The following is a 141,598-nucleotide window of genomic DNA, read 5'->3' as shown; positions in this document are numbered from 1 at the left end:
CAAGCAATCCATTATCACTAAAAATAAAAATGTAGAGCAACACCAAAGTCATAAAAAAAATTGGGTCCATCCTAAAATTCAGGAATAACCTCACTGCCTCTCTTTCCAAGCGTGCTGTAAAGAATTGAAATTATGCAGTTCAGAGCATTTCTCTTACCTGAGCAGTATGTAGAAAAAGTACTGTCCTCCAAAAACAAAATGATGCCTGGATAATTGACAGCATTAGTGCAACCTCATGTAAATAGAAGATGAGAAGAAGGAGGCAGATATGAGAATTTTTCTCACTTTATCACTCTTCCTTGAGAACCTGGAGGAATAACACTCATGAAACCTTACAGATTCCAAGAGATCTAATGAGCACACACCTAAATCCATAAAAAGATGACATTTGCATTAGACTGTTTGGGGTTGTTTTGCTTTATTGTTTTGCTCTGTTCCGTAATTGCATCTCAAATACTGTAGAAGGCTAAACGTAAGAGCTGACACCTAACTCTAAATCTGAGGGAGGTTATGCTGCAGGAATGTGATAAGCATGAGTTAGTTGTGCTTCAGTGGTTCCAGGACATGCATATGGCAACAGCAACCGGTGAGAGATCTCGTAGCCAAGGGAACCTGGCTCACGGTAGATTCCATAGCAATTCCTCATGTAAAATGAAGAGCAAAAAGAACTGTATGAATTACTCATTTCAAAAGAGGAGAAGTAATCAGTGCCTTCAAGGCAGTAACGTCAAAATAATTATTTATTTACCAGGTGATGTGGAACATATTTCTTTAGAATTGTTTCAGAACAGCATTTGCTTAATTATGAACTAGGCAAGGGGGTGTAGAGCGAACAAAGGCAAAGCAGATGCTACAGGGAGGGGTGTTAAGGGGAAGGGGGGAGAAGGGGGGTGCAAACCAAGGAATGCAGCCTTATCTCTCTCACTCCAGGCACTCATGTGCTCATGTATTGGTTCAGGCTGTGACTTAGGAATTCCACTACAACCTGCAAGTCATGATAACTCAGCAATTGGGGTGGAGAATATGATAATAACTTCTTAGAATCAATTCTAATATCCCCTCCTATTCTAATTGTAATATCAGAATAATCTACACCTAGTTTCTTAGAATTGTAATATCCCCTCCTGTTCTTATTTTAATAGGAGAATAATCTCAATTGTAATATCCCCTTTTAATCTTACACACGTATAACTTGTCTCTATAGATATCTTCAAGCTGTTACTTTGTGGTGCGCAAACTAGGAGAGGTTATCCCCTTTGCACTTAGTGTGTGTGTGCAGTGATGTATAAAAATATATACCTGCCTTAGAAATACCTTGTGGTTATAAAGTTTGTTTTCCACAGGTCATGGGTAGTTTTAGATTACAATCTCAAATAGAGAACAAATTATCTGATCTGTATTGTGAAATGCTGAGGAAGTTCTTTTTTGTGAGAATAGTAAAATTGGCCCTTCTTGCTTTTTCGTTCTGGAAGAACAGAAGTCTTTCTTGTATTTACAGATAACATCAGTGATGCATTGGAATTGTACACATAAGCAAACATCAGTGGTAGCCCATAAATAGAATTCTGTGCAGTTGTCTTTAATGAATAATATGCAAAAACTGGGCATTACATGTAATTCTGCATATCCATTAAAAGCCTTCAGGAAATACAGGATGTGAAAACATTTTTTTTATTGTATAGTTTATAGAGGCTTTTTTTCCACAGACTAAAAGTGTGGACTCTGCAGGTTCAAATCTAGCCCTCAAACATTAATTGTTAGCAAGTCATTAACTGGTATGTCTATAGCCTGAAGCCTAATCAGGGTGCTAGAACAAACAGACTCTCTTGTGTGAATAACCAAGTTTGTGTTGTGTACATATCTCTGTCATCCTGCGGGCTCTCCACAAAACACAGCTTATGTTATTGTTAACAGTCTTGTTATTTTTAAAACTGTAATGGTTTTTAACTTACTTAATTCAAATATTTCTCAGACTTCATTTTAGCCTATGCTGAAATAGTTTATTATCCTGCCAGCACTCTTCAGCTTGTTAATTGGAATCCTCCGTAGTTACCTTACAGTCTGTTTTCTGTAAGGAAGAATGCCTAAGAATTTTATTGCTGAATCACTTCTTTTGCTGCTTGCTTAGTGTCTTGGGGCCCTTTTCCTCCTTTTCTTCTCTTGTACTGTTTCACCTTTTGTGTGAAGTTTAATTGGAAGAAAAAGTCCAAAATGCATTGAAATTTCATACTATTTGCATTTTTTTTCTTTTCTGTATCGTTTTACGTATGGGTTTGGGGAAGAAAAAGTCATTACTGAAACGTAATAGATTCACTATATTGAGGTGGTAATTCTTTTGTTTTTAAAATATGTTGAATGCCGCATATACACACATAAATGCACATAAGCATTACTTAAACTTACACAGGGACAGGAATACAGCATCCCAGGCTGATGAACACCTGTGAAATTGAGAAATTTCCAAAAACTTCCCTTGTTGTATCTCACTGCTTACTTGGGGTGTGCTCTCTACCATTAGATGGCAGCAGTGAGTAGCAGCTGCCCACGATCCCTTAATTACACCTTCATAGAGGCTTTTTTACTGTAGGCTACAGAAAAGTTAACCAGTGCAATTTACATGCACCTTAACATTAGGTGTGGAAAGCAGTGGAGCTCGTACGCAAGAAACAAGTTAAGCATTGTCAGTTAATCTGTATTTTCCACCTAAAAGTAAGTGAAGATGGACAAACAACAGAAAGCATCTAAGTACTGAAAAGCAGTTCCAGTGTTAATAGAAGTAAGAACAGCAACATTGATCAACACTTATATTTGGCCCTACACATTTTTCTGCTTTTCAGTTCTATGTCACATTTTTATGTATTAGTTCTTTCATGACAAATATAAATAGGCAAATATAAAAGCCTAAAAGGTGTGGTTGAAATAATATGTGAAAAAGTGCTGTTTAAATATATATGTGTGTGTGTGTGTGTGTGTGTATAATGACTTTAATTTTTGACAGTGAATTCTCACTGCTTTAGACTAGCTGCTATTACTGTGTCTTTTATTTATTTATTTATTAGTTACTTTGTGTGTTTTAAATATTTGCCCGTGTACATTTGAATTTAGTCTAATTACATGAGGTAAACAATTAGGTTATGTATGAGGATGTATGCAGTGTTTGTATATAGGCATCATATGCTTACAAAAGGGTAGAAATATCATGCATATAGGGAACTTTGCAGTGAAACACCAAAGGTTTTGTTTCAGTTCACCTGTGTGATAGTGCAAAACACTGAAATGAAGTTTCAGGCCTGTCACCAAGCTTGTCCATAAGTGCAAGCCTAGATGAACTGCCTGTAGGTTGTTTTTTTTTTTAATTTTCTTTCTTTTGCTCAATGAGAATGGTATGAAAAACTTTTCTTCCACACTACTTTTTGTGCCTGTCCAACTCTGTCCAGCATCTGCTTAAGACTTTTGTTTTCTGCTGTTTTCACTGTTAATGAGAATTAGTGTGGTTTCTGGTGTTGCTATTAATGTGAAGATTTGTTAATCATTTTTGTTCTCATAAAGTCTCCTTTCCTGTTACTTGAGACTTTAAATGTTATGATGACAATGTCATTTGTGAGTGAGAGTGTGTGGCAGAAGCCAGGAAGGATAAATTTAACAGGAAAAAAACCCAGTTTATTGAGAAAGCACTAAAGATACAGGATTAACAATGTCTTCTATTCTCTCCTTTCTACCACTTCATATGCATGTCCTATCAGGGGTACAATGTATTTTATAACATTTTCATCATCTTAGCATATAGCCCCTAGAATATGCGTAATGTGGCAGGAAAGGGTTGAAGGGTTGAGCAGTCAATACATGATGCAAATTTGAACTCCTGCAGTTACTCCTTCCTTGAAGTTCCTCTTTGGGTTTCAGAGTTTCTCGATTCCAGTACCTCAGGTCTTACTGTAGCTTCATGCACACACACACAAAAAACTTTCTCTATAGTTTTGTTCCCCCGCAGAAAGAATATTTTTGAAGCTTTCTTTATTTCATTTAACAAAACGATTTGCTGATTATGATATTGGGGTGACATTCTATTTTTCAGCCAGAGAAGCAGAAGAATCCAGATGAAGGGCAGAATTCAAGTGCAGTGATACTGGTTAGTGCATAAGGACCTCTGTGTTTGGGGGACATCACTGTCATCAGTTGCATCCCAGTAAATAAGAATTGCAGTAAATGGTGTTTCTAATCTAGAGATGCTAATAATTCCCGGAATTTAATATTTTAGTGAAGTCGTACAGCTACAAGTGACATTTAGGCACTGGGGAGCTGGAGTCTTATCACATGACATGGAGGACTTCCAGGTCAATAGAACAGACTAATTCAGTTGGAAGAGACCAACAGAATCATCGAGTCCAACTGCCAAGACAGCAATCCCAGTTATTTTTAAAAAATGTTCTTCCTTAAAGAGCACAGAAGACCCAAATCTGTCTTCACTGTAGCTGGCTTCCCACTGATTTGAGGACAGACTGAGTATCTGTAGGAAACAGTCTTTCATAGTGATTTTTTTATTGCTGTTTCATCCTGCTGTGGAATACAAAGATAAGTGCAAGCAGAAATACGCAAAGCGCATACAGGAAATTACTCAGGTAAATAACTCTACTGTTAAATGCATTTGCTAGATTACATCTCTGTTGGAATTCAGTTAGTCCTTGAAAAGTCTCTGATTTGTGTGGTCTTTGTAATACATTAACAGAAGGAGCTTCTTGTTGCTCACTTCATATGACCAGAGAATATCATTATTCAGCTTGGCAGAAAAGTGCTACTAAAGTTGAGAAGCAATATAACCTGACTTTTTTGTTGTTGTTTTTGCTTCACTTTGGGATTTTTGCCTGTGTAATAAGAAAGAAACAATTAAATTTGTAGTTTATATCCATGAAAATTAAAACAGAATATCCTCTTTTAAAACAAAATGAAAAAAAAATGTACTTTATGCCTCATATCCCTCACTACAAACATATATTGCAAAACCTCTGAGATATTTTGATTACTAAAGGAGGAATTCATCAGTAGGTCTCTAAAATTCAAAAGGTATTTCCAAACCATTAATTCAGTGGGTAGTGCATCATCAAATGTGTAAAATAACCTTGAATAAAATCAGTCTCTGATGGCAAAGTTCTGTGACTGCTATAAAGTATCATGCTAAATGTCTTAGGAAGATGTTTCCAGACAAATTACTCAGTTAAGAAGCACCCTTTCAAATTAATACTAATGATGGGAGGAGATTAACAAAATATACAAGGAAACAATAAATTTGAGGTGGCTTTCATCTCTCCATGCAAGTAGGACTGTAGTGTGTATTGTATCTTTACATTAAAATGTAGTGTGTTGCATCTTATTAAAACAAACCAACAAAAAATCTAGGATCTTCTTATTCTGAATTTGTTTAGTAATTTGAACATGTTTGGATCAGGAACGTGGGATGAAGAAAAAGATTCCAAACTTTGCTTTATATTTGCTAACATTTTTGATCGAAACATTGTGAATAAACCCACTGGTGGTCATTAAAATACACAACTAGAAGCTTCTCTTCTTTGTCTTCCTTTCATACATAATCTGTGTTTAAATTGAAAGTCATAAGAGGATAGATTCTAATAATTTATTCTGACTCTGAAGTAATTATATTCATATCAGTGTAGTTACTTGAAATTGCATCTAACAAAATGAGATTAAAGTCTGAATCTAGGTCCATACAGTTTTGTTTCATTTCACATTCAGGAAAGCTGAGATAGATGAGGAATTTTGTGCTTTCAGTCAATTGAACCTCCAAGAGTTCTTTATTATCACTACATATAACTACTGGTTTTCTTGGACAGCCTTAACCTCCTATTGATAAGCAAAGTAATCATGATGTACAGCATTGACAAGTCCAGATTGTTTCCAAATGCTGCACTGCTTATTTGTTCAGCCTGTAGATGAGGAGACTTTTCATGTTGCATAAGGCAGCCTATAGACAGTGCATGATGTAGCCCATCTATGAAAGCCAGCAACTCTAAGTTCTGAAGCTTTGCCTGATTATTTGTATCTGTAATCACTGTGATTAGACTACTTCTGTTGAGGTGAGAGAAAAGCAGCTTTGAGGGTTTCTGTTGATTTCACAGGTAGCTGTGAAACTAATTGAGGTTCTGAGATTTCATGTTCATTTCCCAATAAACTCCTTGTGAAATTTGTGCTTTGGAATTCAGAGCTTCCGTGTTGATTTTAAAATCTTGTCTGCTTTTCTAAAAGAGCAAACTATGATTCTTTTGGCTTTCAAATTAATACTTTCCATTCTCTGGCCTCTCATAATAATTTTCTCTACATAGACTTACGCTCTCATTGAAAAACTGGTATTTGACGGAAGCTTCAAATTTCTATCCAGACCACCACGCAGAAAATTTTAGTTTTGCATGAGGAAATAGTTTGTGTCTATAGTGCCCTAAAAGTGATCTGGTCATCTCCCTGTGTGACCTGCTGTAGAGAACCTGCTTTAGCAGAGGTTTGGACTCCAGATTCCAGAGGACCCTTCCAACATCTACAGTTCTGTGATTCTGTGGAAAAAAAATAACAACAGTGCTAGGAAAAAGCTGAATCTGATGGTTTCCTCTGGGCTAAGTTCAGTTGTAAGGTGCACAACTGAGGTACCTGAACACCAGCTCAGATGAGCATCAGATGACCCTCATCATTAATTATATTAGATTTTAAAAAAAATAAAAACAACTTATCTTAAAGTGGTAAAAATTGTAGAACTTGGTCCTCAGACACTGGTTCTGGCCATGACCTAGTAATTCCCGTACATCTCAGATTGAATGTGTTTCCCTTTATTTATGTGTTTATTAATTTCAACTATTTTATTTTTTTTCAAGTATTGAGGAAGTGGGCATAAAAGGATTATGTTCTTACGATGAGGAGAAACTAATTTATTTTTCTTCATTAAATTAAGGTATACCGTTATGTGGTGAAAATGATGCTGAAATAGATTTTTGTTACTTTTTATCTTCTGAAATTTTAAAACTTGCTAAGAAAATGTCTGTTTATCAAATTCATTTATGCAACCTTCAGACTTACTAAAACATTACACTTTTCTACTTCCCACATGCTTTCTATATTTGAAAAGAGCCTCTTTGGCAGTAAGTAGCTTTGACAGAGACAATTGAGAAAACAGTTTGCTTTCTTCCTACATAATTGATACTTTCTTTTACTCTCTAAACTTAGTTCTCACTTCAAGAAGGACCACCTCAATCATAAGAATGTTTTACTGATAACAGGGGTTTCATTTTATGATCATTTGTTTAAGACTGTTTTAGTCTAGGGTCATTACAGTCTAGAGTCTAGTCATTACAATCCCAACATCCAGTCAGTTTCAATAGTTCATTTTAATATGTTGTAATGACAATAGCAACGATGGAGATAAGTCTTAGAAGATGCTATTTTAATTCTGAAGGCTTTCACACAGTTGTTTTACTCTTCAGTTTTCGTAATTATTTTACTTAACATAGTCTTTGTTCTTCATTTTTACTTGGGTGCTGTCTTTGTAAACACTGAAGTATTGGATCTGTGAAGTGGACAGCAATGTGTGAAACACAGTGGCATGACTAATTACTACACAGGGTGGCACATAATGGAGGCATCTGCACAGGTTTGAGGATTTGCATCTTTTCTGTTTTGTGTTTCAAACGTGATTGCACTTTGTGAGAGGATTTGATATAGGATGCCTGTCTATTGCTGATTCTCTGTAGTAAACATTTTTCCAGCATGATTGCAGCTCCCAGAAAAGGTTTTTGTTTGCTTTCTATTGTTTTGTTTCTCAAAAAGATTGTGCAACTAATTCATATTGCTACATATGTAAGTGTAGACATTGGCATGTTAAGATTTACTTTTCTGTTCAGAAAGGACCATTGCTGTCAACAGGGACATAACATTATACATGGTGTAGATATTGTCTATGAAAATTATTTGAAAAAACTGTTTGAGAAAATATTTCTGCAAATATTGTAAGGTTTCCCATTTTTATCTTACCCATATTCAAGGTAAATCTTAGTGTGTTCTTCATAAGTTATTTAAGTGTGCTTAGAGCTGCATACTTCAGCATATGTCTTAAATTATTTTGTCCTGCTGAAGTAAATAGAAATGTTGTGGCTGAATTCAAATGGAGGAAGGAAGCCATTCACTGTGGGTTATAGAGTTTTATGCTTGATTTTGATATTTTTTGTTTGTTTTTTTAAAGATGGAAGGGGATAATAAGCAATTGTGATTATAGGAATCCTGTCATGGAATCTGATTTATGATTAGGTGGTATTTAGAAACAAGTTCTCCTGATAGTAGAAAATGATTGAAATATTCATTCAAGTATATGTACTGATCTTATTTGTGCTACCAGGAAATGTAATGAGCACTTATCATTTGTCTAACTTCACCTATCCCTCCTCTGAAAGCATGGATAGGACATATGGGCCTTTACAAAAGTTGAGGAGATTATAAAAAGACCAGGCCATAACAAGCTGGGGGCAGAGTGACTGTATCCACAAAAGGACATTTTTGTGCAGCTTATTTCTTTGGTTCACTTAGTGTCTATAATCCTGCACTAGGCTTTGTAGTTGAAGAGTCACCGCAGGCCAGCTTGCTGAACTGGGAGTCTTTACTTAAACAAAAAGAAATGTTGATAAAGAGACCATATATTAACCCTTCCCTTCTCAGCATGTTAAGCTCTAGAGTGCAAAGGACCCAATGTAATATATTGGAATTCACAGTTGGTTGCATTTTATGCAATAATTGCGTAATGTAAAATGAGCTGTCTGCTTCTTGGAGCAGCAGATGGAGTTCAGATATCTTCTCTGCTAGGCTATATTCCTTTTAAAAAGAGATGATTCTAATAAAATCTTACTTCCAGCAGGAGGATAGACAGTAATCCAAAGACAAAATGATATACAGTCATGTATAGAGATCATTCAGTTAAGACACCTTCATTTTAATTTTTTCAGGTTAAAGGGAACAGCAAATCTAAATTTTCTGTATCCAAGACACATGCATTAGCCAGTATGAACAGGGAGTGCTCAGTGGCTGTTTGTATTTGAGTATGTATAGTATGTGTTTGAAGTGCATCCATATGATTGGACATTGAATGAGTTAGGTGGGTGGGTATTTAATTAGATGCTTCTGGAATGGTGTAGCCATAAAATAGCCATCAGACTGTGATGCCTGCATCTATGAACATGGAATCAATTTGAGATGTGGCACAAAAATAGAAATTTAATCACAGAGGAAAACCTAAGATACTGCTGTAATTATATACATGTAAAGCATTGCTGGTGATTAGAGATTTACAGCCTTAGATATTGATGTCTTATTCTGCTTTAGTTTCCCCTCAGCATTTCAGTCTTTTTGTAGATCTGAGTCTAAGAAATAAAAATAATTGAATGAATGTTTGCAAGTTGGATTTTCAAAGTATGTCAGTTTTTGTTTGTTTGTTTGTTTTTTCTGTTGGCATGCTAAGAAATATTTTTTGAAGCAAAAAGGCTGTTCCTGATGCAATCCCCCTGTAACAAAGTAGAAGGTTAAGTTGTTAAGATATCATTAGGCCTTTCATGCTAGTTTATTGAAATGTTTATCTTAAAGGATAAACTAAACAGTCTTCATAAGAATATGCTGGATTCATACAAGCTTTTATGGAGCCAGATATTTGATAATTTGGCAGGTTTTTTCTGTAATTGCTAGGTGGTGAACACTTAAATTATTAACTGCAAGCTATTTAACCATGTTTCAGGTGTTCCAAAAGCTTGCTGAACCGCAACAATCACATTTAGTACTGTAAAATTAGCACAGTAAGCACACTCCTTCTGAACAATCATGTACAGCAACCCATGGAGAAAGCTCAACATGAACTGCATCTATAAGGCCAGGAAGTAAGTTGGGGCTAGCATTGCTTCCTTAAAGAATGTGCTGTTCCTTAAAAAATGCAAGAATCAAATTGTATCTGTGACTGAGTGTGGAAAGTGATTGTAATACCTGAACAGGCAGAAAGTGCCTGATATCGTCAGCACTCCAAACACTTCTAAAACTATGTTGGAGGCTACTTTGATCTTGCAGGAGGAGAGAACAATTGATATTTGATCTACTTTGTGCAGTCTGATTGTTTTCAACAAGAACTGAATAACTACTACTTTTGAATCCTTTGGGAATTGAGCCCTTATTGGTAACTCATCTTTAGTCATCTTCATTTAGCTGGGAGAAAAGTAGATAGAGATACTACCTAGTTTCATTCTGAATGGAGGAAATATAGGAAAGTAATCTAGAATTTCTGTAATCTAGAGCCTTCCTTAAAATAATGTAACAGAATAGTAGCTTGATTCAGAAGCACCACTTTTTTCCTGCCTGTCCTCCAGTCTTATTCTTCTGAAGACATCTGTAAAGAAGACAAAATTTACAAACTATTCACTCATTTATACCACTCTCTTGATTTTCTACTTCTAATAGGGAAGTTTTCTGATTCTAGTTTTCCTACAACTGCACTTACTGAATCCTCTTCTTAATGCTCTGCTCACAGAATGGTTGCCATTTATGCAAATATGAATATCCAGAATTATATCAGTAAACATTGAAGAACTCTGAGAAGGATGTAAATCATAATGCTTTAGGGCTTAAACTACATGAAACTTTTTTCTTGTGTCATAACTGTCTAACACACAGTTACTTCCAACATAATTGCCCTTAGCTGCAGGCTGGACAAGTAGATAAGTTACCAATCCCAAATATTTGCAGACCAGATGCTAGCAGTGTTTCTATTGTGATCTTGTGATCTTCTTCTGTTACTGAAAATAACCAGAACTCAAACTTAGCCTTAACAAAGCATGCACACCTAATTTTAAAGTATCATTGTCAAACATTTTGCTTTTTCAAGGAATCGTGTATTATTACTAAAGAGTCATAGAATTATAGAATCACAAGGTTGGAAAGAACCTGTAAGACCATCTAGTCCAACTGTCCTCCCATTACCATTGCTACAAGAAACCACTAAACCATATCTCGTAGCTCCTCATCCAGATGCCTCTTTAACACTGCCAGGGATGGCGACTCCACCACCTCCCTGGGCAGCTATTCCAGTGCCTGATCACTCTCTGAGAGAAATGAAATAGTTATTCATCTTTTCTAGGCATCAGCAAAGTTTTAAATCAGCATCATTAAACTCATGTTCTTCACTATACCATGGAATATAAGTTCCAATTTCTCTCTGGTTACTCTAAGAAAGGTAGAAGTCATGCAAGGTCAGACATTTCTATGAGATATTGTTCTGAGTCAGGATCTACACAGCTTTTGACCAGATCCATCCAAGGCCAGCTAACAGCAGTACTTGATACAATCAGTTCACAAATGTTAAATCTCTGCATGAGTCAGACTATAATTTGGGACCAGCCTTCTCTCTGTTTCATTATATGGTGGTTTCATGTAGTGTACCTCCCACTTTAAAGTCAATATAGCTCTTTTGAAAGGGAGTCCAGTGTAGTCCTTTTTAAAGCAAGTTTCCCATTAAATTTTAAGAGTTGCCTTTCTTTCAACCTTACTTTCACAGAAAGAAAGATCAGATTTTTTTTTATTTTTTTATTTTTTTATTTTTTTATTTTCTTAAAAGTAAGTGTTTCACATCTGGAGAAAAGTGAAACTTTTGAAGACCTAAAAGATACTATAAAATCTGCTCAGTTTGTAATTTTTTTTTAATTTTTTTTTTTTTATATTACACTAAATTCAAAATTGATAAGGAATAATAGCTCAAAAAGGCATGGAAGAATCTATTATAGACAGTGTTATCACACTTCATTTTCTATTAAACCTAACCCTTCTGTTTCATTTTTAATAAATTATATCTAAAATTATACTATATTTAATTATGCTCTTAAACTTCAAACTAATGAAAAGCTAATTCGTGATTGTATCAAATTAGCCATGAGGACTAAGATGCTATTTGGTAATTTGCAATGTATGTCCTACATCAAGTGCTGATAGATTTAGTATATGTGAATATGTATTCCACGCTAAATAAAATTAGGCACTCAAAATTTATAGTATGTGAACAATATATCTTTATAGATTATATGCAATAATTAAAATATTTGAATGCAGGAGCAAATGAAAAGATATGTAAACTTTAAAGAATTGGAACTAGTTTGGAGTTCTAGCTTGTCGCTTTTCTGCCATTGTTTTCTTCCACTTGTGATTTAGTTTTCTCTTTCTGTAGTATGAGGTTTTTGTCACAGAGTACCTTGATGTTACCAGAAGGACCACATCCTGCTAATTTATATATGTGTGACTTGAATAACTCAAGAAAAATCTGTATAAGTAAAATTAATTCTGTATTATAAGCATAAAATAATGTATCTGGATGAAGTCCTGAATTTGATTAGCTTTAAGTATGTTCAAAAGTCAATGTTTTTGAAGAGTGAAGAGAGCTAGGAGGTTTGTGGATTTTCTGTGTAAAGAATATCAAAGTTAGTCTGGAAGCAAATAGTTCACTTATTTCAATAAGCTGTTCTGTTAAAAGGCTGTGACTAAGTACTATCCAGTTTTCTTGATGAAAAATATTTTTGTAATTATTACATGGAGTCAGACTACATAAAAGGTTTAAAGGGATTCTTATAGAGTGTTAATAACTGATCTACCCCTGATTTTGTTTTTCACAAATATTTCTAGTTTGCCTATCTATTTCTTTTCTTGAATTTTATCACTTAGCACAACTGTAACAAGCGTGAGAGAGGAAAAGAATTGTGAACCTAGAATATGCTTACTGTATTTCAGAGTATTCTTAAAATAAGGTATTAGCAGGTATGTGTGTCCAGCCTACCTCTGAACCAGACCATCTGTCACTAAGAACCTATCAGACTGAAGGAGATCAGAAGTTAAGGAGGAAGGTTGAAGTAATTAAAGTCTCTTGAGCTGAACTGAAATATTCAGGCAGGTATCAAGGCTAATTCTACATCACATTGATGTATGCCAGAACAGCAGGATGAAGTTCTGAAAAATAGTCAGCACAGATTTGTCAAGAAAATCTAGTTTCAACCTTTGATGAGACGTTGGCAGAATGGGTAAACAGGGATAAGGAAGTGGGTTTTGATTTACAAAACCAATTGAAAATTCAGAGAAAAAGGTTGAATCTTCGCCTGCTTGGTCACGAGGACACATCACTGGTTCGTGGCCAGCCCGTACCGATGCATGCAGTTATTCCTCCCCAAGTGCAGGACTCTTTTTGCCTTTGTTGAATCTCATTAGGTTCCTCTCCACTCAACTAATTCATGATTCATCCATGGGTGGAGCTTAATACATTCAAATTGTTCTCTCATATAAAGAGCAACCCCTTCAGGTTATCCTGTCCTAAAAAGTATGTAGCCATTCTTGACAGCATTCTGGACATGAGAATGTCCCTTTGCATCTCTGAGAAGGGTGGAAGGGGATCCCATATAGCCATACACAGCTTTGAGGCCACTGGCAGCTAAGGAATATTTGTCACTGTTTTGGATGGCCTGGTTTATTCTTGAGCTTGTAGCAATATTGTGCGCACTGCTAGTTTAAACCCCGCCTCCCAAGCCCTTCAGTTTAAAGCTCACCTCACTAGGTTGTCCAGCCTGCTGCCAAAGATTGCCCTGCCTCTTCTAGACAGGTGGATCCCATCCCTCCCTAACAGGTTATAATCTTCATAGAATGTCTCAGTGTCATAAAAAAATGAAACTCACACACTGGCACCAGCCACGTAGTCAGCAATTGATATGCATTCTACATCTATTTCTGGCTTCCTCCTTTCCTCTTAAAAGGTAAAAAAAAAAAAAAAAAAAAAAAAAAAAAAAAGATACTCTAGGGAAAAAATAAGCATTGCTAATATGCATTAACTGGATTGTTGTATGTACTTTAGTGGAGGTATGTTATATATTTCTGTAGTGTAATAATATGTGCGTACATTAATAGTCAGAAGTAGAAGCCTTGGATGGAGTGTTCTATGTTTGAGCACTACTGTTGATGTTTCCTTAGTCCAGGAAATAAAAAATAAAATAAAATAAAAGTAGTAGGGAAATGTAGATGCAATAGCAGTCTTGCTGTATACTTAAAATAAACAGGTTGGTGGAGGGTGCCCTTTTCTTCAGAGACTAGAGACATTTTTAATGCCCCTTGGAGCTATGACTGGGAATAATAGAGAAAAAATAGGGGGAAAATGTCTGACTGCAGTATTAGTGAAGCATTGCCCAAGACTGTGATGTCCTTCATTTGAAATTATATTAGACAAACATCTTGGGGGTGGTCAAAATATAATTAATCCTGTCTCAGGGCATGAGTAAATCTTCTTGACAGCCCTTTGAGCTCTACATTTCAGTGATTTTATCACAAGTATTTAAAGACCTAACATGATTATATATTACTGTGTTTCTGAACCTTCCAATATGTTGACTAAAAATAGTTCTATATCCTTCTGCATTAGAATTTGTAAGCACAGTTTTCCTTGCCTGCAGCAATTTAGACCAAAGCATTCTTCACAAGCAGCAATATTAAACTACTCTGTGTAGCACAGAAAGATGCATTAAAACAAATACAGTGTATCATTGTCTGTGCACAAAATACATTGAAGAAAAAGGAAATGCCCTAGGCTAGACGTGCCTGCTTCAATCCCAGTCCATCCGAAAAAGACCGAAGAGGAGAAACTTGCTTCTTGCACATAACTGTATTTGAAATGTTTCTAAATGGAATCTTTATGCAGAATCTTTAGCAGAGCCATATAAAGGCTTTTCTAAGAGCAATCTTCTGAAAGTCACAGCACATTACAGAGATTTTAAAAAGTCACTGAACTTGAGTTTAGAGCCCTACAGTTTTCTTGAGGTCTTAAAATTCATGACTTCTTTTTGATGGAACTGAGAGGAGACATTTCTGTACTCAGCCCCCTTTTCAACAGCCTGAACTGTAACCCATGAATGTAACACTTCAATTAGATTTCAAAATATGATCTGAGCTGTCTGTTGGGCTACAGCCTGAGATAGATCAATATCTTAATTTAATAGCATAGCTTAGTAAGGAGAGAACCTCATATTATAGCAGACACAAAATCAATCAGTGGGGTGCATCTTATACAGGCACAAACAGAATAGAAACACTTCTAACACTGCTTTTTTTCATAGTGTTTGTCTCAGAAATGCTGAAACCAGACAGCATCCTTAAAATAGTCTCTGCAAAGCATTTTAATCAGCTTGTGAAACACAAAACAAATAACCTCCTACTGCAGAATAGTCATTTCCTGTAAAGTCTTTATTCACATGGAAGTGAAATGCAGCTCCTGGACATAATGCCAGCATCAAGCCTCTTTTAAGCTTAAAACCATTCAGAAAGCAGATAAGTAGAGCCAAAGGATACTTGTGGTGTTCTGCTACTACCCATTTGTTCAAGAGTGTGTGTTCATAGTGAGATGCTCATAAAAAATATATCTAAGTCCCATATACTGAACAAACAAGATACTCCTGTGCATCATTGATCTGTGCATTTATTTGACTCTGCTTTTATTACTGATGAACATTTCAGTATAAACAGTTTATACTTCTGTTATGTAATGTTTCTACTTAGCATTCACAATCACAGTGGAATTACTTTTTAAATAATTTTAATAATTTTAAAAAGTTTACTCATAGATTTCTCCTGCTTGCACTCTGAATTATGACAGCTGCTGTTCTGACTCAACAGTTCATGTAGCTTTAAGAAACGTATCTTTTGATTATTATTATTTTTCCTTCAATGATCACTCATGATTGGGGTTGGAACTAGATGATCTTTAAGGTTCCCTTCGAGCTAAGCCATTCTGTGATAGCTAAACAGCACTATCATTCCCTTTAGATATTTATGTTCCTACTGTAAGAAGAAGTTCAAACATCCTGGTATTCATCACTGAGTTCTCTTAGGAAATGCTGGTTAAAGGAACAGAATCACCCATGTAAATTGGATATTTGGGAAGATCGTATTGCACAAATCTATCAGGTATTAGAACTAATTATTGAAAATAATGCACAAACAGTTGAGTACTTCATGAAAATAAATGCATGTACAAGTTTCAGTATGTAAAGTAAAATACACTATAGTGAGTAGCTGGGGTATTTGACATTTAATAGAGCAACTGTAAACTGAGACTACTACAGTGAAATGAGAACAAGTAGACAAATCCAAAGAAGAGAGAACTCTTGTCTGGCTCTGTTTTTGCAGTTTGTGTGTGTGGTTTCCACAGAAAAGGCAAGCAATATTGTTATTCATCAATTGGAGTTTGGTTAATCAAAACCAAGTATCGTATAGTAGTAAAAACTCAAGTGGTGCTTAACAAGCATAAGAAAGTACACAAATCCTTCAGCATTTCCTTTATTGCATACTCCACATAGAAAATGTCAATGGCCACTTAGAGTGGAAATAAAGTTTGAAACATCCCAACAATGTTTAGTTTTCTTCTAACTGTAGATCAGTTTGTGGAGAAGTATGTTATTCTGGAATACAGAGAAGATTGTATCCTCTGGACAGAATGTCCATTAATTTGCCTCCAAATCTCTTCATTTTAACTCTAAGATACTATTTCAGGTTTATTTTAGATTTTTACAATTCTGTTTCCTAAAAGAAATTGTTACTACATTGTGCATGAAAAATAGTCCATGTGTGGTAAAAGGAAGAACAGTTGGTTAAAAAAAAAAAAAAGCAGATAAATTGTTTATCTATTTCTTTATACAATTTATTAACATTTGAATGAGCAATAGCTGGAAACACACATTTCATATACAACAAAAGTTTCTGGAGCTGGTTGTATTCAGAAATGGGAAAGACCATAGTAAGGAAAGCTTAGCCTTGATGGAAGAATGTCAGTTTAGAGGACAAGAGAGCAAAGGAACATATGTCTATGTGCCCTGATGTGTTGTGCACAGAAGCGGTAGGAAAGCTGATGTCATCGAGTGGCCACTCTTGTAATCTTCAAACAGTTGTACAACCAGGATAAAGAAAAGCGAGTGGCACTCTGCCATTGTGATGGAGGAACCAGAGAACCACAGGCTTGTAAGCTTCACCTCAATCCTGGGGAAAGTGGTGGAGCAGCTGAAGTATGCTTTATTTAACATACCATCTAATTTAGCTGAACTAATAGTAGGGACTCTGAGAACTTCTGGTAGATCAAATATTGTAGTACAAAAAATAGTGTTTTCTGTTTCTGAGAGACACATCAGTCTGTAGAGATCCCCCCCTTTATCACAGAGTGCCTTCAAAATATCAATAGGGTTATTTTGAATCTTGTTATTTCTGACTCTCTAGAATAGCATATTGACCTTTATCTTAGGTATACTGTGACATACTGCAGATCGGAAATAGAAAATATGTCTTTCTCTTGTTCTTTCCCTTTTTAGAAATGAGGCTAAATGAAATGCTTTTCTGTAATATATCTCTAGAGTCAGTAATGTGCGCCAGATAGATTTTTTTCTTTCTCCCCTCCAAAGCCTGTACAGAAGTAGCCACTGACAAGATGTAGTAGATGCAGTGTGGCTAGAAGCACATCTCCCCAGCTGTGCCTGGTGTTCATAAGCAGTTGAAGTGGAGGCACATGGTGGAGCATCCAGCATTACCTATCTCTTCTAAGTCTCTCCCAGGCCATGAGCTTGCTTTGGAGAAAGAACTGTCTGTGTTGTTACATTTGCTGTTTGTCAGTCTTGTTAGCTAAGCTAGTTAAATTATAGATAGCACAATTACACCTGACGAAAAAGAATTCTTTCATTGCAAATGCCTTATCATCTGCAAGCCATGTTAATGTAAAGCCATTCTCACTCCCGTATTTGGTTATGTCCATAGAGATATTTACCGTGGGATTTTTTCCTTGGTAGATTTCCAGTCTTCCAGTTCCATCACCATGGCAGGAGACATCCCCACTTTGGGAAAGAGTGTGTCTGAAAAGAAGTGGGATGGATTGCTTTTTGGAAGTGCTGTAGCCAGTTTAAAGTTGTAATTTATACCAGGCAGACATAGAATACCATAGTGTCGTGCCAAAACAATTTGAAAGGAAGCAAAGAAATACACATTTGAGATGGCCATCTGTCCTCATGTCTGTAACATCTTAGAGGGAGGTACTGGCATGTCTAAGGCCAGTAGCTGAGGTTTTGTTATTTTTCTCAGAGAATCGAGAAATAGTATCTGGCATCAACCTGTGATGATAGAGGTCCTTGCAGTATTTTTGGCTTGGTTATGTGACATATAAAGGGAAGAACTCCAGCTAAAGTTGGAGTCGTTGACTTAAATTTCCTGTTGAGTGTGTGTGTTTGTGGGGTGTCTGAAGGGGATGTGGCAGTGGATATATCCAGCTCTGAAATTGCTTTGTCAGAACTAGTTGCCTTCTCACTTGTTAAAAGAAGTAACACATCATTAACAGCTCAAAGAAGGCTGTTGACTTTCTGTTAATAATAAAATGGAAAGAAACTGCGACTGGCTTACTGCCTACTTCAGAGCTTTGGTGCTCGCTCAGCACACCAAGCACTTAAAAGAGGTGATTAAGAGTTTGATGGATGAGCCCCTCTATTCATTTCTAAAGAAAATTTTCTCTTACCTCATAAGTGGAATAGTTTGAATTACTCAAAAACAGATGAATGGATGAATTCTTTATTAAAAAATATAATGCTGGTAATTATAGCAGTAAGACAACTTTAAATGCTTTGTAATGTGGAGTGACATACAGTTCCAATGGCTGATTACTGGAATTCAAGAGTGAAAAAGCTGTTTCTACAAACTCCTTAAAAAAAAAAAAAAAAAAAAATAAAAAAAAAAAAAAAAAAAAAGTAGGTGTGACCAGGGGAATGAATGATGAATAATGAATATTCCACATGATGGAACATACTTGAACCTTAAACTTTTCTGGTATCAAAACTCCAGCAGGAGCACCTCATAAGTTTTATGGATTTCCAGAAGTCAGCAAGTAAGTAGTCTGATGACACTTGCCACAACAACAACAGTTACATGAACAGATAATTCATGTGGAGGTTCATTTTAATCAGAGATTCATGTGATAAAAAGCTTTCAGCTCCCGTAGAGTTCTGGAAATGTCCATACGCTCAGGAGCAGGAATGAGGTACAAAATGAAGCTGTATCTAAGGCTCCTTTTATTTTTTTCTCTGCTTCTATTTTAAACTGCAAATATCCATAATGCCAATGCTCCTCTATGGGAAGGCAATTTAATTGAGGTGGTATACTGAATAATAATAATAAAAAAGGATAAGTATTACATTCTTCAAATTCTCTAGCTGTTTGTTTAGTCACTACTGGTAAGAGTGCTAATTTCATAGCCCACTTAAGTACAAAGCATGCTTATGACTCTGATCACCAGAGTAGAGGATTAGGATACCATTTACATGCATCTAACAGATCCTGCTGTCCAGAGGCTCTACAGCCACAGAAACAGCTACCTAAAAGTCACAGTCAAAGGTTCTCCAGAGAACTAGAAGTTGAAAACTTCCCAAGCCCACCTTGCTGCAAATGGAATGGAAAGCAGATCTGCTATTTCCTGTGTAGTGCACTAGCCAGGAGATGACAAAGATGAACACATTTTATTCCTGTTTTCTTTCTGCCCTGAGCTCCAGTGCAATGAGTGTGTTGGTTTTGGTGGTAGCATAACTAGCAAACTAAGTTTGTTAGTCTAGAGTTGTGAATACTCACGTTTGGATTCAGCCCACAAGTATCTGGGAATGTGTACCTGGACAGTTTTTATTTCTGCTGACAAGGCCTAGTGGTGATCCCTGTGTCATCTGAAGAGGCTCCAGTAGGGTTTCTCTGATCAGTTTTCGAAGCCTGGTATTTTTAAGACACAAATTTTCTTTGATGTTTTGTTTATTCCTGTATTGACGAAGTAAATAGCCATTTGTTAGTAACCTTAGCAGCTGAATCAAACCTTTAGAGAGAATTTAATCCCAGTAACATTAATATGGGTACCTGGTTTTACTGAATGAAAGTATTCCCGTGTCCCCCATTGAACTCTGAATTTCTCTACTCTCTAATTTAGTGGGGGAAAATAAGTTACACATTTTTATAACGGAAAGCATGGAAAGAGGAAAGGAAACACCACATTTGAGTGTGAGAGCTTGTGTTGAGTGTTGGATTTTGCATATATGCCAAAAGATGGGGGGAGGGGGAGGGAAGAAAAAAAAGTGCAGATCACAGCAGTTGTTCTCAATGTATTGTTTGGCATGCAGCAAATCCAGTGAGCAAGGCCCTAAGCAGCAGACTTTGGAATCTATTACATTTGTTGCACAAAGTCGCTCTAAACCTATTTAATCTCTTTCATCTCTGTTTCTGATGTCCTCACCTTATGCACTGAGTAGATAAATGAAGAGGGAGATTAATAAGGCAGTGCTCTTAACTGATTCTTGAAAGGTCAGTTTTTGTGTTTTAGGAAGGGAAATGTTTTACTTTACATTATTCTTTCATTTCACCATCATCTATTTTCTTCCATATTCTCAGAATAACACTGAGTCCGAAATACTTCTTTTTATTTTTTTTTTTCTTTTTTTTTTCTTTTTACCTAACCAAAAATTAAGTGTTGATTATCAGTGCCATGTTCCCAGGGATTACCTTGCACAGAAACATGGTCCCTTTTCTCCAAGTAGAACATGAAAATGCTGGGAGCAGAAAAGTGTTGACGGACTGTGGCTTTTGTGTTTATTCAAACGCTTTCTTTGAACCAGGCATTTAATAGCAGATTGGTCTTTTTTCAAACTTTTTTGAGGGCACCAGGGGCACAGAATCTGTGGCAGAAATCCTGAATACAGCAGAAGGAGCAGCTTGTTTCACACACTTGTGCTGGCATTAGTAAATAGCTGTTGGCAGGGTGGCTGAGTGAGGAGCTCTGGACTGGGAAATAAATCAGCAGCCTTCTTTTTCTGTGTTGTGTTTTATTTTCTTTTTCTTAAAAGGCCAGCACTAAGGAGAAAAAGACAAGGAGTGCTGCAGATTTTCTCTGGAATTTTTTGAAGCATTCAGTATTGGTCTGTCACATTGAAGTTACTAAAATTCCCACCTGAAGTCAAAAGAGGAAGAGTCAATCTAATGTTTTATATTTTAAAAGATCCTACCAATGGAGAATAAATTTTCACCAAATAAACAAGACTTGACAACAGTCAAATTCCCTGTAGTAGAAGCGATTAGACTGATTAGACTCCCCTGTTAAGGTATGAACTGAATTTGCAAAATCATTATCGCATCGGTCTACACGTTCATAGTCACAGCAACATCTAAGGTGTGTTTGTACTTTTACCCTGGCATTGCCAAGATGTATCCCTGGCATGAATTTTTTCCCTCAGTACTTTTCACAATTCAGGGGTCAAATGTACAGGAAAGTAATGGTCTAAAAATATTAATGCAAATATAAGTAAAATTAACATAAAGCATAAGTGATATTGAAACAAAAATTCCAGAGAGAAATAAAAATAAAAACAAAATACTGAGTCCCTACCAGTACGTAAATATTGCTTAGGAAACCATTCAAGCCACTTGGTCTCATTTCTCTTTCTTAATTTGATTTTGCTGTGAAAGGCAGTATTTCATCAAGTTAATAATGGTAAAGTTACTGTAAAAGTACTTAAATAAAAAGATTAGAGATGCTTGGGTTTCTTCATCTGCTATCACTTGCTAATATGAAGAGTATGGAGTTCAGTGGGTAGATACTGTTCAGTTTATTAGTAATCCCCAGGTGCCTTTTCTTAGCACCTGACTTTGAAGATACATGCTTAAAAATGGAAAGATCTGGAAGAGGTCAGGAAGTATCTCTCTCAGGCTCTGTGGATATGTAGTTAGTTATATTTCTGAAAGACAGTATAATATCTAAAAACATGCCTATTTACTGTTTTATGGAAATCTTTCTCAATAAAGAGATATTAGTATTTTGGAAGTCTCTGACTGTAAGAAATGAAATGTTATCTGCCAAAAGAGTGTGGTTATTGTGCGGAAATCAGAGTGAACATTCAGACAAAACAATGAGATCAGAACTGGTATTCTCCTTATTTTATTGTTTGTGTGTTGTGGTCCCAGTGGTAGGCTCCACACAGAGCTTGGAGTTGAAAAATAGATCAACGTGCTGTTTCCAGGTACAATTGAATTCACAGCAGAGAGAAGTTATATGACCTCGGCAAGGTAGTCAGAACATAATATTTGCATTTCTTCCTTTCCGTTATGTTCATCTTTTCTTTTTTGTATCATAGAAGTATAAGGAGAGAGGAATGGGAAATACAAAGAGCAATGAAAGCTGAGAACTGTGAAAAGGAAACAGTGGAAAAGTAAGTTACTGTCACAGTAAAGATTCTATGAAGAGGGAGGGCAGAAAGCAGTATGTGTGTCATGCTGTGATGGCATTAAGAGTTTGAATGAGATGAAGTGATAGCGTCAGCTCTGCCAGCAAGTTCTGGGTGGAGTTACCCACTGTGATAGTCCTGAAGATCTGTAACAGCTCTGAAACCCTAGAAGCAGAGAATAAGAGAGAAGATGGAATTTTAGCAGCTGAGAAAATACAAAAAAGTGCTGGTCCAAATTATAAAGATCAATCTTTAGAAAATGCAGCTCTCTGGGAGCAAGGAATGTCTGCTAGATGATTCATTAACTCTCATGTGGCTTTGTTATTTTTGAGCCTTGTTTTAATTTACGGAGATACTGTTCTTGCTTATCAGGTGTAGCAGGGAGCCTGTTGGGAACTGTATCTCAAAGGAAATTTTCCTCCAGTAAGATGAAATTTGAATGCACGTGTGAGAACCAGCTGATCTCTGTTAATTCATTATGCTATTTTTACGAACAGTAATCTAATAAAATTGTCTTTTGGTGACCAACTTCTCTTTGCAGAATGCAACCAGAGTAATATTTTTACACGTAAGTTTCTTTTAATGAAAAAACTTCAAAAGCAATTTTTTCTTTCAATTCCCCTAATGAAAGAGAATCAGAGAGGTTAGCGATGCAGAGAATAGGAACAAATGATAAAGAAATTTATTTATTTCATTTCTCAAAATCCGCTAAAATGAATGAATGAAAAGTTTTAAGGTTAAAAGAAGCACCAAAGCCCTAGAAAGTTTTCTACATCAATAAGTGCTTTCTTTGAGCAGCCACAGTGCTGCTGTAGACCTGAGCACCATTTTCTGCATTTGGCATTTCTCAGATACGATGACTGTCACTGTACTGAAGATGCTGAGACATTATCTTTTCCTGCTCAGAGAAACCTGGGTGGTTCATGAATATTCTTTAGCTGGAATATAACAACCCACTGAGGCATGCAGTGTGGGGCTTAAGAGGTTGTGGTGGGTTTTTTTATTTTATGCACGCTGTTATGATTTTTCTCCTTCAGAGAAATGAAGTTATTCACTAATGTTTGCATTTCTGGTTGATAGCTGAAAATTCTACTGTGGAGGTTTGTAATCAAACAAAATGAATGTTCATAGAGAGAAAGGTGCTTAAGTTTAAAGCGATGGTAGCTTATATGCACTGTGCTGCCAAAGTTCAATCTTGGGAAAACAAATAAAACAAGACGGAAAAGTACAACCTGTGAGTAGACAGTCTTCTATTCAGCTTCAGTTGTGTCATTACTTCCTCTCAATCAAAAAGAAAAAAAAAAAGAAAAAGAAAAAGAAAAAAAAAAAAAAAAAAAGAAGGAAGCCAACACAAAGATATAAATATATGAACACAAACTTTGTAAGGCATCTAAACCCAAGTTGTCTGAGGTATTTTTTATACATGAATGCAATCAGTTAACCTAGTTAATTATTCCCTTTTTGCTGCCAGGAAAAATAAATTTGCAGCGTACAATAGGTCAAGGATCTGGTAGGGAACACAATGTGCAGTTCATAAATCTGAACAAACTGAACAGGGAGCAAAGACACAGCTGTAAAATACCATGGTGAATCCAGCTTTTCCTTGTAGATGACAATTCAACAAATTGTGACTTCTTTCAGAGGAGGTGCTATTAGATTAGGGTATTTTATTTCCAATATACTTTTACCTTTGCAGAACAAAATAGACTTTACTCAAAAAGTTGGCACACTTTTCTTGTTATCAGGCCACTAATCTAGTCTATTCAGTTGATATAATGACATTTAGTCACACGCATAAAATAAGCAGTTGTTATAAATGAAGTATACAGAAGTTAAGGCTGCTAAGTCAAACCTTCAGAAGTTGAAGTACAGAATTTGTTTTGAACTTCTGTGCTTAATTTGGCACTTCTGTGCATATAATTTAATCTCTTATTTATATCTTCTTACATCAAAATATACACATTATTTTCTTTTTAGTCCTTCTTTTAGACAATCTGCAAAGTAAACAGCTATGATTGAATGAGTGGCAATTCGATAATTATTTTAGTGCTCAGTGTCAGCTAACGCAGTTCTATTTACTATACAGCATCCTAATACCACACTGATTACAAATTTATTACTATTCTCATGGGCTTTTCATGGAGCTCATTATCGGAGCATCTGAGTGTTTCACAAATGTTAACAGGTTTATCTTCACAGCTCTTTCTGAGCAGTGTTTTTATTATAGACTCCTCTGAGAATTGCCTTGCCAGTCTTTAATTATTTCCACTGAATATTTGCAAATGGCAGCTCCAGACTTCCTAATCCTTCCAAGCTTGGACATATATTTGTTGGACATCAATAAGCATCTCCCTAATACCTGGGCATTCCCTTTGCCATTAATCTGGCAGTAATCAGTAATCCAGTCCATGCTTCAAAATTATGAAAGCTGGAAAGTTCGTCAGCTAAGAAATTATAATTTTGTTTGTTTGCTTTTAAATGTTAATTTTATATATTTTCTCTAGGTTTGTTCTTGGGAAAAGTTGGGCTGTTTTTTAAAAACTTTCTAAACCAGTTTTTCCAGTGGACTGCAGGCCAAGCTCTTTAAATCCTGCAGTGTTAAGCAATCGGTAATAGAATTTCAGAAAGCATGCCAGTGATAACCGACCACAAGTGATACTGCTTATAAACATCATGTGGCTCACTAACTTCAATTTGTTATACTCCGGTTGTTAAAATAAATCATAATATATTAATAAGACGCAAAGTATGTCAAAGCACTATTTATACATTATATATTAATTCTAATAAATATTTTTAAGCCAATTGCCCACTGCTAAATTAGAAATTTTAATTACTTGGAGAGTTTCTCCTAACTGTAGACAGGAGCCTATTCTGTTTCCACCAGCCTTCCCATGGCGCTCACTGGAAGTGCTGACATCCAGTCTCCAAAGGCTACTTGCTTTCTGTCTGCACTGCAAGTAGGTCATCTCCTCACAGCAAAAAGATAGGAGAAAGGTAAAAAAATAAATATAAAAAATAAAAAATAGGAGAGAAAAGTAGCAAAGAAATGAAAGTAGATCTCCTTGGATTCACAGAACTGACATATTCTATTAATGAGAAATTCACAAGCAGTTGTCTTGAAGAAACAGCTGTAACACCATCTTCCAAAAAGTTGCACACTCCACAGCATGAGTGAAATCTTTGCAAGAACAAAGGAGGAAATGAATAAAGCATTAAGGGCTAGGTTTCCATGCCAATGAATCCCTTCTTTTACTGTGTATAAAGCAGAGTAGAGAAGTTACTTTAAAATATAGGAATTACTAGTATTCTCCATGGATGAACAGCAAGGGCCAAATTTATTCCTCTCCCAAAGTCCTGGGTGAGTGGAAGGAAAACTGGCACAAAGTCTTCCCTGGTGCTACATTACCAGCTTTGGAGCACTGGAATAGAAATGCTTTCATTGCTCACCATGTTGCCCTCTACAAAGGTACTTGTTTAAATCCAGAATAGGGAATTTAACCCTTAGCATTGTCTAGGTGAAGTTTCATAAAGAACATCATTTGGAAAACCAGAAACACAAGGGCAGCACTATCTCTGAAGCTGTTCTTTGTGTATGTATGTCTCCTCCTATGTTTTTTGTCCAAAGGCTGATGCCTTTCCTGCAACTGTCTGTTAAAGAAACATCCCACATACCTCCACTGCATTCTCACCATTTCTCATTGCAATGTTCAGTGGGTGGAATATTGGGATCTTAATCAAATGACATATCAATACAGGAACTAGCCTTTCCAAAGATAGCTATTAGTGTAAATCCAATAGGGTTCATGTGAAATGCATTGCTCTAATGCTCAGTATGCCAAGTGGTTTGTCCTTTCTGTTAAAGTCTTGAAATGGCTTCTGTCTGGCTGAGCCCAGGTGAGTGCTGTGTTCCCAGGGCAAGTGGGGAGAATCTATTCCTTTCCTACAGCTTCTGGGAGTGAGGAGAGCAGGAAGGTTTGGTACTGGGAAGTATGAGCTGTTGTCTCCATTTTTCATCAGATCTGTAAAATCCACTTGAGGGAGGGATGCCAGGTTCAGAGCCAGTTTCCAGGGAGATAATGCTGAGTCCTCTGTGACAAGCTAATATATCATTGAGCAGAGATGGGAGAAGGCAAAAAGATGCTCTTCATGTCGGCATTCAGGCCGACTGATGCTACAAGGGTAAGTGCATGTGCTAGGTGGCAGGTTAAAGTAAGGATGAGGTGCTGAAGAGGAACACAGTGTGCTGATTGCCTACGTATGTGTCGGTTCATTTGCTCAGTCCCATGTCTCTACTCCCAGATTTCATTACAAGGATTTGACTGAGAAGGCTGCTAGAGAGGCAGCGGCAGGAATATTAAAGGGTCTTGGTGTCTTTTGTGCCTAAATCCCTCCTGTGTGATATGGAGCACAAACATAGCTGGGGCTCTCTGAGTGTGACTTACTAGCCTGGATGTAGATCTATCACTTGGATTCTCTGGATTTTGGACTCCTCTTAATGTGTCCTAAAAATAAATAGGTATAAAGTAGGTAGCAGTGACAGAAAATAGTTTAGAAAAAACTAAGATATATTTGAATGAATGTCTAAAAATACATAGGTATTTGGATGAAAGTAATTGTGTAATTATAGCATTCTAGACTAGTTTTGCAAAATGGTTATTTTTGCTTATAATGCAATTACAAAAACAATAGTAACTAGCTCACAGGCAGCTCCAAGACACTGTTAGTATAACAGAATAGTTGAGCTCTCATAGAGGGGGACCAGAAATATTTATGTGTGGGGTCTGGGAAGAAAATCCATACTTGTAAAGCTTCCTGGAGTACAGGGAAGTACAATGACCTCCTTAATGTCAATAAAATCTGATGTGCAGATGCTGTTGCTATTTTGGCATTCTGCTTATTGAGTTTTCATCAAGCTGTGACACTAAGATAGTTCTGTTAACCTGTACTTTTCCCAGCCTTTACTGTGAAGTTAGTGCAACACATTATTACTGCAGTGTTTATTCTTCTCTGATGTTTTTCCCCAACTTTATTACTAATCACAGTCAAGTGAAAGAGGAGAAACATTTCATGGTATAGAATAAAACTGTTCAAATTGATGTAAATTCTATAGATCTTGATCTGATGTTTTATTTTTTCTAAACATTACTGCATTCAAGCTTAAGAATTTTCCAGTTTTAATTGCTACACAATACATATTCTGTGTTGTTCTAATTCATGTATTTCCTGTTGACACTTAAATAATAGTTTTTACAAAGTAAGACTTTAAAATGACAAGTTAATTTAAAAATGCAGATGTTAACAAATACACTGAGATAATTTAGTTGAGATCTTGACAACTTCCTAATAAGCCACTGAGGTGCATCAATATCTAAATGTTCTCTATGAGATTGTGATCTTTCAGATTTTCCAATGTCTTGCTTCTGCTTGTGATGCCTTAATGCTTTCTACATAGAATGCTTTCTATTTTGAGGAATATGAAGTGAACAGCAGAGCTCTGAATCCCAGTGAACAGATGCTTACCCTGCCAGCGTAGTTCCAGGCAGAAGAGTATTTGAGAATATAGGTGGATGATGAGATGGAGAATATCAAGGACAAGGAAGGGACTTGGAGGAATAGCTTGTGCGAGGAAATTGCCAGGAATGGTTATGGATCTACTGAGATCTCTTCAAATCTTGAATCAATAAATGTCATTAGCATTTCATTCCCCAGAGAGAATTCTCAGACTATGCCAGAAATTCCAGCTGCTCCCAGCTAGCTGCCAACATGTCCAGCCTGACCCCTGACAGCTCTAATAGCACAGTGACAATTCACAATGCAACATCTGCATCCCACTGACATTTTGGAAGCAAAGTGAAGTTGCTTGTGCTGAATATCAAATTAAGGGTTATCACACAGAATATCCAGCAGCTGTTTCAGAAGGGAAGCTAAAGAAAGCATTTTAAATAAGACAGACAAATATATGTCCAACTGGGGGATATATATATATACGATTTTGCTCAATTTTTCAAACATTTCCCAAAGATGAACTGTGATATGTTGTAAGCTGCTGAGTCTGTTTTCATTGAAAACATTTTTTCTAGACAGGTCCCTCTCATTAGTTGAGAAAATAAACATCCAAATTATTTGCAACAATTCCTTTGTGTATATACTCTGCTTCTGCTATCAGTCACTTTCCTTCTCATTACCATGCCTTGCTTCAGAGTAAATTGTAACTTCTCCCAGTATCATCTGCACAGTGCTGTGAAGGCCCAGATTCTAACTGGCGCTTTCCAGAGCTAACACAGTTGCAAATGATTTGTAACTACCAAACAGCTGAACTACTTTGACTTGCTCTGGTTTTCAGGTCTCAGAGCTAAAACACACAACTTTGTATGGTATTACAATTATGATAAACCAGACTTTCAGTTTCATCACTGAAGTAGACTTCGTGTCACTTATGACAATTAACATTCTAATAGTAGTAGTGTTGCAAAATCAACTTTTTTGCCTAGCAATTTTAGAAAATAATTTTCTTTTTAGGTATATAGCAGTTTTCATTCTCTACATCTTGGAAATATTTACAAGCATGAATTATTAAACTTCACAGCGCTCAAGAAACAAGTATTAGTGGTTTTAATGGTCACTCTTGACTGTAGAAGGAAGCTGAAGTCCATGTATATTGTTTCATCATCACTCTCTTGCTTCATTTAGCTCCAACTCAGTGTACAATTGACTGGGTTTTTTATTTCCAGAGCCTTCAAAAAATACATGCACCACATTAGGTCTGTGATGTTTAAATATACTGATGGCCACGGTGATCTTCAGCTTTGAATTTCTCCCATGAGTTAACAGCTTCAGTATTTGATTTTATTTGAGATTTGCATTTGACAGAAAAAATATAATAGCCAATTATTCAGACTGGTCTTAGCAACATTTTTAGTGCAGCAATACTGCTAAACAGGCCCTAAGTGTATTCATCCTATGGAATATTTTCAGAATTTTAATATTGTTCCATTATCACTGAGTTGACTTAATAGTCCTTCCTAACATAAGTGTATACAACCAACGTTTTGAAAGTACTGTTCTCTATATTTCCCTGTACTGAGCATTTCCTGCTTTAAAAGCATTATATGAATAGTAGCAATTTATCTGAACTCCAGCCTTTATTTTTTTAGCAAAATAGCTCAATAACAGTTCAAATAGGTAAATGAGGAATAAAAAATGAGTTTTAATTTTCTTCATTTTTTTCTGAATTGTTACTCTAAAGCTGTTTCTCACTTTTGGCACCAAGGCAAAATGGAAGCATAAAGTTCTCTGCACTTCTGATTTCAGTTTTGTTCTGAAAAAAATAAATAGAAAGTCAAGTAGAAAATTAAGGAGGAGGTATTTTTTTAAATAGTCAGCATTTGCCTCCAAAAGACTTTCTATGAACAAACATGATTAATATACATTATTTCATCTCACAATATTCAGTGGAAGTAATCTTTATCCCCGTAGGTCCTATCTTAATGACTCACCTAAATTAAGCAAGGCTATCTCTTTCTAGCCTGAAAAGGTTGCTCCTAGTTCACATGCTCTGTACATTACTAGGAGCTGCAACATAAAAACCTCTCAATTTCCAGCTGAAGCTCCCATTCTACAGTCTTGCAGCCTGACTCTTATCTCTCATTAATTGGGCATAATTTACCTCTGCCACCATTACTGTTTTTTGTACAATTGTATAAAGTCTGGGAAAGCACTTTAAAGATTGTCCAATTCCAGCGCCCTCGCTTTGGGCAGGATTGCCTCCCGATGAGTCAGACACTAGATTAGGTTGCCCAGAGTCCCATCCAACGTGACCTTATCACCTCCAGGGGAGTTTTTGACCTATATTACTGCAGGCCTACAGGATTTCCATTTGTTTCATCATTTTTTCAAAATACTTAGAATCTTTGGAAAAAAATCCAGCTGTTAATCTGGTTATCTTCTATACTTGACACAGCATTTGCTTTTACTAGCTAAGAAAGAAATGTAGCACTTTCTTTTATATATATACATATATACATATGTATAACTGCGGCAAGAATTGTAGAGTTTGTTTACCAATATTTGAATCAGTTGAATTTTATCTCCCTCCTCTTGCAAACTCAATGTGTCACTGATAATCGTTTTGTCACTTTCTCGTCATTACAAATCAGCAATCATTGTTTGGATGTCTGTTCAGCATTCTGCTGATGACCACATCAGGTCATAATCTGATAAAGCACTCACTGTAATTTACAGGCTGACGTAAAGTGTTAGTTTGAGGTGTTAACCCTGAGTATTAACAGTACAACATGTATGAAGTACTAAGTTTTATAATTAAACCAAAATTCTTTTTTAATCACTGTCTTCTTTAAATCCCCTTATAGTTGTTTTTGGGGGGTGTTTTTTTCTCTCCTGTCTGAATTTAGTTGGATTATTCTGTGCTTTATTTTGTCTTTGTGATACTCTGCAAAATTAATTGTGTAAAATTAAATCCATCAAGGAGCATGTAGCTGATGTGCTAGAATTATTCTGAGTAAATAAAATTAGTTTCTGGAACACACGTTAGTTTTCTCAAGCATAGTAGTTCAGTTTTCCTACTCCAGACTATAGCAGGTCCCTGAACAGATTTTTATGAGACATAGAATTCATTGTTTCCTCCCAGGCTGCCAATTCCATGTTTGTGACTTCTGTAACTTTGGTCTTTTCTGTCAAGAGTTCAGGCTGTGTCCCAAAGGCTGCCAGGGACAAGTCATCGCATGAACCTAGCACTTCAGGGGAGCGTGCTGCTGCAGAAAAAGAGAAATAAAATCTATAATTTTACTGTGCAACAAAATGCCTTTTTGGGGGGTTTGTCCCCTAAGTCTTCAAGTCATTATGTAACTGTACCTGTCCAGCTGCTGGCTGACAGATCATGCCAAGATTATATGAGCGTCACCTATCTCTTATCTCAATTCTGAGGAGAAACATTGTTATCTATTATATAAAGACTTAGAAATAAGAGTGAAGTTACCAACATCTATTACTAAAAATTAAATGAGTCTTTTTTAAAAGCAAAGTCTTGCTATAGTTCTTGAGAAGTTAGAGAATGATCCAAATTAATAAATTAAAAAAATAAATAAATAAAAATTAAAATAAATAAATAAATAAAAATTTAAAAAGGCTATGAAAAGCTAAGAAATAGACTTTTAGAAACAGCATAGAATAAAAGTGAAATCTAATTTTACTGGAATTATGAGGTTGTGGTAGTCTTTGAAAACCTTACCTCTTTGTTTCTTTGTCGTGTTTCAGATATTTTCACAGTTTGGGTATAGGCCAATATATATTTTGAAGTCCTTTATGAAACATTTCTGAAGGTCATTTGAAAATGGACACCATTTAATTATTAGGACATGATAAAACACTCTTTTTGGCAGATGTTTTACTCTAGAAACTATTCAGCTTTGAATTTGAAAGTAGAACCTAAATGACGATGATGTTCTGAAGATTTGAGGGAGTTGTCTCTGGCTTCATTTTTACCTAGACTTACTAACTTGTTTTCTCACAGAGTCTTTTCAGGCATTTAATTGAATTATCCATCAGAAATCTTAAAAAGGGTTATTTCCCATCCTTTTCTTGCACATACTTTTCTTCTTCCACATAATAACCAGCTTCCTCTTCCAACTCAGTAATGCACCAGGCTACCTTACTGATATTGAACTGCATTTCTAGACCAGTGAGCACAGTGCAAGCAGTAAAGTGCTCACAGACTCCCTAGGCATGTGTGAAGAGTGTGAATACAACCTGGACAAATCAGATGTATGCAGTGTGTAATCACCTGCAGCCATTCAAGTTTCATGCTAGAGTTGTTATTTACATCCTGTGTACAGTTCTAACACAACCTCTGTAGGTTCCCATATATATGTATATGTATATATTTATATTCCCCTAAGGTTATATGCGTGTATGTGTGTAGATTTGTGTGTATATATACGTACATATCTGAAGGCTACTCCAAATGTTATGCCTGTTTTATTATGTTGGCCTGTAACAACAGAGAAAGATGTTGGTGGTGTAGCAGTACACACTGACATTCATCAATCCTTGCAGAACACAGCATGCAGAATTTGGTTCATCACTGGCAAAAATGCATAGCTGACTATGTTCAAAAATAGTGTTTTGTGGCTGAGAATTTATCAAATAGTATTATTGTACACTTCGAATCTGTTGTAGTTTCCATTGGAATAAATAGAAGACATTATTTTCAGACTGACCTATGTGTACTAATTACTAAGAGCAATTTGGATTGACTGTATGCCTACATGACATAAAGGCAATGCAGTCACCATCCCCAAGTTCAGCGGAAGCTCTCCTATTTGATCTTTCTCTCATTATGAAGCTGGACTATATGCCCAAGCTTCTGATATTCTGAAATCTTTTAGGGATATTTTAGGACAAAGCTTTCCTTCTCCACAATGAACCAGAGATTTCTGCATTTCACCGTGCCATTTGGATGAGTTTAAAAAGCATGTATATTTAATTATTTTCAGTTACTTGTTTTTCGATACTAATGTTCTAATTTTTTGCTTGCTTTTGATAGTAATTAATTAACTCAGCACTATTAAAAATCACTTTTTTGCTATCACTATCCAGAACTTTTAAAATCACTTTTTTTCTAATATTAGCAGTAATATAAACAAAATTGTAGTAACATTTTTGCTTACTGTCAAAATTTCAACACAGTTATGAATTGTGCTGATGTAAGGTGGATCAAAAAGCAGTTTAAATAGACAGTCCTTACACCAATGTGATTATATTTCATTAAATTTTCTAGTCTCACCAAGGGCCATAAATGTAAAGTCAGGCTGTAGTTCAAAGTTTTGTAATAAAAAACAAAATATTTTTATCATTATTCTTATTTCATTAAGTTTCCTTTTATAAAAAGAAGCACCTTCTGCTTAAATCTTTAAAAGTTTTGCTTTTCTCAAGCAGAGCTGTTTCCAAACCTATCATGTGGTAAACAGAGCTGTCTAACAGAGGGAAATCTCCATAGCAGCCGTGTACTGCACAGTCCCACATCTACTACCAGGTTACTTCCAGTTATGTTTTTATAATGTCTTCAATAAGCATTTAGATATTGTACTCAGGGACATGGTTTAGCAGGGAAATGTTGGTGGTAGGTGGACAGTTGGAGTGGATGATCTTGGTGGTCTTTTCCAACATTGGTGATTCAGTGATTCAATGATTTAAATCTGAGTCACACATTTTTTTCTGTGGAATGCCATGCAAAATTACAACTCTAAATGTTTAGATGAGGGTTTTGTTTTATAGAAGAGAATAATCTGGATAATTACGTGAATTGGTTTTTGTCCACTTTGCTCTCATGGATTTTTTCTGTCAGCAGTTTACACCAATGAAATTCTTTCACTGCCATACCAGAAATAAAGAAAGCTCAATACAACAGGGGCTTAAATATGCAACGTAGTAACAGTATAAGGTGATCTAGCAATTCTTTGTCACCTCTTACTTTTATAATTCCTTAGGAAAGAAGTCTTTTGAACTGAGCGTATTCATTCTGGCAAAATTACTACATAAGATTCTCATGGGACACTTGCATAACTGACCATTAAGAAGAAAACTGGCACAGTCAGGAAAACACAGTAGATACATTTTCTCTTCTCATTATTATCCTTTTCCCAAGTGTAGGACAATGTTATATAATAGCTGTTAGAATCTGCCTTGCGTTACAGTGCACTGATCAGTGACTGAAGATTTCACCAAGAGTAAAAGATTGCATTCAAATTAACTCATGCTGCAGATGATCTGAAAACTCTGCATGAACAAAAAACAGCTACAAATGGGCCCATCTGCAGTACAGATAAACTTCTTACAAATATCTCAGAATACAGAAAAAAATCATTCACAACTGTTGTTATGAAAGCAAAAGCTGAAAGGTTTAAAAGCAAGCTTGGGCTACAGCATTTCCTCCTGCTCAAAAATATCATCATGATTCTATACTGTGGTACTGCATTACGTATTTCAAAATTTTGCCTCTAAAAGTATTTTTAATGTTGAATTGAAGGTTAGTGGTACTGGTGTATCTCACAAGTAGCACAATTCTTCTCAGGGAATAAACCTTTAGAAAGCAATACGAAGGTTATGTTTATTTCCAGTGCAGACTCGTGGGTAGGATACTGTATTGGTGGTGTCAGTAGACAGGAACTTTGAACAAAGTCCTGACCACGCTTCTGTCACTGGAATTGGAAACATCTAAGGGTTTTACTAATTGTGTGTGACCTGAAAGCTCTCTGAAATCAGTGGAAGGATTTCTATTTATTACTGTAATCAGTGGCATGGGAGGTTCTTTGGCTGTTTTTCTGAAGCTCTGGGTGATCTGATCCTTCCTCCTCCCTCAGTTTCCTCGCAGGAATTGCTTTGTCCTGTGGATAATTGAGATCCTCTCCAGAAAGTCTCACTGGTGACAGTGACTTTGATAGGTCATTTAGAAAATAATTCAATATCAGCTTGAAAGACAGGTGAAATTATGTGTTCAAATGTATGCCACAAAGCAGTGCAACAAAAGAGACTGAAATATGGGCTGCTAATATGCCTCCCCTGTCCAAAAGACCATTTTGCGTCTCACTTTCTATTATTTTTTTTCTATACTTCTTTAATAGATTATTTTTATACTGGTGAAATAAGTTAGAGATCTGCCAACTCTTGTTGAACCCTGTATGTTCTCCAAAATGAGCTCTGAAATAATGCTTCAAACAAATTAAAGTCATAAAATCTTATTTTTAAGTATTTCATTATTTCATTTCCTATCCTGATGCCCTATAATTCTGCATATCACAGATTGTTAGATTTCAGTTGCAGGTATCAGTCATTCCCATAATAGACCGCAACTGAAATTGTTTTGATTTTTCTGTAGTTAGATGGATAAATGAAATAGGAATAAAAACAAGAATGAGATTGCAGGTCCAGAGCTTTTTTATAACAATTTTAAAAGTATTGCACCTAGATTATAGAGGACTCCTTAGCATGAAGGTTTCCTTTTTGCTTAAATTATAGGCTACAATGGGAAGCATCAATAGGCAATAATAAATACTAAGCTGGAAGTTGGTGTAGTCAAACTGTATTGATTTTTGGTGTTGTGGATTGCAGTCTGCATCTTTCTCTGTGTGATGCTGCCAGTAGTGATATAAGCTCTTTGATTTTTCTCTGCTAAAGCAGAGAGAGGCCATGACATCAAACATTTCCAAAACACAGAGAGTTCATGTTAGAAGGTCATGAATACTAAACTAACAAAAAACTGGCATTTTCAGTCCACTGTGGTCTTTCTTCCATCCTGTTTAGTGTTTAAAGAGCCTGGTTATTGCTCTAACAGCAGATTCTACATGGCATATGAAACTTAAAATAATATATGGCATGTGCAAATCAGCTCTGTTTCTCTGTGCTAATAGGAAAATGCATAGAAGCCCTTGATTTTCCATCTCTAGCAGCAGTAAGTTCATGTTCATGTTTGGAAAAATACGTGACCTCTGTATCCTTCCTGTATGCTGCTGCAAGACACTCCAGTTAGCTGCAGTGGGCTGTACTGCAGTCAGCAACTCGACAGTGGACTTGCATATGGCTGGCACAATGGCCAAAAGCTTTTTGGAAGCTCTTGCTAGGAAAATACTGGAGAATAATAAAGTTTTGTGTTTCAGGGAGTAGTAATCAAACTTTGTTATCCAAATATTATTGAATTTAGTGGCAAATGTATCTTTAGACTACACTGAGAAATTGTATTTCCCTGTATAATGTTTAGTCAAATGTTACATGAAGACTATATCATACTTACATGCCAGAAAAGCCAATATAATTTGAGAATGCCTGTTTTAATAAGTGCTCATATGATAGTGATTGTTGTATATGTGTTAAATATATATATGTGTGTATATATGTTTTATATATATATATATGTATGTATGTGTATATATATTATATATATATATATATACCGTGTTCTGTCAAGTATAGTTTCTTTTTTTTCTATTACATTAGACTGGCTGAAAACAAAATGTGATATTTGAATATGATGACTAAATGATCAGCAGCAGGTGATTATTATGAAAAGTAGTAAAGCCTACAGTGAAGGCCATGTTCAGTAGCAGCATTCTGGCCCAAGAACAAACTTGAAAATATTGCTAAGATTTCAAGGTACAATTTAGTTTGACCTTTAAGCACAAACCTCTGCTAGGTAACTAAATTACCTTGTCCCGAGGGTGGTCTCTTAAGATAAAGCAGCATTGTTTGCATAAGATATTTGCACTATAGAGGCTTAAAAAAAGAATGTATGCAAAGAATAACTTACCACCTTTCTTCCTTTTCATCAGCTGCCAAACCATAACATTGCTGAAGCAATTATACTTCTTTTTAGTTGATAACCAGCAGTGCATATGTATTTTACTAGTCTTGAAAAGTCTCGTTGTACTTTTGAATGATGTCAATTACTGGTAATACTGAACGATTACGTGGAACATCTTGGGAAGCTGAAAGATAGCATAGCCCTACATTTGTGTGTCCATTTGTTATCCTCTTATTTGTATTTCCCACTTGTACAGCACTGAGTGCTTTTGAGCTTGTGTCTGCGTGAAATGTGCTGAAATACTAAAAAAGAGAGGTAGAAAAGCATGTATGTAGTGCCATGCTGAGGAAAGTCACCAATCTATTTCCTATTTGAGGAAAGATGAGTCTCAGGTAGATATCAGATATTTAACTGAGACTTTGAACATGCTACATCCACATCAGTGTAAACTTTGCAAACCACTGTCCTGACCCTGAGTAAACTGGTAAAGAACTGGAAGAGAGGAAAAAACAGGTTGGCATATGTTGGTTAATAGTAGAATTTTTGGAAGTGGTGAACAGAACCAGATCAAAAAGGGAACACACAAGGTTCCCCTACAAGGACAGGCTGAATGACCTGGGGCTGGCGAAGAGAAGGCTCTAAGGAGACCTTCCAGCAGCCTTCCAGCAGGGAGGATGGATAGGGACTTTTTATAAGGGCATGTAACAAAAAGATGAGGACAAATGGCTTTAAACTGGAATGGGATAGGTTTAGACTAGGTATGAGGAAGAAATTATTTATTGTGCAGGTGGTGAGACACCAGAACAGGTTGCCCAATGAGGTTGTGAATATCCTCTCCTTATAACACTACTTGGCATTCAAGGCCAGGCTGGATGGGGCATTGAGCAACCTGGTCAAGAGGGATGTGTCCCTACCTGGAGCAGGGTAGTTGGAACTACGTGATGCTAAGGTCCCTTCCAACCCAGATCATATAATGATTCTATGATTCTGTGATAGCAGACTGCTAGACCAGATCTACAAGGACTGCTGTACAGTGTCACAGGAAGAAAATTCTAAGTAGAGAGTCATTTATCGAATTAGCAATTTGTTGCCTTAGTTTTCATACATCTGTTGTAGGAAACAGAGTTTCAGCCAACAAACATTAAATTCCTTCCATAAAATAAAAACAAAGAAAAGTTTCTCATGGAATTTTACTATTCCTGGTGCAGCATCTGCATTCAGTTAAACACAGAAGTTTGTTTGGAAATATCCAGCTGAAGATGAACACCAAACTCATTCATTAACTGTATTGATGCCAAAAACTCTTTGAAATCTCAGTGTGTCATTGACAAGATTTCCAGAATTTTCAAGATCTCATCGAGACTGTTTAGTTCATATTATCAACTATTGAGTTCTTTGCAGATCAAATATTATCCAGTGCTGCTGGCACACATTTCTTTTATTCAGTGATTAAGGAGTTGTTCATGCCTGATTGACAGCTGCATACTGATGAGGCTGGTGTTGACTACCTCTGGGCAGCAAAGGTGATCAGCATTCACTGAGCTGCACAGGGCTCACAGACTGGAGCAGCCGAATTTTCCCTATTTTGAATATGGAAATGGTTGTACTAACAAAGAATTAAAACTAACACATCACAGAAAGGCTTGTAGAAGTTATGTGAACAAGAGCTTCTAAAAGGATAAAGAAATAAATCTACTTCTGTGTATTTTTCTGATTGAGAAAATCTGAGTTATTTATGCACAATCAATTTAATTTTCCATTAGGGTCCTGATTTTCACAATATCTACTTTTTCTTTCAATTTGCAGGTGATATAATTTATGTTTCTGAAAGGGCTTTCCCAGTGTTCTAAAAGGCATGGATTTTTGTACTAGCTTTTTCCACAGGGAAAATTTTACCTACAGACTGTATCAAAAACATACCTGCTCTGCGCAGGATTACTTCCTCGCACTCAGACCTGTCACTCACAACCAAATCCCTGCCCTGCTCCCCTCCAATGTTTCTGCTCTGATTCTGATTTCCATTAGGATTCAAAATATTGCCTTCTCTGGATTTTTTGCTTTTTGGGGTTTTGTTTTTGTTTTTTGAAACATGCTGATACAAATTGTATTGGGGAAAAATATTGAAGGGTAAACTTTTATTATTATAATTTTTATTTATTTATTTATTTATTTGTCTCACTGGATAAATTTGATTCCCAAGATAGAAAACTTGAAAAGCCAGGAGAAGTATTTTTAACCTGGTGTTCATCAACAGAAATATTAGTGTAGGTACTGCTATAAGCAGTTATCGTAGTATCATCGTAGTATCATAGTCTCGTGTGAGTTGGAAGGGACCTTAGAGATCATCGAGTCCCATTTGAGCCTCTGTGTAGCAGAACGGCACTTCTACCACTTGTGCCACAGGGGGGATTTGAACCCAGGCCCCAGTGTTGCCAAGCGGCATTCCTACCACTGCGCCACCGGGGTTTCATCACTTTCTTTTTATATGAATCAGTTCGTGATATTAAATTGATTTTAGTGATTTTGAAATGAAAGTCTTTCAAACAATGATGGGGATGAACAAGAGCCCCAGCTGTAATTCTATAAAGAAAATACACTGAAATACCAAAGTCTGTAGTCTGCTGATAAAATACATCTGAATATCAAAGGAAACATCTTCCTACTACTTTTTCAAAGGCAGAAGAGTAATAAGAGAAAAAAAGAAAAAAGAAAAAAAAAACCAAAAAACTTTGCCGATTCTCTTCCTCAAAATTGTAGATAAAGGAAGCATTCAATTAAGAAGATTCACATTTATATCACATAGTTGTCTTTATTAAATATCATCCTTTGCATTTTGTGCAGTTAGCCAACTCAGTTTCCTCAAATAAATACAGTGTTAAGAACAATGTTTTCACCATAGATAGTATCTCCTGGGTGAGGAAGAATTGGCATGTTTCTTTTCAGCAATGGGTTGTTTGTTTGTTTGTTTGCATTGCTGACAGCATTCAAAACTTTATTAAAGGGCAGTTGTGATTTTAGCTGGTAGGTTATGTTCCTTGAAGGAACATAGGAAAAATATTCACAAGCTGTTCTGCTCTGTGGGAAATGGGGATCTGTATATCAACAGGACAGAGAATGGTGTGTTCTGGCCAAGAAGTAGCCAGTGGTGTTTGTAAGCACAGTGTTGTTGCTGTCACACAGTTGAGTGTGTTTATACATCTTTTGTGGACTGTAATATTCTAATTCATTAAAATTAATGGATAAAAATGTTTTACATCAACATTGGCTTCTCTAGCACATCAACTGCTGTTTTGACAAATTCTTTTGAGCTTGATTGTGTAGCACATTAATTTTTCATGGAACTGCCCCCTTTTAAAATGGTTTCTGATGACACATTGACAAGCTACAGAAAATAAACCTTTTGGTGCCATTTTCACAGCAAGATTACTCACAGTAGCGGAACACTTGCACACAAAGTTCATCCAGACAAATTTTCTTCTGTAAAACTGAATGTTGGGTTGTATTTATAGAACTGCTCTTAAGCTTGAAAATTACAATCATCTACTTTTCAAATGTGTGTGGGTAGCAGGCTGCAGAATCCAAATAAGAGCTTCAGTTCTGTAGAGAGAAAATCAATGACATGTTGAGATTGACAGCAAGCCTTTCCCTAGGGATTCAAATTCTGACAAACAAGCACCCGGAGCTTTCGTACTTATCAAGCTTCACTTCACATTATTTTGAAAGACAATTTCAAATTTTACTATTTAGTTCCCAAAGGATAATAACAATTCTGGACATTCTCAGAGATAGGCCAGAAGTACTGATTGCAATGGCTGGATCCCTGGCAGAGACAGAGCATGGAGGAAATAATAATACAGTCAGTCATTTCATTCTGGTTTTAGGAGCAGACTGAAAAATAAGTAAATAAAAATAAAAGGATGAAGAGTTGATGCTGGCAACTTGGTTAAAGACCTTTCTATTGAAACTAAAAAAGGGCAAACATTTCAACAGGCTGTACTTGTTGGGATTTTCATCACTGTAACAGTGAATCACCTGAAATCATTGGAGAAACCAAGCAGAAATAAATCAACAAAAGTCTACTGATTTCTATATTCTAGTAGTGTGTCAAGAAAATGCTCAGGAACTTCTACAGGTATAGACCTATTTCTTCTTCCTAGAGTATGTTTCTAAGAACAGTACCATGGGAAAAGTTACACTCATCAGTGCAGAATACAAAGGAAAGCCTTGTCCCTTTGGTTAATATCCTCTTTGGTTCTGTTGTACTTTGAAAGTGTGAAAATCGTAACAAGAATTCTAAGAGTTCTAGAACAAAAAGTACATTTCCTCTCAGCTTACTTTTCTTTCGTTAAGATTCATTCTTGATCTTCACTTGTAGGCACAAAGCATGACTGGAACATTAGCAAAAACAAGAGAGTATTTCTGTGACAAAGGTTTTCTTTTGCATCCCATTTGCCTGTTTTGTTGCTTTATTTTTAAATAATCACTATTGTCAACTGCAGTTTTTAAATAATTTCCTGTCAGGTTCCTTCTGTCTGCTCTACTTAACTGATATGTTAGTACTCTGAATGCCAGCATACTTTATAAATACCCCTGTAGTCTGCAGCTTTGGAGTCACTGCTTTGCTGATGGTGTAAAGAGCACAGAAGCTCTATCTGGAAGTACTGGGCTTTCCTATTGCCCAGTGGCTGGGGAGCCGGTGTATTGTGAAGTGAGATGAGGTAGTGTCTGGAATTTTTTGCCTTGCAGAAATGTTAATTAAAAGTTGGGAGTAAGTCTGATTATTATTATTATTATTATTCAGAACAGGCTAGAATCATATGGAAAACATGGTTATTCAGTACAGATCATAGAGTTGTTCTTTTTTATCTAATGTACAACCTGTTAAATTTGACAAAATCCTCATAAAATTGCTAGGAAATGTCATCTGAACCTAGTTTTCAAAAATACTGAGATTAAATGTCATATGTTACTCTTCTAAATCATAATAATGAGTTCCTTAGAACCCAGGGCAATATGTCAGGTGTCGTCATGCTGTAGAGAAGACTATTAGTTCTTTCTGGTTGATATAATAAGTATGTCTATGCAACACAAAATTACATTAACCTTTCAGACTTACGCATTGTGATGTGAATAGAGATATAATTAGCTTTCCACTGTCACCCCTAGGTTTATTTCAGAATTATTGAATTCTGAATTTTCACCTCTCCTGATTTGCATTGTTTGTTTTGGGTTTTCATTCTTTTAACCTGCATTTATTTCAATCTGAATCTTATTTTCCTGAGGGGCCTGTTGTTTTGTTTCTTCTTGTTTTGAAATCCAAACTAGTATTTCAGTTTCTTTGAAACTTGATATAACAAGTAGATTTATTGGAGTTATATTGCATCCACGAAGATCACATCAGCTCTATAAAGATTACATCTTCACACATAACTTGTGCCCTTGGCTTGCATTTGTAAATGATCTATCAGAGGAAATCTCTCCTAATGACCAGTAACACTGGAATAGAGCCATAGTATCTCTGTATATATGAATGATGAAAGTTTACTGGAAACAATCAGGAATGCTTCAAATCCATTCTCATGTTAGAATCTTAATCTACTAGATTTCATACAGAGAAAGTTTTTCAATGGCAGCATCTTCTGGGCTTCATTTTAGTTATTCAGTATAAGTGCTGCTGCTTTTCATTAAAACTTGTTAGCAACTTGTTCTACAGGGAAGAAAAAAAGAAAAGAAATAACATGATTTTTAAAAGTACTCTCTTCAACTGAATGCACTTGACTCTGCTTCTTACAGCAAATGGGAAAAGCAACTGATCTGTGTTGTTCTTTTTTACCAGCATGGACTCAATAATTCAGCAAGCCTTTTTGAGAGAAGAATTGCCTTCAGCAATTAGCTTCAGGGCAAAATGTTGAAAAATCTATAAAAAAACATAATAGGGCACTCAATTGACACAGAAAATAACTAGTATTATTAATGTAGGGTAACAAATCCAGGTATCAACACTGAGGGTAAGTGCCCTGATAAGAATGCAAATGAGCTGCACATATGAATGTTTTCCTTTGGATTTTTTTCTGTTTTTAATATTTCTCTCTTATCCTGGATTATTTTTTTATTTTTTTATTTTTTTAAAGCAGTTTTAAGGTGTTTTGTTACATGCTGTCTGGTTTGTGTTCTGAGTTGGAAAGGGATTGATTTCAGCCTAATGAGGACAAAATAATAGAACCAAAATGCTGTGCTTTTATGTGATTTTTCCTTATAGAATACAGTTCTTGTTTTTCAGTTATATATATCACATTTCTTTTATTTATTTTCTACTTATACCATATGAAAATGAATTTGCTTGCGAGATGAGTGTAGTGTTCATTTTCTTGAGTATAGCATAAAACACTAGAATAAAGCATTTATCATTAATGTTAAAATCTTATTTCTTCAGCTCACTGACATTGTGCAAAGTTGTTAGTGTATAAAGAGAATTTTTCAGTGGTATTGAACTTTTCTTACACCTCTTTATTACCTTTGCTGCAGCCTTTGGAGAACAGCAGGGAACAATCTCAAATGGCTTCTGCCGCGCTGCCTGCACTGACACACATGACAGACCATTGCAATCCTCTTTATTAGCGTCTGGTTTGGTCAGAACTTTTGGGAGCCATGATCAGTGCTCTGAGAGGTCCCTTACCTGCTTTGCAACTTGTACATTCAGCAAATTAGAATCTTTTCCTAGAGGATTATTGTACTTAGATGTATTTAATGCCTTCCTAACAGTGAATAGATAATTGTATCTTTTTGTTTATTAGAAAGTCTCTCCTTGTATTTCATGTGCAACAATAAAGGATTTTATTTATTCTTTTACAAAAGGAAATGCTAGTGACAGGGAAACAAGCAGTCATTTTAACTTAACTTTCATTGATTTGCAAACAAATGCTACTCAGAAAGGGTGGGAGAAGCCTATAGGAGAGGGACAAGGCTACATGGGGGGTAACTATAAAAAGCAGTTAAGACGGAGGCAAAAGAATCTGGAAAATAACATGGAATTTTCACATCTCATTTTTCCAAAACTGATGAGATTCTTCAGGTGATGAATAAGAAAACAATGTCAGAAAATGGTCTGTGTGCTCTTGCTCATTCCATATTGAGGAGTGCTGATGGTGATGTTGGTGGACTCAGAAATGAACACTGTCTGCATGTGTGGTTCCATGTGCATCAGAGGGATGAGAATCCAGCCGCTTTAAGGCTGAGAAAAGTCTTCTGTAATAAATTGCTTATGGTTGTTTGTTCCAAGGCACAGAGCTGGTCAGAGCTGTAGGGACCTACTCAAGCAGCTTATTCCCACAAGAGGTGCTGAAAAGCAGGCGATACAAATTATCTGAGGCTGCCATAGAAGATAGCAGACTACAAAAGGCAGCTACACCAGGCTACTTTTCTGTAAAAAGCCTTGCTGCAAGCCTGCCTACTAGGAACTACTCTATGAAATGCAAACTGCATTGTTCACTATGCTTTCTTGTGTTTAATACCGTTATTTTATCTGATTTTCTTTCCGCACATCCTTGATGAGCAACTTTGGAGCATAACCCACCAAAACCCTTGCTCCACCGTCCCCTTGCTGATATCTTCTGGAGTCATTACACTAGTCTTAAGTCTGAAGTCTGGAGATACTGTATTAGTACCTTTTATTTGATGAAAACTCTGCAAAAGGGCAAGAAGCATTCCTCATTCCCTTTTGCTCATTTATATTGGAGATGTGTACATGCCTTTTGCTTACATGATAAAGGGGTAACATAGCATATAACATATTTTGTTCTTTTAATTGGGCAAGCATCTAAACACCATTCAGCCCTTTGCTCATTCTCTCCCCTTCCCAGTGAAACTTGGGAGATAATCAGGGAAAAAAAGGTAGAGCTCATGGCTTGAGATAAAAACTAGGACTGAAAAGGGAGACAAAAATGATAGTAATGACAATTGTATTTATATTTACAGAACAGGTGGTTCACAACACAGTTGCTCACCAACAAATGATCAATGCCTGGCCAGTCCCTGAGCAGTGCTGCCCCCTCAGCCAATTCCCCTCAGTTATATAGTTTTCCCCATGATGTCATGCAGTATAGAAAATCCCTTTGGCCAGCTGTGGTCATCTGGAGCTTTGTCAGGGGAGGGTCAGGTTGGTTGTTAGGAAAATGCCCTTCACTAGTGGGTGTTGGGCATGGAACAAGCTGCCCAGGGCCCTGGTCATTACCTCAAGCTGACAGAACTCAAGAAGTGTTTGGACACTGCCCTCAGACATAGGGTTTGAATTTTCAGTGGTCCCATGCAGAGCCTGAAGTAAAACTTTATATTACTTGTGGGTCCATTCTAACCTGAGATACTCTGTGATCCTATGATACTGTCCACTTCTGAGTACTCTCTTTACACAGACTTTGTCACTTAATAGAAACCTTTGTAAGCCTGCTCCACACACTAACGTGGCAACAAGTTAAAATGACGGAGTAATGCAGTTTTCCTTGGACTTAGAAAAGACAGACAACTCAACAAAGAATTTGGTATTTCAAACACCAAGCAGGTGCAAGGGGAAGTATGTGGTATGCAAGGAACAAGATGAGATCATATATCATATGGCCAAGGAGCAAAGAAAAGGAAGGCAGAACAGCAGGGAATGAGTGGAGTGAATGTACATTTTTCACCAAAGCTTAACTATAGTGTCAAACTGCCCTTTGCTTTCCTGCTTGTCACTGGATGTACATAGCTTGCACAGTTACTGTCTCAATGAATGAGTTTCTCAAAGTTGATTTGGGGCTCAGTGGAATAAAATGACTTTAGAACACATCTGTATTTAAAATAAATGACCCTTGTAGAATCCCTGACCTGAACAATTTGAAGTCAGATTTTCAGCATTTAAACACTAGTTATGTTTGCTACAGTGTCTACAGTACCCCCTTATTTCTCATATAGGTGAGGTAGTAAACTAGGTAAGAGAAAAAATAGCATAGCTGTGTACAAATCAGATCTTTAACAGCATCCTGTGCACCCTGTTCTTTTTAGAAAACCCTGTCAGAATCTTTTGTTTATTTAATAGTTCATGTAGCTGTTTTTTGAACAAAGTGATATAATTTTTTTGAGGAATAGAAGAGGCAACAGTTCTTGTCATAGTATGTATGCCCTGGAGTTTGTTACATTATTTGTCTGAAGTATGAATTTTTGAAGATAAATCCTCAGCCAGTGTAAATGTACATGACTCCAGTGAGCTCAGACAAAACTGACTTGTGATGTTTTCTCCTTGAGTAGAGCTATGTATTGTAGCTGAGCGTATTGAATTGTTCACTACCATTGAAAGGAGTATTTCCACTGTTGGCCTGCAGTTCTGCTCCCTTCCTTGCATTACTCCAGTGTTATCTGCACTCTGCTGAACCACTTCAGTTGGCTTATTCTGGAAAAAATACATTCAGCTGCAGAATGTGACTTTAGCCTGGGCTGGAAGTTTTCCCACCACAACAGTGTGGAATAGTTCATTCAACTGAAGGAGAAAAAAATCAGAAAAAAAAGAAAACTGTTGCTCACAGTCTAAGACCAACCCAGTTCTCAGTCAGAGAGGTGGAACAAATACAGAAGTGAATATGTTAGAAAACAATAGTCTCAATGGTATATTTTAGTTCTATAACTTACATTCCAAAACACTTTAAAGACACAATTATTTTTATAATTTATTAGAAATTTGGGGGTGTAGTTTCCCAAAAGATATCTGGTGGTACTAAAAAAAAATAATCTAACTTAGTTTTATTCTTACTTATTATTAATACTTACTTATTGTAAGTATTCTTGCAGGCTCCGTATGCTTTTAATATGAAGATTTCGGATAAGAAGATCTAAATTTAAAATAGTTCACTCAATGTCTTTGTCTTATTTAGTAAGTAGTAAAAATTTTTCCATTTACACTTGTTAGAACTGCATAGTGAGAGCTAATGATACAGCCAACTGAAAGTAATTTCATTCCTGTTACGCTGAGCTGTAGAATAAAGTTCATGGAGTTGCTGTTAGTTTGATTCAAGCCTATTTCCTTCTCTAAATAAACCTTCTTATATATTGGGAGTTGAAACTGAGATCTGGGTCTGTGGTCTAATTCTTAATCACTGCTTAAAGTCGTTATTTGAATCAATAGCTGTTATTATGTTAACCAGGGTATTTTTTTATTATTTTTTATTTATAAACTACAGTAGAAATTAGGATTTTTTACACTCCATGTAAAGTTTGGAATTCCCTAGAATTTTATATGTATATATATCTGAATGTCATTCTTTGACTGTTAGTCTTTTGTAACACATAGGCATAGGCAAATCCTACAAAATATTACCTTCTGGTCTAAATATTAAATTTGTTTTGAATAAAAAAACAACAACAACAACAACAAAAAACAACAACAACAAAACAATCACAATACAGAAATTTCCTTCAGCAAAATAAGTTAATATGTAATTTCTGCTTGTACGAGGTTTTTCACTAGACTTTTGGAGTTTCTGGCTTGACAGCTAAGCTGTTTAGAAAGTTTTCTAGAAGCAGATTATAATTTAAACCATGCAACTTGATATGTAAAATAACTAATTATTTGTTGGAAGTAAACTAAAAATATTTCTGAATTAATAACTAGACGGTGAGTAATGTACACTGTTTTCTCTCTTTTGAAGGACTGAGAAAATAACTTGCAAGTTCAACTGCTGTGGACAGCAGAGTTATGATGTAGAATGGAACTTCAAGAATGGATGTCCAGGTTAGTGCAACTAATATTTGAGTTATTTCATCAGAATGGTACTTCAATTCCCTGATTCTCTGTCATGAATCCAGGAACCACAGGTGATGATACGGAAGGATAAATATCATTATGTTGTCTAACTGTTATATTATTGAGAGTGCAAATCATCCACTATGCAGGTCATTTTCAACTCCTGATAATCAGACTTCAACAATACCAGTGTATAGTTGGTGGAGGAAGAGTTTGGCTTTGCTACAAAGTATAGCAGACTGTATTTCTTCCTATAAAGTACAGGAGGGTCAGTAGTCACTCTTAATTCATTTGTATTTTATCTCTCACTATCATAACCATTATGTTAGTTTCAGTCATTCTGAAGTGAAAGAATTTGAGAATACATTTATTTACCTCACAGGCTTGTAATAGAATCTGTCTGTAGTTTATGTATGTACGTGTCCATTTACATACCTGATGGTGTGATCTAAAGCTTCACACAGTTAGTTTTTAAGAGCATTAATTTACATTCAATTTCTGAAAGTGTGAAATATGTATCATCCTTTTCGGATGAAACTTCAGTTAATCTTTGATAAAAGTGCTACTACTATTCAGACCATCACAAAATGTGGTTCTTTAGATTGTACAGCAGATAATCAAAGAAACAAAGCTCACACAGTGCAGTATTTTCTGGCATACCTGTGAAAAGGTTAATTCACAAAGGCTTAAGCTTTTAGGTGTTAGCTGCTAAAAAGAGTTTCAAGGTTTTGGATCAAGAGTTTGATCCTGTGATTTAGTGCTCTCAGGTCAGAGATGAATTTCTACATCATGTTGCAGACTTCTTCAGTTTCTGCTAAACCCTTTTATTAGTAGAGATGGGCCTGAGCACTGAAGTTCAGGGTGTTTGCCTGCTGTGAGGACTAATAGGCAGACTAATAGGTGACTCATCCAGAAGCTTAGCCTACTTCCACTTTTAGCATTTAGCTCAGATGCCAGCCCTTGTTTGATGATGAACATTTTGCTGCCTGTGACATGAAAGAATTCAGACAGAATTCACTCTAAGTAATAATGTGTGAGATTTATCAGCAAAACTTCCCTGTAACAGCAAACAAATATCCTGAGTGCTTTTCCTGCTTTCTTTTTTACTTTTTTTTCTGGCTCTCAGAAAGATATAAGCACTAGTTTTCATTTTTTTTAATTTTATTTTTTTCCCATCTTGAGACCAGTTATAGTTTATCATGCCCTCTAACTAACAGCCTACACAGACACCTTCACAAAACATCTAACCTTCTTGTCCAATGAGGCTTGTAATTTGCTGCTAACCCACTGGACTATTAAGACTCAGAGAAGGAATGACTGAGTTTTTCATACTTATAATTATGCAAATTAGCATCAACGCTTTCTCCAGACTCCATTCATAAAAGACCCTACTTATTTAACTACTAAAAATAATAATAATAATAATAATCCAGTATAGATTGTGGAAGCTTTCAGAACCACTTTCATGATGAATAAAATAATGATATAAATATATGTAATATATATATATATATATATATTATTCCAGCATATATATATTACAGTAAGAGTCTTTCTGCTCCTAACCAGCTTTATTCCAAGAGAGCAGAAATTACAGTGTTTCTAGAAATGTAAGTGATACCACGTGCTAATATAAATATCTGGAATTATTAAGACTAGGTTAGTTTTACTTTGTCAAGAATTTTCAGTCTTTGATTTCAGACTCACAGTTACTTTGGTAAACCCTGTGGTTCCTGGTCTCTGGTGTTAGTTATCTGTGGCGTGTTCTCTGACATGAGAATGGACCTTATTGTCTCTAGCTGCATTCAGTTCTGCACCTCAGGTGAACCTCTGAAACAAGCTGAAGAAAATGAGAATTTCTACAATAAGCACTTCAAACATTTTTCTGTCTTTGGAGGTTATTGCTTACACATGCAAGTGCAGCATTCCTTCTTTTCTGCTATCTTGTAAAATCTGCCTTAGAGAAGTGTATTTTTCACTTGGAGCTCTTAAAGTGACAGAGCATGGCAATGAGCACCAAGTGGAGATTCTGAAAGACAAATTATAGAGTTGGCTTTTGCAATATCTTCTGTGCAAATTCACAAAATAATCACTTTCAGTGTAGAAATCAATCATTAATGAGTTACATTAAAATGTCACGTTGGTATTGGACAGATTTGTTTTAATGGTTTTGATTATCTATTTCATTGTTTCAGTAAAGTGTATAATTTTACATATGCAGAATTTAATGGTGTAGGAAGTCTTGATTTCATTATGTTATAAGCAGATGTTTTTATTGCATTTAATGAGTTAGCTGATTAGCTGATTCAATTGTTCGAGAGATTTAGGTTTAGTATATAATGTAGCCTATTTCAATCTGAGATTTAATTGAATGTGTGTTATTTGTCCTTTGTATCTTCCATATAAAAACTTGATGTTATTTGATACCATTTTTTTCCTAAGTAAAATGACATAATTAGGAAATTCTTAATTAGAGGAAGAATGTTTTGTGTTTCATTTTTCTTTAATTCCTCACATAATTCTCTTTGTTATCTGTTAAGAGATCTGCTCCCAAACTATTAGCATAATATTGGAAAGCCCATTTCCATTGTACATACTTTTTTATGTAGATTTAGGCAAAGGAAATGCTCAATGAGGTAATGCAACATACGGTATGAAATCTCTGGCATCTCTGATAAATACAGAAGTTATTATGAGTCAATGGTGGTATCCATTGTGGGTTGCGTTAGATACAAGTTTTAACTATGTCTGAAAATCTGTGAGAATAGCTTGAGTTCAGAAGTGTTCTTGAAACCAAGCACAAGATCCATGAAAATTCCTAGTAAAGTTGTTGTAGACATAAACATAAAAAGGCTTCCAGGCTGTACTAAAGCCTGTATGATCAAAACAGTTCTTGTCAGACAAGGTGGTTGGTTATAGAACACATCTTTTCTCTTTTGTAGTATTGCTTTATGTTTGGAATTTGCATTACTGCCTTTGCTGAGCCAAAATGAGAGTTCCTTTCTCCTACTTGTGTTGTAATCACAAAGGAGACTTCAACATTCTCATCTTCCATGTAGCTTAATGTCTGTAGTTTAGGAAGATATAAGTATTCATATCCAAAAAAGCTGCTCCAGAGCCAGTGTGAGATATCTTAATTGATTCTTGATATTGTCAACCGCGATTTGTATGTCCTTGGTACAAACTTGACTCATAGTTGTTTCTTTTATTTAATGCTTTTAAACCTCCAACTCAGTCTCTGAATGGACTTATCACTCCAGTAGTTGGCGGTATTTTCAGCCAAATGTACCTAGCTCAACTTGGCTGTAGTATCCTGACCAGAGTTCAAATCTCTGCTTTCATTTGGATGGGTAACGTGCGCTTATCCATCATATAAATCCTGATCAGATAACCATTAGTAGGTAACACCTAAAGTGAAAGGTGCTCTTGGAATATAAGCTGTTACTGCTAGCTGTTTTGTCACATGAACACCAGTAAGTATTTCCTATATTCAAGGTTATTTGTTTTAATATGCATATTTAATAATAAGAAACAACCCTGCATAGATCCTTTCCTCTGCAAATATTTCAGGAAAATCTCATAGTTCATTTAAGTACTGCAGTGCTTAAAGATTCATTGTGTCCTACTTAAAAATACAGTTCTATTCTCCTGAAAGAGAGTTAAAGAAATGTAAAATAACGTTCCACTGAAGGACCAATAATGAAAGAATGAATAGACTTCCCACAAAGAGTTCACAAGTTTCTCAGTATCCTTGCAAGTGATTTTCATTAAAAAGAAAAAAAAAGAAAAAGAAAAAAAAAGCAAAAAAAAAAGCATGAGCTTGCCAATTAGATGAGTTAAGACACATCACATCACCAACAATTGTTTGTTTTATGTAAGTCAAGCAATAAATAAATGAATATTAACTCAATATTTTCTGAACTTCTGTCAGTCTTTTCCTTGTTTTTTTAAGAGCATAGCCAGAAATGATGGTCACTGAGTATGTATCATATTTTTCTGCAAATAAGGGTTTTAGTTGTCCTGAATGCAACAGGAAATGCACAAATTAAGGCGCAAAATAGCACTCTGCATTTTAAGGTTCATGCTGTTTTCATTTCAGTTGGATGTTTTTAGTCACTGTTTGGCCAGTATTACATTTCATCTAAACAGCGTTTAACATTTCCTCTTCTTCCAGAGTAGTAATATATACCTAAGTTAATGGATCAGTTTCTGTGATTACACTAAAAAAAATTAAATTGTAAAATATTATTACTTTTAAATTTTGAACATAAGAATGATTTTATGTGAAAAGAAAGTTGCAATGTCTTCATGTATAATTAATACAAATAGAAGAACTAGATATAGAGGGGTACATTTACTTTAAAGGACGAAGATAATGAAGAACAATACAAAATCAGAAATGAGACTCCTGAAAAAAACAAACCAACACGTACTAATCTCTGTAACTTCGAGTGTTTTGAAGATTAGAGTTTCTTACATAAATATAGATGAAAATATTTATCTGTGATACAGTTTTGGAAATACTTTGCAACACTTCTGAAATGGTTTTGAGGGTTAATTTACAAATAGTGGTGTTAACCTTAGAATAGGCTCCAGGGAGCTTTTTGGCTTCCAATGTGCCTCACATTTTCATGAAACAGAGAAAGAGCTCATCTAAGAGAGTGGTTGCAGTAAGGGTCAGAAACAAATCTCTTTTCTCACAAGAAATTATCATTAAAGAGTTACTGAAATCTTAATTATTCATGGAATCCTATGTAAAAATGGCAAGCAGAAGTCTTAGTGAAAGCATAAAGAATAAATGGGTAATTATAATTAAATTCTTTGACTCAGGTTAGATTTTCTGAAAGAATCTGACACTTTACTTTAGCTTCCCTGTCTTCTCCTCAAAAATCTCATTTACCATTAAAGCTAATGGTCTAGCATGAGAACAACTACTTTTCTAAGCAAGCCAGTTTTTCTTTTTTAAATCATTATTTTTCTTTATGTTCTGTCTTGTCATTTCTTGTTATGTGTGATTTTATATAGATTACTGTAATTATAGAAAAATACTCAACCAGGTCCTCTTACAATTTGGAGATATATGGTCTTGAAAACATTATTTCTGATATGTTTCTCAGTGGGTTCTATTTCATTATTATGAAACTGTGTGAGAAACTAGAGGTTTTTGTACACAAATTATGTACAGACAATTATATGTGATGAACACTCATAAAACAAAGGAACAGTTAAGAGCCAAATATGAGCAAAGTCTGCAGCTGGAGAAAACAAGCTTTGTGGCACAGTAAATAGCACAATCTCTCTGAGCTTTCAACATATCCAGTTAGAATAACTTGCACTGTGACACATATAGAACAAAGTAAAGAATCAGATTAAACCTAAGAACAGTAGTGTGCTTGGGGTGCCAAAGGGTGAACAGGGTAATAATTCATTTTTGATGGCTTGATTTAAAAGATACTTCGTATCAGAAACTTCTATGTTTAATGAAAAATTGCACCATCCTCAAAGCAGAAAAAAATGGGAAGGAAAAGCAGGTGGTACTTAGCTGGAGGTATAAAAAATGTAGAAGACTGATTGGAAAGCAAAATAGGCTTTTATCAAAGAAGAGATTTATTTACTTATCTAGTATTAAGACCTCCATTCACTTGTGAAGGGTTGGTTTCAATTTCTTCATTAAAAAGATAAAAGAAAGAGATACAGAAGAAGAGCAAAATAAGTGATAAAGAGGAGAACTCATGATCTTCCTGCATTTGTGTTTCCATTGTGTATAAGCAGAGATGGACGCAAGCCAGCCCAGACACAGATCTCTGTTCTTACCCTGGGCAAACCAAGTTCATATTTCTGTAGAGGTAATACAAGGCAGAAGGCTTCTGGGATGAACTCCAAGCACAGTTTATTAAAATAATTTCTTCTCTGTTTTTTGTTTTTGTTTTTGTTTGTTTGTTTGATTGATTCTTTGTTTGGGTTTGTTTGTTTTTCTCAACAAAAAGGTATTATCTGTACAGTCCAGTGTGTGTTTCCCCTTATGAAAGTGCCTCTTTCTAGTGCCTCCTAAATTTTTGATTAATGAATGTGTGTCAGTTCACAAGTTGCTTGTTTCAGAATGGATGTGTAGACTTTTGAGAAACACAGATGACTTGTTATTGAACATAGGTTTATTTAGCAGATAATTTAAATACAATTTCCTTTTCAACATGATCAAGAATATAATCAGTCTTCACATCAAAGTTATTATTAAGGTGGGCTTGGGCAGAAAATAACAAAAATAAAAACATTTCTGTTGTGCTTTTGCATAGGTGAAAAGCCTTTAAGATAAGTGTATTGTTTATTTTAACTATTTTGAATTGAAAGAAAAATATATATAATTTTCCATGTTTTATCATGAAATTCAATGTATATTAATGTTACTCATAACTTAAACAACCAAAAACAAGACCAGTAGCTAAGGTGGTTCCTCACAGGCCAATTAATGACGGTTTCTTTTCAAAACATGACAAATTTGTGAACAAGCAGTGTGTCAGGCAGTCAAGGACAAATTCAAGTAAAAAGTCCATGATTAAATTTGCTCAAAACAGGAAACAATCCCAAAAATCCTGGCACCTGCGTGCCAGGTATCATCTTAATATCCTTCCCCAAGCATTCATTGTTACTGGAGATCTAGTTGGTATGGATATTCTTTCCATTTTTTTTAGTGAAAAGCAATGTATAGCATTGTTATGGGTAGTACTTAAAGGAACTACACTTCTCTAGATAAACCCACTTATCATATTTTTAACTAACCTTGTTCATATGAAAGAAAAAAACAAATAAAAACCAACACCTGAAGTCCCCAGCTGTTTGTTGTGTTCTCTACATCTTAAATACTTTTTCATAGAATGTAAAGAGGTTAGAATTTCAGTGGTGTAAGAATTTTGAAAGCCAGAGGGATGGATTTTCCTTCTTGTGTTCAACAAAATGTAAGATCAGTTTGTTTAACCTGCCGTGTTATACTTCCTTTGGTTAACTAGAATGAATTCACCCAATTTTCATTTGTAAATGCTTTGCATTTCATGTCTTGAATGTCTCTGTCAGTCTTTTATCCATCTCTGCTACTGTATTTTGACATATATCTGTTAAGATTTTGATGTATGTTTGGTCTAACTGCATGTTTGTTAATAGGTGACCTTTTGATTTGATTGTATGGCTGACTTCAGTGCTAATAAGCTGAAGGATGAGATGTCTAATGAGTCCTGTGTATAGAAATAATGATAGATGACTTATTTGGAATTCTACAGACACAGCATGGCCAAGCATGCTGAGGAGTCCCTGGAAATGAGCCAATCTTTGAGTGGGAAGCTTTATTGATTACACAGGGATAGGGCACGTTTTAATCATTTTTACAACACTGTACTAGCCTTAGGTACAAAAATCCATTAAACAAGGAATAAAAACTCCATTTTAAACTGGATCCCAAGTTGTTTCCTGACTTAGTCAACAGCAGTTCCATAAGATCAATCACAGTTACCAAGGCGTATTAAAATCAACTTGTTTAATTTTAATAGTTCATATTCCTGACAGTGAGTAGCAGTTCATAAAGCTAAGTTGCTTTTCACTGAGACAAGGGTTTCATTTATCTTTGTGGTAGTTCTCTTTCTTTTACACCAACCAGCATTTTGCTTTCCTTTCTCCCTCCTTCCTCCTGGCCCACACTTCCCATTTTCCTTAGAGAATTTTCTATCTTTGTGACTTTCATCCTCATTTCTAGAAGCAGAAGCCTTGTAAATGACTCAACTTCAGTAAAGAAGGTGGATCACTTGAATTATTAGATGACGTAAATTTACAGACCTCAATCTCTTTTCAGGAGTCTCTGTTAACCTCTACTACATGAGTGATTATGCTTTCAGACTCCTAATCAAATTATAAAATTTGTCAGCTGTACTGTGAGCAGGTACATTCATTTTAAACTTGTACTTTCTGTTTAGCTCCATTTATTTTAGTGTTCTCTGTTCTTTATTTTCTTAGGGGAGTTCTGTGTAACTAATTACTAATTTCATTCCTACAGTTATGTCTGTTCTTTTGAGAATGAAAGATCCCAGTTCAGTTTGAATCATTTTATTTCCTTCCTCCAGTATCTAAAGTTAATAGTAGACTATTGAGACTAGTTGCAGAAAAGAGTAGCAAGTTTGAGTCTGAATCTCAGACAAAATATTACTGTTACCTTAAACTTCAGCAGTATGAGCTTTTATAAACCCATACCTACTTACTGCCTAGACTGGACACAAAGTTATTCTACTCTCTTCTGAAGAGTCATGTGCGCTTTCAAATTTCCAGTCGTTTTGGGTATTTTCTGTGTCATTAATCTAAAGATCAAAGTGTGTTACATGGACAGATGCAAGGAAATATAACCCAGAGGTAGAAAATGAGACATAAAGTTTGTTTGGAATACACAAATATGTAGAAAAGATCGTTAGTGCAGTGAAGCTTCTATTTCTAATCAATATTCTCAGCCTGATAGTATGGAGAGAAATAAGGATAAAATCATGGTTTTAAGTTTTGTTGAATTACCTGGTTACCCAGAGTTGAAGGAAAACAGCTGAGAAGAAACCAAATGCTGAGTCTTTTCAGAAGAACAGTGAGTGATGGTTCTAGCACATGAGCTCCACTGCAGCAGAATTTATATAAAGCATCACAGCAATGGCATGTTAAGGCAGTAAGTGGAAGAAATGAGTATGATTTGAACACATCATCTGTGAATCTTTAGATGTAAAGGAAATAAGTGGTATGGATAGAAAATTTAACACTGAAATAGTAAGAGAAAAAACATGTAATATTAGCAAGCACAATTATGGGAACACACAATACCAAGGGACTGTTTTTAGTAAAATTTCAGGGGTTTTAAAAAATTTTGTAAAATTCTTACAAATTTTACTTAAAAGGTTACCTTTTTTGTAGCATTAGATCCCACAGACTTTAGGGCAGCCTGTGGATTTTCATACAGTTTCATTCATGTTAAATAAAGAAGGTCCTTTTTGTACAGATGATTTCCTAATTTGACAACTTCAGTTCAGATGTGACTGTCTATTTCTCCTTTAGTTCTAGTTTTTCATGTACTATTCTCTACAAGTTTTGTTGCAAATTTTAAAATGCCAGCTGACATGCAGGTGCAGGGGGCAGAGGGACAGCATACGCTACAGCTTTGCTGTGGAAATTGAAAGCTTAACAAAATGGAGCTCTTTGCACATTTCATTTTTTCTTGGCAGCATATCATGATTTGTACAGACTTTGTTTTCTGGAGTTTTTCTGAGCCAATAATTAATGTTGAAAATAGGAATTCAGTGAATACAGCTAACTTGAGGATCTCTAGAGATTCTGGAGAGTGCCATTTACTGAGCTGCAGTGACACATGTATATGGCCCATCCTTTGCAACTGGCCTGGCTTCTCTTTACACTTCTTCCATTTACGAGTTTCATGAAAGTAGACGAAGCTCACAGTCCTGTCCTGTGGTCTTTTGTCTCTGAAAGACTGACAAAACTTCACTTAACTGCTGGCTGTTACTATTCCAGTGTTCTAGGGACTCATCACTTAGAAATAGTGTGCCTTCCTATATTCTCTGTGCTTGGTATGCCTGTTGAATAGTTTTTTCAGCTTTTGTGTGCCTTCAAATGCAAAGGTTTAGCAAAGTTCATCATGTTGTTAAAGGAGAATCTACAGATTGCCAAGATTGTTCTGTGAGAGTTCATCAAGTTTAGGATGCACTCCTGGGTTGATCTTAAATAACTTGATTTTGTTTAGATTTATTTGGAAAAAAAACTATCTTAGTGCAACTTTGATCTTAGTTATCCAGAAGGGAAAAATTTTAAACTAAAATTCTGCCCAGTTGAACTTGTCCTCTAAATAAAGTACAAATTATATTGTTTTTAAAGGGCTTGACAAATTACCAGCTTTATTCAAGTAGACCTCTACAAAGAGCTGCTAGATAGTAAAACAAATACATGATTTAGCTTTTTCCTCTCCCTAGGCCAAATTCAAGAAAAGAAGTTTTGCTCTAAGGAGAAGGCAAGTTTTGCTTTTATATGCATATAATCTTGCAGAATCATTATTATGAATAATGGGCCATAAGAATTGGAAGAGCCCCATGGCTCATATTTATCAACCAACTACTGTAATGATGGACATAGTATAACAATCTCACTAAAATAGAACTCTAGGATATTTTCCCTAGTTTTTCTCATCAGTCCCTGGCAAGCATTCTCAGAAATGAAAATCCTCAAGGCAATGTTAAATGTAACTCAATTTCAAATTGCAGGAATTCATCTTCAAAATGGAAAAGTTGTGTGTCTCTGTGTCCAATTAATTCTTGGCTTTCATTTGAAACTGCCAGCAAATTTGCCAACCCAATTTGATGGGTTTTATTTATGTGATATAAATTTTGTCAGCTGATAATTGGTCTCATATATATTGGAAGGTGATTTTTTTGTTCACCAGCAACCTAGATCAAAATGTACACAAAATGTACCTGAAAATGTAATAATCTATTTCACCTCACAGAGCCAATCACTCTCTTTAAGTAGCTCTCAACCCTGTGCAGATGGCAGATAAATCAGTGCAACTTTGATTATTAATGGAAAGCAGAATATGTATATTATCATCTTCCTGATGAAAACCCCTGCTAAAACATTTTTTCAGAATTCTTCTGACTTGCTTTATATGAGGGAAAAAAAAACTAATCTATACTTGCAAAAGCCTATACTTGCAAGATAGAATCATAGAATCACCAAGGTTGGAAAAGCCCTCCATAATCATCTAGTCCAAACATCCACTTACCACTTAAACCATTTCCCTTTGTATAACATCTAAATTTGTCTTGAACACCTCCAGGGATGATGACTCCATCACCTCCAAGGGCATCCTGTTCTAGTGCCTAAGAACTCTTTCAAGGAAGATTTTTTTTTCCTAATATCCAAAGCGAACTTCCCCCAGTACAACTTGAGGCCATTTTTTCTTATCCTATGTCACTAGATACATGGGAGAACAGGCTGATCTTCGCCTCACCACAACCTCCTTTCAGTGTGTTGTAGAGATCAACGAGGTTGCCCCTGAGTTTTGTTCAGACTGAGCAATCCTGATTACCTCAGCCACTCCTCATAAGACTTGTGCTCCAGATCCCTCACCAACTTTGTTGTACTGCATATGCTCCAGGGCCTCAGTGTCCTTCTTGTAATGAGTGGCCCGAATTTGAACTCAAGATGCTTCTTCAACAGATCCAAGTACAGGGGGATGATCACCTCCCTGCTGGAAATGCTATTTCTGATACAAACCATGATGCCATTGGCCTTTTTGGCTACCTGGACACACTGCTGGATCATGTTTAGCCAAGTGTTGATGGACAATCTCAGGTCCATTTCTTTCACACAGACTTCCAGCCACTCTGCCAGAAGCTTGTCACATTTCCTGGAGTTGTTGTGGCTAAACTGAAACATTTAGCACTTGTTCTTGTTGAAGTTCATCCCATTAGCCTCAGCCCAGCAATCCAGCCTGTCCAAAACCCTCTGAAAGGCCTTCCTACCCTCAGGCAGTTCAGCACTTCTTCCTAGCTTTTTGTCGTTTGCAAACTTTCTGAGGGTGCACTCAGTCCCCTTGTTCAGGTCATCAGTAGAGGCACTGAACAGGTCAGGCCCCAGTACTGATCCCTGGGGAACACCACTTGGGACTTAAAAACCATCTGGATTTAACTCCATTTACCACCACTCTCTGGGCCTAATCCTCCAGCCAGTTATTTACCCAGAAAAAAGTGTACCTGTCCTAGACACAAGCTGCCAGCAGGCAGACACAAAGGCTTTGCTGAAGTCTAAGTAGACTACATCAACAGCCTTTCCCTCATCCACCAGGTAAGTCACTCAGTCATAGAAAGAGATGAGGTTGGTCAAGCAGGACCTGTCCTTCATGCTTGCTTGGCCTGATCCATGCTGGTTTTCTTCCCCTTTGGCTCATCTTATGGCAAAGGGGGATGGCCTGTTCCTGTGCATCTGAGACTTCCTTGCTGAGGAATGCCCAGACATCCAGAACCCATAAGATTTTGTTCTCAAAATGACGAACAGTAATGACTGGATTTGATCAAACAATTAAGTCGCATTTCAGTATGTTTGAGAGTTATTGTGTGTTCCCTTTGCAAATTCTGCTTGGATGCATTCCAAAACCTCTGCATTTTGCTACTTTCAGTTTTTGTTTTTTATTCCAATATAGATTTCCCGCCCATAATCTTTCTCATACCACAGAGGATGACAGTAACACTGTCACTCTCCCAGCCAGTGTGTGGGCATAAATCCTTGATAAATTGCTTTGCCCTTGTTGGAAGCTCATGCTTAGTTCCCAACTGTCCAATGACTTTGTCAAGCATATAATAACAAGGATTTTAGTGATCTGGAACCTTCTATTTCCATTGCTGTTTTGTTGATCTTCTACAGAAGCCTTTGGGATTTGCTATGACAGAGTGCCTGAGAAAGGTTATATATGTCCAGTAAGAATAGTCAGTGATTCAAATAGTTATTGTAGATATATTATTTATGAAAATGAATTATCAATATTTATTCTATCTATATTTAACAGTATTAGACCTATATGCAGAGATTTTATATATTAAGATAGATGTGTTTTGTAATCTACAGCATTCAAAATCACTATTACGTTTCTCACAATACATAAGATACCTTAGAATTGTAAAACATTTTGTAGTTTGCATTAAAATCAGGAGATGTAGGTTGCTGGTGAAGCAAATTGTAAATTAAACCTTTAAAAATATTGATAGCTTACAAGTAGCAGTTATGTAGTCTGCCCTATAGACAACAAAGCAGAATTTCTGAGAGCAAAGGATCTGGATATTAGTATTCACAAATAAAAGAATTTAAATATTATCAAGAAAGCAGTTGTTGTACTGGAGTTCATACAGTAGGCAGTACCCCTCACAAAACACATGCAGTGATGTGTTCATACATGCAAAGATCTTAGTGGCTTGTGGTAGCAATTGTAGCAGTGGTAGCAATGGTAATGGGAGTTGGACTAGTTGATCTTGTAGGTCCTTTCCAATCTTGTGATTCTATGATTCTGTGATCCCTTTGCTCCACACAATATGCGAAGAGTAGCTGTGCAAAGGCAGGACACTGCCCTTCAAGACAGATCTGTGCAAAATGAATTCAATCATTGTCCATGACCATGGTGAGGAAAAACAGTAAACATAAATGTACTAGTGAGCCCGTAACTGAGGGTTGCATACCTGACCACTCTTTATGATTTTCCCTCCTCCACCCCTTGTTTTGTGGGCAGGAGACAGCCCAGGTAGCAGGACTGAAGAGGATCTGAAGCTTTTCCTCCATCTTCCTGCTTCTGGCTTGCAGCACCTTTTCTTTTTCAAGTGTAATTCAGCAAGGAGCAATTCCCTCTAAACTGCCATCAATATCTGAACTCTGTGGTCCCAAGGAGAAGAGTAGATCAACTTTGGAAGTTTTTGATTTGTTTTTGTTTTGTTTTGTTTTTTGTTTGTTTGTTTGTTTGTTTTGTTCTGTTTTATCAAATACTAGAAAGTCTTAGAAAATTTTAAGTTTGCTAAAATTAGTAGATGCATAAGCAAGTCCCATTAAGAACAGAGAAAGTCAGTAGTGTGGAGAGCCTCCACCACTTGACAGTCATTCTGGAGCTATCATTGGTCATTTCCTGCAGTAGAGAGATGGATTGCATGGCTTCTCAATGCCCCTTGCATTACTCCTTTTCTCATCTGCTTCTGTAGTGAAAATTCTTTTAGAAAAGGACTGATGAAAAATAAAGCTTCTGTTGGAAACATCTTGTGGATGAAATGGCACTAAGAAAAAATCCAGCGATGGAAGGTGATTAGCTAATTTAGAATATTATGTTTTAGGGTATTCATTGCTCCTCTCAGTATGTTCCTGTAAAGAACTTAACAAATATTAGGCTTTTTAATACATTTTTAAATTCTATTAAAATATTTCCATGTTAAATATGTATGTGGAGTGCACGAGGAATGCCATTAGAGTTCCCAAGAGTCGACACTGTCACTAAAAGTTATCCTTAAAATGAATTTTTCCATCTCTTCATTGATTTCCCATAGGTTTCCTAAAGGATGAATCATTTGCATCCTCAGGTAGGTTTTCATGGCCAAATTATGTGTTGGAATAATTCTGGTGAAGGGAATAAAATAACACTACTGGATAATCTGTTGTTACACAAATTGTAGGAGCATGTAAGATACCTGGTGGTCTGAGATATTCCCAAGTAGTTGATATTGCACTGATAAGATTTGTTTTGCACAGATAGCTGTATGGACGAACTGGAATAGGATTACTGAAAATAACTTATTTTCAAACTACATTTTTTTCCCATTTAAAATTATCCTGAAGCACTTTAAATCTGTAATGTAAAACTGTGTTGGAAATCCAGTGAAGTCTTCACGTTAGATACAATAACCATTTTTAGCCACATGAGTAGTAAATAACTGCAATTTTATTGCAAATTATTTAATTTTACACTTTAAAAATGTAGGTTGCAATTAATTTTTGTTTGACTTTAAGGTTTGTTCCAAAAGGAAATTGGGGATCATTTTTCATACCAGGGAAATAATGGATAAAAATCAACTAAAACTTTACCATCAGCTTTTATGAAACCAAATGTTACCCCTTGCCTTAAAGCTGAGATTTCACTGGATAACAGTAGGAACAAAATAAACCCTGCTAACATAAAATACATAAGTTTACTGTGGGCTACTAGTCCAATCACTTCAGTTCCCCAGTGTTTTGAACAGACATTCTCTGTAAAGGAGTAAGGAAACAGTTTCAAATACAGAATTTTAGAGCTTGTAACTTGAGAATTATCTCATAAAACAAAGCTGTTCTACAGCAGTAATATCCATAATATGCATGTGCAGGTAAAGCAAGGGTGAAATTTGACCGCAGCTTTCCTACTCTCTGTAGCCCTTCCACATTCTTCTTTTTTTTCCCACATTTTCCCACTGATTAGTCTGATCAGTCTGATCTCCTTTTTCCACCCTTGCCTTTGATTTGGTGCAAAAATTTCTGTGCATTCTTTTTCATTAAATGGAATTTATAAAAGAGAGGTAATTATTTGAGAGGAGAGCTTAAAAAGAATATGTGGTACACTCAGGAAATTGTTTATGTAAAGTAACATGCAGTATAAATAACTCTCAGTTGAATGTAATGCATATATCTTCTAATTCTCGATTCACTTCATAAACAATATTTTTTTGAGACAGATAAATTCTTGTCCAAGAAAGCTCACATCCCAAACTTTGCTTGTGGTCTCTATTAATAGAGTAACTTCACTGTCTTCTCAGTGCTTTGACTTTGCCAGAAAATATTGATCTGTAGCATGATCTGTCCAAGGGCAACAGCATCATTAATTGCTAAGTGATCTGCAAAACAATTAGAGACCTCCTGGCTGTTGTACAAATAGATGAATGGAGCTGTCTACCTAATCAGATACGGTTGTATCTATCTATGGACCCAATTGTGTTGTTCACAAATGTCTTCAACATCTGTCACTTTCCCACTTCTCTCAATAACATATGCCCTGCTTTGCTCAGCAGGGTTCCTATCAAAAGCCTCGGAGGGAACAGGGGGTTTCATGCAGTTTCCTAAGAAGATTTTTATCCTGTATCCACATTCTCAGATTTATTTAAGAGACAAGCAGGATTAATCTAAAGTTCATAAGCATACAAGAGGCTGTATTTCACATTTGCATTAGCAGCATGAAGGCAGAACAAATATATTAAAAATTAACACAAAGCCTGGATGCAGAGAATTTAATATTTAAGAAAATGAAAGGAACTGATGGCTTTCTAGGCTGTTATTCAGCACCCACTGCAGTGGAAGTCTGTCTTTAACCAGGGTCTCTGAGGGCCAAATGGTTAATGGTAAGAATAAGACTGTGTTTATCACTGACGTATTTCTGTGTGAAGGAAACCTATTAAGAAGGGAATACAGAGTTAGTGCTTAGTCTCCTTAAAGTTTGATTGTACAGATGTTGCATAAATATTCTCTGCTGAAAATGCTTGTATTGAGATCCAAGTGATTGTTGAGAAAAAATAAACAAACAAACAAACAGACAAAACAGACTGACACTGCAATGTGCTCTGTCAGTTAAACACCCATGAACTGAATTTGCGATGCAGCAGAGTGACTCGGGTAAGAAACATTCCTACTGACACACAAATGTTTTCCTAAATATTACTAGTGCATGTTTCCTGAGTATTTGAAGGGCTTAGTCCTGTTTTGGGAAGGGTTTGTGTTCTTCTCAACAAAACTGATATTTTTAGTAGTGTCTTGAAGAGTAAACACAAGCACTGCATTGATGCTGTTTGTGTATGTATATGATACTTAGCTTAGTGCTTCTAGATAATTCAGTGTTGAAAATTAGATGCTAAGGTCTGACTTCCTTCACATTCTTTGGTTATGTATGCTGGTGTTTTAAAGCTCTTTTATCTTTGTATCTGGCTGTGAGGTTTGTTACCAAATTTCTGCGTCACTATATCATTTTGTGTTGAATTTTAAGTTGCTTTTGGTTTGAATGGTACATAGACTTTAAGACAACTTTCCCCTTTATGAAGTATTGTTTATATTCTGTTTGGCACTGAGCAATGAGGAATATACCCACTCAGTAGCTCCCAGTATTCTCACTGATCTGTCTGGCTGTATTTTAGTCATTCGTGTTATAAAGGTTAGCATTTTTTCCCCCTTTTTCTAGTTATGGCTTCACTGCACATGGTACGAGAATCAGAAAATGTGCACAAGCAGGAGAGTGTGTACTTGAGAAGTGCACAAGTTGCTTCTTTGTATGTGATTTAGCTCCTGCCTCTTCTAAGGATTACCTAATCTCATAATATAGATGCAGGTCCACTGACTCTCCTTTCAGTCTTTCAGGAGGAAAAGGCATTGAGTGATTCCTGTAGGAAGTGATTGAGTGCAATCCCCATTACTCCATTTCTGGGGAGGACACTGGGAAAGACCCAAGAAGATATATCTAGTAGGTGGAAAGGTTGAAGGCAGAAAGTGATCCTTTTACAGCAATAAGAAAACAAAACATTATTTATGTTCCTCTAAGAAGCAGTTTCAAAAAATCTGTACTTTTTGTTAAAAAACTGCTATGTGGATCCTACCCTTGTTTTGTCTCTAAGCATCCGTAATCTACACATGGATACATAACATCCTGTTTTTACAGAAACAATCCCTGTTTGAGTGGAATGGTTTGGAGATGCTTTTCATCAGAGGTTATCTGGTGCAATAGAATAATAAACTAGCTTTCCACCTTGTACAGACAGCTGGTCAGATGCACTGTAGATCACATGTGAAAATGAAGCTGGTGGTCCTGTCCCTACTGCTGTGTTTTATAGCCCAGAAGAGTGGAAGCAAAACATGAAAAATACTTAGTTCTTGGCAACCTCCCAATTTAATTTTCATCTGTATATTCCTCTGCCCTCCATTCAAATAAAAGCAAACACAAATCATAATGCAGGTCATAAGAAAGGTAACAGAAAAGCAATAGCCTAAACAGTCACAGTCAAATTTTCTAACAGCACAGCACTGCAAAGGGTAGATGTTTATAGCAGGGAAGATTTGGTCTTTACTCCCACATCTCAGTTATGCGTTTCCTAGCGCTGCTCTCATATTATTGGCAATTGCATTTTGGAGCTACAACAGTGCTGTTTCACTTGCGTAAACAAAAAGCTTTCCTGGGAAAGTGGCATTATACTGCCTTAGTTACAGATAATATGATATTTTTTTCTGGATTTAAGAGTGGTGGATTTGGGGCTACAAATATATTATGCAATGAAAATAATTTTCTCTTACCCTTAAGAAAATGGTTTGATATTTTCTAAACAAACAAACAAACAAAAAACCTAATAAAAAACTTTAATACTTTCAGACAAAATCTTTTGTTTAATAACAAGAATACATAATTGAGATAGGTTCTCATAGTGCTGCATGGGGAGTTGTAGAACAGGGTCAATATACAGCCTGTATCTAATGCAAAACTCCATAAATATTCATCTTCCCTTTTCTCCAGCAAAAGCAACATGGACATCTGTCCCACCAATCAACAGCACCACTTCTCAATCCAGGAACACAAGAGTAGTATCTTTAATGCTATACAAAGTTGCATCTTGATGGATAAAATTGGCCTTTCCAGAAAAAAAAAAACAGAAAATTACATGTTTTTAGTTAAAGAGCCTACGTGCTTGTCCCAGGCTAGATTCTGCTGCCCTTGCTGATAATCAATAGCCATTTCCTATTTAAGTATGCTCACAGTATTCTGGTGGTCTGTCTGCAGGGTAAAATGATACTTACTCAGAAGCTGAGTTAAACTCACTAGTCATCATGCAGTCACACTAGTCATCAAGAGCAGCATCGGAAACTGTTTATGGCCATGAATCTCATACAGTTTTGGCTTCTGTGTAAGGTTTATAATGCATTTCTTGGATGCCATATTCTACATTATGTTTAAAAATAAAAATAATTTAAAAGCCTTTACTTCAAAACAGAGTGTCCTGTGCAGAAGTTCACCCGTGCCAAATAGCTAAAAGTCAAGTTCTTCAAACTGATTCTCTCCAAACTGGCCAGAAGCAGTAGTGCCCTATAAACGTTCAGTCCTTCCACTTTCAGTGTTTCTTGTAAGCATATTTAATCTGATAATGAATATGTAAGAGGAAAAGACAGTATATTTTAGCATTTGTTGCAGCATCAAGCTTTAGCAAAAAAGGCATAGTGGAGGCACAGTGAAGCAGTCTGTAATTCAGCTAATTCATCCATACATTGCAAAGCAACTGGGGGCTGAGTTGTGAGTTCTTCAGGTAAGTTCTTCTGTCATTTCCTGAGAGCAAATCCAGAATGGGTCCAATAGGATTGTTCTAAATTTATTTGTGTCACAAAGTTTCCAGAGTGCATGAGGCACCATGTGAAGGCAGATTTACATCCAGAAATGAGAGAGTATTTAAATTCTGTACACAAATCTAATCTTAAAACAGTGGCAGCTAATTTGGTAAGGGAATAGCAGTGTCTGGAAGTTCTGCACCATGAAATAGCACTAACATATTTATAGTCAGCATTCCCAGAATAAGACATAAAGCAGTGTCTTCACAGACAGGTAAGAAAGCCTATTCCTGTTTACAAGACTCTGGTAATGAACCATGAAGGAAAGTGTTTTGAGGCCATCTGTCATGTAGATCACTTTTTTTTTTTGGTAATTGAAATTGATTTAGTACATCATGGAAAACAAAGGTCTAACCATGTACCATAAGCCTTACCACAGTTGCTTGCTGTACAGAATGAGGAGTGCAGCAGTTTCATGCAGACATTAAGAAAAGGTGCACTCTGTGCATGTTCAAAAAGTGCAAATGAATCCCCTGCCCTGCATGGCACTAACTTAATTACCCAGTACAAATATGTCCTGGCTGACAACTTCAGTAAGTATTAATTTCTTTACAGATTTCACCATCTCCTGTGAATAGGTTTTTATTCTCTAGTACTTGCAAGGCTATGATGTACAGGTTTCATAGAAGTGAATTTCACCCAGATTAGTTTAACTCTGTGAAAAAGTTTTCTTTTTCCTCATTTCCAGTAATTACTCATCTGTTGATGATCACTATTTTTATTGAAAGCTTAACGTATCCAAATGTGATTATATCACATGTGAATTTGGTTTCATTTTCTACTACCATATAGCCATATAAGATATTTCCATTCTTTTGGGTAGAATGGAGGTTCTCCAACTCCTTGTAGAGCTCAGGAGATTATAATTGTGGCAGGGGAAGTATGTAATTGCCTGGGATATACAGTTAAATCACCCATCTGGTAAAGAAAGGATGATTTAGCTGGCAGTAAAGATAGAAATTTAATTGGACAAGTCCAGTGAAATGCAAGATTATTAGCAAGGCAACTGGGTATCATACTTGCCCACTGAAAGCTACAGGTAACCCTGAGCCACTCCCATGAGTGATGTTACACAACAGAGGAGAAATAAATATCTCCAAATGGTTCTCTCAGTCCAAATAAATTGCGTACAGTTTTAGACAGAAAGCTGTGGTCTTGAAATCCAATTGAATTGTTTTAGTTGCCTAATTTGAGAGAAAAACAAAAAATTGAAGGGTGATAAGAGCAATATATAAGTGGTATTGGAAGAGAACAGTAAAATGAACCCTGTAAGGGATAAGATTCTTTGAAGCTTTCATTGTTATGTTATTCTTCTGGACAAAGATTGATACTGCATTTTTTTTCCTCCTCAGCATATTCTTTTCTGTCCCTGGCTCTCTTGTGCTAATTTAGATGACCCCAACATGTACAATATTAAACACTGGGATTTCAGGGAGGCAAACCAAAGCATGCTTATTCCCATGGTGACGAGCACAGTGAATAATCCTTATAAGATGCAGAAAATGAAGTAATTACTATTTCTATTTTATTCATGGAAGTATTTACAGTGTAGAGCTTTATTCAGTTTCCCCAGTGCAAAAAGCTTTTGTATGCTCTTTCACTTTTGGGAAAGCAGAAGTTGGCTGTTGCAGGCTAGTACTATTATTCTTTCTATTGTTAGTAGAGTGCAGGAGTTTCGGGAAGACAGGCTTTAGCTTATATGGTTATAAAGGAAACAGAATGTGTAGAAGGACAGCTTCCATTTCTCATTTAGAATTCATAATTTCTTTCCTGGAAAAACATGGGCAATGCTTGCAGTTTACCTGTCAGCATCTGCCAGGAAAGAAGCTTCATTTTTGAGAAGTGGCCACAATTGCCTCAATCTTAAATTGAATAAGTCCTTCAGAACTTGTTCATTGGTTTGCTGATGGTAGTCCCAACTAGATTTTGGTTAAGCAGTGATGTGCTGGCAGATTAGAGAGTAACAGAAGACAGTGTATGGGAAGTTTATTTCCATTCCTCTCTATCAGTGAGTGTGTGTGACATCAGTAAACTTTAAGTCTGGACTAAACTATGTAGCATTGTCCCGATCTCATTAAGATGTAACGATATGGACATTTTTTGGGCCTTCATCCACTTTCCAGTGTTTAATCTCATCACTGGTATAAACCTGTTGGAATCTTTTGAGTCTCACTCCTTAAAAATATAGATAATATTGAGTTATCTAGTGAGGTCAGTGTGAAAAATAAACATTCATCAAAGGTTGTGCGTATTCTATTGAATGGTGAAAAATCAGTGTTATCAAAGTAGCTTAGGTACTAAATCAGTCTGTTAATTTAACATTTAGCATCCTGAATAGCAGTTAACAAGGGTACATGTAATTAACAAATATGTAAGTGCAAATACAGACATTTAACTAATTATTTTCAAGCCTGGCATGTATGTGGGTCTTAGCATTTCTTTTCCTCACATGACTTGTACTTCAGAAGAAAAAAACTTGATGCTTTTCTATGTAGAACAAACAAACGAACAAGAAAGAGAACAATCTGTGTTTCTTCAATCTTTATCTAGAAAACAGATGAAGAGTTTAAAACTAACTTCAAAATTATATCAAAATCTGCTTATATGCCAAGTTTCAGCCAAAAATACTTTTTACAGCCAAATTATCAAATCCTCTGAAAAAGTGTTTGTAATGAAGTTGCTGATGCAATCTTTATTATAGGGATATGAATGGCTGTAATGAAAGCTTCCGTTGAAGCTCTGGCAAGCCTACTGCTAAAAATTATTCTGAATTTATCTGGCATTCAGAAAATGCTTGAAGTGGCCAAAATGTTTACACCATCATTATCACTTTGACAATGTCTCTTTTATCCCAAAGGAAGTCAGTAATGAACAAATTCAAGCAATGTGTGAGATGTGCATATTTAGCATGTTAGGCATTCTCAGGCAGCATTGTTTCATGTGAGAAATCCCAGCCAATGTTTCAGCCACCAGCTTTGAAGCAGTGTATTTGAATCAAATGTTGCCTGTTGTGTCATTTGAAACTGTATTAGTTTTGTGCATTGTGATTTTTTTCTTATGATTTGCTTTTGGTTTATGATCAAGAGGCTCCTGAGTCCGAGCAAGAGGGCAAAATTCAGAGTGATATTATTTTGGAGTTCCAATTCTTTCCTTTGTTTTTTCATACCTTTTGTTTGTACAGTTTGGAAGATCATTGGCACATGTATTTCTTTTTTTTATTTTTTTATTTTTTTATTTTTAGAAAAGACATACAAAGTGTTCTTGATCTTGGACCAATAACAGACATGCTATTTTCCTGATTTTAGATTCCTGAAGCAGATTCAGGTAGATATCTGATGACAGGAATTCATGGTCAGTATTTGATACATCGTAATACAGAATATATTTTTGAACTGGTTCTCTTTTTTCTAGTAGTAAATTTTTAGATGATAAAATGGTACTTCTTCTGATGGCTTGACTGCATACAAGATTGCACAGATTCATCAAGTTTGGGTGCTAAACTGATTTTATTAAGCTCCCATGCAGAGAGCTATAAAGTGAATTAAGTTGGTCCTGTCTTGATGTACCTTAACTTCAGAAAGACTTAATTTACGCTAATCCAATATATTATTATTATTTAAAGATTTAAAGATTTAAAATTATATATGTGGCTGCACAGTAGTGTTTGAACTAATGTAATAAAATAAATTCTAACACAGTTTAAACAAGTTCACTGTGATATTGTTCAGTCTTCTGACTGTATTTACAAGGATTTTGATCCTGAGATAAGTAAAAAAAAATAGAATGCCCTTCAGAAAAACACAAGAAATTTCACGAACGGTGAATGATTTGAGAAACAGGAGTTTTGTACATAGAATTTTCATACAGCAAATGCCAAAATTTCTGGTGGAATTTTTTTGTATCATCTTGGAAATATCAGAAGAAAAAGTAGCATAACCTCATTTTAAAATTAATTTGAAATGAAATACAAGTGCTTCTCTTGAACGACAGGGCCAATGCTGTTGTGTGTCACATCACTGAAAAATATAGTTCTGAAGTTTTTAGAATTCTTCATCCGTCCCTTTTGGCTTTCAAAAAATAAAGTACAGAAAAGAAACCTGAGAATGAAACCAATATGTATTACTTTAGTTTGAATGCTTTAAATTGGATTTAATTTGAGGAGTCTTGCAACCAACTAAATATGATGATAATCTGGTTTTAAAAAACCTGTCCCTGTCATGCTCTATAGCCAGGCACATGTGACTCTACACCAGGAGGAAGGAGTCTCTTGAATATCTTCTGTTCTTCCTTGGATTCAAAGCAGAAGTCTTTTTGTTCCAAATCATTCTGAATTAGATGGAAATATATTTGAGGTTTGTCTTGCACAATTTCTCAATATTGAACAATAATAAAATAATTTTAAAAATAATAATAAAAAAAAATAAGTGGTTCTTAACAATGGTTCTTGGCAAAGGTACAGCTCATTGCAAGCTTAACTGGTAGTGGGTCCTTCTCAGTGTGAGATTTAATTTTCTTTTAGATAGCTAGCTGTGCTTGGTGTCATTACGTATAAACCATCTTGTCAGCACTTGGTTGCATGCTGAGATGTGAAAGGGCCCCACGGGAAGGAAGGAGAAAGCCACTTCTTAGCATGACATCATCTGTAGGACTCTGTGCAGTGCTTTCAAGGATGAGCTTATATATAATGGATATTAGATATGTCAGCACTTGAATCAAAGAAAATGAAGTACATTGGGAGAGGGGAAGAGGAAATACTGAGCAGTGTCATATTAACAAGCCCAAAGTACATACCGTTAATTGAAACACCTATGACACAACCCAGTCCTTAAAATATCTGAAACAAAACAACTTAAGTCTCCTTTCCATATATGCGTGTGTATATATGACATATGTATTTTTTGAGTGATTAGCTACAGTAGTGTGATTTCCATCAATTCAATGGAGAACTGCCTGAGATAACTGTAGGTCAAAGCAGGAACCACTTGAAGAACTGACAGTCTTATGAAATGATCTGGTTTTCAACTTTACTTACTCATATCTACTAAACAAGCCATGATTCTGATTCAGAAAAAGTTAATTTGGTACTCACAAAAATACATACATATACATACATATATATACATATACATACATATATATTACTGATGTGAAATGAAAATACCAAATAAAATAACTGGTGCCAAAAAGAGTCATGATGACAGAAGAGACTGAGTATTTAATTACTTTTTCAAACATAGAACACAAAGAAGAACTGACCTGTTTGGACAGTTCTGTTCTAGTCCTTGTATCTTCCTTAACTTGCATCTTCCCTAATTCAAATTCTCCATAATTTTTCAGTCTCAGCTCCTACCTGATGACCTCACTCCTCACTTACTGTGTTACATGAGTGCACTGAATGGGTTGATTTTTCAAGATAAATCTGGGGCCCATGAAAACTCAGAGAAGCTACGTGTTTAATTTCCCAGATCATGAGAGAGTTGTGACTTGATGGTTTTTTATTAACAAGCCGTATATGGTTCTAAAAGTTCTTTCTTTTGGAAACACTGTAGAACACTGAAGGACAGACACCCTGGAGGACAGCAGACATATCAGAAAATGCAATAGCTTGTTTAGAAATAAGTGCAGTTTACATTATCAAATCTCCAATAAATTTTTGTGACTTTCTTGCATGTAGTAACTAGATGACCTACATACATTTTACCTACATGTTTGTGTACTTAGTGGAGATAGCTAAAAGAGAATATTCTTCACTTTTTGAGGGCCACCTTCTCCAGACTAACTTATACGAATGCATTGCAAATAATCATAGACTTCTATCATTTAGTCTTGCCCAGATCAAATTTAAACTTCTCCTGGCACCCAAATTGTCACTCTTCTTGCCACTGCTAAGATTGAAAAAAAACATGTATCTAAACTATAGAAATACTTCTGCTTATGTAGATGCAGTATATAAACATATTTGGATAATGTACACACAAGTCCATGAAATTAACAGCTGGCAACCATGTGGAAGTCAGAATTGAATGAGTAATAAATGGAAGATCAGCACAGCCTATCTTTGATTAAAGACTACTGTGAGTGTTAGAGAACAGACACGTGTAAAAATGCTAGTGGAGGGTCAAAAGCTAATGCACCAATTAAAACAATCAACTCAGCCAAAACTTCAGGGTATGATAAATAATAAAAATGGTAGATCTCTTAGATGAAGATATGCATGAGAGAGTGCTGAGAAGGTGGCTAGTCAAGGGGAGTGAGATTGTCTCATTATCCTGTACTGGCAGATGGAAATCTATGAAGAAGTGTAGCCTAGGGCAGCTGAACATGTTCAGGTGGAAAAATCTCAACCACAAGGAACACTTAACAAGCAGCTTATGGCAGAATTGTAAACTGAGATATTTCTTAAAGAAAGAGGGTGTCTGCATGAAGTGAGGTGTGAAGACAAGATCGGGGTTCAGAGATGACAGTAAGAACAAGAGTTTCCTAGAAATTCAGGAAGAACTGTCTTAAGCTGGGAAGACATTAAAAAATATTGGCTAGAAGAGAGCTCAGAAGGTTTGACATTTTTTATTAGAATTCCCTTCTTCTAAAATGATTTCAGACTCCCAGAGAAATGTATCCTTAGAGGTTGCAAGCTTTTGTTGGCTCTGTCATGTTTAAATAGGAAGTCCTATTCAGTAAACAGCATTCATGTTACACAATTTACAAAAGGAATACTGAGTACTCTAGATAATCTATATACATTGCAGAAAGTTCTGTATTTTAACAAAAGTGATGATGATATCATTAAGAAGTCATAAATACACATTTTAGAAATTTTGTGCAAGTTAATTCAGAACCATGGTTATTTTAGAACATTTTCTCAGGGCCTAATTTCAACCACTTGGTTGTTGACTAATTTCCAAATTGCTTGTTCTTAAGACTGCTACATATATCATGAATGCTATTCGGTGATGTAAGTTCTCAGTTAAGTAATGCCGAATGGAATATTCTTCAAGAGGACAACTCGAACAAAAAGCCAGGCAATGTTTCTTCCATGTGTTTGTTTGATTGTTGTTTTTGTGTTTTGTTTTGTTGTTTGTTTGTTTTTTAAAATATATTTAGTGATATTACAAAACAAAACAAGTCTGGATCAGATAAGTTCCCCTACAGAAAAAGCTGAAAATAAAGTTCAAAGCTCATTTTATAAATATTTCACTTTTTTAACCTGGAGGGGGACACAATTATTAAGGAAAGGTTTGATGGATCAGAAATAACTTTGGTTTTTTGTTTCATCTTGTATTTTCTTCCTTCATTTCCTTCTTCATTCTTTTCTCTTTTTTGCTTTTTTTTTGTTCGTTTTTTTTCGATTTTTCTTTTCTTTTCTTTTTTTTTCCTTCCTTTGTTTTTCGTTTTTTTTTTTCTTCTTTTCCTTTTCTTTTTTTTTTGTTTTTTTTTTTTTTTTTTCTTTTTGTTTTTTTTTTTTTTTTTTTTTTTTTTTTGTCCTTTTTTTTTTTTCCTGTTCCCGGCCAGGTTCCCCCCTTTTGTTTTCTCTTTTTTCTCCTTTTTAAGTTCTTTCTTTTGGTTCATTGCTGGTTTTTTTTGGTTTTATTTTTTCTTTGTGTTTACCTCATTTTTTTTTTTTTAATGTTTTTTTTAACTGTTGTTGTTTTGTTTGGAATTGCTGGTGTTTTTTTGGTCTTTTTTTGTCGTTTTTTGTGTGGTTTTTGTGGTATTGTGGTTTGTGTTTTTTTTGTTTGTTTGTTGTGTGTGTTTGTTTGGCTTGTTGGGTTTTGTTTTTTTTAGTTTTTGCGTTTTGGTTCGTTGGTGTTTGTTGGGCTGCTCCGTCTGGTCAAACCCCGGCGCCCGTTTTATTATTTTGTGTTGTTTTGTGTTTTTTTTGGTTGTTTGTTTGTTTTTTTTTTTTGGTTGTGGTTTGGGTTGGTTTGTTGTGGGTGTGTGGTTTTTGTGCTGTGTTGTTGTTTTTTTTTTTGTTTTTGTTTGTGTGGTTTGTTTTTGTGCTCCTGCGCCGCCCCCCCCCCAAAAAAAAAAATATTATATGGTTTTAGATTATTTAATTATAAGTTAACAATAAAAAATAAAAGAAAAAGAAAAAGGAAAAAAAAAAAGAAAAGAAAAAGAAAAAGAAAAAGAAAAGAAAGAAAAGAAAAAAAGAAGAAAAAGAAAAAGAAAAAGAAAAGAAAAAGAAAAAGGAAAAGAAAAAGAAAAAGAAAAGAGAAAAAGAAAAAGAAAAAGAAAAGAAAAAGAAAGAGAAGAAGAAAAAGAGAAAAGAAAAGAAAAAGAAAAAAAAAAAGAAAAAAGAAAAAGAAAAGAAAAAGAAAAAGAAAAAGAGAAAAAGAAAAAGAAAAAGAAAAAGAAAAAGAAAAAGAAAAAGAAAAAGAAAAAGAAAAAGAAAAAGAAAGAGCTTTTGACTGACCTGAAATGATATTTCTTTTAATTGTGGAATGTGCAGATAGTTACATAATTCAGGCTACTACCCAGATGGAATGACAAAGATCACAAGTTCTGACAGACAATATCTGGGTCATATCTAAAATCCACGTTAGGTTTCTGTCGTTTTCCTGGTTAATGTATATTGACAGTAAGAACACAGCTCAATGGCAATTGAAAACCTTGTAAACACTTAACATTGTTTAATTTGTTTTCTGTATTGGTATTCTAATAGGCTTTTTGTGGAAGAGAGGGAAAATTATTCTTTTTTTAGGCCTGAACTGGAAATGTTACACTGGTGAGAATGAATTGGAGTGTAGTACCTTATGACTTGAAACTCCAGAGTAATCGCATAGGGCCAATTCAGAAATATTTATTGAATATTGAATACATATATTCCATACACTTCAACATGCAAAAATTCTTGCAATACTTCACAGCTAACTAAGGACTATTCATAAACTATTAATACAGAATGCTGCACAAGTAAATGAAAATATTATGTACCTCTCAGAGAAGAAGTTGTTCTTTAAAACTGTATTCCTCCAAGATCCATTTAGATTTGCTGTCCCTTGAGTGAAAACTTTACATTTGAGAAAAATCCTTTACTAGAATTCATTTCACATTCCTTTGTGTAATTGTCTTAATAAAATGACAGTACTTTCTACAATAGTTTTTCTACAAATTGACTCAATTTTGACATTTTTCAAAATTAGTGGAATTGAATTGATTTTCCAAAAAGCATAACAAAAATGCTTCATATGGATGAAATATTTCACAAATTTTCCTCCTCTCATATGATTCACAGGTGTAATTTACGGCAAAATTGAGCCCTCAGAGAGCAGGTAGACATAAACCTAACTTTAGAAATGAAAGATGCATTCAACCAGCAAATGCTATAGCTCATTGTATTATCTGAAATATGTCACACAAGGTATTTCACTTAAATGATTCTTCTACTTCTGATAGACAGAAGCAGGGAGGTTGGCCTCAAATATTAATAATTCCATTATTCTTTATGCTGTCAGTCATTAGCTAACCTTCTATTATGTAAGGGGAGGTTAAATAGCACTGCTGAAACAGTATCTTCTCCCTTGTTAATAATAATGCTCACATAATTCTGTTCTGAATAATGGATTAACGATTTTCACCAGCAGCAGGTAGGCCAATGGGTAACTGCAGTTTAAAAAGCAGGTTAATAAAACTATATTTAGTGAGTAATAAAAACAGCTGAAATAGAGCTTAAGATGGATTCAGATGCCTTATTAGGCAAGGGATGTCAATAGTCAGTAGAAGAATTATAGACCTGTATCTTTGAGATTATAAACTTTATAAAAACTTGTTTAACATTTGATTTATCTAGAGAGTGGTGCAAGGACAAAGAAATAAGAATTTAATAGCACTCTTTATTTTCCTTTCTAACAGTATTCATCTTTGAAAGGAATATTACTGGCTTGCCAAATTAGAGAAGATATTGATATTATTGGAGGAGCAGCTTCCTGAGAGAGGATAATCCAGTGATACAGTAGATGATTGTTATGTAAGTGAAATTTTGAATTTACTTACACACATACATATTGAGGTATAATTGTAATAGCAATCAAGAATTCCACATCAAAGTTATTTCCTACTTGTCATGAGAAAACTGTTTCAAAAAGGATAAGATAAAAAGATAAACTGTTTCAGACAGTTTATTTTTTAGAAGAACAAAATTTGTGGAAAATGTTCTGCTTTCTGATGGAGGGGTTGGACATGGAAATAAGAAAAGATCTAAGGTTTTAATGGGTGTTAAGAGGAAAACATGCTTGTGCAGTATGTTCCTAGTCCTTTGCACAATTGTTAATACAAATACTTATGTATCAAATATTCTTTGAAGGACTGTAGCTGAGTTTTGCTGAACTTTGAAACTTGATGAAGTACAGTGTAGAAACTGGGGGAAGAAAGCTGTTTCTGGTTCTGAGATTTATTTTTATCACTGTGAATTCCACATAAATCTAATAAGGTCTGTTGAAGGAAACAGTGATTCTCCTAAAACATTGCAGTTTTAAAATAATAGCAACTGCTCTCTGAAGGTACTACTACTGAGTCTAGAGAAAAATGTCTTCTTATTCAAGATAATTGAGGTAGTAAAGATAATCATCGTTCTTTGACTGTGAAGTAATAGGGAAATTCAATGACAAAGGATTGCTAGCAGTCCTTAAAAATAACTGAAGATTGATCTTTGGATAGAAGCTGTGAATTGTGTAAAATTGACTCTGCTAAATACATACTAATTGGCATTTGAATTAGATTTTGTTAATCTTCTATTTAAATAAGTAATGATAGAGAGGAGCTCAGAACTAATTCCTATTTCTTCCTCTAAGAAAAAGTAGGAGACTTAATGTCATAATCAAATATATTAGCAAGTAGCATTTAAAAACATGTTTTCATACATAGCAGAAAGTTAGAAAGTGTTACATGCAAACAATTCATCACAATAATCTGTGATTTTTTTTTTCAAGCATTTCTGAGCATTATATTCTTCTCATAGGTTTTTTCATACAGTAGACACAACTAAAATTTTTACATTGGGACAGGACAGCTAGAGTTTACTGTAAGATACACTAAATATTGACTTCAGTAACAAGCTCCAGGTTTGATTCTGAAATATAACCACCAAAATAAATAATTGGAAGTGTTGCTTTTTGCATCTTGCTTTAGTTTTGTAGGAGAAAGAAATGTCTATTTGGAATCCCAGCTGCTTCTTAAATCTCACTGTTCTTTCTCACCATGGCAATAACCATGTTAGTAGTCTGTTTTCTGTTTTGTTATGACGTAGCTATTCCAAAAATAAGAAGAATGTCTAGAGTTACTGACCAGAACAATTAATAGTAAAATATGTTTCATTTAACACTTAGTGGAGGAAATATTTTGCTGCACTATAGGTTTTTCGGCTTCTACCTTTACTTATAAAAGTTACATTGTATTAAGCACTGCATTAGAGCTTATTCAGAATTCCAACAGGGGTGTCTATAAATGGTACTTTACAAATGGTGCTTTGCACTGGGGACAAAACACTGCTTCTATCAGGCACTTAGCCCCATGAGCATGTAATATTTATTATCTTGAAAGTGAAAAGTGATTTGCTTTGTCACAGTTATACAGAACATAAAAAAACTGAAGTTCAGAGCATTCATGTGTGCATGTGCAAGGACATTGGCTATAATGAGCTGAGCCTTTGGCCTGCCTGTAGAATGGCAGACTGAATCCCTGTGGGTTTGAGCCTTGTTGATTTCTTGCCTTTAAAGACAATATTTTGCATTGGTTGGTGATTGCCAACGAACATATCAAGGCAGCAGTTCTGATCTCTTCATGCAAAGGTGAAAGCAATTTCCTAACAGTCTGTTTGCAAGAACAGAGAAAGGCCATTTTAAAATGGCTTCTCTTTCATAGTGAAAGAAATAACAATACCCTGGGGGGAAGAGAAGGTGGTTGGAAACAGTGCTAAGCTCCTGAGAAAAAATAGGGAAAAATATGCACTTATATATATTTATATAGTACACACTACTCTGAAATATACATACGTGTATACATATCTATAAAAACGGGCTCAATGTCAGAGGCAGATGTTGGTGATATGGCAGTAGAGGCTGAACCTTCCCAATGATAATCCATTACATTTTGTTGCTGTGTGACAGATGGCAGCAGAGGGGCAATCTGACAGAATGGCATCTGACATGGAAGTGTGTATGAAGCAAAGGTGTGTCATTGAATTCCTCCATGCAGAAAAAAATGGCAATCATGGACATTTGTCAGCACTTGATGAGCGTGTATGGGTTCTTGCTGTGTTTGTAGTCTAAGCAATATTAAACACTATTAGAAAAGGTGTAAGTCAGGAAAAACAAATTCTAGAATATTTCGAGGAGAGTCAATCATCTGAGAATTTTAATTCAGTGTTACAAGGATATTCCGTTTTTCTTCACAGTAAATGCAACTTGTCTACCATTAGAAAGAAATCAGTAGTACTTTATACTGCTTCTAAATTTTTTAGCATACCTAAGGCAAAATGCCATTAATTATGTCACAGAATTACCTGTGTGTAACTTCAAAGACACCGTATGTTATCAAAAAATGTTTAATGTCTGAACATTCAATATAGTGGTCTATCTCTTATTAACACTTTACTCAGTAAAAATAAATTAAAAATATATATATGTTTATACTGTTTTTCTAATACAGCCAATTACAGCCAATACTGTTCTTTTATAGTAGTAAGCATCAAAACCACTCATCCCCTCACAACAAATGCACTCCTCAAAGTAACTTATTTTTTCTCTATTAAATAGAACAAATTGAGGAACAGCTCATTAACTGCAGAGTACAAGTCATTAAGTAATTGCAGTGGCCCTTCCTGCCAACTTCTCACAAGCCTTGGCAATATTCATACTCTCTCACCTTGGCCTTCTCCAATACTATAAAGCATTAGCAGGAAGAAAAAGTAACTGGATATGAAGCAATCAAAATAATTTTACCCCTGGGAGTACAGTATTTTTCTCATACTGAACTTCACAGCTGCCACTTAAGATATTGACTTGAAACAAACTTCACAAACAAAAATTGCATCTTAATGAAACCAAGCAGTCAAAATGTTCAAGGAGATAGGTAAATCTTATCCCTAAGAAAAGTAGCTAATGATAATACCATAGGAAAAAAAAAATATATATATATATATATATATATATATATATATATGCAGAACATATTTCAAAAAGGTCAGAGAGACAACAATTCTCCTTCTTTTAACAATGTAAGAATGCAGTTAAAAAGCCATTTTCTTGGTTCATATTACAATGTTCCAGTAGCAAGCTTTAGAATCAAGGAAATGATAAAAGCAGCAAACATTAACCCTGCTGAGCAGCTGTGTCTGCAGAGAAAGAGTTCCAACAGTTATGCCATGGGCTGCTCTTCAAAGCAATTGTAAATTAGCAAGAGAATAATGAAAAGGATTTTTTCATTCTGTTTTCAGGTTGAAGTAGAATCGGAGGGTTTTAGACTCTTTCCTTCAAAGAATCATAGAATGGCCTGGGTTGAAAAGGAACACGGTGATCATCTAGTTTCAACCCCTCTGCTATGTGTAGGGTCACCAACCACCAGACCAGGCTGTCCAGAGCCACATCCAGCCTGGCCTTGAATGCCTCCAGGGATGGGGCATCCACAGCCCTCAGATCATCTTAGTAGCCCTCCTCTGGACCTGTTCCAAGAGCTCCACTTTCTTCTTGTGCTGGGGGCACCAAACCAGGACGCAGTACTCCAGATGAGACCTCACAAGAGCTGAGTAGAGGGGGACAATCACCTCCCTCTCTCTGTTGGCCACCCCTTTTTAATGCAGCCCAGAACACAGTTGGCCTTCTGGGCTGCAAGCCCATACTGCTGGCTCACTCTCAAGTACATCTCATGCTAAATGGAAGTGCTGTGTTACACTGAAGATGCTTGTGTGCATGTTTTATAGTCCATCTTTTTATATATATCTTCACTCTTGCACTGTGAAAGCAAGCTCATGTATGAACATACATTCTCAAAGCAATTAGTTACCCACCATATTTTTATAACTGTAATTGAACTACATATATTTGGTAATACACTGTTGTGTATATCTTATGCTCCCACCTGTGAGTTGTGTAACAAATAGCTCCAACTCATTTTAAAACCAGGGAATGACTAATGAATTCCTTGATGTATGAAATCAGGTTTGTAGTGGTCTGGCTTACAGTGTTGAGGCTGCGCAGACCTTCTGTTGATAAAATTGCAGATTTTCCAAGAATGAGGGTAGGCAGGAGATGCTAAGCACTAATAGACTACAAAAAGCACTGTACTCAGAAATGAGATTTTTTTCTGTCATTCCAGACAGGAAAACATATTACTCATGCTAATGTAAAATACTGCTTGTGATTGCCTTGACGTTGTCCATTTAAACATTCAGGAAGCTACATCTTCCACACATTCATGTGCAAGTACATTGTGCTGGGTTAGCACTAGTCAATTAAGCAGTGTGTTGTCAACTTTAGTTAAAACAACTGGCATAGGCTACTGCATCTCTGAGCAACCTGCATTATACAGAAGCAGTACTTATAAACAGCTCTTCGTTGAGATTGTCTTCAGTGTTACACCCATTCGTTGTATTCTGGATCTGCTCAGGCACTTTCAACATCTTGTGTTCTTTTCATTTAAACCAACCAATCCACCTGCATTTGGGAGCTAGGAACTGTCATTTTCCTTTCCAGCACCAAGTCTGCACTTCTAATGCCACTTGTTTGTCAGGCAAACACAAGATCAATAAACTCAGAGGGAACTGAGAGCTCACCTGAAGTTGCACTTTCTAGGGAAGACAAGCCAAAACGAAATGTCTGACAGTTGTGTCAGCTTTCCACATTGAGAAATGAATAATTGTTCCTTCTCCTATTAAGTATCTGAAGGGAATGAAAGATATGTTAAACTGTCAGTCACTTAGATCTTGGCCGTTCATTAAGCAAGAAGAATTAGATGAAGTAACTTTGTTGCCCTGGAATTGTCTACAGAATTAGCAATTATTTAGGAACATACCAGCCATTCCTGCCACAAACTGTTTAGCTTGAAGATCATCAAATCATCAGAACTGTCATCTCTTAACTCCAAGCCTTCCTACGTACAGCATTTTTTACGCTATTATCTGACAAGGTTTTATGAAGTTGTTTGATCTGGAGGAGCCAGAAACTTCTAGACATTATTTCTTGTTCTTTGGCATTCAAATAACTAAAATATATATTACAATTTTCCTTGTCAACAAGAATAGGTAGCTAGGTCTTGTACATCTTTTAATTCTTATGTTGTTTTTTAATTACTCCGTTGTTTGTATGTTCAAAATAGTTGTTCTAAGGAATGCAAAGAGAACTGAGGTTTTCCTAAAAGCCAGGATAATTATATAAACAAGAATTTTGCTGAACTTTGATTGTAAGGTCTTCCATCCCCCTTGTCAGAATTCAAACCATTAACAAAAAGTTAATATAAATAAACATTGACAAGCAACAAACAGTTTTTGTTAGATTTCTATTGTTTCACATGGATGATCATATGATTGTAAGATAAATATGGAGGGTGCAGCAAACTGACTACCATTTGTGAAAGTATTCTCCTGTTGCACAGCCTTGCTTTATTATTGTGTCACTTTTTCCTACCAGTTGTTGGTTGAGTGTGCTTTGGTAGAAATAACAGCCCTCCAGCCTTTTAAATGGAATAGTAAGCATGAAGCTGTGTGTAACTTCCTCTGATAGTGTCAATGACCCTTCCTTCCTCCATATGTATTTTTACAGATATAAAGTATTTTATTGCCTTTCACGCTCCAGTTTGACCTCCAGTCCCTGCTAAATGAAGAAGCTATCACAGTAAGATAATGTGCTTATCTCATTTTTAATGAAAATGAATTAGTGCCAGTGACAATGCTGTGACAAACAAAATGCTCTAAACTTTTATTCTCATCAGGGGGGATATATTTTACTCATTTTGAAGGGGAAGCTGGTAGGTGGTAAGGCAGCCTTCTCTTTTCCCACAAATGTCTGCTGATACTGTTTTTAAAAATAAAATGAGGGAAAGTCCTGTAGAAAATGCAGAAAAAGACAATATCAGTTGTCTCTGCCAATTTTTTTTAAAGCTGATTTAAAAATCTGTTGTGTTGTGTTTATTTAGATGTTGAAGATTCTTTGATGTGTTACTAGTCACTGTTCTGTTTCAGCAATGTGTAGAATTTGCATTCTAATAAAAGAACTCAATTGCCCAACATTCTAGTCCAGTCTTGAACAGTGAAAGAGAGAACTTTGTTTCTGTGCTGTTACCTCACCTGAAATCTCCTGCACAGTTTGTCCTCCATCTCTGCAGTAGCTTTTCAATGTCTCATTCCCTGGGATACTTAAATTCCAATAAAAGTTAGAAAAGAACTAGATGCTTATTTGCTGTGCTATCCTTAGGTTAATTCACAAGTCTTACATTTTGGTGCTGTGTTTCCTTGGTGCTCCAATGCCTAACCACTCTTTCAGAGAAGAAATCCTTCCTAATGTCCTCCCCTGGCACAACTTGAGGGTGTTTTCTCTTGTCCTGTCACTGTTACCTGGGAGAAGAGGCTGACCCGCACCTTGCCACAATCTCCTTTCAGGGAGTTGTAGAGGTCAGTAAGGTCTTAAGGGCGCCCCTGAGCCTCCTTTTCTCTGACTGAACAATCCCAGTTCCCTCAGCCACTCGAGAGAAAGCTTGTGCTCCAGACCCCTCACCAGCTTCACTGCACTTCTCTGAGCATTCTCCAGGGCCTCGATGTTTTTCTTTTAGTGAAGGGCCCAAAACTGAACACAGTGCTCGAGCTGTGGCCTCACTGGAGCCAAGTACAGGGTGACAATCACCTCCTTGCTTCTGCTGGCAATTCTATCTCTGTTTCTATTCTGATACAAGCCAGGATGCTTTCTTGGCCACCTGGGCACACTGCTGATTCATGGTCAGCCAAGTGTCCACCGACAACCCCAGATCCTTTTCCTCAGCACAACTGTACAGCCACTTTGGGCCAAGACTGTAGAGTTGCATAAATACAAGTACATAGAGTATACATACATCCCCATAGATAAAAAAATAGAGGAAACACTTAAATTACAAATGCTTGCTTATAAGATTTAAAATCAACTTTATAAGATCCATTAGGATGTCAAATTACTAATATTACAGGAAGTGTACTGTAATTGCAACCAAAGGTGGAACCTATCCACCATTGTTTCAATTCAGATCAGCAGGTACCCATTTCTAAGGGGACATGGGAGTTAGAGAATGACATAAGAAGACTATGAAAGAACTAGGAATGCCTGTCACTGAAGACTGAGTGTAAAGAAGACAGAGTAGTAATAACAGTTTGTAAAAAGTATATAAAAGGCTGCTGCAATCAAAAAGTGTATTTCGTATCCTTGGGAAATTGAACTGGAACTGTTGACCTACAGTTGCAGAAAGAAAGACGGGGTAAACTACTGAAAACCCTTCTAGTGATATAGATATTGAGGCAGTGAAATAGTTTGCTTAGGAAAATTGAGTATGCTACAGTTATTTGAAAGCATATTCCTATTGTTATTTATTTGCTAGGGCAAGGAGATAGCATATGACTTCTTGAGATCTCTCCTAAATACAAATTTTCCCTCAGTCTGTTGATGCTCTTCAGGGTACTTTTATTTACTCCCCAGATATAAAAGATTTCTTACATTGTTTAGTGCCTTAAGTCCTCCTTAGAACAGATAAAACCATGGTAATATCTTAACTGACTTCATAGTAAAATCTTATGATAAATTAATATCTCAGCATTACTTCTTTGACAAAGACGTGGAGATCTAGCTCTGCTTTGTGGTTGTGAATGCAAATCTGAAGCAAAAGCATAGAAACCATTAATCATATACAGCTTATTCTAGTAAAATTTCTTAAATATTTAGATTGTTACAACAATAAAGTTCTTCTGAAAAATACCATTAGCCAAGGTACCTTTCCAAGATTTCTCAGTTCTGGTAACCTGATACTCACTATATCTCTTCTGTTTTGTGACTGTATGGGAAACTGTTGATCACAGCCTGAACCTCTGATTAACCATCTGAGACAAGCAACCGGTCAGCTGCAGGAGAAGGTGAAGGTAATTCAGCTGTACTTCTGGGAGGGGTGAAGCTTGGCTCCATCTCTCCTAGATCTCATTTAAGGGCTGACCCCTAAGGGTAGGTCTCTTATGTAGATCACTCCTATTTAAACACAAAAACTGGTAAGTACTTTACTGTAATAAGTGTTAAACATTATGGGCTTTAAAACCTTGGAATGCAGAATAAGCAGCTAGATGATTACTGACTGAAATGATTTAGAACCCAAATGAGGTCTTACTACCTCTAATTTTTTTCTATGCTTAACTTTTTTTCTTTCTTTTTTTTTTTTTAATGATATAAGGAGCTTTTAGAAACCTAAATCCTGTGCTTCTTCTGCGTTGTAGTTATAAATGTCTCAGGTCTGACCTTAGTCTGAAGTTGCTGTGCAGTTACTGTCTTCTGGAGTGGAAATGGTGCTGCTGCACCTTTTAGGACGAGGGCAGATGTTACTTTTTTGATCATCGTCATCCTTAGTTCGTTTCAATGAAGCAAGCAACACAAAGCTTTACTTGCATCACTTTGTTACAATTTTTAAACTAATTTTAGTTTCTACTACTTAGATTACATGCAATGCCAGTAATAAAGATTCATTTTCAAAAGTTTATTTTTTTCCTCTGACAAAGGATCCCTTGAAAATAAAATTAAAGTGTAGGTTTCCTTTTTTTTTTTTTTGTTTTGTTTTGCTTTTTGTCTTTCCTTTTGGGGCTTTTCTGTTGTTTACATTTTTCCTGCACAAAAGACATAGTAGGCTTTAAAAAAACTATGTCTTGAAGCAGAATACATAGCACAAGTTTGTTTCATTTTCACTGAGGAAAAAGTTGATCATGCTATTTTGTTGATCTCTACAGATTAATTTTGTGGAGAGAAGCAGCCGAAATGTCAGTCAAAGCTTAAGGCAAAGCCAGAAGCAATCCTGATGTGCTAAAAATACTAAGAAAAATACATAATGCATATGTTAACCCTTTCAAGTTCAGATTCACTGCCTATTGAATTATGATAAAGAATTCAGTTTCATTCAGGGTACACTGTCATACCGGATGTGGCTAGGATGGAGTTAATTTTCTCCACAGTGATGTGAGTGGTGCTATGTTTTACATTTTTGGGTAAAACAGTGTTAGTAACACATTATGTTTTGGCTGTTCACATCTACATGGGTCCTTCTAACATCTATGACATCCATACCATAATATATTTCATAAACATTTTCCCTATAGCAATGTAGAAATAATTTCTTCCTGTTGGTGATGTGACTGCACTTACCTTCTCTTTGAAAAAGTAATTATGATGTGCTGTTTGACAGAGTATTTCAAGTCATACATCAAATCCCTGAACCTTTCCCTAACCTGAAATCTATGTTTAGCTTTAGGGAAAGAAAACTTGCATTATAGATGTGCTCATTCATTCACTACTTTTGCTACTTCATTTCACAACACTGAGCTCATCAAGACCTTGTTACCTTGTGTTGTTGGGCCATACTGTCCATCCCTTTCCTTAGATAGCTGTCTATGGCAACCTAAGTTCAGCAGTGGAGCTTTCAGGCTATGTCTTTCATACTGTAATAGGTTCTTGTCCAGTTTGCTTTGTCTTGGTGTCCTTCATTGCATTATCCCCTAGAAAGAACATGCTGGCTTCAGTGCAATGCTGTGATCTGATGATTATCTTCTCCACAAGTTATAGACTCCCCTAATGCTTAGATGTTGAAAAGTGTTGCCAAAATTGATGGTTCTAGTAAATGCAGACCTGCTATAAAAATTACTGGGTTCTCAATGAGCATTTCCTAGTGTTTTATTTTTCATAAATAAAAAAACAAAAATCCTGAAAGTGAGATCAGAATTGGAATTTTACACCTGTCTTGCCTACTCTGCTAATAATTAACATGCCAGTAGCTTCTCACAGATTGTTCTGTCAGCCATTAGCAGAGTATCAGGAGCCCGTCTACCTATCCTGGTACAACAAGTTAAAAAAAAAAAAAAAAGTATTTTTCATATTATCTTGTGTGCGTAGAGGTTTTCCTCTGATTTGGGACTGATTTCAGTCTTTTCAGCTTCAAGGATGACCAGATTGTATCTCTGTAAAAGCAGAGAATTATCTGATAAAATGGGAATAAGAATCTGCACAGCTTGGTCTCTAATTACCCAGGTGATTGCACTGCCAATTAGCAGTTCCCAAGCTTAGTTGGCCTTTCTGTCTATGTTTGGTATGGGCTCACAATGTTTCTAGCTTGTGTGCAAGCAAATACGTGCACCTTCAACAATGCACTGTGTCTGACAACTCTTGTTGCAACTGAAGATGCTCTTGCTGATCCTCTTTAGCTCTCTACTTGCTGATACACTGACTGTCTTTAAAAATTCATTTATTTTCAACTACTGACCCAAACTTTTTTCCTCCAATTTCTGGGGAATTCAGGTTGATCAGCAAAAAAGTAGACATCTGATTTGTAAACAGTTTTTGAATTTTCTTGCAGAAATAACTTGGAGAGAAGGTGGTTGCGTTAAATTATTTGAGATGGAAAAGCTTACTGTAGTAAATTACTCTGTATGCTGATTAAGGATGATTGATGTGTCCTACTCGTGTTCTGATTTTCTGATGGTATCAGCAATAAAAAGCATGGAGGGCCTATTTTAATCATAAGAATTGCATAAGTATATAAGAATACTTAAGCAATGCAGATCCTGTAAGTAAGTGTAATAGTTACGTCAGTGCTTTCAAAGCAAGAACATTTTTACAGATGTATCATTAAAACAACAAACATCAGTAGTACAGCAAAAAAAATTTCAGCCTTAAATATAACTCAATTCAATTAAAGGTACAATGTAACTTGTATTTCCAGTTTTCTGGCTGTGTGATTACATTCCTTGTGTTGTTATTATAAAATCTTGATGGTAATACCTATCTGTCAGATAGATGAGTTAAAGCAGCAAGAACTGATTTCATCTTGCTTTTACAAAGTATTGAGAACAGTGAATTACAATAGATATTTTATGATTTTTTAATTTAATTTCTCAAGAATTAATTTAGTCCTCTTGGCAGTGAATTAACAAAACATTGCTACCTAGTTTGTGGCATGACGAATTAACCAAGTAGATTTATTGAAGTGCACATACTTGTATAGTAGTGTAAGACAATTCTCAGTCTGATGGCAGTAATTGTAACCTCTGTGCACATGCACAGGTTCTCTCCCTTTTACAAAATATTTCCAGAGGAGTAGAGAGCAGTAATGAGGATGTATGCGATGTGAACAAAGCTGACTGCACAGAAAGTATTGTGGGATTTTCTTTGTTTTTAAAAATCTGAGGGAATTTAAATTCATTACTATTAGACATTTGTGTCAGAGCTGAAAAATGTCACTAGGGTCATTGATTTCTCTAATAGCCACTTGAGTGCAGTTATAACAAGAAAGGAAAAACCCAAATCAGAAGCCTTAAGTGAAGGTGAGAAGATAGAGTTCTTTGTTTTATTGGCAATCTCCTTCAAATCTGCCATGCATTGCAAAGAATAGGAATTTGATGCCTTTTGTTTACAAGAGAACATGATAACCAGTGTCTGGACAAAATACGAATAGAAGTGAAGCAACACAGATAAATTCAGAGTGTTAACTTGCTGACAAACCCCTGTGGGGCTGTAGGATTTCTTGCCAAGTAGGCTGATAATGGCGATACAAGATCTTGACTAGGAAGTAGAAAGATACCAGATATTAAATAAGGGCTTAAATTCTTGCCAAAATATGATATGCCAAAATAGAGTTTATAAACTTGTTGAAAATAGTGATGGAGCACTGTTGGAAGTTGATTTCTCCCTGGATTAAAATGAGAGTGCAAAAACACCTGGTTGCCGTTAGCCTTGTAAGTAAACCAAGCAATTATTTCCAGAAGAATTCTGAATTTGAATTTTTTTAAACAGCAAACAAACAAAAAGAGGTGTGCTTATGTTGTCTCTTGCTATTAAGATATGCTACAGGTAGCATTAATGTATAGTTGAGATCATTCTTTAGTGCCAAGCTCCTACAGGTGGTGGATCACATCTGGAGCAGAAAGAATCTCTTGTACTCATTGCAGGCCTAAACAGCCTGAGAGAAAGTTCTCAGTATCATGGTTTTGAATGATAATTCAGAAAAAATAATCAGGAGAATCAAGTTTAAACTGTGATCTGTTTCTGTTCTTGTTGTAAGCAACTTTTAGTGTTCAAGTAATGGCAACATACTCTGTGTGTAACTAGTTTGTTGAACAGACAGCTGCCTGAATTACCAGAAAACATTCTTTAAAGAAAATCTCCTTTGTGAACTCCAGTGATCTGGTGCTTGATTACCAAACAATGCAATTAGGAAATTGTAATTTGCTTTGGTCTGTAAGATGTGCCTGCAGTATCCATGTGCTGACAGAAGCATCGCAGATACCCTAAGTGGCTTTAGAAAAGCAAACATGGATTAAATGTTGTAAAGTCAAGTAAGCAGTAGGCAAAATTACACGAGAAAAAAACTGTACAGATAGGCTTTGGAGTGGCCTCTGAGTCCATCTCTCTGGACAGAGTATACCACAGGTATTTTTAGCCTGTTTGCCTTGATTATCTTCCAGAGTAAGCCTTGTCATAGAGGACAGATGAGAGAAGGACGATGCTTATATATGCTGTATCATAGCATGTACAAGATCTTGGAAGATCAGTGCTTAGTTGTATCAAAAAAAATCATAAGAATGAGAAAGTAATTATCAAATAAAAAGACTAATGAGGCATCTCTTCTGCAAGGACACTGGGTATCTGGAATATGATCTCCATGACTTTTTGTGGCTTTAGCTAGATAGTAAGTTGAGGAAGTTAGGTTACACTGCTGTGTTACTTGGTTTGTTTGTTTTCGAAAATAAGGATGGGCTCCTCAGTTCCATCGTAAGAATGTGTGATGATGTGACCAGTCCTCCAAAAGCTGGACAGAGGTGTTTGTGCCATATGTTTTAAGATGGATTATGTCTCTGAATGCCTTCACTTGACTGTGGTTTATCTCACCACTACTTGCAGGTGTGGAGTTTCTATACTGTCCTGTTTCATCACTTTGTATTGCTGTTCGGCACAGTAAGGAGCGGGAGTGTTTGGGGCATTTTTTTCTGCCTTTATAATGCTAATTTGGGATTCAGAGAATCCAGAGGGCTTTCACTAGGTTTGTACAGGAGCTCTCCAGTCATAAAGTTACTTTCCCACGACAGAACATACCAATGAAACCTCCAGTAAAGCATCTTCTCTGATGCAGTTTCCCAGCCTAACCGTTTGATGCCTTAGTGCTTACAAGAAGTTAATAACATCTGTTACCTTTCCTTTGGCAGTAATCGATACCATGAAATGTGTGTGGAGGTGGGGATTAACTTGGCCGTTTTGCCATTCTTTGGCTGTGAAGGGGGTATTCATGACATCCTTCCTGGTACTTTCAGTTTACAGTAATAATAAGAAATGAGTTAGTCCTAAAAAAGATCTAGAATTATAATTAAAATCAAATATAATACTGCCTGCAGCAGAACTGAACAGTAGCATTTTTCTGTTCCCATGATATATCCTAAGCAATAACACTGAGCCTTTGTATATAGATAGATGGGAAACTTCCTGTGTATGATAGAGGAAAATATGTGGTTGTTCATACTTTCATCTTACCAAGAGGAATAAAAAAAGAAACATAGTTCAAGCAAAGTTATCCAGTCAGCCTTTATCTTCTCTGTGGAAGATGCAGTTTTTCTGTCTGAGGGATAATTGGACTCCAGTTGACAAAGCAAGTGAATTTTATCAAAGGGGTGAGGAATAAAGACTTTGGTCTAAAGCTATGCCCAGTTCTGTTCTGTTTACAGTAAAAAGAATAATGTCTTCCCTTTGACATGACCTTTTTAATATTTATGTTGCAGATAACTAGTATAGCAACATAGTAGAAAAAGACATAAAGATTCTTCCTGAGTCCAGCCATTTTGATCAGGAGATAAAAATGACCAAGTTGTGAAATAATAATATCTGGGTCACTGAATCAATTTTGCACCAATTTATTACAGCTTAGGGAAATGAAAATGGAAAACAGACAAACAGCATTTAAGTCTTGTTAACAAATTATACCCCTCGTTCACTCTCAACTTTTCTTCGGTTTCAGATATATTGAATACATAAGAAGTGAACACAGCTCTCATCTCATAAATAAGTTCTAAAACAAAAATCTGTGGAGGTCTATAGGGAGTATTTACATAGCTGCTGTATAAACCAGCAGTACAGATGAAGATTAAATGTTGTATCTACAACCTCAGACTATGGAGAGTTTGGAGAAGGACGTTATCATTTTCATGGATTGACAAAGGCAAACACACAATTTGGTCTCTCCCTCATTAGTCCTTCAGATTCTAAAAAAAGTTTAACTGCTGATAAATTTCATCATGGAGCTGAAGTGCTAATCTACTGAATTAATTGAACCTGCTCATGAGAAGCAGTGATGGGTATTTTATTGGAAAATTTGCATGCATAGTGGATAGTGGTTTCAGAATCTTTCTGAGTTGCAAAGAAATTCCAGCTTATAGAATCTTGGCTCATTCTTGTTACTGCCTGCTCATCTGTTAAAGGAAAGAACAAGTCAAATCATCCACTGATAGAGTAGTAGGTTGCTAAGGCTGAGATATTTTGAATTAATGCTTCTTTATATACAGTAAAGAGATGTCAGATGTAAAACATGTTATTGTGTTCCCCAGTTTATTTGTTATTTTGTTTTTTTGAGTCATTGCCTCCATAGACCCTGTGAATAACGTTCCTGATAAACACATAAAGCAAAAGCTTGTTGATGTGTTTCTTTCTGCAGGTGTACTTTGTTATTCTGCTAGGTGCCCTGCCTGCAGCTCTACCTGAGAATTATCATCTTGGCCTGTGTTTGTAATTTGAGACATACAGAGTGTTTTGTGAAGTGATGTTGGCACTTTCAGTAGCTATGCTCTGTGTATCATCACTGAAAGAGGCACTCAACAGTGCTAGGTGGCTCTGTGCCGCCTAGGAGCTGCGAGGGAACCTATTTCTCATGTGTCAGCATACCAGTTCCTGAATTAGGACTTATTCCATATTTAAGGCAACTCATATGGAGGGGAATGATCATACAGGGAGTTGTATTTTCATCCTGTTGCACTTCTCTACTCTAGAGTCCACCTACTAGCTTATAATCTATAACTCCCGTGCACATATGGGCTCTTTGCAGTTCACTCTGAAGGACAGAATTCTGATCAGCTGGACTACAGCAACAGCATTTTGATAAAAATGCACCTAGCACAAAATTGGTTGGCTTGGAGGCTCAATAAGATGCATATCTGCACCTACACCACTTTTTGATGGCTTGGAGAGGAAATTTTACTCACATTACAGGTAGACATTTTTAAAGTTTAGAGCACATTACAGGTAGATATTTTTAGAGTAGATTTTAAATACCGAAGCAGAGAAACCCCTTTCTTCACAGGAATGGCTTAGTCCTGATAAGCCACTTGGGAAGAAGCTGAGGTATGACCCTAAAAGGGAAGCTGGAACCACAAGGTTGAGCCAGGCAATGGAAGTGTAGCGGGTGGGAGTTATCAGGAGTTAAGTGGGGGAGGCAGAAATACAGATTGGCTGACCATCTTGGGCAAGGTGCTAGGGAAATTTTGATTCAATTCTGACAAAGGTTTCTGACAGAGTAACAGTCTTTTGAGAGCCAAGACACCCAATTGATGCTTCAAAAAGGAAAGGAAAGGGAGAAAGGAAAGATTTGGAATCCTCCAGACATTTCCTGAGTCAATCTGATGGAAATCGAGGTAGGTTAACCTGGCTTTCACCAGTTTCACAAGCAGGCTGTGAGGCCAAAGCACTTACATTCTTTCCATTTTGATGCTGTTCAGGGGTTATTGAACCTGCAGTTGTAGGAAGTTAATCAGCTGTGGTGCCTGCAGGGCCTCTGCTCAGTGTTGATGGTTTTGTTCTGAGACCTCCCACATGACCAGCTGGCAGCTGCTGAGCCTCTGTGCATGGGGCTCTCTGCAAAAGGCAGGAGTAGCCACTCTCCTGCAGATTTCAAGAGTGGATGTTTCTGTCTGTTATTACTGCAAAGTGCAGGATTTATTTTTAACATGGCGTTGAAAAGCTGAGTGCTCTCTTTCATCTCTTGTTACTTAAGCTTTTCCACTTTACAGAAATTCTGCAAGTGTGAAGCAGTAATCTTGTTTTGTAGAGGTAGTATCTATCCTAAATACAGAAGGAAAGAACCTTATAGCATAGTATCTAGTTGATCAGTTTCTTGTCACATCTGAATTCACAGTTTTGTGATTGTAATTCTCGATAACTGATCAAAGAGTTAAATTACACATATTTACAGGTGAATGAACAAGTGAATCAATAGTCCCTCTTTCCACATTTTTAATTCCCATATAGTCAGCTTCTTTTGTCTCTGTTTATTTGATCACACCTCTCTCTACCTCTGCCACCAGCTCTGATTTTGTGTGATTTATGAAGAAATGATTCTCAAATAACTGTTTTACAAAAGCAGGTTGTCAGTGCATGTGAAAAGATCAACCAGTTTCCTGTCTAAAAATCTGTAATGAAAATATTCTAAAGTAGTTCTATTATATTTCTTAAAGCTTAGTCCAGGAAGAGGGAAAAGTACTCTTACAGTCCAAATGCAGTGCCTGAAGAAAGAGCCCTCATAGATAACCCTCAAGTACCTCTACACACAGATCTGAAATACTGATTTATTTTGATACTCAAATGATCAAGGATTTGCAGGTGTTTGTGGATCTTCTACTGTTTGCTGAAGGATGTAACAGAAATAGTGTCCTTGTGAATCTGTATCTAAAGGAACAATGTTTGCGTGTCATTGAAATTACTGCCATACATTAAAGAATCATGTGCTAATATGATATACATCAAAGCTATTAGCACTTCCCTCCTTCTACTTATAAAACTATTTATCTTTTGAAAGGCTGGATACTCTTTTGTTTTCCTCAAATTTCCTTATGAAACAGATAGTATAAAGAATATAAGTAATATGAAGCTATGGGGCTAACCAGTAATGTTTGTGCTCGATTTCTTCTCCTCTTCCCATCTGCATTATGTTCCATATTTACATATGGAATTCATCTTCCACCCTTTTGCATGAGCCTTGTTGGTTCCTGCTGGTCCTCCCACACAACTTGGCCAATAATAAAAGGCCTTAAATGTCCCTGGAAGTGTATTCCACAAATTATATTTTAGATAGTATTTTTGTTATTTTTATTATTCTTTCTTGCTTCCCAATTATTAAAATATAGGATAGAGAACTTAGAGTAGCCACTGATGCTGCTGACTATGTCTTCTCTGCTAGGAATAATATCCTCTAGACTGAGCTGGTCAACCTGAAGCTTTGAGCTATGATGTACATGTATGTATTCAGTTCCAAGGAGCTGAGGAGGGGGAGGGGTAGAATGCAGTATGATCAACATGTCTTCCCCACACACACCTCTAAGAAGCAGCTGTTACTGAAATTTCTGAGCTCTGCCATTTTTATCGTAGCTGGTTCCTTGACCAGAATTACCCATAACTTTCTATTCTGACAAGGAATTGAAATAAGACATTGGAATTTCTTGCTTACTCTTGTTTGTAATGAAATTACACATACAACCCTGTTGAAATTAGGGACTAATTTAATAAGCATTGTACAGAATCATGAACTCAATGCTTTATCTCTAAATACAAGTATGAAACAGTCTTAAATATATTTTTATAACTGACCTAAAAGATGCATCTGAAAGCCATAAATAGAAATTATCATTCTCATGCAAATGCTCTCACCACTAGGACAGGCTGTAGTACAAGAATATTTTAGCACTCCAATGCAATGATGCCAATCTCTGTGATTATAACTCATTTTTCTCTTAATTTGTGATTGGTGCAGTATTTGACATTTTTCTTCAAGTGTCAGTTTCTGTACTCAAGCAGTTGAATAAGGAGTCTCAACTTCCATTTAGAAACACATGCTTCAGTCCCTCATGGCTGCAAAAAATTGCCTGAAAATGGGATTCATCAGCTGCATTACTAGTTGATTTTAAGAAGTCTGAATATTTGCATTTTCTTTTTATTTTATTTGTTTTTTAACAGCTGTCACTAAGTGTCACTATATTAAATATTGCTGAATATAGAGAACTAATTTATGACTGTATAGTCATTTGTTATGCTAAACTGATGGGGATAAATATGAAAGGAAAAAGAAGCATGCATTTTTTTGCATGGTATGTAGATATTCTTCTTTTAAAAGACAGGGATGCTGAGACACACTTAGTTTGCATTCCAGCTGCAGTAAGGCATTTTCTAATGGTCTATCAAAACCACCATGCCATCTGCTTATTCCAGCCTATTTATTCCATCCTTGCCTAATTTCTTTCCTTGCTGCTTTAAAAGCAAACATTTTTTTCAAGCCTGTTGCCATTTACTAAACTATCTTTGAAAGCCATTTTGAAAAATAAATCTACGCTTCATCATGTCAAATATTTTGTCATTGGGACAGCTGTGGCTTGAGAGGGAAGAAAATCCAATCAGCCAATTAAAGTGTGCTGTTACAGTTACAGTGTGGTGACAGCATGGGCAGCAGCCTAGCCATGCTGAATGTTTCTCTTGGCTAGTCCGTGGTTAATCATCTGCATCCAAGATGCTTAGGTTTTTGCTTGATTTGAGTGCGAGTTGTTACATCTTGATCTCTGTGGTAATATCTGCAAGTAAAAATGAGGCTAACACTTGACTACCTTCTTCAGATACTCTCTTCTTCCCATTTGTAGTATTATTATTTTTGTGTTTTGAAAGGGTTTTATTATAGATTTTAGATAAATGTATAGATTTTATAGCTGTGTAAAAAGGTGCGTGTTTTCAAACCTCATCGAGCCCTTTGCTGCTAGTGGCAATTAGTTCATTATGCATTGCATTTTATCATTCTGTGGTTATTTTGCCTTTAAACATCCTCCTTGATCTTGATATAAGAAGGCATATAAAAATGCAGTTTATCTTTACAAGGCTTTGTAGGCTATTCTCACAGCTTCCCTAAGATGTGTCCTCTTTAATCAGAACAGAACTGATCTCTTTTCCCATAGCTCATTATTATTGTCATTTTGGTTAGTGTTGAACAAATAGTACATAGAGACCGGCCCCATAACTTGTTAATCTTCCTTCATATAGAAATGCCTGCATTCTTTTAATCATTTTAATTGATCTTCTTAGTGTCTTCTGCTCCCTGCAAACTTTGTGTGTTTTTGTTTCAGATGACAAGAAGTGGACAAAAAGTTTTTTTGCAAAAGTGCATGCTGCTCTACATAACAAAATTGCAGATATCCTAGTCAATTTTCTAATCGTTTTCAGGGGTGAGGGTGGAGGGATTGAAAGGACTGGCTTCAGAGTCCTAAAACACTTAGGTGTTCTTTTAGTCTTCACTTTGAAAAACTTGCTTTGACATCCTCTGGGGATCAGAGACTGGAGTTTTTTAGGGAGCTGCCCTGGGTAGCATTTTTCCTCCTTACTGGTTGCATGTCGCTTTGCTTTTACCACCAGTCATTTCCATGTGCTCACTTCCTTCCCTTTTGTCTAGCTTTCTTGGCCTCCTCTGTGTCTTGATAGTCACATTTGTTTTCTCCATTACATAGTACCACCACGTTTATATTATAACCATGACATTTAACAAACATGACATTTAACAAACAAAAACCTTGTAATCTATATCTCACTCTAATTTATAGGAGAGGAGGTTCTTTGATATATTTATACCCGGTGTGAGATTAAGAAACAACAGTTCAAATGTCAGTCCAACCAGTTTATTACTAATCTTAATCAGGGAGATAGTGAAGGGGAGGACAGACAATTTAGGGTGATGGGGAAGGAAAGACAGATGATAGAAAAGATAGAGAGAGGTAAGAATTGTGTAAAGTGGGGATAGTCACTACCAGGATCTCAGCAGTAGTCCCATTGCACATTCTGATGGTCTGAGGCAAAAGCATGGGGGGGAGAGCAGCAGCAGCATGGCCAGCCTTGGGCAGCAAGTGGGTAGCAGGAAGAAGCTGCAGGGTAAGTCCAGGAGCAGGCAACAGAATTCAAGTAGCAGGTCCAGAAGTGTCTTACAGCAAGCAGGACTTCTGAAGTGAAGCATCTGATGGCAGACACCTTCTTCTACTTCAGCATGCAGGCATCATGTTGTGAGAAATCTGATGTTCGAAAACCTCTCTTGCTCTTCAGCATGCAAGCATCTTCTTCAACATGCAGGTCTCGGGTTGTGAGGAATCTGATTTCAGAAACCCTAACTTCATGGTCACTGATCCCTCTTTTATCCTCCTTGTTCCTGGGTGCTTGGGTAATAGTCCTGAGCAGCAACACCTGAGATGGCCATCTTCCTCGAGATAATCCCACACAAATGACTGCTTTCTGACTGTTAAGCTGCAGCTTATCTCTCTCATTCATTGTCCCTGGCCTTGTCCATCTGTGTCCCTCAGACAAAAGATTTCTCAACCCTTGACCATGGTATGCTTGTTCATCTGTGTCCTTCAGCAAGCTTTGAGTCAATGGTATAAAAGAACAATCTCTTACAGTCTAGAACTGGAATTAAACCTTATGACTTTCTTTAATTATATGCAATTTACTATTTATTTCTAGTGTTTTGTGTTTGTTTGTTTTTTCTTTTCTGGGCTAGAGCTATACTGTTTGAGTGCATTTTATGATCACTGACGTTAGCAAAAGGCTATATAGGTTTTGTGACTACTTATCTTTCTGCCTAGTATGAAAGTTTCTGGAAATGCTAAATTTTGGGGTCTTATTTCAAGAGAGTAAGAACTACAGGCCACTGTGAAAGATCCTTTGTTCTCAAAGCTTTTTCCAAGAGTTTGATTCCCCTTATGTCTAAGGGGACAGGATATCTTGACTGGGAAGGCCCCAAGGGAGTTAAGCTTTCCCTCTGAAACTAAATTATACTATTTGAAGGCATTTTGACTGTCTTGATTATTATTTCCCCCCCCACCCCCCCAAAGAATGGAAGATAATTGAACTGTTCAGTGACTGCTTATGAACAAGTTCAGTAACTTGAGATAGCTCTGAATTAAATACTGGAACTCTCTTCATTCATGTTCTTTTCATGCTGTTCCTCTAGTTTCCTAGTCATATAATTTTTGCAGGGAAGATTCTTTCCTCAATTGATAGAGGAAGTGATGCTTCCAGCAGCCTCAGTGCCATGGCCAGCACAACTGAAAACCTCAGAGGAGCTACAGGGTGCATGAGGTAGGCTTCAGGCAATGAATCATAGAATTACCCAGGTTGGAAAAGACCTTGAAGATAAAGTCCAACCGCAGCCTAACCATAGTACCCTAACAACCCTTGAAGCATTACTAGACCCAAACCCAGATGCTGGGCCAAGGCAGAGATGTCTTTTGTCTGAGCATCTTGTGCCTATGAGTCTCCAACAAAGCACTAGCACTCTGTGAAACCTGTATTTGCTTCAGAAATATCCTACATACAATGAGCAACCTCTCACAAATATATATATGCTCCCTTTCTTCTTCTCTCTAATAGTTTTCACTGAGATTCTTGAACGACAGAGCAGATGGAAACCTTATTTAAATTTAGAAACCGTGAATACCACATGCTGTGCTCATTGGAGCAATTCAAGTTGGTTTCCCTTAAATGATTTATTTTAATGCTGGATACCATTTAGGATTTTTAAAATAGCATAAAGACTTGATATAAAACATTTGAAGATACCTGTATTTCTCACCATATAGAGCCTCACTTGTATGTAAATGTGAAAATGTGTTCTAAATGGGTCAGATTTCACAGCTAGTTGTCCTAAAGGACGTGAACACTCCATTATTTATTAGAGCCATTATAAAAGAAACTCCTGCACTGTCCCTAAAGAGGGAAAATCTGTTATGGTTCCCAAGAAAGAGAAGTAAGGATTATCCTTGAAAGCAATCAAAGGAGAGAATAGTTTTTATCAACTTGTCAGTGGAGTTGCCATGGGCACCAGCCAGGAGCCTAGGCTTAAATGTCAGATTTCCCTTCCACCACTGTCTTCTCATTTTCTTTTGTTTTATTTCTGTATTCATTCCATTACTTTTTTTTAATTATTTGTCTTCCTGTATCCTTTTTTTTTCCCAGTTTAACGGTCGTGCTTTATTCTATGCCTATTCTCAGACATCATGCCAGTCACAGGTAAAGAAATATGATTATCATGCGTAGAAAAACATTAAGTCAGTATGGTTTTGGATACTCTTTCGAAAGTCATTAGCATATTAATATTTTCCCAGCAAAGAATGAAACAGCAAAGGAAGCTGCATTAAAAGACTGACACAGTAAAGAAAGAAACAGCAATAACAAAACAGTGTAGAGTCAGCAGCAGCTTCTCTTCAGCATTATTGTTCCTAGTCGCTCTGAGCCATGCCTTACATTTCATTATTTGTTAAAATATTACACAGAGGGGGATGGGTGGGAGGAAAAGAGCAGAAGGAAAATGCTCACATCTGTGGTAATGTCTCTGCAGGGGAAAAAAAAGGCAAATCCTACCATTTGTGGAAGGTATTCATGTGGTGCCGGCTGGCTAAACTGCACATCAATTGAATTAATGTATCTGTTAAATCTAGATAAAAGCACAGAAGAAGCAGTTTAGAAAACACTTTCTCCTATTCTGTTCTTTTTTTTCCCCTCTTCTTAATTCCTCTAAGCTGGCACGGGACATCTGGGTTCATTTTGTTTTCTATGCCGAGTTTTGCTTTGCTTTGTGTTCCTCCTCTGTCAAAACCCCAAAACAAGCCCAGCTGTCTCAAAGAAAAAATAAATAAATATATATGTATATAAAACCAGCATCTGAATCAGAAAGTTTGGTGGCACAACAGATTTATCTGTGTTCTCCAGGGAAAACTCAGCAACCAAATGGAGATTAAAGGCACACAGTTGATGAAAATTTTATTTGGTTCTTAAAAAAATCATATTTCCTTTTTGCAAATATCTCTTTCATTTATGTGAAAAGCTTTACTCTTCTTGCCCGAATGAGAGTGCAGCTAGACAGTCAAAACTGTAGCATCAAAGGAGGTGTGAATTTACCACTCATTTAGAATTGTTCACTTTAGGATCTGAAAGTCTGGATTTGTTCACTAACACAAAACACTATTAACAACAAAACAGAAATGGATTTAAAAATAATATTAATAAATACATATATAATTCAGATCCTGGTTTTAGTCTCAGAGTTTATTTTCACATTGTATGCCCAACTGTGGCTATGGAGAGTGGGATGAAATAATGCTTGTAGGCTTGAAACCCATTTCTGACCTGCCTTCCTGTGATCCTGACATAGCTTTAAGAAACTCTGAGCATATTTCTCTGTGAATTTTTGACACACGATTAATGATGGTTCCATGTTGATTTGAAACTGAGGTGTTAACAGAACTAAAAATAGGACTGAATGCACATTTTTAAGCAAAACTCAGTTTCTCACCATGATTTTGAATGACTTGTTTGTTCATCCTTGCAAATCATTTCTGTGTTCTTGGTGCATGAGTAATGATGCTGGATAATAGAAGGATGCAAGATGAAGAAATTTGGATGCCTGTTTTATGAGCAGAGGTCATTGTTCAGAGGCTGAGGCAGGGCCATGAGTCCACTATAGATGTTCTGAAGCATTTTACATAATGTACAATTCAAAGGTCTATTACCTTTGAACCCTTAAGCCAAATACTTCAGAAATGTTCCAGTACCAGAGTGGGGAGTAAGTGAAAGCACAGTGCATCACAAAAATCAAATTAGTGACTTTATTGAACAGCAAGAGAGATCTTATTTGCTAATGACTACAAGAAGATAGCATGGAAGCAATTACTTTGATTTGATTTCACTGAGGCCCATCTTGTTGGGATCAGGTGCAAAATCATGGGTGTGGAATTGGCATGCTTAGTGTTCCTACTTTGCCATGTAGATTAGCGGTTGTGGTGCTGTGGAGCAGGTGTATTCCTCTTTCTCCCAGTTGGCACTTGCAAGGTCACTAGTGCTGATATCTGGGGCCCTCAATATTTCTGGTACCTGAGGTACAAGCAGAAATGTCTCCTTCCTCTAAAAGCCTTAGCATTCAGGCATTTTGAGCAGTTTAGACGACAAGTTGTAACTCAGGGATCCTGTGAAGGAAGACTGAATAAACTGAAAAAAAACGTATGTAGAACAGAAGTAATTTATTTTATGTGTTTTCTAAAGATGTAAATAGAACAAAACAAGCAAGAAGGGGCCACAAGTAGCAAAATGGATAATTAAGATTATCAGAAAGTCATCTCAAATAGTAAAGGTTTGTTAGTCATAAAAAAAGATTGCATAGAATAGTTGTGAAATGTTTGTCATCAGAAGTTTATTTAAATATACATATATATATATGTGAAGTTACATCATTTCAAATAGCAGATGAGAATTCTAGTTTAACAGTATTGGTGGCCTGTCTACTTTCATTTAGAACCAGAAGCTACTCAAGTCTGATTCTTGAAACCTCTACTCTTAGGCAGGCCTAGAAATCAGACTAACTGCTATTCATAAACTATCACTAATGCAATGGGGCCAAATCAGCCTGTAAACCATTGACACTTAGTTTTACAATTCTATGCAAGTATGCATCCTCACACTAATTTAAAATCTTGTATGTAAAATTATAGCAATGTGCTTCTCCTGGCATCTCTGAAACATCTCTAGGAAAGTAGACTCTGCTTTTGCTAGATGTTTGGTGCTCTGTCTTTAATTATTTACTACTTCTTTTTTCTTTTATTTATTTTGTCCTTCTCAGCAGGATAACTGAATGATTCAGGTATTTTTCACTCAAAGTTAAAGTAATCTTGATTTTTCTAATGTGATACAGCAATTCCAGTTCATTAGAAAAATGTGTTTTCATGTCTTAATTTCATCCCTTTATCTTACTCTGAAATAAGATATATTAAAATACAAATACAAAGAAAATAAAATACCTACTGATTATTTACTTATTTGTTTATTGCAAGAGGCTTCCTGGATCTTAGATAAGAGCTGTATGCATTGCAGTAATAAATTAAATAGAAATGATGATTATAGTTAACCACCATAAAAAAAGTGTATTAGAATGCTTCATGCTGTAAATATCTTAAAGTGAGGACCGAACTTCCCATATTACCTCTTCTATTATGTGATCGACAGAACACAGGTACTACTTTTTTAGTCAGTAAAGACAAGCTTCCTGAGGGAAAAGTCCAAGTAAAAAGTGAGCAGGCTTAAGTATTACTAGCTTGCTAATTGAAGCATAAGAATTGTCCTGTTACAGGTGTACATTCACTTTGATACTCTGTTTCTCTTTGGTCACTCTATTTACATTCATTAATGGACATAAGCTGGTACCTGGGAAAGAATAAAGACACTGATTTCTTCAAATTGCCAGCCCTCACTTACTGGCAGATCCCAAATCTTGCTAGGATGGGTATTGTTTCTATGTGCTTAATAGCACTTGAGGAACTCCACAAACCTATCAGGTTTTCTCTTGAGTATCTATTTAAGCTTCATCATTCGTAACATCCTTACTGCCCACATGGGAATTTGCATGAAGTTAGGTGCAAAAGGATTTCTGCCATTAATTAGATCTGAAAATACTATGTGGGAAAAAAAAAAAAAAAGTCTGAAAAAAGAGAGGCCATCTGAAAATGTAGACAAAAAATAGCTCTCATATGGGTCTGTGTGGTAGCATCTCTAATCCTAAATTCATCATGTTGCATCCACTATTTATTGTGTCACTGCACATTTGAGAATGGTGTCATCACACTAATGTTAGAATTTTTGTGCAAGTACTATAGAAATTACCAGGAAATTTAATGGACTGCATGTGGCAACAGCTGCCATTCTTACGCTGATGTTATTACACATATGAAAAGAGCAGAAATTAGAACAAAGAAAAGAAATCTAAAATAATGGAGGGAGAGAGGAGAGGGGAAACACTGCAAGATTTATCTTGCAAAAAACAGCCTGATTGCTTTTCAGTTCTGTACTTTTTTTTCCCTGCTGACAACCTAAGGTTGGGAATAATAAGTACTGCATGAATTAAGTGCATCACTCATGTTTGACTGGGTACTGTGTACTGGATCTTGAAACCAGTCTGGGTTCTATCAGTGTGTTGCTATTGTTTTCTATGCTTTGACAGAAAGAAGCAGAGAAGCAAATGGTGAGGTGAGGGGTAATCCTATAAAAATTTCAGGCTTTTGCTTGTTTTGGGGTGTTTGGTTTTTGTTTTGTTTGTTTGTTTTTTGCAAGATTACTATTAGTCATAGCTAATCTAACAACAGTTTCTCCTATTTAAAGTTACACCACGAACATGGCTTAGTACATATCAATCAAGCAAATTTTCAACATTTCTTTGTTGATACCAAACACTGTTGTTTTTTTTCTTATTTCTTTAAGAAAGGATTATTAACAGCAAAGCAGGAGGCTGGTTTTTCTTGTCCACCTACAGAATTTTTTTTCCAAGGCATCAGCTGGATTGTAAATCCATCCCATTGAAGTGGAAATGAACAGAGATGTTGCACAGGTCTTTCACTAGTCAGTATTTATTTCAGTCATTATTTTCAATTCCCAAGCAAGTAGTTTTTTTTTTTTCCTCATTCCTTTTTATCTGTTCCATTTCATTCTGTGTAAGAAAGATCAAGTCCTGTTTCTGGTTGGACCTAGGAAGAGAACTGGTATCAAAAATGAAAAGTGTGGTTTGTGTGAGGACTGTTAGGGATTCTTGATGAAAGACAGGGAGGTGAGGTGCTTTTTATTTCTAATGAAACAAATTATATAAAGCAAATGTTGAATGTTCGAGAGAGAATACTTCAAATTCCTCCTAGGAATGGTACTCAAGTAAAACAGGGGAATGGGAAGTTTTTTTCCTGAAGTTTTGCTGTTGTCCTTTGCCAGACACAGTAAGACACAGTACCCTTTCTGCCTTGTCATGCATCTCTTCAGGTTATTAAACCTCAATAGCAGAACTGTTTCCCCTTGTGTGGAATAAATTTTTCATGATGGGTCTGTAGAAGCTGCTGCAAATCATCAGTGTTCAGAAGAGTTGTATATGAATGGGCATACTCAGTGGGTACACTAGTGATACTTTTTAACCCCTTTTGTGCATGGGCAGGAGAAGAAATAGGTTTCACACCATACTTCTCATATTTCTAAGCTACTTTTTGATTTTGCCCTTTTGATTACTTATAATAGTTTCTAATGATTATGATTAAATTACAACAGACCAGTGAGGAACTTTGTAAGTGGGATCCAATTGAGCTTATTCCTACTAATGCTTGTAGCATATTTCAACTGAGGGTTTCTGGTCACTGTGAATAACTTCTGCATTTTATCAAGAATGAATATATGTTGCTGTTGCAGCAGTCACTAGTTTGCAAAACATGCTGCTCTGCGATGTTTTCTACAGATGGCTCTGTTAGGGAGAAATGTTAAACCTTAGGATTTTATCTCTCCTAAGGGATGAAAATGACTGCATGCATCTTCCCTATTTTTACTACCCAAAATACTTCATTAGTGTAGAAAATAGAAAGCAGTATATCATCTTTACATTTAATAACATACTGTAATAATCAAATGCAGATCTTATTATTGAAACCATCCAGCATCTGAGTGGTTCCTCACAACCTCCAGGTATAGTATTCTAGGGGAACATCACAGGTCTCCCCAGAAGACACAGTTTAACTTAACTGGCATGAGGGGAGAGTTCATACCAGTATCCACAAAAACACTGCATAGCTCAGGAATGCACAGTGATAACAGAGAGAGTTAAAGTCCCTTACTTATATTTCATTTTGTGCCTTTCACTTAGTAACTAGGCAGTTACTAAAGTAATTATTAGACAGGTTTCCTACCCAGAGTTCAAGACTTGGCCTATCATCTCTTGGACCATTTTGCCAGACTCTGTGCTGTGTAGTGGCTACCAGTCAACAATGTTTATTCAGTGTTCCTCATGCCATCCTCCCTTGTTAGAATTATTTGCAGCCCACAAGTTTTCATATTGATTTCTAGGTTTATTGCACAGTTGTAAACCAGCAGACAGACTGTAGGAAGTAAGAAAGGAAACAGAAGGGTGAAAATGACATTGACCCAGTTGTTTTGTCTGAACTAGATGGGGAACTACATACCTGTCCCATCACTCTCTACATATTAAATACAAATGTTTATAAAATAGAACCATTTAAGTTGAAAAAGAAAGGAAGTCCAACCATCAACCTCGTCTACTGAGTCCAATCTCTAGAGTATGGCTCTTAGTGCCATGTCCACATGCCTCTTATCCAGGGATGGGATCTTCATGTAACATATAGTAAATATATACACATAGTATTCCTATATTTGGTTTTATGGAAGCATTGCTTTTTGATTTTTTTTTTTATTTCTTTATTTTAAATTAAAACAAGTACTGTTATTATATTTCAGAATGAGAAGAGCATTTTTTCCTATTGTATTTAATACAATTCTAGCACAATCCAAATTAAAATGTGAGCAAGGCACTTGTTTAATATATCAAAAACAAATTAAGTCTGGATTTGAAAAGGTATTAAAGCTATTCCTTTCATAAAATAGAATTAGTGCTAATTTGCTTCTGGAATTTAAACTGAAATGAATTTATTGTTGAAATATAACCAATGGTTTAAATCCAAGCCTAACACAATTAACAAAATGAGGAAAATTCATAAGGTTCAAATTAATATTGTTATGCTTACAAGCTGAGAAAAAAATTATAGCACTCCTGAAATTATTAGAGCTACAAGAATTTATAACCTCTGAATGCTCTGAATTTATAGCCTCTGAAGTGAGAGGGACCAGGAAAAGAAAAATGGAAATACACAGAATATATTCATATTTTTAATAAATTTTTATATATATGCCTTGACAGTTGTTTATGGTGAGTCATTAAAAATATGAACACATTACATGAAATCCAGTCTGGTTATAAGGATGGACTTACACTACAAAAATGTTCTATTTGGGAATTACAAATTCTCTTTTCACATGGTACTCCTCACACAATGTAGTCAACGAGTTTAGTAAGCAGAATGTGCACCCAGTTGCCAAATATGATATATAAACATTTGTCTAAATTGTCGAAAACCAATTATGAATTTAGAAATGGGACTATTTGTTGAAGAAAATACTTCAGCTGTAACGGAAAAACACCATGCAGACAATCAAAACTGCATTGCTAAATATGAACTGAAAACATTATATTCCGAGATCTAAATGAGAGTTTGATTTAGGAAATGTTAAAACATGGTAATTAGGTCACTCTTTAGGGCAGATAATTCTGAATTTGTTCCTAAATTCTGAACATCTGTTTTTGGAAAAGTTTGATCTTTCAGCCTGCTTTTCTTTCAGTGAAGTGAGAGTTGTGATGTTTCCTTTCTTTACAGAGATGGTAAGAGGATTAATGCTTTTTACAGTGGTTTGAGTATGGAAGGTCCTATAAAAGCATTATCTGAAAATTTCAGACAGCTCTAGCATTATCCTATTACCCACTCATAGAGGCAAGTAACTGATAATTGGGTTCCTACTTACCTTCATTAGATAAGAGATTTCTCACTTAACTCTATCAATAGGAAGATTAAGAGCCTTTGGTACTCTGGGAGAATGCAGCTGTATAGAACAGAAATGAATAATAGTGAGTATAAAGCCATGGTTGTAAACCAATAAATCTGTAACAATAAAGAAGCTTCCAATTGTGAAATATTCTGTCTAACCTTTATGGTCATACTTCCAGTTCAATACATAGAGACACATTACTTTGTATCATATAAAGTAGAATAAAGTAGCCCATTAACTTCATTGAAAACTTAAAAGTTGACTTTATATTTTCATTTCTATAATGTGAAGACAGTTTTCTCCTGTGAGTTAGAGCAGAGCCTGCAGAAATGAGCCCATCCTGATTTTCATTACCTCTTTGGGATAATACTTACCACGCCTATGCAATATTTTCTTATTTTGTTAAAAGCACAGAAATTAAGTTTTCAACCTGAAACATTCATGTTCCCAGTTCATAATCATGTGCAGAAGTGAGGCACCATGAACTCCTCCTCCTACTTTTCCTAGTCTGTGGCACAATTGAACCGGCTTTCCCATTTGAAAACATCTTATGTTGTTGGCAGCAGGTACTAAACCTGTAATCCTAATAATAATGCTTTCTGAAGACCCAAAGATGGTTTATTCTCTGCTCCTGTAAGACTGAATTTTGATACTAGTGGGTAGTTTTGATTGTCTTGTTGCATTATCTTCTTTTATCCAGGAGGCACTTTGAAATGTACTTAGCCAGCTTCCAGTCAGTGATTTCTAACTGCCTCTTCTATGGAAAACTACATTTAAAATGAGTGTGAAACTTTATTACAGTGTCACATAGTATTTCTAAACCATTCTCTGTATTTATCACTGGTAACCTTACCAAATCATTCCATCTGTATGACTACAAAGTTTAACTTCTATGATTCTGCTTTAATTTTGCTTTCAGTGGTGTTTCTTGCTTTATGCATCTCTAGGATGTCATTTATCAACATCTTTATTTCTTGGAATAAACTGATGTAACCACTTACCATAGGGTACTGGCAGCCTACAAAGTGGCAGGTAGACTTTAACATGCCCTATTAATTTTTAAATCCTGTAACAGAGAGACAATATTGTATTGCAGCCCCTTAAACACTCTCTTTGCTTTGATACTATCCATATTTCTCAGGTTTCTGCTGTCCTTTCTGTAGCAGTGTCCTGTTGCTTCTGGCATGCAGAGAAGGTGATATTCTGGATATTACTGTGTATTTTGAAATCATAGGAAGGAAATATTTCCTTTTGTATACTGCCTAAGGAGTAAGCTATTTAGATGGTGCTGAGGTTGATATTGTATTCATATGATAATTAGTGTTTTTGCTTGTTTGCTCATCTTTCCTGGCATACAGGAAGATACCATATAGTCAGCAGTCCAGAGATTCTAAAGCAAGTGCTGGGTCAAATATAAAATACATGCTGCAGATGTTGTAAACCATGATCATGCCAGTTAGTCACAAGTTCACAATGAACTTCATACCTGCTGTGAATAGGGATCAAGTGTACCTGTTATCCTCACTGCTCTCGTCAAACATGCCGTGTGAGCGTAAATGCTATGACATTTGATTTGCTGGAGAGTAAGTAAGATAAGATCTGCAGCCTGGTTCCCATGTCCCCGTGTTGTGTCCATTGCCCAGGAAATGTGTAGAGGAATGTACTTTTTCCTCAGGACCAGGCTGAACATCTGCACACAACCTTGGCTCTACCTCTGTAAAGTTATTATTCCTTACTTATTCCTTCCAGGGTGTTTACTTTCCAGGAACTCCACTGCATTGTTTATAAATTTAAAATAATCTCCGTCAGTCTCTGAAGCACAATGTTTTTTTCATGGCATACTAGCAAACTTTTAAATAACCAGGACATTACATTGATGATGAGAAACAAAAGCATTTACATAAAGAACAGCTTGCCAAACATCATGAATTTCTTCTCTAATGAAGGAAAAATAATACCTATGGAGTCTCCTTGCACAAATTGTAATGATTATTCTGTGTCATTGTTTGATATGAATATTTTCAGTAAAACCTCGGGAAAAACATTGCTTGTGATCATCTCGTAATGGAGAAAACTTTCATATGGGTCAGGCAATGTCAAGAAGACTTGGATTGCATAGGTATGCAGCAAAGGTTAGCAAGGTACAAAATATATAATTATAGTGTGGCCTTTTTCATATCAGCAGTTAGGAAAACATAGTCTAAATTCAAAATATTCATTTTTTTTTCCCCTGATCTTATTGTAGATGTGTTTTCCTACAATCTTTATGTCTCTCTTTAAAGTAGGAATTGGAGAGGAAATAGCAGTGTACTGACAGTGCAAGGACCAAGATAGCAACCATGAGAAAATACATTAAACAGCCAAGAGAAAGCACTGCAAACACAGCTTCTGAATTGTAGCATTTTAATGATTTTTAAAGGCAAAAGCAAACAAACAAACAAACAAACTGAAAAAAACCAACAACAACAACAACAACAAAAAAAACACCTTTGAGAAATGGATGGATGGTCCCCTGAAGGAGTTTTCCTTTGCTATAGTTCCCCAACACAGATTATAAAGCAGAAAGTGTTGTTCAAAATAGAGAAGTTTCAGTGGCATCCATTAATAAAAAAGCAATGACAAAAGGAAAGGAAGGAACGTGAATAACATCAGCTAGTGTTCTTACATGTAGAGAACAAGAGAATATACCTGCCTTAGGCTTTTCATTACCATAAAGACACACAGGCCTGATCTTCACTATGGAAAAATGAGCATATTTTATGCACCAGTTACAAGACTATGTCATGTTTTCCAGACTTCACAGTATTGAATTATACTACTTTTCAGCTGTATTCTTTTCATATTAATGACCCAGACATGATGGAGAAAAAGATTGTTAATAAAATTTGCAGACAGTACTGAGGTGAGAGGTGCAGTAAACACTGCAGGAACAGAGACATAATCAAACAAAATAGTGCCTATTGAAAAAAATATATGTGCCAGAAATGCAAAATGAGAGTCCAGCTGAAAAAATTTGGACGGTTGTCTCCTGGGGAAAATAATCCTGGGCACACGTATTCCATGTACAAGAGGAGATTGGGAAATGGTTATGATTAAAAAGACTCTGAGGTAAAGGTAGTCGACAAATTAGACAGCAGTAGCAACATGTAACAGATATATTAGAGGATATATCTTGTCACAAAGATGGTCGTTTCCTGGTCAGAGAACCAGTACAGAGTGCAGGTATTACAGGTCTCTGCAGGCACTCATGTCATAAAGAAACTGACACAGAATTTCTGTGGTGCATGTCAGCCCTTGGTGGATCTTTTTATGTGGATAGGTTTCAGTCCTGCTGATTGATGAAAACAGACATTAATTTCTTATGTTCTGAAACACAACAGCAACTTTCCTAATTATTATTTTCAATCAAACCGTCATGATTTTCCTATGAGAAGAGGAATAATTAAGAAAAATAGTGGCCTGAACCACTATGTTGCTTTTAAATGTATTCAGTTTGTATTTTAGTCCTGGAGAGGAGCAATCATTTCTCTTTGTGTTTTGATGGAAAATTTCCTCCTTTCTACCCACTTCACAATTCTAGAAAAGAATTTTTAGCATGACGGTCTAGAAATTGTCTCAATAGTAAAGAATTGCAATCACTGCTATTATAATTTAAGTCTAAGGCTGATACACACTGATTCAGTGTAAAGGGATGAATGCACAAAGGCTGGATCAACTCCTTTGTAACAATAATCTCCCTGGCCCCCAGTGGCAAAAAAATCAGAGTACTAATAGGGTTAAAGAAATACTCAAATATCATCTCAGTATTTTATATTCAGCCTTTCTTGTAACTTGGAAATATGTTCTGAGCCAAAGCTTGTTCAGGAAGTACTCAAGAAGCTGCTTAATGTTAAGCATTGAACACAGAAGCATATTGGATTCAGCTGTGATAATCTGCTGAATTGAATGCTCATTCATAAAGTGACCCCCCTGTAGCTTTGGTGGTAAGGACCTTCACAGGAAGCATCCAGGTAAAGCAGATGCTAACAGCCTCTTCAGATTGTTTAGCCTGGAGAAGAGGAGGCTCAGGGGAGATCTCATTGCGCTCTACAACTTCCTGAAGGGAGGCTGTGATGAGGAGGGGTTTGGCCTCTTCTCCCAGGTGACAAACAGGACCTGATGAAATGGCCACAAGTTGTATCAGATGAGGTTTAGACTGGACATAAGAAGAAACTTTTTCTCTCAGAAAGTGGTCAGGCAATGGAATGGCTGCCCAGGGAAGTGGTGGAGTTGCCATCCCTGGCAGTGTTCAAGAAATGTCTGGAAAGGGAGCTAGGAGATATGGTTTAGTGGTTTTCTGTAGGTATGGTAAAGGGAGGACAGTTGGACTAGATGATCTTGTAGGTCCTTTCTAACCTTATGATTCTATGATTCTATGAAATAATAGTCTGTATCCCTTCCAATGTCTAAAATACATCTCCTTTATTTGAGAAAATATATGCCTAGATACTGGCAGTCTCTTTCAGATGAAGTAAAAAGCAATTTAAATTTCACCCATGACTAACTTTTTTCTTAAATTTACAAAGTACGTAAGAAAAAAAATAACAGAGGATGTTAACATTGAATTTGTTCTTGCTCCTTCACCTGCAGCTATCATAACCCAAATTATACTAGGGAGTCTGTACCACTAAGCTTTGCAGAAACACAAGTGGCTGAGAAGCTCAAGATAAGTGCTTTGAGTTTTGAAAGCTGTATTTGCTTATCTCTGACTTTATTCTAATTCTGCAGTGAAGAAGAGCCTGTTTGCATCTCTAATTTACACCTCTATTTTCCTCCACCTTGCTGGTTAAAATAATAGAAATAAAATAAAAAATAAAATAAAATAAAATAAAATAAAATAAAATAAAATAAAATAAAATAAAAAGATACATATAAATTTGCACCAAAATAAGTGGAGTCACATTTGGTGTGTTTTTTAACTAGATATTTCAGTTCATAGAGGGACTGTGAGCCACAGCTGATAGGTGAAAGTAAAATGCAACCCTTGCTCTTTTAATCCTTCTTGCTTATTTTACATAAGAACAGAGTCTTTGTGAGTGCCATACTGGAAGATAATTATGCAAGAGGAATAAAATTCAGCTCCTTGTTTTTATGTTACTGTTGTTGGAGGCGTAGCCCTTATAAGAATCTCAATTATAAAGAAACCTTAATGTGAAAGAAAGAAACAACAGGATCAGGGACAAGCTTAATTGGCTTTTTAGATGTTTAAAACATGAGGCCAGCATATTAATGTATGTAATGTATATGAGGTGAGTTTCTGGTAAGGAACTAAATGAAGGTTCTTATAATGGTATACTGAATAAGCGTGAATTTCCAAGGTTTGGTTTGGGGCTGAGACATTATGTTAGGGTAAATAATCCACAGCAGCTAATAAGACCAGCTGTACAAGGAGCATGACACTTCTGCTGTAGTCGTGGTGAGTTGTGCTCCACTCTAACAAATCTGGTATGAATCTTATTAAATGCAGAGAAAAATAATTTGTTGTCTGAGATTCAGGAAGACTTCCAAAGAAACTTAGTCTTGAATTGCAGACAACAGATCCTAGATTTCTTTCCACAAGACACCAAATCTATCACAGAGATGAAAAAGTCTGTTCTCTGATCTTAAAGGCAGTATCTTATAGTCAAAACCTGCTCTCATTTACACTGAGAGCCCCGGGCATTTCACACAGCTTTTGTCCTGAGAGGGCTGGGGAGCATTCTTCAGTGCCTTCAGGCTCCTGTCAGCAGCACAGGAGAGGAGAATGGCACAGAATGTGGGCCCTAACAAAGTCACTTGTCTGGTGTGCTCTTGCTCTCACCAGAGCCTCTGCTGTACCTCAGTATCACTGCAGAGCCCTACTTAAACCATAATTGCTTGTCTGGAACACCATTGTGCCCTAATTGTTTCACCCATACTATTCTTGCAGTCTACCTTGAGAAAGGTTTGTTTATTGTTGCAGACCAGAGAAGCCTCAGAATTTAAGCCACTGCAGTTGTAACAACCATTAATTTTACTTTCCATTGTTAACATTTCTTTTTTTGTGTATGCTTTTCTATATCAAGTTCCCTTAGAATAACAATGTCTGAGCAGTGGAAAGTCTCACATTCATTTGCTGACAGTAAAAAATTGCAATCAACTTCGGTGGATTTTAGATTATACCTGCTATGGGGAAGTGTCACAGAGGTAACAAAAGTTGTTCAAATTGTAGGCAAATCTCTAAATATCTCAAGCCAGTTTTTATTCTCAATTACACTGGTTGTTCTGACTGCAGTTTGGGTGCAGGAGTGCAACATTGTGGCAAATAGAAGGACATGTTTTATGAAGCCCCCAGTTTTTGAAGCAGACATTTATTTTGTTATTCATCAGGACAGTTCTATTACACTCAACAGTACCTTTTTTTTTTTTTTTTTTTTTTAATAAGGTTACTTGCTGCATAACTGTTTAACAAACCACATTTGTGAAGGTTGGTTTTGTTTGTTTGCTTTTTAAATTAATGAAGAAAAGGCCTAATTTCTTAATCCAAGCTGTTTTCTGGGCACTTCCTGAGCAATTCCTGAAGTGTCGATTAAGCTAGAAATACTAGAAAAGGTCAAAAACCTATTTCCAGGGCCCTGGTTTGAAAACCATTACAAATACTCTACAGCATGCTTTTATTGCATATTAGTTTTAATAGGATATTATTGGTTTTGAATACCTTTTTCCTAGATGCTGCCTACAATGTATTTTTACTGCATAACAATTTTAGTATGATTTTACTGCTTTGTACAATTTGCACCATTCTTTCTTCGATACTTTGAATATACCAGTATATACAAGCACATTACCATTACTTCTTCCTAAAAATCAAGGTTAAAGCAATCACAGCAGGGCTTTCTAGAATGCACGATAATTGAAAATGCATTTAGCAGGACACTCTTGATATTCTATAAATAAACAATGCAGAGTCTTCATTCATTATTTATCACTTGTTCTTTATAACATTCTTTTACAAGACGTGTCATTATACTTCCACAGAGCTGAGCCAAAACATATGTCAGACCAGAGGCATACATTTACCTCTCTCCTTTTATCCCACCTTGAATAATAATATCTTGCTCTGTTTTGGATCTATTTGTGCACTGAACCAGCTGACACAGAACCAACATTCAATCATCTCATCTTGCAACACACTGCTGTGTGTTTGTCCCTCATCTGGCTCCTTTGCAGTCCATTTGAAGTTCTGTGATTGTTATTAAGCAGCAGGCTTGTTCTTCATCTATATCTTCTGGGTATGGCTTAGCAGCATACCTACCAGAATGAGCACATGAGGATTTGGAGAGTTTTATGAGTCTACCATCATAACCAGCTGAATCCTTAGCTGACAATGTTTTGTTTACTTGCTTTTCTCCAGTAGGATTGAAAGTAAAAATTAAGCTTTTAATTTTCTTTGCAAAACACAAGGGCCTAGTTCAAAAGAATGTAGGTAAAACACTTCTACCTCATGTTTTTAAACAAAGAAATAACTGTTAGTTTTGGATTAGAAATTGTGGTCAATTTTGATTTTTCTAGATTTGAAAAATGATGAGAAAAATCTGTAGATCTTTTATTAAATTAAAACTGTAACTAATCATGTCTGAATCTGAATCCTTTGCTCCTTTTCTTCCTCAGTTCTAATTTGTTTTAGAATGTCGATAAATCCAACTTTGCTTTAGCTCATATTCCCTTGCTCATAAGTCTTTTGTACATATTTGGGGGAGTTAATTTGATAGCTTATCTGAAGTAACAGCTAGAGATCATAACCCTTTTTTGGCTTGCAGCTGCAGCTCAGCCATCCTGTTTGCCAGAAGGCAATTCACCTGACTTGATTTTCACCAAACTGTGCTTTCCATTTGAATTCACTGTATTTGCAGAGTGTACCATGCAGAGGTTTTAAAATATTGGCACAAGATGTCAGTAGCATAATATTCTACCTATGCCCTTTAACAAAAACTCTATTAAAAATTAATATCATTTAAAAAATTGCTGAGGTGAACTTTTAAGCTTAGGAATAAGATAGCCAAGATTTCCTGACTAAAGTGCATTTATTCCTCATGGTTTTGTTGGAGCATCTTCTTAGCTAATAACAGACTGGAAAGCACAGATTCTCACATGATACAGGTGCTCAATCACTTTGTTTTTTTCAAAGTTAAAAAAGAATATCAAGTACTTCCATCTCTTCTTCATCTTCAATAACAGCAGTACATATGTTTACCTCTAGTCTCCATGGATTGTAGTCTTTATTTCTTCAGCAACCCTCATGAGATTTGTATACTTTTTTAACCTGTAATTTGTATAAGTGTCTGTCTGTTCCTCATTTGTTTCATCCTTAGAGTTAGATTTTATTTTTAATGTTGCCTTTATCCCTGCACTGAAGCAGAAGGTGCCTGCAATTTTACAGCAGTTTTGATTTTAAATACATTTTGTACCTATTCATATATTTTCTGTATTGATTTTCTTCCCAACTTGTTTTTCTCACATTTTCCTCCAGTTGGAAAAAATAATGCCTTTGAAGTACATGTGCATATATATTTTGGATGGACTGGTTTCCTGTTCTCTAAAAATGAGCCTGGAAGAGTTGAGGTTGTAATTCCTCAAACAACTCCCAGTTGTCCCAGCTCCATATCATCCAGTGTATTATTTGTCCTCATACATCATCAAGTCACAACAGGCAGCCTGTATGGTTAGCACTGCCTTTTAAGCAAGGAAAACTCAAGTTGAAGTCAGTGGAAAAATGTCTAATAATTTGTGTAGGACTCTTTGGTACCCCAGTCCATCCAAAACAACCTAACAGAAGAGATTTTTTTTGTACTCTTTTTTTCTTGATTGGATTTGATTAGTGCTATAGCTTTGCGATTTTGTGAGGAGTAATATCTTCTTGTCCTTTGCTCTTTCTCACATAGTGAAGCGTGCTAGCTTAATACAGTAACATTCTGCTACGTACATTTCTTCTGATCTGTGAAGAAACTAATTTAATTCCCAATTAAGTACTCTCAGAAGTACTGTTCTTTTTCTTCCATTTTAACACATTGTGAAGCTACAAGTAACTGTTGTCCAATTTTAATGAGAACAATTGAAGGAAATACCACAGATAAATGTCAGTGCACGCCAGAGCGAGAATTTAAAGAATAGAAAATGGTTTCTTGCATTGAGCTGTATGTTTTCACCCTATGTAAAAGACTGTTTATTCAAGTTTATTTTATTAGGTGTAATAATATGGATAGCCTCATGCAAATGAAGCTCTTATGATGATGGCAAGAGTCTTCTTTGCAGGATATCTAGAAAGCATTCAGATAATTATGCAGTACCTCTAATGCATAGTGTAAATTAAAATCTAACGTAGACTGTTTATCCTGATGCTTTAAAAAAAGTGTTTCCAATTTCTACTGGTGATCATACTAACCATGACTGGAACTACAGTGATTAGAAGACTAAACCTTGTACAGAAGTTATAAATTATTTTTCTCTCTTCCAAGTACACTGCGTGCACCTGTATAAATTAGCTGGTAGAGAATTTTGTTGTGAACCTCTAGAAATATTAATGTAACACAAATTAATTCCTACAACTGTAATTCAGATACAGGACCAGCTCTGGATTTAGACAAGGTAGGAAACCACCCCAGGGCAAAGGGTTCCTAACACAGTTAGGGAGTTCAGTGTCAAGGGCTTAAAGGAAATAATTTTGGCAATAAATATTAGGATAAAGTGCTCAAATATTTCCACACCAGGAATCTTTGCTAACTCTAACCTTGTTATGAGATACAAGCATTTCTTCAACTTGTTACCTAGAAGTGTACTGTCATGTTCAGTAGGGATAAAGAGTTTGCACACATATTTATTTATTTTTTGGAGGGTCACGTGTTCTGTTATGCTGGTTTTCTACGAAGTCCACACTTTGCACCTTGCAAATGCTCTGAGATAAAAACATGTAAAAACGAACATAAAGCACCAGCTCTTCACATTTATCATCTTGATGATGTCCGTAGTTTCTATTCCTCTCTCTTTTTCTTCTACACATCCAATGCAATTTAGGGAAGCCATATGCACTCACTCAGAGCCCACCCTAACATCCTAACAAGTTGAAAAGATCAAATTCTATACCATGCAACAAAGGAAGTCTCACAGTGTGCATATTTACTTCATGAATTCAAGAACTCTGTGTATGGCATGGAAGCACAAAGATATCAAACAAAAATAAAGCTGGTATTTCCTAAATCTCTATATGTTGACCTTAGTTCTGATTTCTATGTCTAAGAATCCATCTGTTTTACATCCAATGGAGAATGAGCATCTGTACTAACAATACAAAGATAAATATCTTTCTTACTTTCAAAGCAGTTAACTTGCTTCAAAGAAGCAGGAGTATTGTCACAGCCACGTTTCTAGATATACTATTCTCACAGACTTTCCCCAAAAAGAATGACATGAAATTAATTTATTGTAAGGGCAGATATATTTCCATGAACAAGAACAAAGACTCTTTTTATTACATATTTAATACATATTTATTTTTATTACATATCATTTATTTATTACATATTTTAACATTTATTTATTACATATTTATTACATATCATAATAAGGCCATGGGGCTTTGTATTAATCTTGTTTAGTTGGGTTATTTTTTTGCAGTGCTTCTTTTCTTGAATACAGGTCAACCAAAAATAAAACACCACTCAATTACAAGTTATGTAAATAATTGTGGTCAAGAGAGGAACAATAAAACTATTTATTTTCATAGAATTGTAAGAAAAATAGTCAACAGCTATCAAACAAATTAGATTCACTAGACTCTTTAGTTCTTCAAATCTAAGAGTGAATAGGATTTTTAGATGGTTTTGATTTAGGGGAAAAAAAAAAAAAAAAGCAACCCAAAATCCTTTCTGAATATAATTTGGTCTGGATGCTTCTGCATACAATGAATTGAAACTAAGGAAAAGCTTCATTAGCATCACGACGGATACTTGTGCCTGAGTTCCATAATTCTTTCAGGTTTGACAAAAGAAAAAGACATGCTCTTTGGTCACAGGGATAGAAAATTAATTGAGTTTTCTGTGGAAATGACTGCAAGCTTCCCTGAAATGAGCATGGGGGAGTTTTTTTAAAAAAAAAAAAAATGAAAAAAAATTAGCTTCTGAATTATTTCCACTTCAGCATAGCCTAAAAGTTACAGACCAAGAAAACTGAATGAAGCAGAGCAGAGAATTTGTTTTTATATGTGATTTTAACACTTTTGGTACCTTCTTGGCCTCAGCACCATAGACAGCTTTTAAACCAAAGCAACTTGTAAAATTCAGAAGTTGCCAAGGTTGGCTAATGCTGTTAAACCGATACATCAGAAGCCCACTCACTCAGTCATACCTGGAATCACAGAGGCTACTACTGCTTACATAAATTCAAAGTGTCTAAACTCAAGTATGAGCTGGAAATGTTAGTTTTTTCTTCTAATCATGTCAATTAACAATGGAGTGAATGGTTTTGTAGCAAAAGACTTCTAAGCAGTATATCCCTATGCAATCAAGAATAAATAAAATACAGGAAGCACCACAGCTGATTTTCCTCTAAAAACACAATTAGAAAAAGAATGGAAATGTCTTATACTTTTCTAGGGTACAACACTATAGTAATTATAGCAGCAGTGCTGTCATTAAAATTAGCAAAGGTTTTGCCTCAGTGAATAAGGCCTAAAGGAACAAGATAATATAAGAAAAGTTAAATGACATATGGGAGAAATAATTTGTTCTCAAACAAGTCAAACAGTTATCTCACCAATGACTTTCGAGGATCTGTAAGAATAGAGTTTAACACATTTGTGACAGAATGCCACCACTGCATTGCTTTCACAGAATCACAGAATAGCGAGGTTGGGAGGGATCTGTGGGTCCATCTGCTCCATCCCCCACTCCAGCAGGGCCACACAGAGCTGGCTGCCCAGAGCTGTCTAGGCAGCTTCTGAAGGTCCCCTGGAGAATTCCACAGTGTTTCTGGGCAGCCTGTGCCAGTGTTTCAGTGCCTGCACAGCACAGAAGTGATTCCTGATGGTCAGAGGTGCTTGCTGTTTCTGCTTTTGTGTAAAGTCTGATTTAGATCATTGGTTGGAAGTGGTGCAGAATCCAGCAGGTCAGCAAGGTTTGTACCAATTCATCTTGTAGAGGTAACATCTTAAGTGGAGGGACATCCATATTAGATCATTTCCTCTTCTCTTAAATTCCCGCAATCTCCATTCACGTATAATTGTGTCTCAGACAAGGTGATTTGTTTTGTCAAAGGTCTGAAGAAATAGGTAGCAAAGGTTAAGTTACCTTTTTGGTGGACTGAACACTATAAGATGAGCCATAGCAATATTCCCAACCAGCATATTTTTCTTCTCTCTCTTATAGCTCTCAGGGGTCCAAAATTATGGATTCCCCCATTCAATGACTCTAGGATTACCTACTGAAATCTTTTCACTGAATCTATCCCAGCAGTATAATCTACTTTCTGTGAACAGACCCAGTATCACTAGATCTCTCCTATTCAGAGCTTTGCTTACTTTTGTTACTTTATGACCCCTTACATCTGCATCCAGGAATCATATTTTTGGGTCTTACTGCCTGCATAGAAATGGAAAGTGTAGCAATTTACCCTACTACTTGGAAATCCCACAAATATAATCAGTATTTTCTTGTAGAGGTAAAAGAAATTCCGCAGTAACCTGGACACAGACTGTGCTTATTCTGAAGAAAATCTCTTCCAGGATTTCTCTTGCTAGACAAGATATCAATAGTGAGCCTTTAAGACTGAATTTCAGTCTCATGGGCTGACTGGAGTACAGGAAATACGTTGTTATGTGGGAATATTTGGATAAGTCTTATTGGATATCTTCTCAGCCACTTTATACACTAGGTAATCCTTTATTATGTACTGTATTGTGTGAAAGCTGAAAAAAAAAAGAATGAGAAAAGTTCAGGGAATTTTTTTGAAAACTAGAGAGCAGTGTTAGGAAGTTGGATCTTTGTCTGGAAACAGTGGGTGACAGCAACATGAACACTTTGAGAAGCAGATGGTGCTGAAGCACCTGATGTTTCTATTAGCTTTCATCAAGGCAGGTGCAAGAAGCTAACAAAGAAGCTACTGTAAATGGTGGAGGAGAACTGTATGTCATGAAGCACATAGAAGGGGAATTTTTGAAGAAACACCTTATGCCAGTAGCACTGTTTTATTGTATGAAAGAAGAGATTGTGTATTTTTTGGTGAAGAATGTTGGGGGTCCTTGATCTCTGTCATGAGAGGCTAACTGATAAGTCACAGATCCATGTTAGGTCCTCAGTATGTACACCTTGGGCTCATAGCCCAAAAGAGTGTCCAAGTGCATCGATTTCAGTGGCAATCCTAGACCAAGTAGAGAATGGTATGTTCTGGCCATTATAAAGGGAAAATGAGACAGTTTCAAATCATTAAATGTGTTTAAAAGAATATTTTCCACCAGCTACAGGAATAGTAGTATTTGGGTGCTGGCCAGTGCCAGGTGTGTTTTCATACTGGATATTGCAGACAGATTCTGGCAGGTATCTTTTAAAATCATACAGCATACAGGTGTTCTTGCACAAACAGCACCTGCTGACTGAGAAACTTTCTTCTCAGAACTCCATTTCATTTGTATGTGTTACTTCAGATAGTCTGGCTATTTTCTCTGGAAAATAGCATTGCATTTTTTACAGTGAATGGTTCCGAATAACAGATTGCATAATCAAAAGTTGGCAGTTGTCACAGAGTTATCTAGATCAATCTATGTCCATGACAGGGGGCAGTAGGCCTGTGCCCCCCTCCCTCCCCAGCCCCCCAAAACATAGTAAGGGAAAAGGGAAAGGGGTAAGGAGATGGGAGCTGGGCTCAAGAAACAAACAGAGCAGCAATAACGATCTAAGGAGGAAATCTTATTTTACTATGATATCAGAATGCAAGATAGAACAATATAATACAGTCTAATTGGAGGCTAATAAATCAAGTAAAATGAGGGAGTTTTCCAAAGACTGGGAAGCCTACTTTGAAATGGAAGGTGCACGGCTTGGAAGCACACCCACACTCGCTGCCAGGCAGTGAGAGAGAGAGAGCTAGCGTCACTTCCGTGACGTGTTTCCCTCTCTGACCATGAGGTCCTCTGGGATGTGTAGTTCTTCTCTGTGCTCCACATGATGTTATGATGTGGAATACCAATAGCAAAAATTACAAAACCATGACATGACAAAGTATGCATGGACGTCACTGTGAGATTGGTTACATATTGAACTTGGTCTTAGTTCTTAGCTTTCAAGTGCTCTTGCTGGTAGTTTTATTCTGGAAATGAAGAAATAGCATCAGACTCTCTAGCTTTAAAAACTCATTATTCTGAGGCTCTTCTGCTTCATGTCCTGTTTTCGTATTTTACATTTTCCGTCCTGTCTACACATATCAAACTGTAGCACAGTCAGCTGGAAAAGGAGATAGAAAAAAGCAGTGTTCTTATTGCCCTTGAGCATCAAATGATCACTGAACACTCAGTGGAGAGCCTATACAAAGATATAGTAAAGCCAGGACCCCAGCTAATTATCAGAGCACCTCTGCCTTTTGTGCAAAATAAAAGTACAAGTGGCCATTCAGAAAATGTGCTATTACAGGAACCAGAAGAAAAGAGATCACTTGTGAAATCCTCCTGCTTTTGGTCAGCAGTTGAAGAAATGAGTCAAACAGAACAGGCAAGTACAATTTAAACACCTATTTTGACCACAGCCATTTGAACATGAGGTGACAGTAGGGTTAATGTGTTTTAACTTCTTCCAGCTCTCTTGTAAGAATGCTGTTTAAGCTATCAATTTAATGCTGGAGAAACTGAGTGTTCAATATGATGATAATTTCCCAACTCTTGAATAAGTATTGGATTTTTTCTTTTGTTTCCATAGAACAATTTTAAGGATAGAGCTCATGGTAACTGCCTGATTTCAAAACGTACAAGTAGGGCTATAAAAAGATACATATTCTTCCTGCCATAATAAAATTAATACTGCATTTTACTAACTCTTGACTTGATTTAAAATTTCTATTGCCACATGTTATGTAAAGTTGGATTTCTGTTCTGGTGGGAAGCGTACTGTAAATGGTGCATCTAATTCAAAAAAGAAAAATGAAAAGCTTACACGGACAACAGCATGAACAAGTGAATACTTCAAAGTTCAATTAAGACTGAAAGAAAAAATGCTTCACCAGGGAATGTCTGCTGCAAAATATGAGGGAGATTTTCAGTGCAGTCTACTGCACAATAGTCATATAACTTCTTCAAAGAATACCGGAGTTGTCATCACACTCACTAGACTGCATTGAGAGTGCAGCCTTTTGATTATATGGAAAAATACTATTCTTTTGATTTAAAGGGGTAGGCAAAAGGATGCAATTTCTTTTTTTTTTTTAAACAAAGACCTGTAGAGCAAGGTGCCTCAAGGGCATAGTTATTCTCATAGAACTTTTTGCTTCCAGAGCTAATATTTCCAGCTGGCTTGTGTCCACACCAACTGAAAATCACCACCATCTGAAACCATTTCCTACATTTCCTGGCACACAAAAAAATCCTCTTAAGTCAGTGGCAGCTTTGTATGCATAAGGAATTTATAATAAACCTCCTGGAATTGCTATTCATTGGCTATTGTGAAGTGAGAATTCCCAGTTTGGTTTTGAGAAGATGCCTTTGGCAGGGAAAATAACGAGCCCCAACACAGCTAGTTTTATCTGCTATCATAACTGGGACAGAGGTGACTATCCACACAGCCGGCTGTGACCCTACAATCACAGGTATTGCTTCTTGCAAATAAAGCTGTACAGGTTTTCCTCTTCATTATTCCAGTAAGCAGAAAGTGAGAAATGACAAAAGGTTCACTTGCTAAAAATCTTGACTTTATAAGCATTGTATACATTAAAAAAAAAAAAAAAAAAAAAAAAAAAAAAAAAGACTAACTGGGTAAGAACATGAAAAACCTCAACCAAACCATTTTCCTGTTTGGTAAAGGGAAATTCTTCACTAGCCTCAGGCAATCCATTTCATAGGTAGTCAGAAATATGTTATTCTCAAAAACATCTTTAAAGTACTGGTCACCACTGGACAGCTTTAGTAGTCTGACACTGTCTGTGTTTTAAGTATCTTTCATTGTGATTAATATTAACATATTGCAACATTAGAAGAATATCCTCATGCATCACTGCTTGGAGCTTTTCTGCGTACAGGCTGCTCTTTTTTGAAAGAAGTTTTAAAACTCCAGGCAGGTACCTGGTTTTGTCTGCCTTGCCAGGCTGCAGTATGTCCTTTTGTCCTTTCCTGATGCTGTTCTCTAATAGAGCTTTGTATCATACTGTTGATCCACCATCTGTCTGTGGGACTATTTATATTACATACACGGCTGCTATCAGTGTAGGTGGTTTTGACTTCTTGGGTTTGACCAAGGTGGTTCTTTGCCTTGTATCTGAGTATAATGAAGCACTATTCCACTCTGGGGAGCAAAATATGTGCCAAGGGTGACAAGACAGGATACTTTTTTCATAACACAAGTACCACATCAACCTCTTCCTCCACTGGCTTTTCAGACTCTGCTTTGCTCCTGTACTGTCACTGCATCTCTCTCTTGCTCTTCTCCTCAGTTCTTGGCTGGTAATTAGAGAATACCCAGTAAGTATTTCTCAGATGGATGTGCACACAAACAATAACAATAATACCCCCAAATCTCATTAGAAAATATTAATGAAAATTTCAAAACTATGGCTAAGTATTGTAATACATCAGCCTGAGAAGTAAGAGGTAAAGGGACATTCTTCATTACTTTGCTAGTTTTAGAAAAATTCTATAAATGTTTATATAAAAATCATTAAAAACAGCTGTGCAGCTTTCCTCACATGGATACTGTGGGTATGTCACTTTCGGAAGAAGGAGCATGAATATCTGTCTTACTCCGTATCTACATGGATACAAAGATATTGTGGGAGGAGACATTTATTTTAAGTTTGATCACTTCATATACAAAACTGAAGAAAATAAATAATAAGGAAAAAAAATTATCTTGCATGTTGTTAGCTTACTTCTTTGTTTGAGTAAGTTAATACACCTAGCATGGAATCACAGAATCACAGAATGGCTTGGGTTGGAAGGGACCTCAAGGATTGTGAATCTCCAACCCCTCCACCACAGGCAGGGCCACCAGCATCCCCATTTAGTACTAGGCCAGGCTGCCCAGAGCCCCATCCAACCTGGCCTTCAACATCTCAATGGACAGGGCATCCATAACCTCTCTGGGCAGCCTGTTCCAGCACCTCAGTGCTTTCACAGTAGAGAACTTTCCCCTTGACATCCAACCTAAATCTTCCCTCTCTCAATTTGAAACCATTTCCTCTTGTCCTGCTGTTATCTACTCTTTCAAAGAGTTGACTCCCCTTCTGTTTCTAGACTCCCTTTAAGTGCTGTAAGGCTGCAATGCCACTGCAAAGCTTTCTTTTCTTCAAGCTGAACAAGCCCAGCTCCCTCAGCCTGTCTTTGCAGGGATGTGCTCCAGCCTCTGATCCTCTTTGTGGTCCTCCTCTGGACCCTCTCTAACAGCTCCCTGTTTTTCTTGTACTGGGGGCTCCATACCTGGACACAGTACTCCAGATGGGGCCTCACAAGGGCGGATTAGAGAGGGACAGTCACATCCCTATCCCTGCTAGCCACCCCTTTTCTGATGGAGCCCAGGACAGCATTTGCAAAACCTTGCGCTTTGCTGTGTTGAACCTCATTAGTTTCACCTGGGCCTACCTTCCAAGTCTGTTGAGGTTCCTCTGAATGGGATCCCTTCCTTCCACTGTCAACTGCACCAATGAGTTCAGTGCAAACTTCATTTTTTGTTACCAAATCTACATTGTTAATAACAGGTACTTTTTAAAATACAGTTTTTCTATAAGAAAAATCATGAGTTATATACAATATCTGCCCATACAACCTCTCACAAGATGCAAATTCTAGGCTTTCTGACAAATGTCAACAAAGCTAAATTATTGCTCTGGATATAAATTGCCAGACTTGTCCATGAAAAGTGACTACAAAGGCAGAAAGCATAGTGTATGTAGTAATGATGGTGGGAAAGGAGAGAGTTAATTCTTTTGCTTAAATAACATCAGCAGCAGCTGGCAGATACTGGGAAGTGACATCTGTCATGGAACACAGCAGCAGCAGCATTTGTAAATGATACAAAGAGAGCTGTATCTTGCAGCTATGGCAGTCTGCTGGTTGAGGAACCTATTTCAGCACTCCTTCGGGGCCACATGTAGCATGCATCTCACAGTAGTGATCACCAAGTGGAAAACAGCAATAGCATGCTAAAACACTTTTGCAGAAGACACAAGATTGAGCACTAAAAATCTACAAAGATGGATTTTTCAGAAGTGCGTGTCCCTGTCCAGCACAGCAATTCATCTTCATTTAATGCAGTAAAAAGCACAGTCAGGCATGCATAAATCATTCCTTGTTTGTTCTATTTGTACTGTATATATATGGGATTAGAGGGCTTTGGACGCTGTTCATGCCATAGAGACAAAATACAGCAGAGTTAAGATACAGAAAGAAGGAGAATCATCCTGTGCTACAGATACAACATTCACATCCATCAGTGTGCAAAAGGACTAAGCTTAAGTGTCTGGAAGATCCAAAAGATTAATTTGTTTAAAAACAGTGCCCTGTATTAATAGAGTGGACCTGGTATTGGTAGGGTACTGCACTTCAGTACAAAATAGCTTACACAAAAATGTGCTGAGGTGGAAGTTCATTGGTAGGAATCAGAGCCCTTGAGTTCTTCCTCTGACTCTGCCACTCAGTCATTGTGAACTTGAGCTTCTTATTCAAAACCAATTGGCCTCAGGTTTCCTGTGTCCCTTGTGGCATTTAATAGACAGGTCCAACTTAAAACCAATGAGATATTTTGCCTCTTTACTCTATTTGGTTAATACATCAGGAGAAAACTTCCCAGGGTAAATGTTATCATGATATTATTCATCTGAAACTTGAAGGAGACTAATAGACTGAGTATTTAGGTTCAGGAAACCCTGAAGCTTTATCAGCATCCCTATGGCTACAGCAAATCACTGTGTTTTTAAGATTGAAACTCTTTTGACTGAGTAGGGAATCTGGCCCTTCCACTGAGTGAAATGATAAACACAGGGGTTCAGTAATTGCCCTCAAAATATCCAAACTGGAGAGATTCAAAATGACAGGCACTTCCAGTGGATCTACTGCATCTGTTTCTTACACTGTCAAATTATGACAGAACTCCTGTATCCTTCAGACATTCAGTTGGAGAATGTTATATTGATACTAAAAGAATTATAAAACTTCTGTATCTGATTTATAAGGAGAGTAAATGAAAGGGAGGAGAGAGGGAGGGAAAGTCAATAGTCATGGTGAGATTTATCACAGTGCAATATCACTGACATCTTCCAAAGCCAAGGTTTGCTAGTCAGATAGCTCAGATATTACAGTGGAGACTAAATTTACTTTTGTATAAATTGACATATAAATGTTGACAGTACTTCTGTCTATTTTTTAGAGCACCACTATCTCAAAGTACATTTTATCTTCTTTCATCTAATAGCCTTGCTGATATCAATATTATGGTACTTCTGTATAACATGTAATTTTGTTTTTAACATTTAGACCTTATTTATCTCTGGCTTCTCTGCAGAAAGAAAAAGAGGGGAAAAAAAGGAAGGGAAGGGAAAGGGAAAAAATAAGAGAAAGTAAGAAGGTAAGCAGAAAAAGAAAGGAAAAGAAAATTGGAAAATTGAATTCTCCCCTTCATCTCTGTCAAAGTTCCTTACTTATTTGCAGCCACCTAAAAAAGGTAACTGCTAACTTCAAACCATGGGGATCGTGTGCTTGTAGAAAAGCAAAAGAAAAAAAATCAAACAAAGGGGGGTTGGGGGAGAGGAGAGAGAGGAGCCTGGGGAGAAAGGAATAATTCTTCAAAGAGATAGAGATTCCCAGCAATGAGGATGTAGCTGCTTTGCTGATGTCCCCTTCACTGGCAGGACTATATGATGGCTCATATATATATATAGCTCATATCTGAGCTGTGCTTTGCTCATGCCAGTAGCAAATGAGCACAAAGAAAAGCACACGCTCCTTGTGATCACACTGCAGCAGTGCAGGCCTGGCTTTGGTAATCTAGCCCTTCTGAAGTGCCTCTTGAAAAGAAGAGGCTTTGAGAATTAATCAGGACTTTCACTCCAGTGGTAGAGTAACACTTGAGAAAGCACAAGATTTGTAAGTAGCTTGCTATTTTTGTTTGAATTTGTTCTTTATTTGATAGCTATTCATTTTCATGGAAGGGGTAAATTATCTCCCATGTATTCACAGTCTCTACAGTGCCACTATGTTGGTGGGTCAAACAGAACAATCCAGCCCCACAGCAGCTGTAATCAAAGCCCAGCCTTTATTTTACTGTGAAAGCCAGGGATGTAGCATGCCACCCTGAGAGTTCTTCAGCCCACTGCACCTATGGGAAGTGACATTAGCCTCCTCACACAAACCATAGTTACTTGTAATTCCCTTACTGGAGTAGCAGAATTATTTGTATTCTCACTGCAGGTTTGTGCTGGTTCACTGCCCAGGCATATTTGACCGAGGCATTGCAAGAGAGTAGGGAAGGAGCTGGCTCAGCTCAGTCTAGTTCTCAGAATCAGAAGTCATAAAAAGCCCGCTCCTATGGGTGCCCTTAGGTGTATACATGGTTGTTTTGCAGGATCAAGACTTTAAAAAACAGTGTTGCAGAACACAGTGTAGTATTACAGAATCGCAGTGATGTTGCGGTACAATGGAGATACTGGTTGTGCTCCCTCTGCCGAATTGAAGGGTGATACTAGTATCACTCTTAGACTATCTATGTCATGTAAGATAAGTGTGACACTTCTGTACTGGCTTCATTCAGGTGGGCAGCTAAGCTCCATCACACTTGTCTCTCACTGCCCCTCCTCAACAGAACAAAGGGAGAAAATACAATAAGAAGGGGTCAAGGGTTGCAATAAGGACAAGGTAAAATTACCTCCCCATTTACTATCACAGGCTAAACAGACCTAACTGAGGGAGATGAGTATAATTTCGTGCCTATTACTAACAGACTAGAGCAGTGAAACACTAAAAGCAAACTAAAAACACCTTTCTTCCCCTCCTCCCCCCCCCCCCCCACACACACACATCCTCTTCTGCTTCTTCCCCCCAAGCAGCACAGGGGAGCAGACTGTGGGCTCATCAATCTGTTCATATTGCTTCATCTGTACCGCACCTTCGTGGTCACTCTCTGCCCCTGCTCCAGTGTGGGTTCCTCTCCAAGGCTGCATATGAACATGTACTCCACGTGGTGCCCAAAGTCTGCAGTGGGACAGCCTGCTCCACCATGGGCCTCTCCTGGGCTGCAGGGAGCTTCTGCTCTGTGCCTGGAGCACCTCCTGCCCTCCTTCTGCACTGACCTTGGTGCCTGCAGTGCCGCTTCTCTCCCATATCTCACTTCCCTCTCCTAACTGCTGTTGTGCAGCAGTTTTTTCTCATTTTTAAATCTACTCGCCCAGAGCACACACAGTGTCTGTCACACTCACAGCTCAGCCATGAAGCCCTTCTGGAGAAGCCAGAGCAGGCTTTGATCTGACATGGGGCAGTGCTGGGCTCTGCACACAGAGGTCACACCTTCAGCACCCCACTACAAAAACTTTGACACGTAAACCCAATACAACTTCATGGGCAAATAGTGGGCAGTGGGCCTTATGTGGATTTTGTATATCCACTTACTTCTGTAGCTCTTTGTGTGTCCGTGTCCCAAGGAATTTTTGATCTAAGACAGGGCAAGATGCACATGGGGTGTGGTAAATTTGAGTAAATAAAATTAACTGGTTAAGTCTGGCAGTTGGGCCATACCACAGCATCATTTCTGAGGCAAAACCCCAAGTAAAAATCATAGTGAATTGTGTACAATATTTGTGGCATCATAAAGTGCTTTAATTCACTGCTATTATATGGCCACCAGCTGCTAGTATAAACCTACTACAATTTCTTTTCTAGAACAGCACAAGCTGGAAGGTAGAATTGAACTCATTGTGACTGGAACCACCTTTTTCCTATATTTACATAACATCTAATACAGTTCAGCACTACTAATAATAGGAAATTTCAGCATTTAATTTTAATTATTTCTGGATTAGCATTTACCTTTAAGGCAACTTAACTTATTGCGTGTAATTATGGTCTCTGGATCTTGGGAAGTAATTAATTATTTCTCTTGAGTCTTCTGAGTGAAATGAAATAGTCTTATTAGCCTGTAACCTTTTTAAAATCCCTCTCCTATACAGCATTCATGTGATATCATATGTTACAATATAGGATAATAACCTGGATGGTATGTGCTATCATGAATATCCCTATTTGATGAACACGGTAATTAAGATCTCTTTGCATGGTGCGTGATTACATATGGTCAGCTTATTAGTGTAATTCATTTTGATTAAATTAAAATAAAATACTACAAAAATAAAAGCTCTACCAGCATAGCTGAAATTTTAATCCATTTCATATTTTGCAAGAACTGAAAAATTAATAAGCAGAAAAACATTCATTTTTTTTTCCAAAATATACAATTTTCTCACTCTTTTTTTTCCTTTAAGTGTTGCCTTCGGGTACAGGTGAAAAACTAGTACATTTCCCCAGAGGGAAACATCTACTGTTCCAAAATGCAAGATTTCATTAAAAAATTATGATTTGAAATGTGATGTTCAAATTCATGTGAATAGAATGCAGGTGCTCTCCTTTACTAGTGCCTGCACACAGCCTGAAACAATCGGTGTGACAAACAAAGCAGTGGATGGAAACTTCAGATGTCAAAGATGAGGATTTATTGTCAGTGTTCTAGTTGTTGTTGATGCCAGCATAAATAAAAAATATAGAGTCATTGATTGATAAGTTGCTCTTAAGTCATCAAGACCTATCTACTATTCTTATAAATAATGTCCTGCAATATCTCAAGTTCTATCATCAGTTTAGCTACAGTTTTTGCTCTTGCTGTTTGTAGAATGAGTCTCCTTCATTCTACTGATGTGAAACCTTCTTATTTCCAGACTGAGTATACAGTTTTTACACAGTTATTTTTATGCCAGAAGTCTTTCTTGTCTGAAATGGAGGTTAGTTACCCTCATGTATTTCTGTCTTCCCCTCAGTTGCAGCAGCTACATGACCTCTCAGCCTTCAATTTGCCTGTTGGAAGACAGACTGCATATTGCCCTGCTCATAGAGTTCTTCTCTCCACCTCTTCCACTTTGAATTACTCTTTCTAAACTTCTAATAGCATTCCAGATCAGAACTTATTGCAGCCCTATACAATAGCATCAACACTTTAAGTATTTCCATCTTTTTTCCTCTGTGATATTTTCTAATTTTTCACAGACACATCACTTCGGCAGTTGATAGACATTCTCTGACTTTGACTAGTACCCATGTCCTTTCTCACCTCAGTGATTTCCAGTTGATGAGCTCCCAGTTTATAGCAGACATTCATGTCATTGATCCTGCAGTGCGTTACCTTGCATTCTGAATAACTTCCAAGTCCTGTGCAAACTCCTCTGTTTATAGCTCTTTGTTTGCTGCCTCCAAGGGCACAGGGAAGCCAGGCTGTGTTTGAGGTGTTGCACGTTCAAGGAACAGAGAAGGCAAAAGGTATTTATTTGTATAGGGGGAAAAAAAAAGGGGTGGAAGGTCATGTGAAAGTTGAAGGCATAGTTGAAATATGCTTACTTTCTTAAAACAAAATAAGCTAAATTAGTCCTGGTCTCAGAGTTACTGTTGCTGAGGGAAAGATGAAATTATGAAGATTTTTCCAGCTGACTTTAAATGACATTCAGCTGTGGGAAGAGTTCAGATTATTGCTGGACAGAAAGTATATATATACCAAGCTGGATATATCAATTTGATGCTTTTTCCCCTTTGCAGAATAAATCTTTTGGGGGGACTTTTCTTTTTCCATTTTTAGGAGTTTTTTTAGGGCAATAATGGAAGTTCTCCTTAGCACAGAGTACGTCCTATTCTATTGCATATCCTAAAATCAATTTTAACAGAGGATTTAATTATGTATTGCTCAAAAAGAACAAAGATACTTTAGAATATTGGTCCTGCTTCTAGCAACTTATTGTCTCTGTAATTCTCTTTCATCTTCATTATCACTTTCTTCTATACAATTTCAATATTACAAAGAAGTTTTCAATCAAATTGACATACATTCAAAACAGCTAACTTAAATTACTACATTCTGAGTTTGCGCTGCATTTTTTTCATACTTATTAGCTTGAAGACTATGAATATGATATAATGGGATGGAAGAGTCTTTCTTCTCTCTTCTTAAGCAGATTTCCTGGAAAACCGTGGCTGAAATTACTCAGTCTTCCTCATTAATGAATCTTTCTTACACTTTACATGGCATGTGACTTGAGCAGTAAGTGATGTTTTTGCAGCTCAGAGCAGAAATACCTAATGATTTTTTGAGCATCTTGAATTCCGAAGCTGGCCATTTGATCATTCTACAAAGATGACAATTTTTTCCATACACTGATTAAAATGGAACACAACGTGTTTATAACAATACTGTATTCTAAGCCCAGAGACTGAAATGCCTTTCTACTGCCAAGTAGTCATCACCCATGGCATGTAATTAGCAACTTGCCTTCAACTGCTTTGAAAGATATTACTACAATGTATGCAAATAGTAGGATTTTTTTCAGGGCAAGGTCTTGAAAATGAAATAGAAACTGCTGAAGAGAAACAGTAGATATATTTTCCACCTGAAAGCTTGTGATGTTTCAGAGAAATTGCATAAGCATGGCTTGTTTCCTGTGTTGTTTGCTTCAGAATAATCTTTACTCCCTTCACTAATGAAAGATACTGAACAATACAGAGAAATGTAGTAAGATTATTAACTTGAACTGTGTTGGGTTTTTGTTTTTTGTTTTTGTTTTGTTTTTTGTTTTGTTTTTTGGTGGTTTTTTTTTTCTTCCTGCAAAATAACCCCTTAATCAATTACAATTTTGACCACTTATGTCACTGAACTCTCAGACCACATTTTCTTCTCTTCATTATATGGATACAAATTGCAAACAAAGCCTGTTCCAGTTTAATTAAGGGGGGAAATTAGGTCTTTTCATTTTAACATGGAATACCGTTTCCTGGCTTCAGACATCTATTATAAGACAGTGTGATATGATTTAGTGATCTGAACTCAGCCCTGAGTCAAGAACTTCTGACTTTAATCATAACCTTCATGAGTCACCGCCTGATCTTAGATAACTTCATGGCCTAATCTTCTGTGTCAGATGAATGCAGCAATACTAACATCAGTGCCCAAGACAAAAATACCCTTTAAGGACTCTTTAGTGTTTGCACAGTATTTAAAAAAGAAATAGCTTAAGTGCTGTTAAGATTGTGTACTTATTAAATTTGTTTCATCTAGTTTCTGATCAATCCAATGAGCGCTGTGAATTCATATGTTAGTGCATATGGTATGTCTACAGAAGGAACCCCCTTCAGGTCAACACGGAGGAGTGCAAAGTCCTGTGTCTGGGGAAGAGCACACACCAGGACACTTATGGGAGCCAGACCACAGTTTTGCACAAAACGACCTGGGGGTCCTCATGGGCATCAGGCTGAATATGGGCCAGAAACATGGCCTTTCTGCAAAGAAGGTTAATGGTATCCTGGGCTGCATTACGGAAAGTCCAAGGGAGGTAGTCCTTCCCATCTACTTTGTACAGGTGAGGTCACACTTGAGTGCTGGGCTCCCCAGTACAAGAGAGACTTGGACATACTGGACAGAGTCCAATGAAGCACCAAAAAAAAACAGTGAAAGAACTGGAGAATCTCTCTTGTGAGGAAAGGCTAAGAGAACCAGACTGTTGAGCCTACAGAAGGGAAGGCTTATGGGAGCATTTCTTAATGTGCATAAATAACCGAAGAAAGTGTGCAAATAACACAGCCAGACTCTCTACAGTTATGCCCAGGGCCAGGACAAGAGGCAAGTGACATGAAATGGAAGACAGCAAGTTTCCTCTGAACTTCAGGAAACACATTTTTGTTGTGCAAGTGCCAAAGTACTGGCACAGGCTGCCTAGAGAGGCTGTGGAGTCTCTTCCTGGGAGATACTCAGGAGGTTACAGGACATGGGCTTGAGCACCTTGCTCTGCATGGCCTTGCTGGAGTTGGACCAGATGGTTTTTGAGGTTCCTTGCAACCTCAGCCATTCTGTGATCTGTAGCATTGGTCTTGATTCTAGTGTTTTGAATGTTACAATTGTTTTGGAGCAATAATCCAAAATGAGGAAAATATTTCACTTGGCAAATTCTCTGAGGTGTGGAACAGAGGAGCTTGCTTCAATGCCTGTTCCTTGCTGCATACAGACACAAGTTAGTATGCATGTCTCTGAGCCAGAATACAGTCTCTTGCATTGATAACAGCAGCACAGAGCTTGCGTTAGTCCAAGGCAGAGGTGGTCAGCATAGACTAGCATGTCTGAATACATCACTCTTTGGTGTACAGTTCAGTAGCCCACCAGCTTCTCTCCCAGACATCAAGCAGAAAACTTGGCCAGAAGCATATTCAGCATTGTATTAAAGATGTATTGCTGAAAGAATGGCTACGATGTCATGCCCAATTCACAACACAATGACAGCTCCAGAGCAAAAAACTGAAAGCAACACCAAGAGGGATCAAAGCTGTTAGTATTGCTGCCAGAAGTGCTCGCCTCTACAGCTGCTGACTTGCAGTGCTGAAACCCTCATCTGTGAGATGTCTAGCACATCCCAGTGAGCATCCCTGTGCTTATGAGGACAAGCCCTATGTAATACTCCTCCATCCATGTTGGCCAGTGCTAACTTGAAACCAGTGCCAGCTACTCAGAGTGGTTGGAGGGAAGTGGTGCACATTTGTGAGTTTGAACTTGCATCCATGAATTTCAGTCATATATACTTCACTGCACACTGTAGGAAAAATCTTTCATAATAGAGAAGCCCCCAGACAAGACTGTATCCGGATATTCACACTGTAGAGAATCTTAATGTGAGAGAAAATCCCTTTGTGGAATTTGGAGAGGGCAATAGGATTTTGGACAAGCACTGTTCTGTGGATTAATAACCTTGTGCAGATTAAGCCCTCGTGCATATAAGCAATCCTCTGCACGTAGGGGCCTGGGACATTACATTGCTTTTTAAAGCAAGAGCAATAAGGGATGAGATCATCTCCCATTATGCTTTTTTATATGCTTTCAATGTAATGGGAATTTTAATTGAAACACTGACTTTGCAAACTTTTGATGTTTAGAAGACATTAGAATTTGTCCCTTTACGGTGTGTCACAGGAATAGAAAGGAGAAAGAAGAGGAGAAAGCAGTTAACCACCATCTTTCTGAATCAAGAACTATAAATTCTGCTGATGTTGGAGAAGGAATCTTCACAAGACTTTGGCTCTTTTCCTTGCAGTTTCCGTCTGGAGTCATAACAAGACAGACTAGGGCAGACAACTGCTGTGATTGAGTTAATGCGGTGCACTGACTCATCAGCTGTTAGGTGAGCGAACAGCCACCACATGCTAATGAATTAGTTAGATCAAGAGGGCACCTGTAGCATTAATACATTTTACCTGCAATATCCAGAAGCCAGCGCTGTTCTGCAGATGGGGAGCCCGCAGCAACAGGACAGGCTCAGGGATGAGCTCTGCATGGATGGAGCTCAGGCTGCAAACACATGGCCCAGTATTCTTTGTCTTCAGGAAAAGTAGTTGGCCTTATGTAATTTACATGATTTTGCACTGCATTTATTGCAAAGCACAGAATGACTGTCCCAAACCTGCAGAAAAAACCAAATGGTTTGGAGTTCAACATTTTGGAGAAGGGGCTAAATTTAACACTTTGAGCGCCAGAGAATGCAAATTAAGTACTGTCCAAAGGCGCATTGTAGTCACAAACCTGATTTCATTTAAACCCAAACACACGCCTTCAGAGCATCCTCGGAAGAAACGTAAATACAGGCCGATGCGCAGTGCTGCAGGCTGCACAGCGGGTTTTTGTTCATCCCTTTCTATATGCCGTGCAGCCGGCGGAAAGCTGCGTGCCTTCGGGACGGATAAGCGAACACACACACCTCATTTTATTATGGAACAAACTCCGAGAGACTTTGTTGGCGTTCTGCTCGGGGTCACGCTGCCACGGCCCCTCATGGCAGCCGGAGCGATAGCACGACTTGTCCCTCCCAGCCCATCCCTTTCCTTCCGTGTAGCGCCGGGTCCATCACCGACCTCCCTCGCGACGTTTGTCTGGCACGCGGCCGCCCGCGGGCCCTGACGGGACGGAGGCGCAAAGCAGCGCCCCGCGGGCGGGCGGCGGACGGCTCGCCCATTGCCGGTCGTTCATTGCCGGTGAGCGCGGAGCGCGGCCCCTCCTCCGGAGGGCGAGGCGGGGCGAGGCTGAGGAGGGGCGGTGGTAGCGGCCCCGCCCGGCGCTCGCCCCCCCGGGCGGCTCAGCCCCGCCGCACCTCCCCGCGGGCGGGCCGCGGCTGGGGCCGGGGCGGTGCCGCTGTCCCCGCGGCTGGGCGCAGCCCGGCGGAGCCGGCAGGTCCCCACGCCCGCCGCGGGGACGGGATCGGCGGCGTAGGGCGAAGGAGCGGAGAAGAGCGGAGCCCTCAGGCGAGTCCCGGGGCGGCGGAGCGCGGCCGGAGGTAACGGCGGGCGGCTCCTCCGGCGGGACCGGACCGCCCGGCTCCGTTCTGCGGGCGCTGCGCGGTCGCCGCTCTTTCTCGGGGCTCCGGCGCTCCCCGAAAAGTTGCGCGGTGCCGCCCGGGGCAGCCCGCCCGGTGCCGGGGCGCTGCGGCACGTCACGGCCGTTCCGCGCGGCTTCGGGTCGTTCCGTCCATCGGCAGCGCGCTCGGCATCTGCGTGCCGGCTGTGGTACCCGGCGCTGCCCTGCCGCCGCGATTGGTTTTTTCCTCCCCTGCTTCCACGGCCGCTTCTGTGCGACGCTGTTGCCCTCTGGTGTCTGCGGGCGGCTGGCCGAGCGCCGTGCCGGGCGGCGAATTCGGTCGTCACCGGGAAGAAATCGCTGATGAGTTCGGGCGGTGACAGCCCCTGGAATTCCCGGAGTCCCGTGAGGACGTTACAGCCGATCCGAACGTTAATATGCTGCCACACGAGGCGTTTGGGAAATGGCAGAGAACTCTTTTGCGCTTTCATTCGCTACTTTTCGCTCGGTAACTTCGGTTTCTGGGTTGATTCGTTGATTGGTTCGTGTGGCTTTGCCTTTTTCTTCATTAAAAAGGCAAGCGGAGAAAACGGCGTGTTCTTCTGGCTGTCGTCCCCGCTGCGGGGAAAGGGACAGAGTGGGACGGGCGGGGACGAGGGGATGCGCCGCGCGGTGACCGTAGGGGCAATTCGTCGGCAAGTCGTGTCCTGTTCCTGTCCTGTTCCGTTTGTCCGCTTGCTGGGAAAGAACAGGCTTTGTCTCGGAAAAAATGGCATGAGACATAGGTGTTCTAAGGTGTTCTGGTAGAAGGTCTTGTGTGAAGATGAAGTAGCAATTGAAAGACCGAACCTGACTTTTGCACTTTATGGAAGACTCCCTTTTAAATACCGTATAGTTGTTACTTAAAAATACTGATTTATTAACAAATTTTGATCCCCGAGTTTCTGCCCTGTCAGGTGCTGTAGCACCGCATACAGCAGTGCAGCACTGAGGTAAGGAGAACTGAGGTGTGAGAGCAGCTGAAAACTGCTTGCACCAGGAACTCAAAAAAAAGCGTCTCTGTGTGCCAGAATGTTTGTTCTGCATAAGTCTATTTTGTTTGGTTTGGGTTTGTTTGTTTGTTTAAAGATTCTGCAGAAATGTGCCTTACCTGAGTATAGGAGAGCTCACAAGCTTTGTTAGGCATTGCAGAAGAGCCTGGATGCCTTCCCTGGGCTGTTTGTGTCTCGTAGCACCATCCTTTCCAGCTGAAAATGTCTCCTTAATATCCAGTCACAAGACCGCGTTCTCAACCTGCTTATGAGGTTATTATGCTTAACTTGTGAGTTATTGCTGCTTGAATGCTTCAGTCGGTAGAGTGAAGTAGAGGTACTTTGGTACAGGGAGGCCAGTTTCATATTGTCATGATTGGTCTCTACAAACCTGAGCACTACGAGCCAGGTGGGGTTACTTCAAATGCCCTTTGCTGCTTTTTATGTGTCTTTCTTATATCTAAGAGTTACGTTTTAGCAGCAGTGATACAGTGACTGGGAATATTTCCTGAGGGTTACATTTTGTAGTAGCTGTCCAAAGCAGGATTTTCTGCTCGAAGGAATTAAATAACGTTCTAATGGCTATAAGCTGGAATGCCCATATCAACGTGCTGAACAATATGTCTGTTCTTCATATAGGACTCATCCCTCATTCAAGACATTGAGGATTGTGTTGTTACTGCTGCTGAGGAGTCACTTTGGTAAAGAACAGGCACAGAACATAATGATGAGGGTTATCACAGGAGGCAGATGGAAAAATAGGTACAGGTATAGCAAGGCAAACAGATGTAATAACTGAACAAGACTGTTGGCTAATGAATCTGAACTCACAGCACTTTGTGAATGAAAGGATTTTCTTTACCCCGAAACAGTTTGTGAGGGTTTTGTTTTACCTTTGTATATAAATGTGACACAACTTCATTGCTGTTAAGCAGAGGTCACAATGTATAGTTGCTTTTGCATAGGTCTGAGGTAAAATTAAACCAGATTTTCATATTGGGCTTTAGAAAACTTAAAAGAGAAAATGCTCTCAATTTGCTTTTAGCCATTTTTTTGCTGAGCCCACAGGTTTAATCTTGATAGTTTTCAATCTACTGAGAGAAAGCAAAACATTTCTTTTAGTTTTAAGTTGTACTGATGTTCATGACACAACTTCGACACATAAATATTTTTACAGTATGATACTTAAAGCAGTTTTCCATGTTTGTTTGTATATGGATACCTGTAGTTGTTGGCTTTCTTGTTTGCTTGTTAAACAAATAAATTTAAAAAAAAAATAAAAAATTAGTTCTGAAAATTGGATGGCAAGAACTATGTATCTTAGAGCTCCTTAGTCCAGAAAACAGCCTGTTTGTGCTGCTCAGACAAGGCAGTGGTACAAAGCCCGTACTGCAGTGCGTGCTGGGCATGCCGTGGAGTCATAGTGCAGAAATCTGCCAGTGAGGGCATGGTGTTCACAGTGTTGCCATGGCGCTCGCACAGCGCAGGTCCTCACACTCTGTGCATCAGTCTGAGCCCAAGGATGGGGCTCCTCACCAAGTGCAAAGACTTCTGGTGAAGTTGCTTTCATATTCTCTTGGTTTTGCTGCCAGGAGATACAAAAAAAGAAAAGAGAGTGCTCACTAGAGAACAGCACTGTACCTCCTTAATAGGTGAAATCCCCAGCTAGCTTTGTCTTGAATATTTGCAATAGGGTTATTGTGCTGAAATGATTTATAGAAGCCAGGGATGCAGTCGTTTGTAGTTAGCAAAGCAATAAACTCCAGACAGCTACAAATGGCAGGAACTGACCAGAGCCATATGACTTCATCACGGTGTTTGTTCTGTCGTCAGTTTTATCTTATTAGTGAATTAGGAGAAAGGAGAAACCACAAAGTTCAAAATCTGTATTCTAACCTCTCTCTTTCATCCTGGTTGGCAGAAGGTATACATGACTGTGACTGCCCAGCAGCGTGTGTGATGACTGTATATCTTGTTATTAAGGTGATATTTATTTCCTGGGCCTATAAGATTTTTGTGAGAACAGTTCTGAAGTTGCAGAAATCACTTCTGCAATAGAAGAGAATGATGTTGAGCTTTGCTGCATTCAGAATAAAATGCAACATTTTATTACATGACTCAGCTTTCTCTCAGCAAGAGCTTGTCCTGCGCAGACTCCACAAGTTAAAAACAAACTTCTAAGTTTGTTCAAGCAATTTTTATCACTGCTTTTCACATTAAGGTGACATTTTGATACTGTACGCTTGGGACAATGTAAATGAAAGCCACTGGTCTCAATTTTCAGATGATGGCATAAAAAATGCACAACTATTGTAACAGGTCAAAAATAATAATTCCAAAATATTGGAGATCAAACTGTCATGACTTTTTAGTTCTTTTGTTAAATATTACTTTCTTTTCTCTTGAAAATAAGATTCCATAAGGACTACCCTGTTCTGAAATACCGCTTCAGAGAGCTTCCTTGCTCTGTTCTAAACAGTGCCCTCTGTCGATATGTTCTGTTGGCAGTAATAATGGAAAGGGACCATTTGCCCTTAAGCTGTGACTCAGGCTGTGACAAAGCTCACTGTAGTTGTGGTAAGTAATGCAGTGTGGGGTGAGCAATGCAGCCAGGAGATCTCTGTACCTCTGTCACGTCCAGTGCACAGTGTTTTAGGCTGTAAGAATCCAGTGGAATATCTAGCAAATAACTTTGTTCAGAGTAAAATGAGACTGTTCCTGTAGGAAAACAGCTGTAACTTGTCAAGGCTTTGAAACTGCTCTGGTATTATTAAACGTATGTTCCCTTTCCTTTTCTTCTGTGTTCTTTTGAACTCTTGCCATGCAAAGCAGGCTTTAAATAAGCAAAATCTTACATAAGCATCAAGCTGATTCAAGAGAACATGCATTTAAAACTTGTCTTATTCTGTTTCATTCCTCTTCCTTCCTTCCTTTTTTTTCAGTGGTGAGGATGCCAGGTTTGGCTGTGATCCTGCTGGGTCTCAAAGATTTCCTCAGTGTGAAGCTTTGCATCTGCCTTAGCGTTTCTATCCACTCCTTCTTGCAACTGCACTCTGTACCTCAGGAGGTACCTGCAATTAGGAGCTAAGAATAAAATGTCATGGGCTTTCCTTTAGGAAAACACAGCTCTCTAGGCTGGCCCCAGATTTTCTGCTCCATGGAACCACATTAGGACATCTTTGCTGCAAATAATTCAAGTGTTCTTGCTTCTTCCTTTATCAGCCCTTGAGTTGCAGCCCTTCTGTAATATCTTGTGCAAACATCTGTGCCTACAGCTGCTTCAGGTCACTGAATTTTTCCTGCTCCAGGAAAAATTCCTTCAGTATTATCACATTCAGATGGCAAGATAGGAGCCAAAGCTGGTGAAGAGAGAGACATCAGAATCACACAGCTGGGAGCTTCCAGCTCATCTGACTTGAATGGTTCCTGTCATAAAAACAGGAGTACTCCAGGGCTCTGTCAGATCAGCCTGGGGAAGAGGAAGCAAACAGGCCTCCAACAGTATGTTGAATGGTGGCTGACTGTGACTCAAGGAAGCAATGGTACTTTGGTCAGTAAGAATTCCGTCTTGCAGGTTCGTGTCTCTCTACTTGTAAACCAGACCTGAAGCTCTTTGTAAGGCTAAACAAGGCAGGTTGTGTGTTTTTTTGTTTTTTTTTTTTGTTTTGTTTTTTTTGTTTGTTTGTTGTTTGTTTTTTTTTAAGAAAGGCAGCCATGTATATGATTTTTCCTCAGAATGCAGTAAGCGTTCATTTTGGCCGCTAAAATTATGAGTTTTTTGGCAGCCAGTCAGCTACATTGGAGATGCAAAATGAAGGCAGTTTTCACTGAGAATCCTTTGCGCCCGTAACAGAAAATCATGTGTCTGGAAACATGCCTTAAAAATCTAGTTTTGCTCATTCAAGTAAAACAGAGCTTCTAGTTTATCATCTGCCTTCCTTCCAGTTCATATATATCTTTTCTGCTGTCTAAGTCAATGCTCTCGAATGTAGTATGACAAAGATCAGCTATCTCAATACCTAAAATGTTATTTGAGCTCTTCTAAAGGTTCTTTCAGATTTACGTTCAATATCTTAAATTATTAAGCTTATTTGCAAATGTATGGCTCCAGTTTCTACAGGCACAAATTATGTTATTTTTGGTTAATGATGAATAATGTGCATGTGTGAAAGCCAAATCCCTTGTCTAAAAGCTATGTATGAGGTTTTGTCCAGCTGCAGGTGAGATTTAAGGCCAGGTGCAAGTCCTCTGACAGCAGGAAGGGTTGATCAAATAGTACCTGTGTAAAATAGGTGTTGAGAAGAGCAGAATGTGCTCATCTGGTAATACGCAGGTTTAAAGGGAATCTTAATTATGAATGAGAGAGCTGACATATTCTTACTCTTGGCTCTCAGTTTTTCTGTCCTGATAGATAGGATGCCATGTAGTTTCTTCTGTCTTTTGTATTATCTTGTTTTCTTATTCACTTCCTTTTATTCTGTGCTCATTATGTACCTGGCACTGGAAGGACCGGTCTCCAGGATGTTTTTAGTTTCACGGAAGGTACTGTTAAGTACATCTTTTTTCCCCTTTATTAAAAAACAAAACAAAACTTATTTTGAAAATGTGGAGTAAAAGGCCACCTTCTTGATTAAAGCTCCTCACCTTAAACTGCGGAGCTGGTGAGTGGCCCAGGTGCATGGCAGGCTGTTGTTTCATTTTACTTGATGTTATTTTTTCCACTTTCGTTTACTGATTAGTAACTAATCTTCTATATATTTCAGTTTCTTTAGGATCAAAAATCTGTTTCTTTAATCATCACTTGTTCCATGTTTTATTACTGAGTTGACTAGATTTCACTTATTATCACTGTCTGTCAGACTGTATAGAAAAGTTCATATTTGATACTGACAATACTCCTTTTTTAAACCCTGCTTTTTATTTTGTTATTTTTAGTTGAATATATAGGGATTAAGCACTCAGGAAATGACTGTGTTAATGTTACACATGTAGTTTATCCTGTTGGCATTCACATCCTATATGTAGATTATGTACTATATTGTGAAGTAACAGTGGCATGTTCTGTATTTGTAATATTCTTCAATTTACTGCTGACCTTCCTTTGTAATTCTAGTAGTTAATTATTTTAAGTTTGTCATACCTTTCATGTATATTATTAGACAATTTGCGAGCAGTTGTACTGCTGGCTTGGAAAGTGACTACTTTCCTTAGGTACAAGTTGGAGCATAAATATATCCCTGCGTGATCTGCCTCCCAAGTTAGTTGTTGATATATTACTCTTTTCTCAAATTTAAGAGCCAGGTTATTCTGTGGGTTTTTATTTTATTTATTTATTTATTTATTTATTTAATGTAAAGAAATACAAAGTCCTTCCAACAATACACAGAAGGACAGTATGTGGTGCAGTGAAATGTAATTTGTATTATTTCAATGCTGCAGGGAAAAGGCGTGGTTCTGTTTATATGTAGAATAAGAGTCATTTTCAATATGTAGCACACCTGAGTGTAAAATCTGCATGTTGAATTATAGATTCTCCAGCTTTATTCAGAAGTGCATTAATAAAGTATAGAATACACTTAATCACGTAGAATAATGTTCCCCGAGGTTCTTGGCCTGGACATAGGAAGGTTGTGAAATTTCCTCAATGTTTGTGTTATCAGCTGTTGTTTATTTGTAGTTCTTTTCTTTTTGGGTTAAAAAGAAAGAAATCAAATTAAGAGAATCAATAAGTTCTTTGCTGCCAGAATCTTGCATTTCAGTGTCTCCTGAGTGTGCCCTGTTTTATATTAT

General features: G+C 36.9%; 1 protein-coding gene and 1 long non-coding RNA gene across 6 annotated transcripts in view; both read left to right on the top strand.

Moving 5' to 3' along the window:
• Nucleotides 1–26,383: 26,383 nt before the first annotated feature.
• LOC107313530 lies at nt 26,384–82,340 on the top strand. Of its 2 annotated transcripts, XR_001555037.2 has the most exons (4): nt 26,384–26,495; nt 47,298–47,380; nt 76,172–76,286; nt 82,072–82,340. It is a non-coding gene; the product is annotated as an uncharacterized LOC107313530 (long non-coding RNA). The 2 variants fall into 2 exon arrangements; XR_004307157.1 differs by lacking the exon at nt 82,072–82,340 and having other exon boundaries at nt 76,172–78,380.
• Nucleotides 82,341–134,669: 52,329 nt separating this feature from the next.
• The window catches only part of LOC107313570 (bifunctional heparan sulfate N-deacetylase/N-sulfotransferase 3), a 66,520-nt gene continuing 59,591 nt past the window's right edge, over nt 134,670–141,598 (top strand). For 2 of the 4 annotated variants that reach the window (XM_015861926.2, XM_015861923.2), the window contains exon 1: nt 134,670–134,757. The gene's annotated coding sequence lies outside the window, so the exon portion shown is untranslated. Of the gene's footprint in view, nt 134,758–135,076; nt 135,286–139,184; nt 139,383–141,598 lie in introns of those variants that run through there. The other 2 variants (XM_015861924.2, XM_015861925.2) reach the window with 2 other exon arrangements.

This window comes from Coturnix japonica, chromosome 4 (genome assembly GCF_001577835.2).
Source record: "Coturnix japonica isolate 7356 chromosome 4, Coturnix japonica 2.1, whole genome shotgun sequence".
Taxonomy (NCBI): domain Eukaryota; kingdom Metazoa; phylum Chordata; class Aves; order Galliformes; family Phasianidae; genus Coturnix; species Coturnix japonica.
Note: the sequence above shows the minus strand (reverse complement) of the source record. Positions and strands in the feature narration are given on the sequence as shown.